General features: G+C 31.7%; 10 protein-coding genes, 1 non-coding gene and 3 pseudogenes across 12 annotated transcripts; 8 read left to right on the forward strand and 6 right to left on the reverse strand.

Moving 5' to 3' along the window:
* Positions 1–209: 209 nt before the first annotated feature.
* Positions 210–5,633, forward strand: LOC123199348 (heptahelical transmembrane protein 4-like). Its single transcript, XM_044614310.1, has 4 exons — positions 210–534; positions 927–1,184; positions 2,364–2,688; positions 4,738–5,633. Exons 2-4 carry the CDS (start codon positions 928–930, stop codon positions 5,389–5,391), a joined length of 1,236 nt encoding a protein of 411 aa, XP_044470245.1. The 5' UTR covers positions 210–534; position 927; the 3' UTR covers positions 5,392–5,633.
* Positions 5,634–24,246: 18,613 nt separating this feature from the next.
* On the forward strand, positions 24,247–28,191 carry LOC123199453 (glycosyltransferase 6-like). The gene is made up of 2 exons (XM_044614465.1): positions 24,247–25,731; positions 27,857–28,191. Exon 1 carries the CDS (start codon positions 24,375–24,377, stop codon positions 25,728–25,730), a length of 1,356 nt encoding a protein of 451 aa, XP_044470400.1. The 5' UTR covers positions 24,247–24,374; the 3' UTR covers position 25,731; positions 27,857–28,191.
* Positions 28,192–28,245: 54 nt separating this feature from the next.
* On the reverse strand, positions 28,246–32,164 carry LOC123199454 (ruvB-like 2). Its single transcript, XM_044614466.1, has 3 exons — positions 31,280–32,164; positions 30,572–30,585; positions 28,246–28,928 (listed from the first exon to the last, which is right to left on the reverse strand). The coding sequence occupies exons 1-3, from the start codon at positions 32,012–32,014 to the stop codon at positions 28,358–28,360; spliced, it is 1,320 nt and encodes a 439-aa protein (XP_044470401.1). The 5' UTR covers positions 32,015–32,164; the 3' UTR covers positions 28,246–28,357.
* A 1,655-nt stretch (positions 32,165–33,819) lies between these two features.
* On the reverse strand, positions 33,820–38,881 carry LOC123199599 (serine carboxypeptidase-like 18). The gene is made up of 9 exons (XM_044614630.1): positions 38,476–38,881; positions 35,548–35,635; positions 35,266–35,411; positions 35,109–35,185; positions 34,888–35,010; positions 34,388–34,489; positions 34,196–34,282; positions 33,973–34,122; positions 33,820–33,888 (listed from the first exon to the last, which is right to left on the reverse strand). Exons 1-9 carry the CDS (start codon positions 38,879–38,881, stop codon positions 33,820–33,822), a joined length of 1,248 nt encoding a protein of 415 aa, XP_044470565.1.
* Positions 38,882–42,962: 4,081 nt separating this feature from the next.
* On the reverse strand, positions 42,963–49,282 carry LOC123199600 (annotated as a pseudogene).
* Positions 47,493–48,090, reverse strand: LOC123198724. The gene has a single exon (XM_044613484.1). The coding sequence runs from the start codon at positions 48,047–48,049 to the stop codon at positions 47,621–47,623; it is 429 nt and encodes a 142-aa protein (XP_044469419.1). The 5' UTR covers positions 48,050–48,090; the 3' UTR covers positions 47,493–47,620.
* A 3,068-nt stretch (positions 49,283–52,350) lies between the features above and the next one.
* LOC123198725 (U-box domain-containing protein 30-like) lies at positions 52,351–54,688 on the forward strand. Its single transcript, XM_044613485.1, has one exon. It carries the CDS (start codon positions 52,893–52,895, stop codon positions 54,234–54,236), a length of 1,344 nt encoding a protein of 447 aa, XP_044469420.1. The 5' UTR covers positions 52,351–52,892; the 3' UTR covers positions 54,237–54,688.
* A 7,151-nt stretch (positions 54,689–61,839) lies between these two features.
* Positions 61,840–62,523, forward strand: LOC123199764 (annotated as a pseudogene).
* A 787-nt stretch (positions 62,524–63,310) lies between these two features.
* Positions 63,311–67,314, reverse strand: LOC123199722 (GTP-binding protein At2g22870). The gene is made up of 4 exons (XM_044614773.1): positions 66,575–67,314; positions 66,421–66,490; positions 63,865–64,027; positions 63,311–63,748 (listed from the first exon to the last, which is right to left on the reverse strand). The coding sequence occupies exons 1-4, from the start codon at positions 67,056–67,058 to the stop codon at positions 63,539–63,541; spliced, it is 927 nt and encodes a 308-aa protein (XP_044470708.1). The 5' UTR covers positions 67,059–67,314; the 3' UTR covers positions 63,311–63,538.
* Positions 67,315–68,655: 1,341 nt separating this feature from the next.
* On the forward strand, positions 68,656–78,238 carry LOC123198510. 2 transcript variants are annotated; one of them, XM_044613191.1, is made up of 4 exons: positions 68,656–69,386; positions 70,109–70,296; positions 72,976–73,624; positions 78,008–78,238. In XM_044613191.1, exons 1-4 carry the CDS (start codon positions 68,819–68,821, stop codon positions 78,061–78,063), a joined length of 1,461 nt encoding a protein of 486 aa, XP_044469126.1. In that variant the 5' UTR covers positions 68,656–68,818; the 3' UTR covers positions 78,064–78,238. The 2 variants fall into 2 exon arrangements, with proteins under 2 accessions (XP_044469126.1, XP_044469127.1); XM_044613192.1 differs by lacking the exon at positions 78,008–78,238 and having other exon boundaries at positions 68,657–69,386; positions 72,976–73,884.
* Positions 78,239–80,875: 2,637 nt separating this feature from the next.
* LOC123198511 (protein PHLOEM PROTEIN 2-LIKE A10-like) lies at positions 80,876–82,793 on the forward strand. The gene has a single exon (XM_044613193.1). The coding sequence runs from the start codon at positions 81,456–81,458 to the stop codon at positions 82,662–82,664; it is 1,209 nt and encodes a 402-aa protein (XP_044469128.1). The 5' UTR covers positions 80,876–81,455; the 3' UTR covers positions 82,665–82,793.
* Positions 82,794–87,330: 4,537 nt separating this feature from the next.
* On the reverse strand, positions 87,331–87,952 carry LOC123198512 (phytosulfokines 3-like). The gene is made up of 2 exons (XM_044613195.1): positions 87,721–87,952; positions 87,331–87,620 (listed from the first exon to the last, which is right to left on the reverse strand). The coding sequence occupies exons 1-2, from the start codon at positions 87,844–87,846 to the stop codon at positions 87,510–87,512; spliced, it is 237 nt and encodes a 78-aa protein (XP_044469130.1). The 5' UTR covers positions 87,847–87,952; the 3' UTR covers positions 87,331–87,509.
* Positions 87,953–104,440: 16,488 nt separating this feature from the next.
* On the forward strand, positions 104,441–105,259 carry LOC123199481 (annotated as a pseudogene).
* Positions 105,260–113,291: 8,032 nt separating this feature from the next.
* On the forward strand, positions 113,292–113,377 carry LOC123199841. The gene has a single exon (XR_006498447.1). It is a non-coding gene; the product is annotated as a small nucleolar RNA snoR8a (small nucleolar RNA).
* Positions 113,378–114,160: the final 783 nt, after the last annotated feature.

Below are 114,160 nucleotides of genomic sequence, written 5' to 3' on the forward strand. Positions count from 1 at the left end.
AAATGTTACCATATAATATAATTTCTCTGATTCTAACGGAAAAAAACCTCTAATTCTGTGTACCCTTCATTTAAAATGAAATTTTCTTCTAATCCTTGTATGTTTGATTTCTCTAATGCTTGCACCCCGCTGCTCATAAATTGCTTCCAAATTTGTTGGGTAAAATTAAAATTTATAAAATTGAAGGCGTCCACCGAATCTCACGCTGATCAATTAATATTTTTCCCTAGTAAAAGCAACGAAAATTGCAACAAGAACGAGAACATCATTGGCATCTCCGCATCTCTTCTTCGAATCTTTCTCTCTCTCTCTCTCTCTTTCTCGACTGCAAACGTCGACAAATCTTGCTTTTGTTTTTTCCTTTTATTAGATTCTGAGATACCAATTGCGTGTGTTGTTTGCCTTCTGGCCATAAGATATTTTCTGCTTTCCCTATAACATTCTTTTGTTTTTCTCTTTTCTTTGTTGTAATCTCTGAATAAATCCCATCTGGGTTTTCAGTTTCAGCTGCTGCTGCTGCTTCTTCAATTTCAGGTACTTTTTTAGATGATTTCTTTATTTGTTGATCATGTGTTTGGTTGTCAGAAAAGAAAAGGAAAATTAGAGAAATGAAGTATTGTAAGTTGGAAAACGAAACCTTTATACTAAGCCTGTTTCAGACTTCCGTTGATTATGCTTTGGAAAAGGGTAATTTTATGTTAAATTGAAGATGAGAATTCTTGGACTTTGTAGATTCTTGACAATCTTTAGTTGATTGCATATGATCATGAAACGAAGCTTTTGGAGCCAAATTTTATTATATATCAATTTCTGGAGTTCAAATTTTTAATTTTATTTTATATTTCTGATATTGACATTTTTTAAGCTTACAATCTGAGATTAATTTTGTTTAAGTTAATTCCTTTCATTGATATTTGTGAACTTAGGATGGATGGTGTACAACAAAGTTCCGAGTATAGGGAAGTGTCAGGTAAAACAATTCACAATGGAGAATCTTCTTTGAAGGAAGGGAAAGGGAGGAGATTGTGGAAGAAAGTGAAGTACCAGTTGGTAGAATACCATTCTTTGCCTGGGTATTTGAGGGATAATGAGTACATTGTGGGTCATTATAGATCAGAGTGGCCTTTGAAGCAGATTTTGTTTAGTATATTCACCATCCATAATGAGACATTGAACGTGTGGACGTAAGTTTCTCATCTATTTAACTGTTTTTGTCAGTTTGTACAAGAATTGAGGATGATGTATGTTCTGATTGATTTTAGCTTGTTATATCCATTTGATTAGAATCTTTTCTGCTAAATAATTTTTATAATGTGTGAGAGGCATGGTAGATCTGTCTAGTAGTTGTAATTTCTGCTCTTATTATGAGGAAATTTATTTATTTATTTTGTGTTGAATCTTTCCAGTTACAAGAGAAAAAGAATAAATTTTAGGAAAGAGAAGAAAAAATTTCCTTTTGTTTGTACTCTCCTTATGCTTCTTAATACTTCTTCAACATATTTTTGGAAGATGAATCGCATAGTATTAGATATCGGTAAGGGAAGTGAAGGAAATTGATTTCCCCTCCATTACTTTAAATGAATCTAGATATTATTCAGTGATGGAAATAGGGACTATCTCTAAACATTATCTGCCACGCTATTTTAATGTTGGCAGAAATCTACTCTAACTTCTGTATGGCAACAAATGTTCGACTGACTTGTATTTATTCAAAATAAAAATTTATAAGAGAAAGAAAAGGAAAACACTTGTATCCAAATCACTCATTTGCTCCAACTTTTTTTTATTTGTCTTCAGTTCCAGATATCATACCATTTCTGAATACTATGAGATCCCAAATGTCTTAGTTACCTTTATCTGTAAGGCTGAGTTATAGGAGAGAACTTGGACCTCCTGGTCTGCAGTTGGAAACTTAATTTGTAGATCTCACATCATGCTAATTTTGGTTTTTTTTTTTTCAAATTGATTATAAGGAAAATGTGTGCTTCAGAATGTTTATCTTGCAATCTCGATTTCAGTTACTCTTTAAACTAGAAGATCTCACTGAAACTATGGTTAGGAGACTAAAATATTTTTGGTTGAAGTATTTCAGCTATTTTCTAACAAAGCACTGCCATGATTTTTTCAGATAAACTTGGGATTTAATATACTTGTTTATAGGATGTTGTTGAAATGTTGCTATGAGATCAGTTGTTAAGCCATCCAAGGATTAGCAGCTGCAAGATGTGTCTCTTTTTTAATGACACATTATTTTAAACTTTAAAATACAAGTTGTTGGAGTCCTCATTACTTATTCTTGATTTAGGTTTAATTTTTTCCTCCTATTGCTTTTTTGACCCGTAATTTTGTTATGCATTTTGCAGGCATTTGATTGGATTTTTCATTTTCCTTGCTCTTACCATCTATACTGCAATGAAGGTTCCAAGGGTGGTTGATCTTCATTCTCTGCAACATATTCCTGAGGTGTTAAAAAATACTGATCTACACAAGTTGCGCTTAGAACTCTCAACGTGCTTGCCTTCTTTACCAAACATGCCCAATCTGCATAAACTTAGGGAAGAGTTGAAGACTACATTGCCTTCAATGGATTTACTTCCCTCACTTTCCGGTTGGCATGTCATGGAACATTTATATAATTGTTTGCCTGAGCGATTCTTCCATGGAAACAACACTGAAGTTTGCGTTCTGGTAATGCTTCAAGGCTGATGGCTAATTTTTAAATTACTTCAGTTGCATGATTTTGGTATTTTATTATTCTTTTGTTAACTTTACGTATTATCTTTTCAGTTGTAGAAATTTTGGCAATGTGGCAGAATATAGCAATGGATAATTGTAGTACTTACAAAATTGGGATTCCAACTTTCTGTCTAAATGATGTAGTAGCTAATTTGGCTAGCTATATCTCTTATGGTGTCATCTTTTGTAAATGACCACACATAAGCCAGAATAAAAAAGTTGGATCCTAACTTTGCCACTGTAACATTAATGTATATTGAAAAGGTTTCATTTAGATTTAATGAAAAATATGACTTTTAACTGGAAATAGCCTAGAAAGGCTGAGTTACTGTGCCCTGCTTGATGTGTAAAGGCATTACCCAGTGGTTAGAAGAAATGTGGAGTTCAACTTGTATTTTCTCAGTTGTGCATGCCTACTTTTGAGAGGTTTTCTCCTCTGGTGTGTGCATACAACACTTGTATTGCTTATTGTTAAATTTCTTTCGATTGCTATCCATGCACTGTACATCATCGGAGTTGCAGATTTGTGAAGACTCTTATTCTTTATCTTCTTGCTGTTGCATGAGAGTGTTAGCATTGTCTTGGTAACTTTTCTCTTGAAGTATTGCTGATTTGACATTAGTTATGTTCTAAAACTCTTTGTAAGACTGTGTCTTTCCTATTATCTGAACCTTTTGACTTGATCTCATGACTAAGGGCTTGAAAGGCATTTTTAATTGGTCCTGAAAAATTTTGATGCATTTTAATTCTGCTATTGAAAACTTTTGCATTTTAAAATAAGGCTGTGTTTGTTGACACATTGCTTGAAGCTTTATGATTTATGGTAAGGTTTGAGCTCGGAGTTGTATTCAATTAGTAGATGCTTTTAGTTAATAGATATTATTTTAATATCTTGATGGATACCTGAGTAATCTGCCAGCAGCAGAGCCCTCCCTGGTTACTTCTTCAGCTCTCACAGCCTCCCCTGTATACCAATCTCAGCCACAACACAACGTGCAATGGAACAGGGATGGCAACACAAACACAAACACATAAGACAATGAAAATATGTATTGTATTGAATACTTTTCCAGGAATGAATACAAATTAGTTTTCCAATACAATGACTATTTTCATCTACTGCACTGCTTAATCAGTTACAATTCTAGTCACTAATTTCCTTTTTCCAGAAAGTTACACAAACTCTAGCTAAATTCCCACAGTACTTGCTCAACACTCGAGAGAACCACTCTCTCCCCACTTTCCCTTAGTTTTTTCACCTACTCCCTTTTCCAGCACCTGCTCTCCTTTTTCAGCTCTTTCCGCAGCCACTTCTTCCTCTCCTGTTCTGCCACGTTTCATATTCTTAGTGGCTGGATTTGCATCAAGGTAGCAGCCTCCTGATTTTGCATTTGGGTCACAGCCTTTTTTATTTTCTCTTTTCTTGCGGGAGATATATATATGAGTTCTAACATATCTAATCAAGTTTTACCAATGGTAATGTTTGGATGCAAGATCTCTTTGTCATTCGGCATACTATCTACTGCACAACATTTTCATTACTCCTTCAGATTGCCAAATTTGACCTTTCTGCTTATGTATTTAAAGGGTCATGCTATAAGTATCAAATTTCTTCAAAAGATGTGCTTGTCAATTCGTGCTTTCTAGCAGTTTTGCTTCTGTAGTTGGAGCGCTTGTTGGAGTCAAAATACTAGTGTTGGACACTTATCTACTTACAAGTTTTTTTAATGTAGTTTTTACTTACATGGTATTCCAGTTAGTTTGACGTAGAAATCTTATGCTCAAATCTGCTCTCATAGTGTGTCAGTATCCATACTTTTGATCATAACTGGATCCATGCTACATACAAATGGACATGTTACTGTCTTAGTATTGTTTTTGGGTTCTGAGTTTGTTGAACCATCATCAGTCATAAAAATCAAACTTTTTGCTATTGATTTAGCTATTTCATCCAGGGAGTTTCATGCAGCTAATTCCTCTTTTACTTTTGACTAAATGCAGCGCACTGTGAAGGAGGATGTGGCAAACATAATAGCACCTTTGATGGTAAGACCGATAACAAGGTGGCCATTTTTTGCTTTCATGGGTGGGGCGATGTTTTGTTTGCTGTCAAGCAGCATATGCCACCTATTCTCATGCCACTCCGAGCGATTATCATACATTATGCTCAGGCTCGATTATGCAGGAATAGCAGCTCTTATATCAACCTCATTCTACCCACCTGTCTACTATTCTTTTATGTGCAGTCCCTTATTTTGCAACCTCTACATGGGATTTATAACAATTCTGGGAATTGCCACAGTTCTGTTTTCTCTCCTACCAGTATTTCAGAATCCTGAATTCCGTTCCATTCGTGCATCACTCTTCTTCGGCATGGGCTTATCTGGTGTGGCACCAATACTGCACAAGCTTATCTTGTTCTGGCACCAGCCAGAGGCTCTCCACACAACTGGGTATGAGATTCTAATGGGGGTATTATATGGGGTTGGAGCACTGGTTTATGCCACAAGGATTCCAGAACGATGGATGCCTGGGAAATTTGACATTGCTGGGCATAGCCATCAGCTCTTTCACATATTGGTTGTGGCCGGGGCATACACTCATTATCGTGCAGGCTTGGTTTACCTGAAGTGGCGGGACATGGAAGGATGTTAAAGAAATGCAGTTAGAATAATTGATCAGCAGCTGAAGTGGGAACCAGGGAGTAAAAATCTATGTTGCAATAAGTTGTTTGTAGATGGACAGTAGTAACTTGATGAATGTTTAAAAACGTGGAGGAGAAAGTCTCCCCCTCATTGTTAGCGTAAATAAAATCTATTCATCAACTAGCACTGAACTCTGTAGTATTGTACCATTTCTTTGAATCCAAATTACAAAAGCTTATAATTATTTCTTTATATAACTATATATCATATGGTTTATTTTTATTTGTGAATTCAAATATTTATACATAGTTTTATTCTCGAGTGATTTGGGTCAAATTATTAGAGGATCACTTAAGGGGCCCAATTGTAGTCTCAGGATCTAAGCCATCGCTTTATTTGGCGATTGTTGGATCCTTTCTGCTATGGGTGAATGTGCGTATGATTGAGTTCGAATACTCTTTGGTTTAAGTTTAATTTGAATAAAAAATATCTGATTTTAGTTAAATTTAAGTTTGTCAAGTCAAAATTTAATTCAATTCAAATTTGGTTTGAATAAAAAAGGGTTTATCTTGGTTTGGTTTGAGTTTGATTTGATTTTGTAATTCAAATCAATGATTTGAATTTGTAACTTGAATCAAAGATTTGAATTTTAGCTCGGTTCGGTTTGAACTTACTGGGTCAAATTTCTAGTTCGAGTTTATGGTTTATTGACAAAATAATATCGTTTTACTTAAATAATATTCGAATTTACTAATTTAAACTATAAATTCAAACTGATTTGAATCAAATTGAGTTATAAATTTGAACTACTAATTTAAATTAAACTAAACTGAATATTTTTTAACTCAAATTTAATTTAATTCTAAAAATAAATCAATTTTTTTATTTAAATTCGAATCGAATAAATTTAAATAGAGTTAAATTCACCCAAACTAACGCGGAGCATATCCTTTCCTTCCTGCAACAAATCTGACTTATGGAGGCGTGCCCGCCTGCCTCTGATTAGAATTTTTTTTAATAAATCCCACCAATTTTCTATCTCTGTTTTCTGTTTCTTTCTCGCAAAACTAATCAAGAAATGTGGGAAACTAAACCGGGCTGTTGTGTTTTATTGTAAATAACCTTTTTTTTTCTTTTTAATTTTAATGGAGTAAAATAAATTGACACCTGCTAAATCAAGACATAAATTTAAAAAAAAAAATTAATTATTTTAATTATTTTAAATAGATTTATTCCGAACTAACCCATCAGTAGTTATATGAATGTAATTAAATATTTAAATAATATTAAGATTGTTCTCTATGTTGAAATATAATTTTTTTAATTTACCAAAAATAAGGGTAAATGACATTTCGTGATGCAAGAATTAAAATAATATCTGATTTTGAAAAATTAAATAAAATACGCAAACCTTTAAACCTCTATACTTTTTTAAGCTAAATAAGTTTAGTTTTACTTTTCAAAACGAATGAGATAGTTTTTACTGATTTTGCCTTTTAATGTCAAAAACCAAAATGAAAGTCACTCAAACTCAAACGTGAGTTACTGTTCACGCAAAATACTGTTTACCTTGGACAATTCACGCAAAAATTACTGTTTATATAAAACAACATTATAGGGATGACAACAGGGAGGGGATCTCAATCCCCATCCCTGTCCTCACTACGGGGATGAAAATGATTCCCCGTCCCCTCTCCGTAAAAAAAATTTCCTTCCCATCCCCGCGGAAAAAAATCTCCTCCCGTATCCACAAAAAAAAATCTCATTTTTTTACTTTCTAAACACAATATAAATATATTAAATAATATAATTAAGTAAAATTAAAATTAACTCACTATTTCAAATATCACAAATATAATATATTAATTACTTTAATATATGCAACAAAAACTTAAATAAATTTGAAAAACATAAATAATTTAAAACTACAAAAAATATATTAGTATTTTAAATAATATATTAATATAAAGGGACGGGGAGAGGGGCGGGGAAGGGAAGGCAAGGGGCGGGGCGGGGCGGGGAGGGGACACATGTATCCCCATCCCCTGCCCGTCCTCGATTACAGAGATTTTTTTTATCCCCTTTTCTATTGGGGAATTCTCTCTCCGTTAGGGTTTGGGCTCCTAAAGTCGGGCCCAAATTGTCATCCCTACGATATTATGTAAACAGTGACTTCCTAGAGTCTTTTGCATAAGCAGTAAATTTTGCATTTGCGTTTGCATAACTATATTTTTGTGCGTTTGCAAGTAGTTTTCACCTCTGTCGATGACAACTCTTTTGAGCATAATCTGATCAAATCACAAATATTAAATAACAAAATATATTAAATAAATCATCACAATACCGTTTTTAACATTTTACTGTTAAAATATGAGTTTGTTGAAAAGAGAATGGTAAAAGAGAAGATAAATATAAATATAATTAAAAAGATATTATTTGCATAAAATATAAGTTTGCTTAGAAAAATAAAATTCAACTGTATTGACCAAAAAAGGTATAAGTGGGATTTTTTTTTTGCTTATTTTGTTTTGACCTAAAAAGCTATAAGTGAGTTTTTTTTTTTTTTGCTTATTTTATTTAATTTTCCTTTGATATTTAAGGGGGTTAAAAATATTTTATTGGTAAAGTTTTCGGATATTTGCTAATAATGGGGTAAAAAAATATTCATTAAAGATTTTTCATATTTTTAGTGTACATTCATAATTAATTTTCATGTTTCATTCATCTATCATTATAAAATTAAATAAAACAAAATATACGATGGCGTTGCCCTAAACTATAAACTATGAGCCATAAACCCAAACTCTAAACACTTAATTGTAAATCGTAAATTGTGAATTATAAACCATAAATTGTATACTTTAAAACCCAAATATATACGAACTAAATCATAAACCTTAAAACTATAAACTCTAAACTCTTAATTTGTAAGGATCTCGATGCCCAAAATAAAAATTAACATAAACAGGAAGAGAAGACAAACAACAATTTTTGAAATCCTATAGACCTAGAATCAAGGATATAAATCAATACATATAAAGAACAATGCAACTTCCTCTAGATGACAGAATAATAGCATCTTTCTCTAAATGACATAACCTTTAGAGAGCAGTGTTATATTCATCCTAGGAGTTATGGGTTGAAATGACACTTATTTATTTATCATTATAGAAAGTTATATATGTAAATTAATTTAAAAAGAAAGTTTGACCACATAACAACCTTCTTTCTGAAAATTTTCAATTTAAAGTCACCATGCAATTATATAATAGGATGAAGATTAATGAAATGGAAAAATCATTAAAAATAATAAATCATACTTTACTATATATGGGTTTAATAATTATACATTATAATTATGACTAGGTTTACTATGATTTTTTTTTAATACAAAGCTGAAAACAATTGCAACACAAAAAAATAATTTTTTTTAATTTATACACCAATTGATTATGTCCCACCTAAGGTTTTATGAAATGACAAATTCTCACTCTTTAAGTTTGAAAGTCATTTTTTCACCCCTTTATTAAATTAATTAAAAAAAATTGTTAAATTTATTATAAAATTATTGAAAAGAAAAAAAATCTTTCAAACTAAATAATACTTTGTCCAAAAATTTTATTAAATTTATTTTTGCTCTAAATTTATATTAATTTCAATAAAAAATAATAAAAAAATAAATCAAATGAAATGTAGCCAACAACATTTATCACTGAAGACATTGAAAATCACATCAATCAACGCGACTCTAGACTAAAATTGCATAATTTTTATTATGATTTTAGACAAAAAATACACCAGTTTGATCATTGTGATTCTCAATCAAAATTGCATTGATTCGATGTGATTTATAGTTAATTTTTAAATTTATTCAGACTGAAATGAAATGGAGAGGAAAAAGAAAAAGTAAAGTTTTTAGGGTTAACATTAATTTATTTATACTATTAGGAGCGTAAGTGATTTTATTAATATTTTAATATTTAGACAAAATAACATAAATATTTTTTTATTATACAAGCTAACAGTTGTTTTTTACTTAGACAAGTGAGAAAATGACTTTTTCAAACCTCAATGGTTGAAATAATTATTTGTTAAACCTTTGGTGGGAAATAGTCATTTGGCCTAATTTGTATCATATAATAATTCAATGTGATAGTTAATATATTACCTATCAATTGTAACAATTCAATGTGATAATTTATATCTTTCCTATTACATTTTCAAATATTCCTATTAAAATGTAATAATTCAATGTACCGATTGATACCTTTCCTATTGTATTTTCAGATATCCATATTAAGACATGGTGAAATTTTTATTTGGATTGTATTGATTTAATTATTTTTCAGTCATTGAACATGTGGTAATGGATTCAAACATATGTTTATATTTTACCTTTTATGAATATTGGGTGTATGTCCCTCGGGGGTAACTTAAGTGGTTAAAAAAAAAAATTTATATATAAGAGAATATTAATTCAAGTCTCTTCGGTGACATGTCAAGATCAAATTTTTAACTTACCTAAGGTTTATCCTACCTAATGTAGTTGATTTTAGCTCGATATGATCATTCGGTTTGGATGAGATTCTTCGTTACAAAAAAAAAAATTATTGGATATTCGCAACTTTGTGCTATCTTTTAAAACACTATTAATTTTAGGCTAAAAAACTATTTCTCACCCAAGGTTTGTTGAAATGATAAATTTTAATTCTTCAAGTTTCAACAATGAGATTCCAAATTTCTCATTCATCTACTTTCGTTAGTAAATTTCATTAAACGAAAGGTAAGAATGTCATTTTTCATTGATTATTCTAATTTTTATTTTATCTTTTTCCCTTTTTTCATTTTTCTTTTCCTCCTTTTTTTTTTAATTTTTCCCTCATTTTTTTTATTTCCTCTTTTCCAAAGTTGGAGGAAAATGGTAAATATTAGGGTATTAATGAAAATTTTCAAGGATGTTTTTAAAATTTAATATAAAAAATTATGGTTATACCTCAAATAACTGATTAAAATGTAAAATTTTAAAATTGGTTAAAGTTTTTATTTTTTTAATTTTTAGACTTTAAGTGAGAAATTTTTAACTAATGAAGATATATTGGTAATTAGATATTTCAATTAAGTGTTAATAATAGTTATGTAATTTTAATAAAAGGACAAAACAATCATTTTAAATAAAACCAAATAGGTTTATTAACAGTATTTGATAATAGATAGATATTTGACTTTTTGAAACTTAACAAAGTGTGAATTTGTCAGTTCATCAATCCTTAGGTGGGGAATAGTTATTTGACCTCAAATTTGTCAGGAACTTTTTAACAACAATCAGAACGTCAATTTTTTTTCTAAATGACTGGAAGCTTCATACTAACAACAAATAAAGCATATTGGTTAATTCTGATAATATTTGTACATTATCTAACATTATTAATACAAATAGAAGAGAAATTTAAGCAAAACATGCTAAAAAATATTTATGTAAACAATATTAATTAGCAATATGGAAAATATCAAAGCCAAAGGACAATTTCCCACCCAAAGTTTGGTGAAAAGACATGCATACTTACGGAAGATCAAAAACCCAAATGCCCACCGAAAATTTACTTCACTGTCACATACCCAAGAATTTTTAGTTAGAATTAAGGGATAAAATCGCCATTTCATGAATAATAATAAAATAAATAAAATATATTTCATTTCCCCCCATATTTGGAAAACTAACAATTTTTCTCTAGGATTAAATTTCGAAAAGTTCATGTAATATCCCTCCTCAAAAGTACTACCCACCGAAAGAGAAATGTTACAAATTAATATTCAAAGCATCTATTTTATTTTTTTTAAATACTTTAAAATGAACGCATCACTAAAATTGTTTAGAAATTATTCTAAGAAAAATAAAAATCTGGAAGCAAACAAAAAATATATATATCTCATATGAAAACTCATTTGAAACATCTAAGATCATGGAGTAATCATATGCATGCCCCTAAATACAACTATATAACTATCTGAATAGGGCCAAAAATCAACAGTATCATATACATGTAACAGAAACCATAGGTGACCAGCCCCAACCTGAGTCTATCTTCGCTGACCTGACCCTGTCTCACAGCTACCTCGATCATCCGTACCTGCAATCATGAAAGAAAAGGAAGTGAGAGATAAGAACACTCAGTAAAGGAAAAGAATTAAGTAAACTATCTCATTTCCTGTTCTAACTCACTCTCGAGATTGAACCTCACATCATAACCTCTATAAGAAATAGAGGGGATAATCTAGTTCATTCTTTACTATTTGGGTCATACTTTGTCCTATCTAGTGTCTATTTGATACTTTCTGGAAGCTGCCTATAGAGATTTGACCCTTTTTTAAGCTCGAGCTCTCTTCATTTCTCTCACTAGACCATTTTTAAATCTGAATTAAACTCTACTACAAGCGTGCTTTACTGTGAGCGAACCCTACTAGGGGTCTATATCCTACTACGGATATGTCCTACTGTGAGCGGTGTAGTGTATAGTGCTCCCTTATAGTTCATAGCATGCATACATATATTATATCTTATTAATCTTGCTTCCATCTAAAACTATTCATAACTCACCATACCATACTCTTGGGATGACCCTTGAATATTGAACCCTAAATTCATTTTCTTGCTTTTCTTCTTCTTTTCTTTTTCTCTCATTTCTTTCCTTTCCTTTCTTTCTTTCTTCCTTTCCTTTTTCTCCTTTTCTTTCTTTCCAAAAACTGTGAAATACTGTTCATAAGATTGTTCATGTGGTAAGGCATTCTTCTTTTTCATACAATTTAATAGTCCCAACTCTCTTTAATTCATACAAGCTATATATCGTTGAAAAGAGAATTCAAAGAGCTTTCCAATAAGCTATAATAGCACTTCTAATTCATTAGATAACACAGTCAAAACGTGAGATGTAATCAGTGGCAAAAAACTATCTTCATTGTTTATTTAGTAAAACAGTTCTTTTGGTTCATACAATATTTAACAATCTAAATGATCTCTAATTCATACAAGATATATATCATTGGAAAAAGGATTCAAAGAGATTTCCAACAAGCTATAATATCACTCATGATTCATCAAATAAGGTAGCCAAATCGTGGGATGAATTTAGTGGCAAAAAACTGTCTTCACTGTTTATTTGGTAAGACAGTTTTTTTTGTGCATGCAGTTTAGTAGTCCAAATGGTCTCTAATTCATACAAGCTATATATCATTGAAAATAAAATTCAAAGAGCTTTCCAACAAGCTATAATAGAACTTATGATTCATCAGGTAAAACAGTCAAAACATGGGACGAAATCAGTGGTAAAACTGTGAATATTATCCAATTCTCTACTATGAACAAAATCACACACATAGATACCCCAAATGGAAAAACAACATATCTCAACTTCAAAATCATCATTTATAACATAGATCCAAGGAACCAAAAACATAAAACATGAAACATATCAAGAATAATACCCCTTACCTTGTTTCAAGCCAAATTTTTACAAGTTGACTCCCTCCTCTTTGTTTTGCTTCCTTTATCACCAAAACCACTTTAAATCAACACCAAAACCACTTTAAATCAACACCAAAACACACTAACATATTCACATAACATGCATATAAATATAGGTAAAGGGAAAAGAAAGAGATCTTTTGGTTACCAAAGTGCTTCCTTTTTTCTCTTTTTATTTTATCTTCCAAAATCCTTTTAATTCCTTCATTTTTCTTCACAAAACAAAAGAAAACAACATGAAAGAGGCTGGCTACTAGAGTGGACGGGAGAAGGTGATGGAAAAAGCTTGAAGTTTCCTTCATTTTTTTGTCTTTTTTCTCTTTATATACATCTTTATCTCTTTTCTTTTTCTTTTTTATTTTGTATTTCTTTATATATATATATTTAAAATTGAAAATATCTCAAAACAAGATCAAAAGATATAAATACCCTTAGAACATACCTGAGGGTATTACAGTTCACTTTTCTCTCTAGGGTTTTGATTTTCTGGTGAAACTTCTCTCTCTCCAGCAACCAACACTATCCAACCATTTCTCTCATTTTTTTTGACCTCGTCTTTGCCAGAGAAAACAAGGCATTGTCTGGACAAAGATGAACCATCTTCATCTAGACGAATCGATCAGGTCGTTGATTGAAATAACCATGTCTAGAACCATGGGTTAGGAGAAGACCAGAAGGCCACGGAAACACGACGACTGTAGCTGATTCAGGTATTAAGACATGGTGAAATTTTTATTTGGATTGTATTGATTTAATTATTTTTTTAGTCATTGAATATGCGGTAATGGATTTAAACATATCTTTATATTTTACCTTTCATGAATATTGGATGTATGTCTCTCAAGAGGTAACATAAGTGGTTAAAAAAAGATTTTATGTATAGAAAAATATGAGTTTAAGTCTCTTTGGTGAAATGTCAAAATTAAATTCTTAACTTACTAAGGGTTTATCCTACCCAATGTAATTGATTTCACTCAATATGATGATTCGGTTTAGGGTGAGATTCCTCGTTACCAAAAAAAAAAATTTGGATGTATGCAACTTTGCACTATCTTTTAAAACACTATTAATTTTAGGCTAAAAGACTATTTTCCATCCAAGGTTTGTTGAAATGACAAATTTCAATTCTTCAAGTTTCAAAAGTAAGATTCCAAATTTCTCATTCTTTTACTTTTGTTAGTGAATTTTATTAAGTGAAAGGTAAGAATGTTATTTTTCATTGACTACTCTAATTTTTATTTTATCTTTTTCCCTTATATTTTTTTGTTTTTCTTTTCCTCTTTTATAAATTTTTTCCCTTATTTTTTATTTGCTCTTTTCAAAAGTTGGAGGGAAATTATAATTTTTGAAAATATCACGGTATTAATAAAATTTTAAGTTTTTTTGAAAATATGAAAAATTGTAAGAATATTTTTAAATTTTAATATAAAAAATGACAGTTACACTTCAAATAACTTATCAAAATGCAAAATTTAAAAGTTGATTAAAGTTTTTATTTTTTATTTTTTAGAGTTTAAGTGAGAAATTTTTAAACTAATACAGATATATTAGTAATTTGATATTTCAATTAAGTTAATAACAATTATGTAATTTTAATAAAAGAACAAACCAATCATTTCAAATAAAACCAAATAGGTTTATTAATAGAATTGGATCATGGATAGAAATTTGTCTTTTTGAAACTTAGTCAGTGTGAATTTGTCATTTCATCAAACCTTAGGTGGGGAATAGTCATTTGACCTCAAATTTATTAGGATTAGAACTTGGGCAAAGCTAGGAACTTTTTAACAACAATCAAAATGTCAATTTTTTTTTTTTAACAAAAATAAAACATATTGGTTAATTTTCATAATATTTATACGTTATCTAACACTATTGATGCAAATAGAACAGCGACTTGAGCAAAACATGCTAAAAAATATTTATGTAAACAATATTAATTAGCAATATGGAAAATATCAAGGCCAAAAGACTATTTCCCACCCAAAGTTTGGTGAAAAGACGCATATGTACCTACAGGAGATCAAAAACCCAAATACCCACCCAAAATTTACTTCATTGCAACACACCCAAGAATTTTCAGTTAGGGTTAAGGGATAAAATCATCATTTAATGAATAATAATAAAATAAATAAAATATATTTCATTTCTTCCCTTATTTGAAAAATTAACAATTTTTTTTTTAGGATTAAGTTTTAAAAAATTCACTTTTCCTCCTAGGGTTTTGATTTTCTTGCAAAACTTCTCCCTCTCTAGCAATCAGCACTATCCAACCATTTCTGTCACTTTTTTTGACCTCGTCTTCGCTAGAGAAAATGAGGCGTCGACTAGATGAATCAATGAGGTCGTCGATTTGGCTTTGTCGGTTTAAATCAATGGTCATGTCTAGAACCATGGGTTAGGAGAAGACCATAAGGCCACGAAAACATGACAACTATAGTTGATTCAATGAAACGAGATGAAAATGAACAAAAACATGTTGGTCTTCAATTCATCCCCGATTTATCTTTGATTGTTCGTCGATCGGAGCTTTTTCACATGTCATCAAAGTCATCAGTCGTGGCAGAGGGAGAAGGGAGGACAGAGATAATGGTTGTCACTATCGCTAGAAAAGAGAAAACCTAAAGATTTGCAGGTGGAAAAGTCACTTTTCAAAGTTGAGATCTGGGGTGAAAGTCTATTTTCAAAATTTGGGGGAGAAATGAGATTAATTTACATATTTTTTAATAATATTATTAAAATAATGATTTTATCCTTATATTTAATGAAAATTTTAACGGAAGTTTAAAGATGGGTGGGTGTTTGGGTTTTTATACTCCTATGGGTGTGTTTTTGTCTTTTAACCAAACATTGGGTGGGAAATAGTCCTTTGGCCAAATATCAATTACCCCTAAATATGAAAAATGTCAATTGACCGACCATGCATATCACACATAACCGTATATCAGTTAGCCCCTACTATATCAATCACACATGTCTAACTAATGAAATGACAAATTTCAATAACTGTAACATATAAAAAATATCAGTTATACCCCATTGGGTAGATCACACATATCTATGTCAAATATCATTGTGTTTTACTAAAGAGTAGTGTTATATGCATAAATAACAACATATTATTATGTGATTAGATAGCTAAAAATTAAAAACAAAATAATATCTAATCACATGGTTACATATCTTGTTTGTACACAAAGTTGTGCACATAATTTTATTGTTTACTAAATATAAATCACGTTTATTAGAAAAATTGAGATGACATAACCATTTTCATGCCTGATTTTACTAATAATCAATTCTAATTTTGTTCAATCACAAATACATTCATACAAATCAAGAAAATTACAATATGATTCAATACATTTTACAAAAAAAAAAAAAAAAATCAGCCGAAAAGCTTATATCTCATACCAAGACATCTCACTATTCATTCCAAAAAAACAAGTAAATCTTAACATTCTAAGCAATGAAAGATAAAAATGAACAATTTACTAATCTTTTCCTTCTAACTACCAAATGTTTAAAAACTTCATTGTGGATCATTCATTCAGTAAATCAGAACTTTGAGGCTAACCATATGGTTTGACAAAGCAACATGTATAACTTCTTGTTTAAGTTGGAAAGAGCCCATTTGTGATTTGAAATAAAAAGGCCAAAAGACTTATTCCCACCAAAGGTTTGGTTCATTTTCAAACGCCCACCCAGGGGATTTCAAAAACTCAAATACCCACTCATTATCCAATTTCTATTAAATTTTTTTGTTAGTGATAAAGATAAAACTGTTACTTTACCACTAATATAAGATAAATAAAATTATATCTTATTTTACCTCTTAATTAAAAAAAACAATTTCCCCCATCTAAAAGTTTGGAAAGTTGCATTTTCCTCCTAGGGTTTGGTTTTTCTAATTCCGATGATCACTCCAAGAAAATCGTTGCCTAACGTTCCCACCACCTCCCTCCCTGGTGGTTTCTTGATATAAAAACTCTAAAAATCTGATCAAAATGGTCAGAGGATGTTACATAGATTTGTGCATTGTCTGACCATTGGTGCATCGACCAAACGACATATAGATAATGACACACATGTTTGTGCGTCCTCTAGTTGACACATAAATGGTTAGAGGATGCACAGATCCATGCGACATCGCATATACCTTTGCAACGTCATCCAACCATTTCGATTGGATTTTTGATGTGGAAAAGTTGGCTGACGACCTTCTTAGAGTAATTATTGGAACTGGAAAAATCAAACCCTAGGAGAAAATGCAATTTTTCAAACTTTTGGGTAAGGGAAATTGTTTTTTTTTTTAAACTAAGGGGTAAAATGAGATATAATTTTATTTATTTTATATTAATGATAAAATGACGATTTTAGCATTGCCACAAACAGAAAAATTTAACATAAATTGAATGATGAATAAGTATTTGGGTTTTTGAAACAGTGTAAGTAGATGTTTGGAAATACACTAAACCTTGGGTGGGAACCTAGTTAGTAAATATGAGAACCGAAAAAATGGTATGCGAATTATACAAGTATAATACGGTGAATAATGAAAAATATGTTTGAAAAAAAATGCCCTTAAAATTTTCATATGGGAAAAGTATGGAACGTGTATATACAGGTTTAATACGACATATTGTCAATAATACGTTTATAAAAATACGACAGTATCATAATAATTTTAGTACTTTTCACAAATCTTCTATTGAAAATCATGTGTAAAAAAACTTTGTGAGATATGTTTAGTTATGTCTCATTTCATATATCCTTCTCTAATTTGGATAATATATATTACATTATTTTCATATAATATGGAAAGAGTGTTTGTTGTAGAAGAAAGACGATATATACTCCAGATATGATAAATGATAAACCGTAACCATATGTATTTTTGGTTGGCTTCATAGAGTTAAAATCTTTGAATAATTTGAAGATATTGCAACCAAAGTCTGTTTGTGAAGTGCTTTGATATTGTTGTATCATTATAAGTGAAAATATATCTTATCTAGGAGCAGGTCTTATAAGGGTCAGAAAAATAACCATTATCTAAATAGCCAATCAAACTAAGATTTTTAGAAGATTTGACATAATAGAATAATTTAAAATCTCTAGTTTCACATAAGTACCGAAATATATGTTTGATTTCGTTCTAGTGGCACATAGCTAAATCAAGCCAATAAATTTACTACAAATGATATAGCCAATCTAATGCATTGGACCAAATGAAATAGAACTCCAATGACATTAAAATATGATATTTTAGGATCAAGTATCTTTTCATCTTCCTCTTTAAAACGAAATAGATCATTTTCGGATTGAGAGGTTGAACAACTATTGAGATGCTTAAAGGATAAGTCTTATCCATATTAAAACATTTTAACAATTTTCTATGTACACTAATTGATAGATAAGTATTCCATTTGAATTGTGTTTGATCTGTAGACCGAGACAATATTTTATTTTCCCTAAACATTCATCTCAAATTTTTTTTTTAGATATTTGATAATTTTTTAAAGCTCTTCCACATAAACTACTATAATGACAAATCTCGATTCTAATATTTTGATAAAAACACATGGGTATATAAAATTATTCAAATAACCCTCTTTTTTCAAATATTCACTAAAGTGATTGTACCATATTCTTTCAGAGTGTTTTAATCTATACAATAATATATGTAATTTAATTAAGCACATACCTCTTGAATTGACCCTTTTTGTTTCAAGCAATTTAAATCCTTCAAGGAATTTCATATAAATTTTAGTTTCCAAATTTTCATACAAATAAGTAGTAACTACATTAGACGCATATCTAGTCCTTAAGAGACTGTTAAGCTGATTAATTATCTAAATGTGATTATATTCATTATAGTGCATATGTTTTATCAAAGTTTATACTGGACCTTTGGAAAAAACCTTGGTTTACAAGTATTGCTTTATATCTAGTAATCTTATTTTTTCTCACAAATACCCATTAATATCCAACAAGTTATATGTCCTTACGTGTTGGAATTATAGACCCAAACACTTGACGTTTTGTAAGTGAAACTAATTCTGCTCTAATTGTTTCTTCCCATTTAGGCCAATTATATCTTTGTCTACACTTATCCACAGTATGTGGTTCAAAATCATCATCATTCATAATTTCAATAGCTACTGCAAATGAAAATATATCATCAATGTTAATCGTTTCATAGTTCCACATCCTCGTATATAAGTATAATTTAAAAATGTTTCAGTATTCTCATTTTCTTATTTTTCAGAGGTTTGTGCCACTTCAGGTGTTTAAGTGTATTCAAGGATCATAACCTCTTCTGGAGGAATATTAGAGAGTATGAATTTTTCATTTATTTTAAGATTATTATGATTGATATTTGTTTGATTATTTGTCGCTCTTTTTTTAGGAATAATGTCCTTCGATCCAATAGGTAATTACACTTCTAATGTGCAGTAGATTGATCAATCATAACTCGAATGGATTGTTCAACAATCATATTAATTCTTACTGGTGTATTAACAGTTGATATATATGATCTTGTAACATTTGTTGTATTTACAAATGCAACAAACATTTGGTTGGTAATAATTAATAAAATCACAATCCTTTGCACTTCAGTTTTATTTTAAGATGTACAAAAATCTAGATGAAACATGATAGATACATACCAAGTAAGTTTATGTCTAACTTCAAGAGGCATTTTCATTTTCCCTAAAGGTAGAAGTGTTGTCTTATCAAAGTAATAATTTATAAATTATGTAGTAAAAAAATCACCTATTAATGGTTCCAGATATCTAAGAATAGATAGTGAATTATATCCAATATAAATTCTTAAACGACATTGAGGTCTCATTTTTGTGTATTGAAAAGATGCAATAGAGACATATATAACATAATCAAATATCTTCAAATGAGATCTATTAGGTTGGTGACCAAAAACCAATTGTAGAGGGGAATATTAATGATAAGAGAAAGGTCGCAAGCAAATTAATGCTACAACAAGTAATATAACATGTTTTCACATAAAAGTTGGTAATTAAGTTCTTAGTAATAAAGTACATGCAATTACCTGAAGCCGTTTGATAAGATACTCAACTAATTCATTTTGAGTATAGACATGCAAGACTAGATACTCACTGTCAATCTCCATAGACATGCAATAATAATCAAATGTCTTAGATATAAATTCACCAATATTATCTAGTTGTATTAACTTGATCAAATAATCTGAGAAATGTATATTTAATTTGATAATTTGTGTTAACAGTTTAGCAAAGATAACATTTTGAGTTGACAATAAACAAACATGAGACTATCGTAGAAATGCATTAATCAAGATCATAAAATAACGAAATGACCTATTTGGTGGATGAATGAGTCCATATATGTCCCCTTGAATCTTTTATAAGAATGATGAGATTCAACTCCAATTTTAAAAGAAGATGGTCTAATTACTAATTTGCATTGTGAATAGACTATCCAAAAGTTTTTATTGGATAATAAAATTTTGTGATTTTTTAATGCATATCCATGTGAATTTTCAATAATCTTATGCATCATTGCAAATCTTGGGTGACCCAAATGGCTATGTCAAAACATAAATATTTTTGGATTAGAGAACTTTTGGTTCGATACAACATATATTTTAATTGTCTTTATGATTGTATAATACAATTCAGATGATAAAACAAATAATTTTTTTTAGTATAAGTCTTCTTTCGACAACATTACCAATTATATAAATAAATTTAGCACCATTTTCACTCATGGTTTCAATGTGATAACTATTATTTTTATATCATTAAAATTAAGTAAATTTCTTTTGGATCTACTTAAATATAATGCATAATTAATGCTTAATTTGATACCATTTTTTCAAAAACATTGTGGCTCTTCTAAAGTCTTCAATGAAATTTATTGATCCTGATGCTTAATCGATGCTAAAGTTAAGAAAAATTTATTTTTTCTTAAAAATTATGTGCATTATTGTATTATCCACTAAATACATATCTCCATCATCAGCTTTTAAAGTTAATACTTCAATTTTGAAGTCTATATCCTTTTATTTAAAAAATATGTTAGTCATAATGTACATAAATAGCGAAGGGAAAGAGAACATGATAATAAAATACAAAATAATATTCATGACTCCAAGTTAATTATATATGATAGATTCTAATTATGAAAATTTTAGGCATTTACGTTACTAGTCAAGTAACCTATATTTTTATTCTTGAAAGAACTCTTAAAAAATCAAGATTTATTAGATCGACAAGATCTAAATCATCAACAAATTTGATTCTATTTTTATGGATGTTTAATATAGATTCACTCAATGTTTGTGTGTATTACATGTATACAACTAATAACATTTATAACCACACCTATTATTTTATAGTTTACTCTGTATTATTCTTTATTTCGTTTCAGTCTTAGTCCACTTTTGATGATCTAACTGAGATTTTCTATTTTAACTATTTTCGGGTCGAAAATTATTTCATCCATGACTTACTCACACCCATGATAATTACTACTGACAATTACGTTCACTTCAAGGAATGATACAGTGTTTATGGGGTGAGTTTGATGATTTTTCATTAATGAGAAAATATAATATTAATTCAGAATTTCTTTATCCGATATTGCTAGTACATGAACATATTAATAAAAAAAAAATGAAAGGTGAAAAATATTTTTCTTCCAAATTCTCTCAATCAGGAAAAAATTTTGAACATCACAGACTTGTACTAAATTACAAAGTCATTAAGAGTATTACTGAATCTGATGTTAAAATTTATCTTTCAAATTTCTCTACAAATTTATTAAATCTATCATTATATACACATATTCGGCTTGCAATTCTTTGAGGATGTGATGTCAATAAAATAGTGGCTTTGGATTTGTCTTTCTAAGATATTTAATTTAATCACTTTTTCAATGCTCATGAATTCTAGATGGAGAATCGTATATAAACCCATTTAATATTATTCATCCAATTTTAGAAACTCCAAATTAAAATATTATCTCATATTCATAAAACTTTTAGTTTTATAGACAATATACTAAAATTAATCTTTGAAACTTCAGATTTAAATAATATTTCATATTTATAAAACTTCTAATTTTGTTATTAATATTCAAAATATGATAGTATTTAAACTTTAATTATAAGTATATTTTAGACTTCAAGTTCATATTTTTTCACAATTTATGCAAGTTTCAAGTTGCAGATGAAATATAGTTATTATAAAATAAATAAATATTTTGATGGAATTCGAGACATCGAGCTTATATGTATAGAAATATATATTCTCACGATTTTATAAATTTCAGGTTGTAAATCGGATACAATTATTATAATATAAATATATATTCAAATGATATTCAAGACTTCGAGTCTAAACTCATGATTTTGTAAATTTCAGGTTACAAATGATATTCAAGACTTCAGGTCCAGATTCACGATTTTGTAAGCTTTCAATTACAAATGATATTCAAGATTTCGGATCTAGATTCATGATTTTACAAACTTTAGATTATAAATGAGATACAATTATAATTCATATTAACATAATCAGGGAGAAGGACTATTTCCCACCTAACTTTTGATGCGTTTCCAAAATGCCATCCACGACAGATGAAAATCCACTTTTCCCACCCATGAGCCGTTAATATGGATGATATCTGTTTGCATAAGGGTAAAATGTCCATTTTTCCCTTGTTAGATGAAATGACAAAACTACCCCTCAATTTAGAAACTAACATTTCACCTTACCTAAAGTTTTTAAACTTTGAAAACTAATATTTTCACCCTCAAACCTAGGGTTTCCATATTTTTCAAAATACAGTCACCCCCATAACTTTCAAAACTAGCAGTTTCACCCCCATTCTTCAACTTCATCTCCCGACGTCGTTTTCGGCATCGTCACCGTCCTCTTCCTTCTCCTGGTGGGACGACGGTGGTGCGATGAAGAGATCTTCATCTCCTCGTCGCACGGTGCAACGAAGAGATAGAGATCTCTTTGTCACACCACCGTGCGACGAAGAGGTCTCTCTTCGTCGCTCCACCCAGATGACGAAGGACAACTCTTCACCATCCTTCATCGCTCATCGCGTCGTCCTGACACTACGACGAAGGGTCGTCCTTCGTCGTCCTTTGTAATCGGAGATGAGAGATTGATCGATTGCGTTGGCCGTCGGTAGTAGCCGGAGAAGGAAGCAAACTCTAGGGGTGAAATCTAAACTTTTCAAACTTTGAGGATGAGTTAGTTATTAGTTTTTAAAACCTGGAGGGGGGAAACGGTAAAATTTTAAAGTTTTAAGGTTTTAAATAGTAAATAATGATTTTGCCCCTGTCCCTAACTGAAAAATTGGACGATAATTTGGTCATTGGTGGGAAAAGTGGATTTTCATCTGCCGTGAGTGACATTTTGGAAATACATCAAAAATTATGTGGGAAATAGTCCTTCTCCCACATAATCATAAATGCAAAATTAAATAAAAGAATAACAATAATTAAAGCATACATAATTTGTATTTGACAAATAAGGTAATATAATAATTAGGATATTTGTATTATACAAATATGACAGTAACATATTTGAAAAAAACTAGTGTTAAACATATATTATTTGTATTTGACAAATAAGACAATATAATAATGGGGTCCTTATATAGGAAAATTTATATAGAAAAATTATTATGCCAGACAATTAATATTGCCTCCCAAAGTCCACACCCCTCCTGCCAACCTTCATATTCATTTAATGCATTCCCACCAAGTTTTTCAAATTGCCTCTAACATGGTGGAAAAATCTACTTTGTATATAACTGTTATCAATATATCGTGTGACATTGAGAATTCGGAGTGCCGTTTCTTTGGGGTCAGTGTGATTTCAACAAGGGAGAGTAGGGCTTGGAATTACTTGAGGACAGTGATGGAAGTTATATGGTTTCTTGAAGGCCTTATTTGGATTGATAAACATTTTCGAATATAGTAATCAGACTCATAATTATTATATAAAATAAATTAACTTATAATAAAAATTTGAATTTAAATCTTCACGTAAAAGTTTTATCACTCTATTACTCTACTAGCTCCCCTAATATTTGGGTCAAGATGTAATTTTTCTGTATCAAGATATAAAAATGAATTGATTTAAATGGTAAATGCATTAAAAATTCATTCAGAAAATCTTGAATTTTAATTAATTAACCAAATAATTATAAATATCAATCACCCATAAAGGACGGAGGAAAGTCTAGTCCAAACTGTCGGGTCGGGCCGTCAGTATTAGTTCCACGTTTCATTCCCCATGACCCACACCTAAGTCAAGCCATGCTTCAACTTTCCCACTTAAATAAGACGTTTGTCCACTTTCTCGCTCACACCAGTCTGGTGATTCTTCTCCCTGCAGTTTTGTTTCAGGCAAAGACAAAAAACACACCCCGACCAACTGTGTGCAGTCAAAATGTTCCGTCACGATTATTCTCCTTCAATGGCGAAACCAAGTACACGTCACAAATCCTCACTTTCAGCTGCCTGGCTCTTTCTAACCGGCGCATTTGTTGCTCTCTTACTCGTCTGGTCCTTCTCCGCTTTTTCTTCCTCTAGTCAGCGTTTTGATACTCTTTCCGAATCCAAGTCTGCCACTGATCGAAAACAGGGACGCTGCGATATGGGGGCTGTGAATTTACAATACGATCCTCCGAATGAAACCTTCTACGACGACCCGCGTTTGAGTTACACTGTTGGGAACAAAGTCGAAAACTGGAACCAGAAACGAAAAGAGTGGTTCAAGCATCATCCGTCGTTCGCCGCCGGAGCGGCAGAGAGGATTGTGATGGTGACAGGTTCACAGCCGTCGCCGTGTAAGAATCCCATCGGTGACCATTTACTTTTGAGAACCTTTAAAAACAAGGTCGATTACTGTAGAATCCACGGCTATGATATTTTTTACAACAGTGTGTTACTGCATCCGAAGATGAACTCGTATTGGGCCAAAATACCGATTGTCAAAGCAGGGATGCTGGCTCACCCGGAGGCCGAGTGGATCTGGTGGGTGGACTCGGACGCGCTGGTCACCGACATGGAGTTCAAGCTTCCCTTGCACAGGTACAAGAACCACAACGTCGTCGTTCACGGCTGGCCTGGGATGATTTACGAGAATAAAAGTTGGACTAGTTTAAACGCCGGTGTCTTTCTCATCAGGAACTGTCAATGGTCTATGGATTTCTTGGAGACGTGGGCCAACATGGGTCCCATCAGCCCAGATTTCTCGAAGTGGGGCCCTATTCAACGATCAATCTTCAAGGACAAGCTTTTCCCGGAATCAGACGATCAAACGGCTCTGATTTATTTACTCTACAAAGAGAAAGAAAAATACTACGATAACATCTATTTAGAAGGCGAATTTGATTTTGAAAGCTACTGGGTAGGGGTGCTGCCAACGTATGATAATATGACGGAACAATATATAGAGATAGATCGACGGTCGCCGACGCTAAGGAGGCGGCACGCTGAGAAGGTGAGTGAGTTTTACGGCGCGGAGAGGGAAAAGTATTTGAAGGCGGCCGGGAACGGGAGGGGGAGCTGGAGGAGGCCTTTTATCACGCACTTTACGGGTTGCCAACCGTGCAGTGGGAACCACAATCCGATGTATTCTGGAGAGGCGTGTTGGAAGGGGATGGTGAAGGCGTTGAATTTTGCGGATAATCAGGTGCTTAGAAAATATGGTTTCGTGCACCCGAATTTGCGTGATTCGAGCTTGGTGTCTCCTGTGCCGTTTGATTATCCTGTTCCAAATGAAGACGGTCCGTGGGGATAAGGTAATAATTAATTATTGCAATTTTGTTTAATTCAAGGCAAAAAGGATCATTTTGGCTGGCATTTGATAAAATAATGGCCAAAAGACTTACTCTCGGGTAAGGTAATCTGTGTTGACTTTTGAAAACTGAACTATTCATTTTTTTAGATTTGGTTTTTACAATAGAAGATTAAATTATTATTTAAAAAATTTTATTTAAATAAATAAAAATTAATTTCTTAATTTTAAAAATTAATTATTTTTTAAATTTATTTAAAAAAACAAAAATTAATTTTTTTCCTTAATTTTAAAAATTAATTATTTTTTTAATTTAATTTTAAAAAATTAATTTTTTCCTGTTATTATATATGATTTTTAGAGTTTTATGTTTTAAAATGATCAGTCGTTTTCATAAACTTTGAAACATTACACTTACACTCTAAAAACTTCATTTCATCTTTTCGATAACTGTTCTTTTCTACGTTTCTCTCCAACAATATCTCTCCTCCATCCGTGGTAGTTTCCTAGTAAGGAAACCACTGAAAATCTAGTTGAAATGGTCAGATTTTTGCGCACGAATATGTGCATCGTTGACACATAGATCTATCAAACGACATTGCATTGATGTGGGCATTGTCTGTGCGACACTGTTTGGTTGATCTATGCATTCGCCGATGCATAGATTGTTGCACAGATCTGTGCACGAAAATTTGACCATTTCGATCAGATTTTTGATGGTTTTCGCATAAGAAACCCATCATAAAGGGAGAGGAGACGCCACCAGCGAGAAACGCAAAATAGAATGATCATCGAAAAGATTGAATGATGTTTTTAAGATGTAAATGCAATGTTTCAAAGTTTGAAGGGGGTCATTGTTCATTCTAAAATATAAAACCCTTAAAGCCACATATAATTGGGGTGAAAGTTTAATTTTTTAAAATTAAATTAGAGAAAAAATAGTTAGTTTTTAAAACTAAAGGGGAAAAAAATAATTTTTCTTTGTTTAAATAAAAATCTTTAAATGATGATTTTACCTTTTACTTTAACAACCAAAACTAACGAATGAATGAATATTCGAGTTTTCAAAAGTCAATGAGGGTCACTTTAGATTTTCACTATACTTTTGATGGGAATAGGTCATTTGGTCCAAAATAATTGAAGTTGCTGAATGCACATGACATTAAAATTATGTAGGGAACATCAACTTGTGTACAAATAATAACACATAAAATAACGCACAATTACATTATGATATATCATTGTTTGTGTTTATTATTTATGCATTTGTTTCTTTCGAAACATGGGTTCACCAAATATACGTCATCCTCATCAACCCTATGAAGTCCAAATGACTATTTCCCATCCAAGGTTTGGTGCAAACCTATTTCGCACCCGTTAACTATCGAAAATTTAAATACCCATATATCTGCTAAATTGCATTGTTGTTGTTTACAGTAAAAGTGTCATTTTACAAAAATATATAAAAAAATTAAAAATTTATCATATTTTTACCTCCAGGTTTAAAAACTAACAAATTTTCCTCATTTAAAGTTTGAAAAATTTACATTTCCCCCGAAGGGTTTTTTCAACACTTTGCTAATGGCCGAAGACAACAGCGACATTCTCCCTTTCTCCCGGCTTCTCTCTCAGTCCCGATCCATTTTTAATCGTTGCTGATCGAGAAATATGACTAACGAAACCCATTCTTTGCTTCTTATGGAGATGAACGATTCGTCTTCATCGGTCGATAATGGTTGAAAATGGAGCGCAATTGAGAGAGAAGCTGAGGGGAACGGAGAACGCTGCCGGCAATTGTGCTTGAAAAAACCTTTGGGGGAAATGTTGATTTTTCAAACCTTGAGTGGGAGAAAATTTGTTAAATTTTTAAATTTAGAAAATGGGGGGTTATGTGATAAATTTTTAGTTTTTTAAATATTTTAATAAATGACAATTTTATCTTTAATAGTAATAATTAAATTTAATAAATAAGTGAATATATAGATTTTCAATAGTTAACGGGGGGAAAAGAATTTGCACCAAACCTTGGGTGGGACATAGTCATTTGGCCCCCTATAAATATCAAACATAACTTAAACCTCTGCAAATATTACATTATACAGAGTTAATGATGTTTTATATTTAAACAGCCTCACCAATCATTGAAGCCTCCATGTGCTGCAACTGGAGTTCCAAGAAGGCAAGTAGTAGATTTTCTGAAAACTGTTTCACATATCAGCATCTGCATAACCAGGTTCTTCCGAAACTTTTAGCTGTGGACTTGCGGTTATTATGGTTGTTTAAATACTGAAAGATGTATACAAATGTAGCCAGTTATCTGTCTGCCTGGATTCAGGATGTTCTATGACATATTTATCCGGGATGGTAACTTGGGCGACTTAGATTATAAAATATTTCAGCCTATAAAATAATTTTGACCGTGCAGATAGAGACTCTTGAGTAATAAAAGTTCATATTTAAAGAAGCAATAATTTTTGAAGTTATATTTTTATAATTACTAATACTTAAATTCCAGTAAAGCAATCACAAAATCTCTCTATTATAGAACTAGTCTGTAACCATTGTGCTGACATCATTGTCATCGCAACATCCCATCGACACTTCATTGATGTACTGACTCTGGTACTCCATCAAATATTGAGTTGATCTCTGCACATCCAAAATAGGCGGTACACACGATCAATATCCTGGATCTCCACAACCTTTCCCTTCCATTTCTGACATGCTAAAGCAGCAGCCGAGATAAGATGAATAGCATATCTCAAGGATGTTCCTTCCCCAACACGGGTCAGCAATTGCTTTGCATCTTCAGTCATTTCAACATCTTCCTCCTGGCACCTAATGTCTAGAATTTTTCGAATTTCATCCCTTGTATAAGGTTTGGTTGAGATGATGAGCAATCGATCAAGTAAATCCATTGGAATTCCATGAGCAGCTTTATAGATTGTGCCCCTGATTCTAGTAATCCCTCTGTTGGTAGCAACAACTAATATTGGAGCCATCTCATTCTCCAGAGCACGGTTCAGGAAAGAAAAGCACTCTACATCAAGCATGTGCACCTCATCAATGAACAGAACACCAGGCACAATCTCTGCCTTCCCTTCCTCCCTCCACTCTGCTACCTTCGTGTCAATTTGGTCTCGCACTTCCGCACGAATTTCACCAGTGTCACCAGTGAAGAGAGCCAAGAATCCCTGCGTTCTGAGAAAGAGACATGATGAGGTTAAATAAAAAGATAGTGGAAAATAACCTGCACTCAAAAAACAAGTTAAAGAATTTCTCACCAATATACTGCCCGGAAGTATAAATTATTATGAGTACACTAGGCTGACAAAAAAGCTCTCTTCAGATGTCATATAAACAACTATAGATTAATATCATCTTCTATACAACAATGTCACGCCAGAGAGATATTTGAACAATATAATTGTTTGCCTTTCCAGTTTATAGAGTTAAACAAAGATTTAAGAAAAAGTTAAAGTCACCACAAAAACAACTATCAAAAAATTAAGCAGCTGTCAATCCGTTGCTTTCATAGTTGTCTTCAGAAATTCAAGTTGATGAGAACCCTAGCAACTATCAACTCATGAACCTTGACCGCCAAAGCTCTATTAGAAAAAGAAAGCTACCTTGAAAGGTTGTAGGCAAAAGACAAACAAAAGAATTCTGTCATCACAGGTACAAAAATGCTTTTCTTTTTCTTGATGTTTGAATTTTGAGTTCTTTCAAGGCAGTTCATTTCTATAGCTAGAGAGGTAAGAACTTTGTCATTCTTGTTGATTAACCTCCACCTTATGATGTATGCCTTATTTGTCAGAAAGGAATGTTAAAGCTTTGCCAGAAATTATATTTTATTTCAGGTAACTGGCACTGTTTGAGCTTCATATTTTATTTAGCATACATTTATATGCAGATGGCCCATGACACTATCAGGTTTTTGATGCCTCAATATTGTATGGAATTTAACTTTTTCTTTAAACTGATCTACAGTGATGAAAACTTGAATATAAAGATATGCTTATGAATTTTACCAGCTAGACTTTTATCCTCTGGTTCTCCAAGTCTAGTTTGTCATTCTCAAGCAAGCTGTTTCCACTTTTAACAATAATAGATCTTTCGATATTTCAATAGTCCACTGATTTGAATCCAGTTCTTAACTACTAAAGATTTCATGGCTGATGGCACAGTGATAGATCCCGGTTCAAACTCAGTTCTAGGTTATTAGCAAGGGTTTGGTTATCCTATTCATCAACATTTGCAAAACATTTCCTTCTCAACATCCTCCAGCTATGTTTCTAATATTTCAACACTTACCAACCACCTTTAAATATATCAAATTAAAATCAACATCAAACTTTACCCTTCCATTTGTCCACTTTCTCTTACAATGGCAACCATTCAATCATCTTACCATCCTCTTCCAACCTACACCCAAATCTTTAGAGTCAATACACACCAAGAGAACTTGAGATCCCTGTTAATCTCAACCAGCTTTCCCATCATTAGGTTCAAGTCTATAACCACTAGCCAATCCCAGAAACACCAATTTCTTACACTAAAATTTCAGTGTGAACATCAGTCTCTGCAAAGCTGGTCTTTCGATTTTGTTTATTAAACTGTAAAACATATGTCCAGCTACACTTTATAAAGTTCACAATTTCTTGTGATTGTGAACTTGAACTACTAACACTTTTATAAGACATTTGCAAACTATCTACAGCTGAAGCACTAAAATAAACATTTGTAAATTACTTACAGCTTACATTTACTATCAGCTATGACAAAATCATTCAAATCAGATTTTAGCTTTAAAGCATAAAACAGCAACTAAATATTAGACGTACCTGCTGTTGATTACTGTTGGAGACTCAAATAAAGAGAAAGAAAAAGAGTCTCACATCTAATTAATAGAATATAAGAGAGTGGTATATAAGTGTTTGGCTGAGTGCATTGTCATTTGTATCTAAGAACACTTACGCTGTTAAGGTCCACTCCACAATACTTATATACCACTCTCTTATGTTCTATTCATTAGATGTGAGACTCTTTTTTTTTTTTTTATTTGAGTCTCCGGCTATTTGGCTCAGCTGGGTTTTTGCTGGGGATATTGTTACTTGTATCCAAGAACACTTAGGTTGTATCCAGGAACACTTAGACTGTTAAGATCCAATCCACAACACTTATATACCACTCTCTTATGTTCTATTTATTAGATGTGAAACTATTTTTCTTTCTTTTTATTTGAGTCTCCAACACCCCCGTTTAAATGCAAGCATCTAGGCCGTTTGGCCCAGCCGGTTTTCGGTTGGGTGCATTATCACTTATATCCAGGGACACTTAGGCTATTAAACCCATCATTTGGCTCGTGCTCTGATACCATATCGAAAATATATATTGGGCCTACAAGTATGAAGATTGAAATCTATATTACACAAAACTAATTGACTTGTATTAAGGTCCAATCCACAACACTTATATGTCACTCTCTTATGTTCTATTCATTAGATGTGCGACTCTTTTTCTTTCTTTTTATTTAAGGCTCTAACAATTACATCAATTTCATGAAGGGTAACACAATGTACAATCTCTTTCCTCTTCTGAAGCTCCCCATCAGGACATTGAACAAACTTAGTTTGAGGTCCCATAGCATCATAATCTCTGGACCTTGAAAAAGATCTTCCAAGCTTCGTGATTTTCCCAGAAACTTTATCAATTGCAATCACGTCCCCACTCTGTACCTTCTCCTTCCCCAAAGCCTCAATCATCTTCGCCCCTAAATCATACACGGTCTCCATCTCCGTCGTTTTGAGTGTTAACTTCCCCGTCTTTGCTGCAACTCCTGCAGTGGCAGGCCGAACAATTTGGACCTCAACAACTTCACCTTCAATGACTTCAGTTTCTTCTTTGATTCTGTCTCCAATGGCCTTTCTAAAGGCTTGCGTTAAAGCTTCTGTTTTCGACATTTCGAGGGAGAAAATTTCAGAGCCCGTGATCATGGCGAAGGGGGTTTCGAATCCGAGAGATTTTGCCATGCCCATTGCTATGGCAGTTTTCCCGGTTCCGGGTTGGCCCGCTATGAGGATGGCTCGACCAGCAATTTTTCCGTCTCTGATCATCTGAAGGATAACACCAGCAGCTTTGCGGGCCGAAACTTGGCCCACCATGCCCTCCGATACATCCCGCGGTTCTAGGGTGGTGTCAAGACCCAGACCCCGGATGTGGGAGTGTGCGCCTATGCGCTCGATTCGGGTTAAGTCCCGTGATTCTGAGAGCTTCAGTTCAGCCATTGTTGGAGTCTGGTTAGGTTTTAGGGTTTTCTAATTTTGTGCAGCTAAGAGCAAGCGAAGAGAATGATCCGGAGAACAAGGTACGTGCAGATGCAGCAGAGAAAATGGGCAGAAACTTAAATGGGTAAACGGGGCATTGGCACCTGTTTTTTAACCATATTATAAATAATAAAATTATGCTATAATTTTTATAGAAATTATAACATGTGTTTTTATTGATGGTTATTGATTTATTTTTAATTTTTAATTATTTAATTATATAATAATATATTATTATTTAAATATAAAAATTATGTTTATAATATTAATCATTATAAATTATTGATCATGGTATTAAGAAATTAATAATTTTTAAATTAAAAATAAATCAATTTTTGATTATATAATTTTAATCTATATAGGGTTTCAAAAATTATTAATATAAAATCAATCAAGAAAAATTGAAGAATTCTCGAAGAATTACAGTTGAATGTACAAAAAAAGCTTAATTGTGTGAATAGAAAACTCCACATTGCTATATCTAAAATTTTTTTATTATTATTGATATTTTAATAATATTTTATTATAAATAATAATGTAATATATAATATAAGTGTATTAAATTAATTTTAATTTTATTTTCACTTATTAATTTTTAAGAATAAAAATTAATTTATTTTTAATTAATATATCAAATAAAGAATATTTTATAATAATTATATCTAATAATATATTTAAATAAAAAAATCCCTTCATATTCTTTTATTAAACTAGTATTTTTTAGGTAATATATTTTTGTAATAATACTTCATTTTTAATAATAAAATATTATCCAAGCTGAATATAGTATATATTGTTGGATTATTTGGCTCATAGGAATTTTTTATTACTTATTTTAGGAAATAAAATATTATCAAATTAATTTTTATTTTGTTAAATTTTAATGAAAAGCATACCATTATTTTTAAATAATGTGCTCCTAATGAGTAACTATATATATAAGAAAATATGAATTTAAATTTTTTCTGATAATATTTTATGGTCAAATTTTTTAATAAAATGAAAGAGGTGGCAAACATCTCATGCTAGAATATGATTCCGATGATAAGCTGGCTTGATGTTGTCACCTTGTTGCTTAGTTGCAAAACAACCAATAGGAAAATGAGTGAATGAAAAAACACTCAGTAAATTGTAAATAGGTCATCTGTCCATCACTCAAAGGTATGAATATAAATGTGTGAAATGTGCATATCCTCATCTTTTGCAAGAAACTAAAACCCCTATAATCAATACCATTTCCTTGATAATTGCTTTGGAATATTTTGTTACTCCTTTCAAGTTCACAATATCTGGCAATGGTTGTGATGATTTCGATTAAATCTTATTGGATTTGGGTTCACTTATTGCAGATTGATCTAATCTAAATACATAAATTGTTAAAAGACAGTTAAGGAATAGTTGGAAAGGTATTTAAATACTTATGAATATGTCCAAAAATTGCATCTTTACGTGAAGAACGTAACTTATAAATCTTATTGAGTTTCAGTCTATTCATGATGGATCTTATTGAGTTTGACTCTTCTTTTGTAAAGGGTGGAAACTGGAAAGTTATTTGCTGGAAATATAAAACCTGTATACTAGAGCTCGGTAGCCTCTCGAATTAAGATGTTGATGATAGCTCAAAAGACTCTTGGCATCATGTTTGTAATCTAAGGTTCTGTTACACCTTATCCATACCTTGATTGTTCCCTGAATGTCGTCATAAAAATTACACTTCCTGTTTCCCAGAAAGATGATGATTATTTCAGAGTGCTGCTCCTTACCATTCAAATGCGAAGCGCCTTCTGGACATTCATATCATTTGCCCACTTGTTGCAAAGATAGTTATTGTAGTACTGAAATATTGACGCATGAAAGAAAGTCATCTGCATTCATTTGTTCAAAAGTTATGTTGGTTATGATAGCAGAGAAGGGTTTACCCTGCACTGAGGATCAAGAGGCATAAACAAGGATCCATCGTGTTCTTCCAGGAGATCTCTGTGATAATGGGCATCCATTTTATTTAGTTTCCTTGAGATTGGAGTGCACTTTCTCTCCAAGATGTGTGCTTGATTCACTCTTTTAGTGCACTACAACAGGGAAAATTGTTAATGGAACCAACAAAAGAGAGCAGATATTAAGAAAACATATTAGCGTGTGCACCTCATGGATAGCTTCAAGATCCTTTGCACATTGTACACTGCTCTTGTCTAATTTTACATATTCTCCTCTGCAATTCCTTTTTGCCGACTAAGAGAAATGCACAATTTAGTACTTTCTTCTAAATGCATGGAACTAAGCTAACATCTGACTGTAAAAATTTTCATGTAATCTGAAAGGAAGTTAAAACTTAACCTGGTAGAGTTCATCAGAAATAAGTGCCATACGATGGGCAAATGGAACTTTTGAATTGTCATCAAATTTTGAATCTGTTGCTGGGTTACCCAGCACATAACCCTGAACCAGTTTGTGGGCATGTTATTGGAGGAAGAAATCAAAAACACCAAGCAATACGGTAAACATTGAAGATAAAAGAACACATACTTTGAGATTGATTGGTAGTTGATGCCCAACTTCAGTGCCTGCGGAGTCATAATGATCTTTGAAATTGGCCATAATCAAGAAGAAATGGGGAATTGAGAAGAGAACTATTCAAATTACCTGCTGATATTTTACTAGCAATGATCGGAACAATCCTTCCCTAATGCGAGTCACCGGCAACATAGAGGGGATTTCTAATAAATTCTGGGTGTCTCAGGAACCACTGTGTAGCCAACCAAGACTAATTTGAGAAAATGATTTATCAACATTACAAGTGCAAGGAATAATCATCCATTATCTTAAGACTTTCACACCTTTCTCAGAAATTCGTAACCTTGTTTTGCAAACTTTGTGTCTCCAGTCTTGGAACTTTGCAGGCTCCTCGAATAGGAGAATCCGGTGCCTACCGGTGCATTGAGGAAGATTATACTGGAAACCTGGAAATGCATCAAATAGTCCGCTAGAAATCACAAAATACAACGAAAAATAATCAAAATAAGTTTCATTGCTCAATCGGTCACCAAATCTTCTGCACCTTTGTCCATGAATAAGGATGCAGGGCCATGGTTGGTAAGCTGCCATTATTCTTGACAATGTTAAACCGCATAGGGCCTGTGTGCATATAAAATGCATCAAAAAGTTTGTCATATGCAGAGAAACCAAAAGTGGCAAAAAATGAGACTAAGAAACACCTATCTCAAAGGCAGGTCCGGAGAAGGCGGAGCAACCAGGGTCTCCAGTAAGCCAAAGCACCAGGGGATCCTCACTTGGGTTTCCTTCAGATTCTATAAAATAGTAGAAAAGCTGAACATCTTGGTTCTCATCCACGCCAATGTATCTATATAAAAACACTGTACTAGTTAAAGATAAAAGTACTTATAATTTCTTATATATTCTCCTTCTTTGATAATTCCAAAGAGATTAATGAATCCATGAAGTGAAACAATATATGTGAAATTGAACGGCAAACTCACCCAGTTTCAAGCTTGAAGGGAAGGAAACCTAAAAATCCGGGCAAATACTTGATGGCCGACAGTGAAACCATAGGCCTTAGTAAAAGCACTAGAAAAATCAAATAGACATATCCCAAATTGCAGTAGTTGGTCCAAGCAAAGTTCTTCTTATGGATTTGCTCTTTCATTTTGTCCAATTATTCATAAGTTTCAACTGCTGAAAGGATTTGAATTCCAATTATGGCTAAGAAAGACAGAAGAGGAAGAGCTGGGTTTGGACTGCTTCCATGGCTGCTACACATGTTCATGGTGCTGGTGATTTATGTATTTTAAGTTGCCAAGTTGGTTCTAAGTTACGTAGGCAATCACATGGGCCATCTTTGTCTCATTTTGCACAAGATGGTAAGGACAGAAGATACATTTTCTCATCATACTGCAGAATCACACAAATGTTTACTATTACTTGTTTTCTTCTCTGTAAAAATTTGGGCTTCTCAGGCAATCAGATTGATGAAACAAATTTTGTGACTATGAAAATGGAGTTCTACGTGTTATTTTTGTGTCACACAACGATGGTTTTCATAATTAGTTTCTGAAGGTCATTACGAAACAGATAACCCATCACGGAAGACAAAATCAAGGCAGTGAGTCGGTCCCAAATTGCTAAACTGAAAACTCATAAATGGCATGCATCCATTGTTCCTATATCCAATCAATTGGCATAATGGAAATGAAATCTGCCTTTTCCTGGTAAATTTTCAATATATCTAGTGAAAAATTGAACATACTATAGACCCTGCAGAACCAATAAAGTAAACAATTACATTCAATTTAATATAAACAGTTAAAAAAAAAACATGATTTATTTCAGTTCATCCCAAAAAAGGGATTATGTCCGCGTAATTAATATTAATTCAATATTTCTTCATTTTTCTCTTTACAATGAATGTATTTGCATTACTGATACAAGAAAATAATGTATTTATTAATGAATTATTATATCATCCTAAAAAATAATAAGTAAGACTCATGTGTGTCGAATCTTATTAATAAAGTAGTTCCCAATTCCAACAATCTCCCACTTGACGAGTATTTCGCACGATGAAGACCAACCTTAACAACACACCTTGTAAACTTATCCGAACTTACCACTTTTGTTAGGAAGTTTGCGTTATTCATTGTTATGTCAATCTTCTCTAACAACACTACTTTTTATTCCACCATATGTAATGACGGATTTTCAGCTAAATAAATAGCCTCTTGTCGCACCTTATCTTTACTGCATCGAGCTTGAAACCAAGCTCTATACACAACCTACGTTACCACATAGCTTCTTAGCTAACATGTGTCAATTTCATGTATTCTGCTTTAGAAGATGATGAAGCCACAGAACGTTATCTCCTATTCATCCAACAAACTGCTAGACCAAACAAGTTAAAAACATGGCCAAAAGACTTATTCTCACCCAAGGTTTAATACATTCTCAAACTCTCACAACTATTTTTAAAAATTCAAATATCTATTCATCTGTTAAATTTTGTTGTACTATTAAAGTTAAAAATATTATTTAAAGATTTTATTTAAAAAAATAACAATTTATCTATTTTCTACCATAATTTTGAAAACGGATAGTTTTCTCCCTAACTTAATTAAAAAAATTACGTTTTTACCCTTACAATCTAAAGCTTCTATATTTTAGAGTTAAATAGTCATCCCCCGCCCTCCTAACTCTAATAATAGATAATTTTATTTAGATAATATTCTAAGTTACTATGCTTAGAGATGCAATGGTTAAATTGACAACAATTTAGTTTAAATACTCTCATATACACTATTCAAATTCCCGAATTAGTATTTAGATAATAGGAGTATTTAATAAATAAATAACTTTTATTCTTTTTGTTACAGGTTGAAGTTGTCACCGAAGGAGTTTTACATGATAAAACACGAGAAAGAAGAATTTAATTGGGAATATTTGTTGACAAAATTTACAACAATAAAACAGTTTACTTTAGAGACATCATCTTCATCGTGATGGAGGAGGTTTGCTCCAGTCACTCTAAAGAGAAAGCGTCGGCAAAATAAAAACTTAATAGAAGAAAAATATAGCTTTTTAAAGTTTAATCCTAGAAAAAACAATAAAATTTTATTATTTTCAATATATTATTGATTAAATGATTATTTTATCCTTAAAAGTAAATAATTTTATTAATTTTAATAACTCACGAATGAGAATTTAGAGTTTCGATACTTAACAAAAACCAGTTTGAAACTTCATCAAATCTTAGGTGGGGTTAAGTCTTTTGGCCTTAGAAGAAAGAAAATGTTAAACTTAAGGGCTCTAACATTAATAGATGTGTATGTATACTAAATACGCTAAAATAGTATTTTCATTACTACTTGATTATATCGTTATAAAATCATTTTCCCCTAAATAGTGAGTCTAGTCTTTATTATTGATTTCGTCAATAATAAAGACTAGACTATTCTGGCTAAGCCTCGATGTTACAGACGACGGAAGTCTCCAAGAACAAACTTTGATTGCTCATATGAAAGCAATGGAATAGAAGGGAATAAAAGCTAATTTATCTCCCCAAGAGAAAACATGACTTTGTTAAAATGTAGAATTCCCATTTAGAGTTTAAGCAGAGCTTGAGTTTCAGATTGGGTGGCATCATATCAAGATAAAACTCTTTATTTACCCAGTTCAGTGTGTAATCAGTTACTAGATTAGGGATTTTACCGATTTTTCATTAAAAGGATTCTATGGCTGCCAAAGTAAAATTCAATTCAACTATTTATGAAGAACTGCAGAAACAGGAAACAAAAGAAAGTTGACAATGATCACTGTTGCCATATATCTCAATATGAAAGAGCTTAGGCCCTGCTTCTTTGAAATAAATCACTATTCTTCTTCACTTTGACATCATCGATCGTCTTCAAACTCACAGATATGTTCTTCATCAATTCTCCCAACAGCAACAATATAGCTCCTCGGCATTGGCATTATCTTTTTACTTGATCCACTTTTACGCACCTGTACTTGTCCCTGAAGACTATCCGATTCAATTCTATTGCCTAGACTCCTTGAAGGAGCAGCTCTAACGAGCTCTCTCAAATCCTCGTTATTGCTCGATGATTTTGACGGGTTAACGCTGTAACTCCGGGGCAAAAAACCCATGTTGACTTGACCCCATGGACACCCCATCGCCGTCCCGAAAGCAATCATCTCCGAACAGTCAGTCATCCCCTCCACATACAGTTCCCTCGCCTTCATTAACATCCTTTTTGATGCCCTCAAGCATCTGCTGAATATGCCCGGTTGGTTGCTCTTCTTGGGTTTTACGTTGCTCATTTCTTCGCCTCTCAGGCACCAAAAAAAAATCTGATATTTTATGTAGACAAGGACTGATGTGGAGGATTATTAAATAAGAAATTAGATATTAATTAATTACCATATAGAGAGAGATTATATTACATTTAAAGAAAATCTCGTGGATAATCAGCCATTACATGAATTGGCTAAAAAGTTATTTTGCATAAACTTTTTTTTTTTTAATTTTTTTCCCTAATCTTTTTATTTCCTCTTTTTCCCTTTCTTCTTCTTCTTCTTTGTCCCTTTTTATCACGGTCATCCCTTTTCAATCAAGCCTCAATAAGTTTTCCAAAAATCAAATATAACATTGATGTTTCTCCTATCATCATCATCAATGACTGTCTCATCACAGCAATGTTACAATTGCTTTGTGGCTAGAATGATTTGATGCTGTTAACAGCTAAAACTGCCTCTTATTTAACTAGAAATTCATTTTTCATAGAAAAAGAATGTGCAGAATCGAGAAAAGTTTTTTATATAAGAAATATTTACTAATAAAAATAAATAGCGAAGCGATACTTTTGAAACTTAAATAACAAAGAAAACATAGGTTACTTTAGCATCATAACGCCTAATAGTCGAACATTGGCTTATGACATTTTCTCTATCCCTTCTTATCTTGAATGATTTATTTGTGTGGAATCAGGAAAAGTCTCTTATTAGCTTGATCTCATCGTGGCATTGTCTTATTTTTCTCTTCTCATCATGAGCAAATTCTCCTATTTTATTGTGACTCTTGTATCTCTATCCTAGTTGGTGATTGATCGAAATATTATTTTAAGAGTTTAAGTGTTAAGTTTATAATTTGATAAGAATTTTAAAATTTTTCAACAGTCTAAGTCATACCTTCTTAAATTGGTAAGAACCTATTAATAGTTGAGATTTGTATGAAATGTTAAAGATGGATTTATAATTTTAATAAAAATACAAAACATTCATTCATAGGACAATAAAAAAGAATTTACCATGTGCCATTAGAATAGACAAATAAGGATTTTACATGTGTTTTGGGAAGTAAATAAAGTTAATGATTGGATGTTCAAATTTGTTTTAAATTCGTCTTAAGAACTAACAATCTCTCATAATCTATTAACGAAATTATAAAAGATTTTTTTAATAGAATATAGTGAATTTTCAAATTTAAATTAATATCTTTATTATGTCTTAATTTTTAAGGTCTTTAACTCCGATAATATATAAAAAAATATTTACTAATAAAAATAAATATTTGAGAGATACTTTTTGAAACTTAAATAATAAATAAAACATGGGTTACTTTAGCATCATAACGCCTAAGAGTTGAACATTGGCTTAGGACATTTTCTTTATACCTTCTTATCTTAAAAGGATAAGAGCATCTTGTGTCCTGAAACGATAACCATTTTTCAATTAACCTAATCTTATCCGTCCCTTGGGACCAATAAGGGATAATACAGAAATGTTTACTTCTTGTCTGTCAATTATACCTTTTAGCTTGATCTGAGGCCCTGACTCACCCTCCCTGGAGGAACCTTGCTAGGAGCCCTTGGGTAATTTATTCTTCAATCATTATCCAAGGAAGAAAGAAAAATTTCTCTCGTATGCTCTTACCAGAAATTACACATTCTTTTTGGGAAAAAAATAATAAATTAATTTATTAATTTTGTTCCAAAGATAAAATAGCCAATCACCATTCAAATATTTAATTTAATATAATTTGAATATATTACCTGCAATTAATTGCACTAAACCCAGAAAATAATGAAGGAAGATGATGGAGTGGGCTTGGGCTAAACGAAAGATCATAAGCATAACAATATATCCATTAAAATTTTATGCTTTTATTTTTGGGCTGGTTTAATTTAAATAATATTTTATTACAAAAATTAAAAAATTATTTAAAAATAGTTTAGTTAGAAAATTAATGGATACAAATTATTATTATTTTTAATAAAATTTTGTAAAAATTGATAAATATAAATAATTATTATATTTAATTAAAATTAATAAAAGATTCTGACATATTATTTTATTTAAATACTATTAGGTATAATTATTTTAAAATATTTTTTATATTAATTATTATATTAATTAAAAATAAGATTATTTTTATTCTAAAAAATTAATAAATAAATATATAATTATAATAAAATCAATATTATTTTAATAATCATTTAATGTCTAAGATAAATGTGATAATCAAATTATTTTTTATATTATCTGTCACATTATTATTGTAATAAAATATTATTAAAATATGTTATTATTTATCAATCAAACAAATAAATACAAGTAATAAAAAATAAATTATTATAATAAATTTTATCTATTCTAACCAAAGGCCTTTCTTGCATGTTTGAATCTAATAAAAGAAAAGGTGGGAAGCTTTCTCCTAAAAAAAATTTTCACTTCACTGTAAAATTATTTTTAATATTTCTAAAAAAATTAATTTAATAATTTCCCTATTTGCTATAACAGTTGTCTTATTTTCTTGCTACCCTAACAAGTGAAGAACATGTGATCTAAAATCATTTTTGTTGAGGAGGCTAGGCAAGGTAGATCAAGATTTGTTTGATTTTATTAATAGAATAGAAGCAGTCCAAAACTCCTTGCAATGCCTATTCATTGAACCACATTTAGTGAATCATTGACAAACTATATATATATATATATATATATATATATATATATATATATATATATATATATATATATATATATATATATATATATATATATATATATATATATATATATATAATACTATGTGTATAATTTTATACGATGTGTTATCATATGATTGGGTATTATTTTATCTTAATTTTCAATTATCCAATCACATAATTTTATGCCATTGTTTGCGTAAAAATTTATATATATAATATTACTCGTATTTTTTACTTATTAATTTTTAAGAATAAAAATTAATTTATTTTTAATTAATATATCAAATAAAAAATATTTTATAATAATTATATCAAATAATATATTTAAATAAAATAATCTCGTTATATTCTTTTACTACACTAGTATTTTTTAGGTAATATATTTTTGTAATAATACTTTATTTTTAGTAATAAAAGAATATTCAAACTGAACATAGTATATATTGTTGGATTATTTGGCTCACATGAATTTTTTATTACTCATTTTAGGAAATAAAAGATTATCAAATTAATTTTTATTCGGTTAAATTTTAATGAAAAGCATACCATTATTTTTAATTAACATGCTCCCAATGAGTAACTGTATATATAAAAAATATGAATTTAAATTTTTTTTGATAATATTTCATGGTCAAATTTTTTAATAAAATGAAAGAGGTGGCAAGCATCTCATGCTAGAATACGATTCCGATGATAAGCTGGCTTGATGCTGTCACCTTGTTGCTTACTTGCAAAACAACCAATAGGAAAATGAGTGAATGAAAAAACACTCAGTAAATTGTAAATAGGTCATCTGTCCATCACTCAACGGTATGAATATAAATGTGTGAAATGTGCATATCCTCATCTTTTGCAAGAAACTAAAACCCCTATAATCAATACCATTTCCTTGATAATTGCTTTGGAATATTTTGTTATTCCTTTCAAGTTCACAACATGTGGTAATGGTTGTGATGATTTCGAATAAATCTGATTGGATTTGGGTTCACTTATTGCAGATTGATCCAATCTAAATACATAAATTGTTAAAAGACAATTAAGGAATAGTTGGAAGGATATTTAGATACTTATGAAGATGTTCAAAAATTGCATCTTTATGTGAAGAATGTAACTTATAAATCTCATTGAGTTTGAGTCCACTCATGATAGATCTTATTGAGTTTGACTCTTCTTTTGTAAAGGGTGGAAACTGGAAAGTAATTTGCTGGAAATATAAAACCTGTACACTAGAGCTCGGTAGCCTCTCGAATTAAGATGTTGATGATAGCTCAAAAGACTCTTGGCATCATGTTTGTAATCTAAGGTTCTGTTACACCTTATCCATACCTTGATTGTTCCCTGAATGTCGTCATAAAAATTACACTTCTTGTTTCCCAGAAAGATGATGATTATTTCAGAGTGCTGCTCCTTACCATTCAAATGCGAAGCGCCTTCTGGACATTGATATCATTTGCCCACTTGTTGCAAAGATAGTTATTGTAGTACTGAAATATTGACGCATGAAAGAAAGTCATCTGCATTCATTTGTTCAAAAGTTATGTTGGTTATGATAGCAGAGAAGGGTTTACCCTGCACTGAGGATCAACAGGCATAATAAACAAGGATTCATCGTGTTCTTCCAGGAGATCTCTGTGATAATGGGCATCCATTTTATTTAGTTTCCTTGAGATTGGAGTGCACTTTCTCTCCAAGATGTGTGCTTGATTCACTCTTTTAGTGCACTACAACAGGGAAAATTGTTAATGGAACCAACAAAAGAGAACAGATATTAAGAAAACATATTAGCGTGTGCACCTCATGGATAGCTTCAAGATCCTTTGCACATTGTACACTGCTCGTCTAATTTTACATATTCTCCTCTGCAATTCCTTTTCGCCGACTAAGAGAAATGCACAATTTTGTACTTTCTTCTAACTGCATGGAACTAAGCTAACATCTGACTGTAAAGTTTCATGTAATCTGAAAGGAAGTTAAAACTTAACCTGGTAGAGTTCATCAGAAATAAGTACCATACGATGATGGGCAAATGGAACTTTTGAATTGTCATCAAATTTTGAATCTTTTGCTGGGTTACCCAGCACATAACCCTGAACCAGTTTGTGGGCATGTTATTGGAGGAAGAAATGAAAAACACCAAGCAATACGGTAAATATTGAAGATAAAAGAACACATACTTTGAGATTGATTGGTAGTTGATGCCCAACTTCAGTGCCTGCGGAGTCATAATGATCTTTGAAATTGGCCATAATCAAGAAGAAATGGGGAATTGAGAAGAGAACTATTCAAATTACCTGCTGATATTTTACTAGCAATGATCGGAACAATCCTTCCCTAATGCGAGTCACTGGCAACATAGAGGGGATTTCTAATAAATTCTGGGTGTCTCAGGAACCACTGTGTAGCCAACCAAGACTAATTTGAGAAAATGATTTATCAACATTACAAGTGCAAGGAATAATCATCCATTATCTTAAGACTTTCACACCTTTCTCAGAAATTCGTAACCTCGTTTTGCAAACTTTGTGTCTCCAGTCTTGGAACTTTGCAGGCTCCTCGAATAGGAGAATCCGGTGCCTACCGGTGCATTGAGGAAGATTATACTGGAAACCTGGAAATGCATCAAATAGTCCGCTAGAAATCACAAAATACAACGAAAAATAATCAAAATAAGTTTCATTGCTCAATCGGTCACCAAATCTTCTGCACCTTTGTCCATGAATAAGGATGCAGGGCCATGGTTGGTAAGCTGCCATTATTCTTGACAATGTTAAACCGCATAGGGCCTGTGTGCATATAAAATGCATCAAAAAGTTTGTCATATTCAGAGAAACCAAAAGTGGCAAAAAATGAGACTAAGAAACACCTATCTCAAAGGCAGGTCCGGAGAAGGCGGAGCAACCAGGGCCTCCAGTAAGCCAAAGCACCAGGGATCCTCACTTGGGTTTCCTTCAGATTCTATAAAATAGTAGAAAAGCTGAACATCTTGGTTCTCATCCACGCCAATGTATCTATATAAAAACACTGTACTAGTTGTTAAAGATAAAAGTACTTATAATTTCTTATATATTCTCCTTTGATAATTCCAAAGAGATTAATGAATCCATGAAGTGAAACAATATATGTGAAATTGAACGGCAAACTCACCCAGTTTCAAGCTTGAAGGGAAGGAAACCTAAAAGTCCGGGCAAATACTTGATGGCCGACAGTGAAACCATAGGCCTCAGTAAAAGCACTAGAAAAATCAAATAGACATACCCCAAATTGCAGTAGTTGGTCCAAGCAAAGTTCTGCTTATGGATTTGCTCTTTCATTTTGTCCAATTATTCATAAGTTTCAACTGCTGAAAGGATTTGAATTCCAATTATGGCTAAGAAAGACAGAAGAGGAAGAGCTTGGTTTGGACTACTTCCATGGCTGGTACAGATGTTCATGGTGCTGGTGATTTATGTATTTTAAGTTGCCAAGTTAGTCCTAAGTTACATAGGCAATCACATGGGCCATCTTTGTCTCATTTTGCACAAGATGGTAAGGACAGAAGATACATTTTCTCATTATACTGCAGAATTACACAAATGTTTACTATTGCATGTTTTCTTCTTTGTAAAAATTTGTGCTTCTCAGGCAATCAGATTGATGAAACAAATTTTGTGACTATGAAAATGGAGTTCTACGTGTTATTTTTGTGTCACACAACGATGGTTTTCATATTTAGTTTCTGGAGGTCATTACGAAACAGATAACCCATCATGGAAGACAAAATCAAGGCAGTGAGTCGGTCCCAAATTGCTAAACTGAAAACTCATAAATGGGCTGCATCTATTGTTCCTATATCCAATCAATTGGCATAATGGAAATGAAATCTGCCTTTTCCTGGTAAATTTTCAATATATCTAGTGAAAAATTGAACATACTATAGACCCTGCAGAATCAATAAAGTAAACAATTACATTCAGTTTAATATAAACAATAAAAAAAGGGAAAACATGATTTATTTTAATTCAGTTTAAAAAAAGGGATTATGTCCTGGGAAGTTAATGTTATTTCAATATTTCTTCGTTTTTCTCTTTACAATGAATGTATTTATATCACTGATACAAAAAAATATTGTATTTATTAATGAATTATTATATAATCCTAAAAAGTAATAAGCAGGACTCATGTGTGTCGAATCTTATTGATAAAATGGTTTCCAATTCCAACAATCTCCCACTTGACAAGTATTTCGCACGAAGAAAACCAACCTTAACAACACACTTTGTAAACTTCTCCAAACTTACCACTTTTGTTAGGAAGTTTGCATTGTTCATTTGTTATGTCAATCTTCTCTAACAACACTACTTTTTATTCCACCATCTGTAATGACGGATTTTCAGCTAAATAAATAGCCTCTTGTCGCACCTTATCTTTACTGCATCAAGCTTGAAACCAAGCTCTATACACAACCTACGTTACCACATAGCTTCTTAGCTAACATGTGTCAATGTCATGTATTCTGCTTTAGAAGATGATGAAGCCACAGAACGTTATCTCCTATTCATCCAACAAACTGCTAGACCAAACAAGTTAAAAACATGGCCAAAAGACTTATTCTCACCCAAAGTTTAATACATTCTCAAACTCTTACAACTATTTTTAAAAATTCAAATATCTATTCATCTGTTAAATTTTGTTGTATTATTAAAGTTAAAAATATTATTTAAAGATTTTATTTAAAAAAATAAAAATTTATCTATTTTCTACCATAATTTTGAAAACGGATAGTTTTCTCCCTAACTTAATTAAAAGAATTACTTTTTTGCCCCTACAATCTAGAGCTTTTATATTTTAGAGTTAAATAGTTGTCCCCCGCCCTCCTAACTCTAATAATAGATAATTTTATTTAGATAATATTCTAAGTTACTATGCTTAGAGATGCAATGGTTAAATTGACAACAATTTAGTTTAAATACTCTCATATACACTATTCAAATTCCCGAATTAGTATTTAGATAATAGAAGTATTTAATAAATAAATAACTTTTATTCTTTTTGTTACAAATTGAAGTTGTCACTGAGAGAGTTTTACATGATAAAACACGAGAAAGAAGAATTAAATTGGGAATATTTGTTGACAAAATTTACAACAATAAAACAGTTTACTTTAGAGACATCATTTTCATCGTGATGGAGGAGGTCTAATCCAGTCACTCTAAAGAGAGAGCGTCGGCAAAATAAAAACTTAATAGAAGAAAAATGTAGTTTTTTAAAGTTTAATCATAGAAAAAAATATTAGTTTTTTAAATTAAAATGAAAAAACAATAAAATTTTATTATTTTCAATATATTACTGATTAAATGATTATTTTACCCTTAAAAGTAAATGATTTTATTAATTTTAATAATTTACGAATGAGAATTTAGAGTTTCGATACTTAACAAAAAACCAGTTTGAAAATTCATCAAACCTTAGGTGGGAATAAGTCTTTTGGCCTTTAAAGAAAGAAAATGTTAATCTCAATGGCCTTAACATTAATAGATGTGTGTGTATACACTAAAATAATATTTTCATTTCTACTTGATTATATCGTTATAAATTCATTTTCCCCTAAACAGTGAGTCTAGTCTTTATTATTGATTTTCGCCATCCGGGTTAGATTATCTGGCTAAGCCTCGACGTTACAGACAACGGAAGTCTCCAAGAACAAACTTTGATTGCTCATATGAAAGCAATGGAATACAAGGGAATAAAAGCTAATTTATCTCCCCAAGAGATAACTTGACTTTGTTAAAATGTAGAATTCCGGAGCGCTTGAGTTGGAGATCAGCTGACATCAAATCAAGATAAAAGTTTTTATTTACCCAATTTAGTGTGTAATCAGTTATTGAATTTGGGTTTTACCGATTTTTGATTAAAAGGATTCCATGACTTTAGATATAATCACAAACAACCTCAAATCACAAGGCCAAACTAAAATTCAATTCAACTATTTATGAAGAACTGCAGAAACTGGAAACAAAAGAAAGTAGACAATGATCACTGTTGACATATATCTCAATATGTTTGAAATAAATCACTATTCATCTTCACTTTGACATCATCGATCGTCTTCAAACTCACAGATATGTTCTTCATCAATTCTCCCAAGAGCAACAATATAGCTCCTCGGCATTGGCATTATCTTTTTACTTGATCCACTTTTACTCACCTGTACTTGTCCCTGAAGACTATCCGATTCAATTCTATTGCCTAGACTCCTTGAAGAAGCAGCTCTAACGAGCTCTCTCAAATCCTCGTTATTGCTCGATGATTTTGACGGGTTAACGCTGTAACTCCGGGGCAAAAAACCCATGTTGACTTGACCCCATGGACACCCCATCGCCGTCCCGAAAGCAATCATCTCCGAACAGTCAGTCATCCCCTCCACATACAGTTCCCTCGCCTTCATTAACATCCTTTTTGATGCCCTCAAGCATCTGCTGAATATGCCCGGTTGGTTGCTCTTCTTGGGTTTTACGTTGCTCATTTCTTCGCCTCTCAGGCACCAAAAAAAAATCTGATATTTTATATAGACAAGGACTGATGTGGAGGATTATTAAATAAGAAATTAGATATTAATTAATTACCATATAGAGAGAGATTATATTACATTTAAAGAAAATCTTGTGGATAATCAGTCATTACATGAATTGGCTAAAAAGTTATTTTGCATAAACTTTTTTTTTTTTTAATTTTTTTCCCTAATCTTTTTATTTCCTCTTTTTCCCTTTCTTCTTCTTCTTCTTTGTCCCTTTTTATCACGGTCATCCCTTTTCAATCAAGCCTTAATAAGTTTTCCAAAAATCAAATATAACATTGATGTTTCTCCTATCATCATCATCAATGACTGTCTCATCGTAACAATGTTACAATTGCTTTGAGGCTAGAATGATTTGATGTTGTTAACAGCTAAAACTGTCCCTTATTTAACTAGAAATTCATTTTTCATAAAAAAAGGGATGTGCGAAATCAAGAAAAATCTCTTCTATAAAAAATATTTACTAATAAAAATAAATAGTTGAACAATACTTTTGAAACTTAAATAACAAAGAAAACCTGAGTTACTTTAACATCATAACGCTTGATAGTCAAACATTAGTTTAAGACATTTTCTCTGCCTCTTCTTATCCTGAAAGGATAAAAACACCTTTTGTTTTTAAATTGATAATCATCTTTCAGCTAACCTAATCTTCTTTGTCCCTTGGAACTAATAAGGGATAATACAGAAATGTTTATCTATTGTCTATCGATTATACCTTTTAGTTTGATCTGAGGCCTTGACTCACCCTCCGTGGACGAACCTTGCTAGAAGCCTTGGGGTAATTTATTCATATATTTTGCCGTCTTCAATCATTATCCAAGGAAGAAAGAAAAATTTCTCCCATATGCTCTTACCAGAAATTACACATTCTTTTTGGGAAAAAAAAATTAATTAATTTATTAATTTTGTCCCAAAGATAAAATAGCCAATCACCATTCAAATATTTAATTTAATATAATTTGAATATAATACCTGCAATTAATTGCACTAAACCCAGAAACTAATGAAGGAAGATGATGGAGTGGGCTTGGGCTAAACGAAAGATCATAAGCATAACAATATATCCATTAAACTTTTATGCTTTTATTTTTGAGCGAGTTTAATTTAAGTAATATTTTATTATAAAAATTAAAAAATTATTTAAAGATAATTTAGTTAGAAAATTAATGAATACAAATTATTATTATTTTTGATAAAATTTTGTAAAAATTGATAAATATAAATCATTATTATATTTGATTAAAGTTAATAAAAGATTACTAATATATTATTTTATTTAAATATCATTAAGTATAATTATTTTAAAATATTTTTTATATTAATTAAAAATAAGATTATTTTTATTCTAAAAAATTAACAAATAACTGTATAATTATAATAAAATCAATATTACATTGATAATCATTTAATATTTAAAATAAATGTGATAATCAAATTATCTCTTATATTACCTGTCACATCATCATTGATAATAAAATATTATCAAAATATGTTATTATTTATCAATCAAATAAATAATAAAAAATAAATTATTATAATAAATTTTATCTATCCTAACCAATCAAAGGCCTTTCTTGCATGTTTGAATCTAATAAAAGAAAAGGTGGGAAGCTTTCTCCTAAAAAAAAATTTCACTTCACTGTAAAATTATTTTTAATATTACTAAAAAATTTAATTTAATAATTTCCCTATTTGCTATAAAAGTTGTCTTATTTTCTTGCTACCCTAACAAGTGAAGAACATGTGATCTAAAATCATTTTTGTTGAGGAGGCTAGGCAAGGTAGATCAAGATTTGTTTGATTTTATTAATAGAAGCAGTCCAAAACTCCTTGTAATGCCTATTCATTGAACCACATTTAGTGAATCATTGACAAACTATATATATATATATATATATATATATATAAAATACTATGTGTATAATTTTATACATAAATAACGATGATTATCATGTGATTGAGTATTATTTTATTTTTAATTTTCAATTATCCGATTATATAATTGTACGACATTGTTTGCGTACGAAATTATATATATGATATTACTCGTATTTTTATAACATATGGTTATGTCAAAATATTGTTTAAGCCTTTAAATCCATATTTAAATTAACATTTTCACTTAATTTTTGGTTGAGAACTAGACATATACTTAGATCAAACCGTCTCTTTTAGGTTGAATCATTCACACCGAGTGAGTACACTCTCAAATCTAGTGATTAGCACCACAACAATTGTATTGATAATTTAAAAGTTTATTTTTGATATGACATTAATGAATCTAAATCTAAACTTTCTCATTTGAGAATTTCATATATTTTATCATTTGAACTAGTGATTATGAGACTTTTCGCTTAATATTTTTTTTATGACAAAAGTCTTATCTAAACTGGTTTCCTTATATTATGACATAATTGATTATATCAAATTAATAAAATCTTATATTTAATATTGATTTTATAATTATTAAATCAAATAAATCAAAAGGCTTGTTTTACTCTAACGCTACTAGGTATTGAACTTGAAACTCTTCTAAAATTTTATGAGAATTTTGCAATTTTTACTAGTCAAAGCCAGCCCTTCGATGTCTCCACTTAATATTTAATCAGGCCTGGATTTATTAAGATCACTGCAGATGCAGCATATAATATCAGCCCTCTCAAAAAATTATTAAATATAGATAGATGTTTGCTCCCCTGGTTCGCTTCACTGTCACTAAATCACTAAGCAAACTAATATCAACTCACCTCCCAACACCAACACAATTTTTAAACCATAAAAAACAGAGACACACGCCTTTCCTTGTCAACGTGTCCAAACATGATTGCTCCAAAACCAGAAAAAGAAAAAGGAAGGCTCGGTGAAAGAAGACGCCCGGGACGTACAGTCAAAGCAAAATTAAACTGTCACGGTCAAATCCCAACTTTTACCTAAATTTTTTAATTTAATACTCAAAAAGGCCTAAATACTACGTCCCACCCAAAGTTTGATTTAAATCCAACCTTTTATTCTTGAATTATCAAAAATCTAATCCCTAATTTATTTATTAAATTTTATTATTATTATTAAAAATAAAATTATTATTTAAAATTTTTTAAATTCATATTTTAAAATATTTATTTTTATCTTATAACTTCATAATTTTCAAATTTAAAGGATGACTCTTTTTTTCAAAGTTTAAGGTTTTAAATTCTTATTTTTTTATTACAATGAGCCCCAACTTTTTAAAATATTTTAGTTTCACTTTTTATTTATCTCTCAGTTTCTACCTCTAATATTATCGATTATCTATCATCTTTGGGCTCTGGCTCTCTCTCTCTTACCTTCCCTCTTTTCTTTGATCACTTTCTTTTTTCTCTCCGATCGTCTTTTTAGATCAAATCTTAACTTTTATCTAAATTTTTTAATTTAATATTCAAAATCTAAACTAAACAGGGGGCACATTTTTTTTTAAGAAATTTCAAGCATATCAAATCGTCTCAAATAAATAGAATTAATCATACTAAATATAACAAACTTTGGATAAAATAATTAATTTTATAATTACTATATCACATAAATTAAAAATTTAATATTAAAATATTATAAAAATAATTTAAAATTTTGTATTTATATTCTTTTATATATGAAACTTCAATTATTATCACCAAAACAATCCCCTGTACCATTATTTATCCTATTCCCGATCGGATTGAATATGCTACTAATGTTTTAATCTCTCTCTTTACTCTCTCCTTTCTAATAATCGAATTGTATATAAAAAACTTAAAATTTTATATTATGTATATGTCTTTTAAAAAATAAAACAATATCAAAAAATAATTGATATGTTATTGTTTCAAAAATCTCATAAATATTTTTAAATATTTATAATTTATTATATAATTATTTTTTTAAAATAGTGTATTTTTTTATAAATAATTTATATCTTATTATATAATATATTTAATATATTATATTAATTTGATATATTTTATAATATATATTAATTTTTTTATATATTATATAATATATATAGTGTATTATACGATATTGTTGACTATTGTTAATCCGAGAAAGAGATCTGACGGTAAATACACTTTTTTAAGTGAATCGTGTGGTTGTGTGTCCGTGGGGGTTTGGTTTTGATGTGAATTTACGTGCAGGCAATCTTTCTTTAATTTGAAAAGACCAAAGGGTCCTTTTTCAATTTACTTGTTTTTAAAGTAATATCCATTTTTTTAATTATTATTTTTTGTGAAGGTTTTTCGTGCAAACAACTGCCCCAAAAGAACAGAGCAGTAAGAGAAAGAAAGACTTTGGCTTTGCTGCAGGTCATGGATGGCTTTTCGTAATAATTTCGTATTAATAAATATTTTTTTCTCAAATTCTGAGCCCTGTTGTTAGATTAGATTAGAATTCAAAGATTGCATCATTCATTCATTCAGTCACTCTGCAGTACTACTATTTTCTCTGTTCATCCTTTGAGTGGTCAAGTTTCATTTCCACTATTTCTTCTGTTTGCTCTGAGAATCTTTATTGTGTTTTCTTGGTGAAGTTTCATCAAGTGAAAGAAGCCTGTTTCTGTGTTTCTGATGCGGGTTATTATTATGGTAATGAGTCTTTTGAGTTTTGACTGCTGAGTAAAAGCAGATGAAGTTAGATTTTTGTTCAATAAAGAGACTGGTTAGTAGTAGCATTCTTGTTCTTGTAGTGTCCCTTTGAGATTTCCCATCTCCAGCTTCGTTTTGAGTGCTAAATTTCTTTTCTTTCTGCTCCTTCTTTGAAAGTTTGGGTTTACTTGTGAAAGATGCGTACGTTCCAGCAGCCTACAATGAGGGATGGAGTTGTGGGTGGTGATGGGCAAGTCCTAGATTTGGACACTGCTGTAAAAGATGGGGTTTTGGGTGGTGTTGATGGCGGGGTAATTGGCGGTGGTGGTGTTGCTGAGAAATTGGATCTGAAGAAGATGATTGAAGAGCTTGATTTGGCGGAAGTGCCTTCGGTGTTTATATGCCCAATCTCTCTTGAGCCAATGCAAGACCCTGTCACTCTTTCCACCGGCCAAACTTACGAGAGGTGCAACATTCTCAAATGGTTCAGTTTGGGGCGCTATACTTGCCCCACTACAATGCAAGAGCTTTGGGATGATTCCGTTACACCTAATAACACACTTTACCAATTGATTCACACTTGGTTTTCTCAAAAATATTTGCTTGTGAAGAAGAGATCCGAGGATGTACAAGGAAGAGCAAGTGAGCTCGTCGAGACAGTAAAGAAAGTCAAGGGTCAAGCAAGAGTTCAAGCCCTGAAAGAGCTGCGACAGTTGGTGGCAGCTCATGCAACCGCTAGAAAGACACTGGTCGATCAAGGTGGGGTTGCTGTAATCTCTTCCTTGCTTGGTCCATTTACCTCGCATGTTGTTGGCTCTGAGGTAATTGCCATTCTGGTGAATTTGACACTTAATTCTGAATCCAAAACAACCTTGATGCAGCCTGCCAAAGTTTCATTAATGGTAGATATGTTGAATGAGGGGTCTATTGAGACCAAGATTAACTGCACACGCTTGATTAGGAAATTGATGGAGGTTGAGGATTTTCGTCCAGAGGTTGTCTCAAGGCATAGTCTTTTAGTAGGGTTGATGAGGCTGGTGAAAAATAAGAAACACAGCAGTGGGATTTTGCCTGGACTTAAGCTACTCAGGTCAATATGTTTGCATAAAGAAGTTAGGAGTTTGATAGTCAGCATTTCAGCCGTTCCTCAGCTTGTTGATTTGTTGCCTTCTCTGGATCCTGAATGTTTAGAGTTAGCACTCTGTATCTTGGATGAACTTTCATGCGTACCAGAAGGAAGATTAGCTTTGAAAGACTGTGAAAACACAATACCAAATATGGTGAGGCTGTTGATGAGAGTTTCTGAAAGTTGTACTCAGTATGCATTGTCAATCTTATGGTCTGTATGCAAACTTGCTCATGAGGAATGCTCAACCATTGCCGTGGATGCGGGCCTAGCTGCAAAACTTCTTCTTGTCATTCAAAGTGGTTGCAATCCCGACTTGAAGCAAAGGTCTGCTGAACTACTAAAGCTGTGTAGTCTAAACTACACTGATACCATTTTCATTTCCAAGTGCAAGCTCACAAGGACCATCCAATGAGTGGAATATTATGCTTGTTGTCTTATACACTATCCCTTTGATGCTAGGGCAGTGGAGTTGAGGGTCTGATGGATCAGCTACGAAGTGTAAATAGTGGTTGCTTCCTTGTATATTCTTAATCACTTTAGTTTCAGTTATTGATTCTAAAATCATTCAGAAGCATATTATCCTGTGGTGGATTGACATCAATTGGTCATCTGCAGTTTCCAATTGTCAATGCCGTAGATAAACCTCATCAAGAAGTTTTGTAAAATGTTAGATTTTGGTGGATTCTTTAGGAATTGCTTTGTTCTCTTTAGATCTTAGTTTCCAGGGTGCCCTCCAATTTTCCCTCCTATTGTTGTGGGAGTGTTCGCTTTTGAACCCCACAAATGCAGAGGCTGGAGTGCCTTTTGGCCTTCAATTGTCAATTCAACGTTCAAGGAATGAAATTAGCTACTCTATTGTTATAATTATCCGGTCTTACCTTTCACTCTATTCTGAATTGATAAAGACAAAGTAATGGTTTCCATTTTACTTGTTCATCAAGATATTCTTGCTTCAAAGATGGCAACCCTGGCGCACGGGAAGAGAAAGCGATGAAATTTTGGTCTCTGCTTGACTGATTTGCTAACAAATTACTAAAATGGTAAGACTGTCGACACCTGTACTTTTATTCAACCCTTTGCGGGCATGAGTTAAGGACAAGACCTCCGGTTACCTCACCCTCAATCACTCTTTCACATGAAAAGATAGAAAAGAAGATGAAGGGATCCACTCAACCCTCTTCTTCAATTATTGTTACTAATATCAAAAAGTAAATCCAGTTTGTGAGGGTTGGCACCATCAGCAACCGGGGAGCAACTTAAGCTTGTCAGTGGTAGTTTGAGTGACAAATGAAAAAAATTTGAAGCATGAAAGTAAGAGTTTAAATCCTTTTTTATGATATTTTAATATTAAATTCTGAACTGATTTAATGTTGTAGATGTAAGATATATTACTAACTCAAAATTTGACTCGATGAAATCGGTTCAACCCTTTACAAGATTGCCCGACCAATGCCCCTCCAAGAGGACCAGGACCATGCGATAAACGTTGTCTTCTCTGTAATCAACACAACTCTTCATCAACCAAACAACTAAATATACACTAGGATAAATACAAGAAATTAAAGGGTATCTCTGGAATCCTATTTATCCAGATCAAATGCTGATAAAACTAGGATAAGGTTATGATATATTGGAGACTGAATGGTGGGCAGCGTTTCCCTTTGACATAAACATAACATTAAATGCAATAGGTAGATTGTTTTTAACCAAGGAAGAATTATCGTCTTGTAATCATCTATTCATAAGGGGAAACAAGAACTTTGAATAATGGTGGGGCTTCAAAGCGCGCTACAGTGAAGACCAAACACTGGTTACACATTCATTGCTTTGGCTACTACCGCACCTTTTGTCACCTAGACAAATTTCTTCATTTTCAATAATATTAAATTTAACATGGAGAAAGCAAAACAGGAGATTCCTCCTTTGAAACCTTGCTTGTCCTTTTAGGGGGCCCCTACTGATGTTCTCAGTATTGGGCATCTTTGAATAACAGTTTCCAACCAAGAAAAATTTTATCTCAAGATCTTTGTTCTGAAATTGGACCTACTTCAACTCTCAGTTATATCAAAGACTTTCATGTGTCTGTCCCTAGTTTTGGTTTAATACTTTTAGAACCTCAATTATAGTGACAGAACATATGCAAGTGAAACTTCGGGTATAATGAGCAATCTCACAGCACTATACTAGGAGATAGAACATATGCAGGTGAAACTTCGGGTATAGTAACCTATCTTACAACACTATACCATTGTTGCTAAAGGAGATTTGAAGCTTTGCTCTCCAATGTTTGAAAACTCATTTTTTAATATTCAAATTACCTATCAAGGGTTATGTGCCTATGTTTCTCCTTTTACCCTTTTAATGTCCATTGAATATGGACTATCCTTTTTCTCTCTTAAGAAACAGCTTGGATTTTCAATAATAATTATAAAAATTGTATTGAAAGTTGGTGCTGGTTGCACAGAATGTTTAGCTAAATGCGGGAGCTCAGGAGGAGAGAATTTGCATGTGGGCTATGACTGTAGCCCAATTTAAGTAATATTCCCAAGTGAAAAGAACTTATAGTATTGGTGAAACGTGCTTGTTAGATTGGGCAAGAGCAGTAAAAGGAAAGCAAAAATGAAAATGATTCCTTCTCAGAGCGGCCTGTTCTTCTGACTGACTTACGAAAATTGATAGTGGCATTATTTGATTATGAACCTTCAAGAGAAAGCCAAAGTTCCTTTTGTTTCTGCTTCCCAATTTGGGTGCTTTTTTTGTAAGAAATATAGCTAATCAGACAATTAAAATTTTTAAAAAAGGAATCAGCCTTGAGGAAACCCATTTTCTAAATTTAAAGAGGAAAAGAAGGGTGTTTAATTTATGAGTGTGAGGGCATTTCATGCGCTGGAAGGCAGGGCCACAATGGAGCCAATTGAAAATTAACCTATATATATTTTCGTATTTATGATATCTTGGGATGTTTCTACATTTTTTTTGGTGTTTTGATTAATTGAATCGGTCAAGTGGAGGTCTCACTTCCCTTTAGGGGATAACTTTTGGAGAGGGGTGTTACAAGTTTCCTCCTCAAGGTTTAAAATTTGAGTCCTATCAATTTTTAACCTGAGACTTGATGCAACAAATAATTTTTCAATTATCAACTTTGCTTCTTCTAGATAGACTACCTCAATATAAAGGTAATTTTATATTATATACTTCTCCTAGGAGTTCTTTCCTATGAAAGAAATGCTTAAGTCAAAGAATCTAAACTAAGCAAGGAAAACATTGAAAATCTTGACTTAAATCTTCTCCATGACTATATTATGACCATGGACATTTGGTCCTTGAGTTCTTTATCCTCTTTTAGGAACCCTTTGAGGCGTGATTCTTAGAATTCCCTCATACTCTACTATGACTTGGGATATCATTTCTCTCTATAAGCCCATCATGTTTTCTCAATATGAACAACAACTAACTTCAATCCTGTTTATATCTCAATGGGCTTCTTCATGTGATGATAGTTTCTAGTTGTAGAGTGGAAACCCCCACCTTGTAGTTCTCCTTCATGAAGGACAAGTCCATCATTACAACCATTCTCACATCTTAATTGACATGGCACTCTCTTGCTCTCATTAGAAGGATTGGATACCTCTTTGGAAGGAAGATGAGACATGCCTAGAAGTTGCAAATGCAAACAAGCAAATCTGTCAAAACTTTAGAAATATAATCAAATAGGAAGAGACTTAGGTATAATCCTTTACCTCCACGTCACTATCACTAGGGACCTTGGGTCTCACCAATATATGAAGACCTCAAGAAGTTATCTCATTTGAGTAGCTCCATCTCACTGATGTTACCTTTAAGAGAAGGAGCATGATTATTTCTAACGAATGGTTTTTAATGAGAACTCACGATAAGAAAAAAGGAAGAACACAAATGTATGAACTCTCCATAACCTAGTAAGTCCATGCAAGGTTGCCCATTGCAATTTCATTAGGAAAACAATTATGATGTAAGGCATGTGTATTCGCCCATGCAAAACTCATAATCTTATCCATTGTAGTGATCAGGGAGCATACATCCCCTATTGATTGTTTTCTAAGATAGATAAGATGGTTATCCATTGTATCATTTTCTTCCAAAGATGAGTCAAACTCTGAACTTCCCTCTTCCAGTATGAACAAACGAATGTTGTGCTATGTCAATTCTTACTTGCACAAATAAACAAATAAACTAAGTTTGCAATAATAAAGGAACCTTAAAGTTGAGTAACTTATTGTTTTATGAACTAGTGTAGCCCATCCTTCGATTTATGAAAGTAGACTCCAAGAGTATTAGAAGACTAAAAAATACTCAGGTTCTGAGAAATTAAAATGAGTCATTCTCTTTTTATAACCAAATCAACGTAAAAGTGATAACCTATCATAATTGTTCAAGTCAATGCTACGACTTGTGTCTACTATCCTATGATGCAAACATGAAACTTCAATCAGATTTCGTTTCTAAAAAACTAAATGACAATTGTAATACGATAGCTCCTTACATGTGGAGTATCCACCTGAGAAGATACTATCTACAACAATCCATCCTTTAACAAACAATTAAACATCTCTCACCCAAAGAATGTAATTTACCAGTTGGAATTTCTTAGAGTATCATCTAGATGATGGAAAGTTAAAAAAAAAAAAGACTTCATGTTTTATCTGTTTTTTAATCGTTATCTTATTTTTTAATAACTTAGTAGGAAATTGTTATTTGAATTTAAATTTCAAATAAAACCAATAGGATTGTAACTATCTTCTCTCATCTTTTAAATAAAGAAGATTGTTCAAAGATAAGGGATGAAATATAAATAAGTATAACAAAACACAGACTCAATGCTTAGAATGAGATAAGCTTCAACCTAAAAGAAGTCTCTTACAAAATCCAATAATTCTCTCTAAGACTCAACTTACAATGAGTTATTCTCAAGACATTTTATTGTAATATATATACACTTGTTAGAACATTCTCTGAGAGTTATTAATGTTATAATTATGGATATAGACTTTCAAGCTATAAACCAAACCACATTAAAAATCACTCCGTATCTAACTCTTTATTTATATTTATTTTATATCACTGTAGTGGATATCAAAAATTAGCAAAGGATCCTCAAAGTTTATTTTACATAAAACTTTGAATTGCATATATAAATTGATAACGAAAATTCTCATCTACAATACCTATAAATAATTCGATGATTATTTTGCATAATCCATGTAGTTTTAATACAACTATGGAATGAATATAAGCCAATATATGGTTGGATCAATTTTGGAGGACAAATGATAATAAAATAAAAGTTGTAAAGTTTTTGTGACAACTATGTACCTTATTTTATTTTATTATTGATATGGTAACATGTAATTAAGTTACGTGATTATTTATTTATTTTTCTTATTTTAGAGTAACTTAATTACATATTGTTATATCAATTTATATAAACAAATTAGTAAAATTTATTTATTTATATATATAATATTAATTTAGAAGGAAAAAGAAAAACTTAGTCAAACAATTCATGGTGGAATCCAAGAATAAAAAAATAAAGTGAAAGGCCAGTGACTGGCTCACCCATCTTTGGAGATGTTGCATGGACAACCACTAGTTCAAGTTATTTGTCTAATTAATTTACAAATTATTAATTATTATGCAAAATCATGGAAACTTATGAAAATTAATTATTATATAAAATTATGTGTAAAAATAAATTTTGTAAGTTTATGTGTATAAATTAAGATAGAAACATGAAAGGATAACACGATTATTTATTTTTTCTCTCACTTTAAAATCAATTAGATGATACCATTTTAGTTTTATAAATAATTTTATACATTTTATTTATTATTATTGACGTCACAATATCATAACTTTGAAACTTTTTTGTATTCTTCTTCTCCAATGTTTTCCAAGTGCTACAATTTCAAGAAAGCTCTAGCAGTAGCTGTAATGCTGAAGGAAAAAGGACAAAAGGTCAGTAGTCCAAGCCACCGGAGGATTTTACAGGTGTGGGCTAGCTCTCTATTCTCTAACGTTCTAGTGAACATAATGAAGAAGCTCATAAAAGAGTTTAATTGTAAAGAAGATGAACCCCGTTGTCAAAGGCTCAATAGCTAGGTCCAACAATGGAGGTGCATTAGCTCTGCTAAAATTCCAGAGAATTTTTAGTACAAAAGACGGTTCACCTCTCCAATATTTTCCTTAACTTGATTGACAAACTTTTTCTTTGCATATAAAGTTGGCGAGGCCTCTCCAACTCTCACAAAGAAGGAAACTCAGTTTCAGTTCCACCAAATATCCTTATAAATCATGAGCTACGCAGATGATGATGAGGCAAAACCCTAATTTACACCTGCTGGGCTGGAAGTCATACATGTAAACAATATCTCGTGCTCCAAGCGATATGTGAATGAGAGCCCATTGAGAAATGGAATGAGCATCAGGGCGACCATGTGGCACTGATAATTGCTATGGAGGCTTCCTTTGCTACAGCTTAAATTCTAGTCTTGCTATGGCAGTAAGTGCAAGTGGATAACCGCCACACTTGGAGGTGTCTGCTTGTCACATTAGACAGACGACTATAAAGGATACTCACAACATGTACTTCTTTGATATTGCTAATACGAAGATTAACAAAAAATAATAAAATTATACGTATTTATTTTAAATATATAAATAGATATATATTTAATATGTGTCATTATATGATTGAGTGATTTTGAATTAAAGATAAAATAACAATCAATTATATGATAACACATCATGTATGTACTTATTTATATATCTAAAATTAGGTACTTATAACATTGCTTAGCAAAGAATACTATGATGAGACATTTGGTTGAGCCTATTTAAATATTAGTTTGGTTATCTATATTTAATTATTAATATTATTTTTTAGGATATAGAAAAAAAATATATTTTAATAATATTTTATTATTTATAATGATGTGATAAAAAATATAATAGGTAATTTGATTACCGCTTTTATTTTAGATATTTAAAAAAATGCTAAGGTATTTTTTATTTTGTTATCATTTTATTCTTATTTATTAATTTTTTAAGACATTTTCAATTAATAATAGAGCAGAAGATTTATTCCCACCCAAGTTTTAGTTAATTCCCAAATACTAATTCACTGGATTTCAAAAACTTAAATACTCACATATAATCTAACTTCAGTTAAATTTTTCTGTTAATTATAAAGGTAAAATTATTATTTTATCATTAATATTAAAATAAATAAAATTAAATCTCATTTCCCTCCTCTTAAGTTTAAAAAGCTATCCATTTTCCCACTCCAAAGTTTGAAAACTTACATTTTCCCCCTTGTTAGGGTTTTATTTTTTTATTTGGGTTTTCTTCTAACTGATCGATTTAGGCTGTTGACTAGTCTTTTGTGTATCTCCCTCCCTTGTGGCTTCTTGGTGTGTTTTGTCCAAACATTGCATAGACATGTGCATCATTGTCTTTGCACTATAACATGCCTTTACAGTAAATTTTGCTAATTGATGCAAAATTAGGTTGATTTACAATCTATGGGTGGAAATTGAATGCAGGGGTTTCAACATTCGACGCGGTACACTTTAATCAATTAATTTATGGCCGCAACTCTATGAGACAAATATAAATTATTTTGGAATCAAAATCAGGGGATATTGGTGGTTAACAATTGGTTAGTTTGGTCAAACAAATGCCCACTGCATTTGTGACATTTAGAGGGCGCATGAGTTGGATCTGTTGCTATCGAGAGGCGGCTGGACTTCTCTATTCAGTCAAATTTTCTTTTCATGGTGTTCACCGTTACACTAATGCATTTGTAACAACTTCAATCGATCGATAATGAAAGAAATTCATGGAGGGAAGAAAGATGGTCAAAATTGCAGCATTTGACTTCGCTTTTTCAGATGTCAGCTCTCGTTTATCAATGGCGGCTGTTTATGAAAAAAGAAAACCAAAATTTGAACTTCTGTTGCTTCCTCGAAGGGCTTCATCGTGTGGTCGTTGGCTTTTCTCTTTTATATGTGTTGTATATAAAGCAGTCTTCTCAGGAATAAACACCATTTATTTACAGGCGAAAACTCTATTTCCATGGACGCTTATAATTATTATTCTTCTTCATCTGCATACTTGCAGCAGGACTCAAGAGCTGAAGTAGAGGACATGAAAGCACCAAACTCTTATCATACAATGCTCCATGCAGCGCGTAAGGCTCCATTAAAGCCATGCAAGAAACCAATAGCACCTCTGCCACCGCCAGCAAGACCAAAAGTGTACAAAGTGGATCCTGTAAACTTCCGGGACCTGGTTCAAAAGCTGACTGGTGCACCCGAATGCCAGTCTCAACATCTCAAAAAATGTAGCTCCACCTCCACTGAATGTGACGCCAATCTCATGTTTTAGTAGAGTCAGTCGGGCAGTCGCTTCCCTCGCCAGCAAATTCGAAACCCCAGAAGTTTTCGGATTGTGGGATGGAATCGAATTCCTCTTGGATTGAGTTTGTCACCATCTTTTCATATCTGGTGTGCTTTCCCTCTTTTTAGTCCAGGAACTCTTTCCGGTTTGGAGCCACGCACGATTCTTTCGTTCTTTCAGAAATGTTGCTTCTACTATTTTCATGTATTATTTGGTTTTTAGTTTTGCTGGAAATGGTTAAACCTGATGTAAAATTAACTAAAGGTGATCCCAATTATTTATATTATCTTATTTAATTTATCAATAATAAAAAAAATATTATAATAATTTTTTATTATACTGTGTCAAATAATATAGGTAATAACCTTTTATTATCAATATAGTCTTGATTTTATTATAATTATATTTTTATTTATTACTTTTTTAAGAGAATAATAATTTCAATTTTTATTAATATAACAAATAATATTAACAATATTTTAAAATAATTATATGCAAAAATATTTAAGTAAAATAATTTATTAATATTCTTTTATTATCTCTAACCAAATATAATAATTATTTATACCTACTAAATTTTATCAAACATAATAATAATTTATATCCAATAATTTTTTAAATAATTTTTTTTAAGATAATCTTTTAATTTTAATAATAAAATATTATTTAAACTGAACATCTCATGTTAACTAATTATTATCAGGACCAAGCCAAGACGACTAACTTACTGTCAACTTTAAACCAGAAGAGTTGTGAAGTCACAATATATAAAATACTAATAGCATCACATAATTGATGAGTAATTTCAACAGAAAAGAACTCTGATTAACGAAATATATACACACACAAAATACACATATATTGTTCAGAGGGAATAAATCAACCCTTGAAGTCTAAATCCTGCTCAACTGGACGCAGCCCTTTGATACCCGACCAGATAAACAAAGATTTAGGACATGGCATGGGTTAGAAACAAATATTAGTAATATAGAAGAAAGGAAAAAATTAGTCCTATAGAAAATAGATTTAAATTTTTTTGGGATCATAGGATGCTCTTCCAACTAGGGGTGAATTTGAAGCGAACTTGTTCAAGTTCGAAATGTTAAAGAATACAGAATATGATTCCTCTATATATACATTGTAAAAGTCATATTACACATCTCAGTAAGATTCCAAAAGGCTCAACATAAAGTTTTGACAACAGCGAATGGCAATTCAGATCAAAATTGTAGCATTTGTGTACCGGTAATTGAAGATATATCAGGTTTGACTCTCTCCCTATTGATCCCAGTAGTTCCTTAGCTGTGACATATGCAACAAAAGCTCATCTCTGCCCAAACCAGTGACACTACTGGTCATGATCCAAGGAGGGTGTTTTGGGTAGTTTTCTCTTATCAGCTCCTGGAAACTCCTGATGTTCTCATCAGGCTTTCTTCCTTTGGCCACCTTCATCTTGTCACATTTTGTGAAAACAAAAGTCATTGGTATCTGAACACAGCAGAAATTCAACAAAGGCAACGAGAGAGTTTGAATTTTAGCTTGTGTCAACAAACTAGATATAAAACCGACAGAATTGTTGAGCTTAAGATTCCAGAGCAGCTCACATTGTTACGTCCAAGCCAATTAGCACAGTCCAGGTCAATCTTCTGAGGTGGAACACTTGCATCAATGAGAAGAAGGACACCGACCAGAGTTTCTCTATTTAGAAAATAGCTTTTTGTGAATGAGAACCAATCCATTCGAGCAGCATCTGGAGCTTTAGCAAAACTACAGATGAAAGGAATCCACTAAATATTAAGTAAAGAATAAAAATTTTATGGCCACACAAGGTTTTGCATACATGAGAGAAGCATTCGGTATATTAGATTGCTCCATGGTTACACAAGGTACTAATATCATAGATGTGGAAGGAGAGAGATCAGAAATGCCTCTAGGTTTTTAATCATTTAATGTCCATTCGCAGAATCATCTATTATCTTTTATTCAAGCCAAATTACAGACTAGAAATGAATCCTCAACAAACCTCAAAGGAAGTGAAATACAGTAGCACAGACCCTGAAACTACAATTGCTAGAAGAATTTTTTTATGACAAGAAACCCAGAGTGTAGATTCCATCAGAAGCACGCAATTTTAGAAATTCACAAGCAGATTAAGATAAATCTACAAATGAAATACAATATATCTAATGCAAAAATAAGCAATAAACTGACACCAAAAAGTAATCTTTAAATTTGAACATACTTATTTGGAAGCTAACACTTAGGTATTTTTTGTAAAGATTTTCAATTTAAGATTCAGAGCATTTCAATATTAGCGTTTAATTTTAATGCAAATTTAGATTACATGTTCTCTAATTAAAGAGAAAAAAAAACCAATGAACTTCCAGATTAATTTATCATTTTAGACCTTAGAAATTGTTGCAGCTTGGGATCTGAATTTGTTCTCATTTAACTTCATTTTTAAGTGCACATATGCACAATTAAATAAACCATATAAAAGGGCATTTTTCCTACAATAATTTCAAAGTTTGGAAAAGCTCATCATAGTCCAATTATATATCTATTCAATTACAAAAATCTAGGAAAATGGTGAAATCAGGAGAGGTCTTCATGACCTTTTATTTGGCACTTATGCATTCAAAGAAGTTAGATTAGACCAAAAATCTCTCTTTAGATGTGTTAGAAGATTCAAGAACTTCTGTGCTGGGACTTATTGAGAAAAGTAGGCTGAAAAGGTTTTCACTGAAAACTGATTGGCATGGTACTCTTCTTGGCTGGGTTATAGATTACTAAAGAATCATAAATAGAAGCAAGGAACTAGTTCTTCAAGCTTTTCAGAGCAACTTTGAATCTTCGCTGGAGAAGTTCAACAATGATAACCTCAATTTCATTGAATTTTCTGAATATGCTGCTGAGTTTGTTAGAACCATCATTGTTCCTCAGGGCACAGGGCATAAAGATTGATGATTGGAGACTTCTAGCTGAAAATATAATCAACATTATTCAGGGTGGGAGAAGGTCTGAAATCTATTTGTCTAAGAGAGGCAAGGAATTATCAGACCATTGCTGTTCTTAACATCAGAGCAAGAGCTAGGAAAGTAACACCGGTTTAGCTGATTGCTTGGCTTATGTGAGATAGAGAGCACTGATTTGTACTAGAGTCAAAGGATCAAATCCATGGTGGAAAATTCAAAAAGCTCTTCGAGAGTTACATAATCTAAAATTTTTTCCAAGCTTTCCCAAGCTGACAAGGCACTATTTTTCCATAAGTCAACAAATGACAATGCAAGTGAGCACGGTTGGGCTTAGAGAAGCTTCCTTTTCACTCATGTAAGAGAGAAGTCTTTGACAAGATAATTTTTCAATAATCTCTACAAATCTCTAACTTCCTCTCTTTTTGAGCATCAAAGGTGATTTAGAAATCTGAAATCCCAAAAAAGGTAAGGGAATTAACTTGTTCTATAGCTCTTAATAAAGTTGATACAAATGATATAATTCGGAAGCTAAGACCTATCTTTTAATTCTCTCCAAATAGGTACATTTTGTGCAGCACAACTATGTAAGTGCATAGCATCTCTCATTGAATTGCCCTATTGCCCATTGTTCTATTTGAAAGAATTCAGTCTCTCCAAGGAAATATCTTCTTCATGTTTTGTGGCCATTGTTGAAAAAGGCATGTAGCTTTAAGAGGTGGTAAGAAGACTGCTGTTTTGCAGATTGTGCTTCTATGACAATTCTCCAGGTTTTTTTTATGGAAATAAATAAAATCATTTTTGAAGATATTAGTGAAAAAGAAGTTCCTTCAGCAGGCTAAATAAAACATTGGTCTTCTTCATGGGCTGATGTGAGTTTTTTTTATTGTCATCATTGGGGAGCTTCAATTTTATAGTTGGATGGTTTATGCTCTTTTGATTGGGTCTCTTGATGAACTCTCCACTACCTACACCTTCTTTTTGTGGATAGCTTATTTTTTTAATTTTATTTTTAAAATCTTTTAATTTCGTAATAAAATTCTTCAAAAAATAAGGCACTGGGTATACATCAACAAGACACCAAATAAAAATATAATTCACAGTAAGCATAAACAGTTTGTAAAGTAAAATGTTAAAAATCAACTAAAAAAATACCAAAGTACAAACAAATAAGTGTAAAGAGCTTACCCATAACCAGGCAAATCCACAATATACCAACTTTTGTTCACCAAAAAATGATTTATTAGTTGAGTCTTCCCTGTATAAACATATTTTGATTACAACCAAAAATTAAATTTAACAACAAAATTAAAAAAGAACAAGCAAAAAAAAAAACAGAGACCTGGTTTTTTCGATGTGAGGGCAACTTCTTTTTTGCGAACCAGAGCATTAATAAGCGAAGACTTTCCCACATTGGAGCGACCCACGATTGCAAACTCGGGTCGGTCATCCTTGGGGCAATCTTTGGCCCGACCACTGCTCTTTACAAACTCCACTTCCTTAATCTGGGAATGACCCGAGTAGGGGCCCACCACGATATTCGACCCAGGCAAAATCATGTCTTCAGTCACCTCGTCCGGGTCGACACCAGGCGGCACAAAGAGGACGGTCCGGACAAACCTAGCCGTGTCTGACAGGGGTTGCGACTGTTTTGTGGTTTTTGAAGCCGTGGCCACATGAGGCCTCGAGTTTGAACCCGGAGTCGGATTTCGGATGGAGCGAGAGAAGTTGGCTCTAAAGGAGAGAGTAAATTGGCATTGTTTAGGAGACGCAGGTAGTAACGATGAAGATGATAAGAAAGTGAACAGTCGATTTCGAACTAGCATTTTGTGTATGGGGGATTTAGGTTTTCCGGCCAAGAGGGTTAAGAAGATTAGGCAATCAAGACAACAACGGTGTCGTTTCAATCTTTTTTTCCATTAAAAAATAAACTAATTTCTATTAATCATCGATCCTGACTGCTCAATTCATCAGGATCGTCTTTTTCAACGAGGATGAGTCTAGAAAAAAAGGAGAGAGGCGGCAGGAGGCTACCAGTTGCCCAAAAGAGAGATTTGCTGGAAAAATTAAATCTTTACGGGAAAAAATGTAATTTTTTAAAATTTAATGATAAGAAATTACTAATTTTATAAATTAAAAAAAAAAAATATGAATGATAATTTTAATCTAAATTTAAAGATTTTAACCCTATTGGGAAGGAAATTTCTTGACAAAAATGGAGAAAAGAGGGATAGGGATAAAAAAAATCTTCGTAATTAGAGATGAGAATATATATATCTCCCCTATTCTCTCCCTTCCTTGCCCCACTCCATAAATTTAATATATTAATGTGATTTAATCTTATCCAGTGAAAATATTTTTTTAAAACTTTTATGCATATCTTTCTTTTTTTACAACATATACTATTGTTTATGTTCAGTTTACGTTGAAAAAACCTCATTTAGTATTGTCTTTGATCTTGAGTCTGCTTTGTAGGTGTATAAGTAACCAGGATTAGAAATATATAACTGTATAATTGATTTATATCTACTCTAATTAAAAAATTGTTGAAAGACAAAACTTTATTAAACTCTTTGCGTAAAATTTACATTTTTGTTTATTAGTTATAGCAAATTTTTGTCTTTAATAATTTTTTGCACAGTGAGTTGTTCATCTTGATGATAAATATAGGATCCTATGGTTGCATAGGAATGCTTGACATGTAAGTGGATTTCGATTTTTCAGTATATTTTAATTAGTTATATATTTTTAATTACAAATTTGTTAACATTTCTTATATAAACTGCTTTTAAATTAATTTTGTTTTTGAAATTGACTATGACAAGTTAGTTTTTAAAATATTGTTTTATATCAACATGAAAAATTAATAAAGATCGACGTGAAGAACTACTAATAAAAAGATTGATTATTGTATATTACTAGATTTTGTAAAAACTTTATATTTGAACTAAAGTAATAAGTGAATATTTTGTAATGCTTATAACAAATAATATTTTGGAAAAATATGATTTATTTTATTTATTAAAATACAGTAAAGAATTGAAATTTATATTTACAAGTATGGAGAAGAGATTTTTCTCCACGAGAATAGAGAGTTGATGATGAGAAGATTTTTTCCTACAAAGACGGAGAGGAGATGGAGAGGGGATTTTTCTTTGTAAGAAGGAGACGAGGATTCTTTGTTATTCCTATAATGGGAACGCGCTAGGAATGAGATTCTTTGTTATCCTTATAACGAGAACAAGCCAGAGATGGGGATTTATATCCTCTCTCCGTTGCCACCTCTAAGGGAAAATAATATAAATTTTTAAAATTTTAAGGTTTAGTTGTAAAATAATAATTTTATTTTTATCTCAAATGTTTGGAGGTCTAAAATGCATTAAATGTGTTTTTCAAAATAGGGTAAAACTTGGGTAGGAAAAAATCCTTTGGCCTTTCAAGACAGATGAAAGATAAGAAAGGAGCTATGATTCAGTTTATTTGTGCTCCGAAAATATGTTTTAGAAGTTAAAATATAAACTGGAAGTTGGAAGTTGAACAAAGGCAGTGGTGACATTTCTCAGTTTCACTTATTAGAAGTAAAAATATGTCATGGCTAGCTAGATCCATTACCAACTCTCTCAAACTTGAAAACGACGACGACGATCGTTTACCTAACACTACCACAAATGCCAGTGATCCGAATCTGGAAGATTCACAATCCGATCAAAAGCAAAATCAGTCAACGGCCGACACTCCACGCGGAGTCAAAGAGGACCTCACGGAACTCACTAAATCTTTCTCCCGCCAATTATGGGGCGTCGCCTCCTTCCTCGCTCCTCCTCCGCAACCGCAACCTCAAATGTCCGATCAAAACCAGCTGTCCGATCAACTCTTAGATCCAGATGTTGGGGACGAGGATGTTATTGAGGGGATCAAAACCGATTTCGCCGAGATTAGCGGCAAATTCAGGTCCGGAATCTCTATGCTGTCCAACAACATTAATGTTTCGGAGATCACGAAAATGGCGTCCAATTTTCTGCAGTTTACATCTGAGATGGAACTGAATGAAGACGTTGGTGTGACTGAAGAGGTATTGCTGTTTGCTAGAAACATCGCGGTGCATCCCGAGACTTGGCTTGATTTTCCAGTTCCTGATGATGAATATTTTGATGGTACTATTCCTATTTCAGTTATATAATGCTCTCAGACCCGCTTGAATTCATTATTCTGTGTGTATTATGGTTTATGATTTGTGCATTTAGCTTTGTGACTAAAAAGAATATAACCGAAGATATGAGACACAAGTTTAGTTGCTATGTACAGCATTTGAGCATTTTATTATAGACCGTCGGCTACTAATCTCTAACAGGATGTTCATAAGTTCCTTGATATTTAAATGATGAGCATTCCTGGATATATAAATGACAATAACTTTTTTTTTTAAATCATAACCACATAACCATGCTTATATAGCTTCTCTACTAATATTCAGTATGTGAAGTTGGAAACTCCTCAACTTCTGTTTTTATGTTGGTTTGGATTGAAATAAAAGCTGTTAATTCAGATTTTTTTTCTTCTGTCAATTTTAATGTTTGAACTTTCATGGAATTAAGCATAACATTTAATTGTTTTTTTAATGGATATGTTTGAATGTACTCATTGGATGTAATGAAGTAAGAATTTGGCAGCTTATTGCCCATAGTGAAACTGCATTGTATTTGTGGAGAACCCTATGAGATCTGTTATATCAGATTCATTTTTTTAAGGCAATTTTGCCTGTCGTTTGTTGGTTAGGTTAGCTATGAAGCTCTCTGCTTTTTGTTGTTTAATTTTTTTTCTCAAATGAGTGAATCAAAGTAATGTCAAGCCTTGCTATAATCAATTTGATTCTCAGATTTTGACATGTCTGATACCCAACAAGAGCATGCTTTGGCTGTTGAACGTCTTGTGCCAAGTTTAGCTGCCCTCAGGATTGAACTTTGCCCTGGGCACATGAGTGAGGGTTGCTTTTGGAAGATATATTTTGTACTTTTGCACCCTCGACTAACTAAAGATGATGCTGAACTTTTGTCAACTCCCCAAGTAAGTTGACTTTTGTTAAAAACAGTTTCATTTCCTGCAATTGTTTGATTCCTGTAGGACTCAATGATGCACAGCATGGGAAGTGTTTTCTATTGATGCATAATACAGTGTTGTCTTTTATGTCATGTACTGAGAAAAACACTTTTGGAAAAACTTTTTTAGTTCCATTTATGAGGTGTTTTGTGGTGATCAGTTGCCACTATTGATTGAACCATCCTAGAAATTATTTGAGAAGACATGAAATACATGAAAGAATTTATGAGAGCTAATATTTTGTAGACTGCTGACTAATCTACTGTTGCCGTAGTGCTCTTGCCGTGTTCAACATTTCTTCCCCACAATTCCCTGCAAAAAGTGCTAATATAATGATTTACTTGCATTTACCATTCTGTTACACTAAGAGATGTCTTTTTCCTTGACATTTTCTCTTTTCTTGTATCACTGTTTTGCTTAATAATCCTGTTTACTCGTCTGCTTGTCATTCTCCATATACGAAGACTTTTATTTTTCCTATTTTAAGAAATTTAGATCAATTTTCTTACGATTATATGTAGCAATGAGAACCCTTGTTAATTAATGCCCAAAGCAAACAAATTTTGACATATATAAGAAGATAGGAGGCCTGTGATTTTTTGTTTTCTACTTTTTTGAATGGTCTATGCTGTTATCTTCCTTTTTTTGACTTGTAGGTTGTTTGGTTAATAGGAAAACGAGGGAAGTAAAAAGTAGAGAGAGTTTATAGAAAATTTTGGGCATCTTTTTATGTAAAGAAAATAATTCCTCTGGTAATGATTGAATGCCTTACATGTGAGAACAAGTTCTTTTATATCATTTTGTTAGGTCTTTAGTAATTTAGGATATTAAGATTAATTAGGGATATAATTTGTAATATATTATTAATTAGAAATATTAGTTTAATACAAATCACCCCAACCAACTTGCACAGCTAGCACAACAACCAACACATACAAATAAAATTGATTTCTAAGAGGTAAAACAAAACAACACTCAAAATGGAGTAACTCTCCACTGTATTTTATGTATTCTCAAATGGGTAATTTTGGCTGTTTGAGAGGCCGATGCTCTGCTTTTTTGGCTATTTGAAAGATTAGAACTCTCCCTAATTTGCCTAGCTTTTGAGAGACTAGACTCTCTCTCTTAATCAGCCAAATGCTGTCACAAAACCAAGTTTCTTCTCCCTTCTCTCCTTCCCCAATCTCTTTTTTATGCTTGTACATTTCATAACTGCCCATACACACTTAAATATTGATCCTAACATAAATTCAAAGGAAATAGATGAACAATAGAATGGCTAAGATCTATTCTTTTCTCATTAGATTCTCTCAGTTTGGTAGAAAAGCATTGCAAAGGGAGAGGGCTTATATGGGATTTCCAACTGCCCACTTTGCCAATCAAATTTTCCCATAAACTAGTTTTGTGTCGTACATACAACACACTAAACAAAATGTTGACATGATAGATGTATATATTGATGGGAGATCTACCTTGTTTACAACACTCTTCCTTAAATCCCTACCAAATAAAATTTATGAATGTATTCTTACAGCCTATAATGCTATCTGTAGACATATGGCAGAAGGCGGCAACATTTTGTTTAGTTTACTACATGTGTGACACCAATCCAATTTGTGGCAAAATTTGCTTGGTTAAGGAGCAGCTAGGAACTTTGTGGTAAATTTTGATTGGTTAAGTGAGCAGCTGGAAACCAGTGCATCATAGAGAGCCTTGACATAGGACCCTTTAGCCAAAAGAATTTGTGTTCTTACTTAAATCACTTTTAAATGCTTTTGTTTCTTACCTTAAGATAAGATTAGGGCGATGATTATGATTTTGAGTTTGAAAGAAACTGCTTAATAATAACAAGAATAGGAAGCCCAAAACCCACAAGTACGAAGATAAAACAAAAAATAAGTTTCATGATAAACAAATAATGGTGCATATGGAGGATCCTATATCTCTAGAAGAATATCTGTTGTCAGCTATTATGTCAGCAAAAAGCATGATATGTGTAGTAAGGTAAGTGATTGAGAAGGACAAACCATGACGTTTCATTTTTTACTTTCAAAATTGCATGCATATAACAAAGGTGTAACATATTTGTTGTGAATTTTAATATAGAATTACTTTTTCTCTCCGTGAAAAGATCTCCTCCCATGGTTCTTTAAATTCGCTCACATTAGTATTAACTTGACAACCTGCAAATTATGAAATACCTAGATAACTTGATGAATATTGCTGATGATCTTTTTCATTAAGGGTTTTGTGCATATATGATTTTAAACTCTTAGTTCCTCCCATGGTTCTTTGAATATCCTGTTAAGTTGGCAACCTGAAAATTATGAAGGAACTAGATAAATTAATGAATAGTACTGATAATCTTTGCCATCAAGGATTTTGTGCGTTAATGATTTTAAACTGGTAGTTAGCTAAACAAAAATGTTGGGAACAAAATCATCTCAACGATTTGACAGATTGACTTATAAATCACATTGGTGTTGGATTGCTAAAGTTCCTTTTTCTCATTAAAATAATGGGGCAAATAGTATCTTATGAAAACCAAAAATGGCTGTCAGCTAATTCTTTGCTTGTTCTAATTTTGGTCACCTTGTTTAGATCTTTGTTTTTTTATCAGTTTCTGATTGATGGCTGTGCGTGCAGATTGTTGAAGCTAGAGCAATGTTAGCACATGAGTTAAAGAACAGAGCTGAGGCAAAGCAGGAATCAGTTCACTCTATAACTGGTTCTTCTGATTCAAACAAAATTGCTGGAAGTGGTGCTTATTTAAGTGAAAGTGCTGAAGCACCAGCTGGCACAAAATCTGAATCAGTATCAGTTAAGGCATCTGCCTTGAATGCACCACCTTCTGTGGCAACAACTGAATTTGAAACCGAGAAGCACTCAATTCAAACCACTGAGATGCAAGTAATTGGCAAGTCTGTTGTCAAGGAAGAGCCTGTGGACACCAAACATCAACTTGCAGTATCTAGTTCCTATGCTGGAGTAGTTTCGGATGAGAAGTTTGAGGATGATGGTGATGATTGGTTGAAAGAGGAAAGTTCAGAAGTTGCTGGTGTTTGTGGTTCCACAATGCATCTAGGAAATGATGAGGATGTTTCCTTCAGTGACCTTGAGGAAGAAGACAAAGATGTGCCTTATAAGAAAACAACATTTGGCTCTGATTCTTCCACAAAAGATTCACGAGATTGGGTTCATCTTGGCAGAAGCTCTGCTGATTCGGCTAAAGATGTTAATTATGTTGGTGACAAAGCTGCTGGATCTCAGAAGGTACGTGCTGACAATCCAAAGGGTAAGGAATCCAATGACTGGCATGATTTTGATGAAATTGATGACATGTGATATGCTATAAGAGCCTTTGGGATTTTATGTATATTGCATTCTTCTTGCTAACATGTGAATAGATTGCATCTTTGTTTATTCATTGGAAATTAGGATATGGGTGCTGTATGTTGTAAATAAAGCTCTATCGAAATTGGACAATATTGTGCACCTTAGCTGTAATCGTTAATTAAGCAAGTCAGTAGTAAAGTATGATCAGGTCATTCAACATGAGGCAGGAAACTGCATGCTGTCAGATGTTTAGGTGTCAGATTTTGTCATCATCTCAGTTGAAGATAGAACATTTCTGGGGAAAATTAAGCTACTCCTAGAAATAAAGGAACATGTACATAGTAAGGATTACACAGAAATCTTGAGACTAATGCACACAAGGTAGGCAAGGAAACTAGAAACCAATATGGATTTTAATTCTTCTTCTTTTGAACTATCTGATAGATAATCTAATGATTTGATTATGTGCAGAGAGAGCATATTGTATAGATCCTTCCATTACTGGGAATACTAACTAGCTATAAGATGATTAGATTAAGCTTACATAAAAACTAATCTAGAGTCACACATAAGCACAACATAAACCAGTCCCAACTGAGGAACTCTTCATGACCTGAAGGTGCCAAAGTTTCTCGAAATACGCTCTAGGTGAGAGACCACAACAAGCTTCCTATAGAGACCCTCAATCTATTCTCTAACTTACTGTTAAGATCTGTCAAAGAAGTCTTTGAACTCAAACTAGAGGATTTGTTCACCACCGACACAGATACCCCTAGCATTGTGTTAGATTTTTCCTCTCACTTTCTTAATCCAATGTGCAGCCATCCTTGTGCCTTATAAAGTATTCCTAACAGAGAATCAATATTAAAATATATGCTAAACTGATTATGCTCCAGAAAAATGATATTGAGAGTACCTGATGGGCGAAGGAACCCTTTGAGCTAACAGCAGCATGGAATACGACATACTGTAAATCGGTTAAAGCATATACAGTATCAAAAAATAACTCGGCCTATCTAAGCTTCTCACATTAACTACTGACTATCCTTTCTGTCTGCAACCTTCTATAAACACATGCGTCTGAATGCACCCTTTTCTGTGGCTCGTAATCCTTGTCGACATATATCAGCTGGTGGAGCCGGCAACGGGGTGGTTAGCCTAGCATTTCTCTTATTCCCTTCCCTGTGATGGGCGCCAACTACAATCTGTAGTTGCTCTGTTACATGGGTCAGCCTATTTGGGCCTGTGATTAGGCCACCGTCTAATCCATCATCAATGTACAATATGCATTCTGATCTGGTGTTGTGGGTCCATGCCACATCAGCAGGGACGGGGCATCCTAACTCATGAAGCGCCGCCGATATTTCGGACATTATACCCTGTCGATCCGTCACGGTCACCTCTAAGGCTGTGTTTTCAGCTGAAACATGCCGTGGCCTCATGTCTCTTTTGAGATGGGTTAGTACTTCTTTTGTAATCCCTCCTCTCTATTAGTACATAGCGCCTGAGAGTCGTTATTTTACAACCATCATTCATATCACATGAATTTACGTTCAAAAAAGATTGCATGGTGTCAACTTGCGGCTGCCCACTCCCCAAGTAAACAACACGTGTTTGTAGGGGCGGTTGGATAATTTTCTTATATTCTTTTGAGTTGTAATTTTTGCTTTGAAGGGAAGATTTTGGAGAGCCGAACGGATTTGTTGTTTAGTTATTATATATATTATCATATAATCAGATAATTTTAAATTAAAAATAAAATAATATTTAATTATATAATTATATATATAATTATATATTTAAAATAAATATATATAATATTATTCATTTATATTGATCAGACGACCTGTAATGCTTTGGATTTTTCAATGGATCATGACTTTGTCTACATTATCTAATTTATGGCATTCGAGTACGGCTGCTGATATGAGTATGGCAGAATTATTTCCTTATTTTAATGTTGATACAGGGATTATATCTTTATATTAACTCCTAAGTTATCTAGATTGAAATTAGGCCAAAAAGACTTATTCCCACCTAAGGATTGAACTCTTATCCATCAATTTTTAAAAACTTAAAGTCTCACCCATTATCTAAATTTTGTTAGAATTTTTTATTAAAACTGAGAGTAAAATCATTATTTTACTAATAATATTAAAAAAATTATAATTTTATATTATTTTTCTCCCAGTTTTGAAATTGACAATTTCATCCTAACCTTATCTTTTTTAATTTTGAAAAGTGACTTCCCCTCCCCCCACACAAAAAAAAAAAATCCTAGGGTTTCTTTATTTTCTCTTCGACCACTATCTTCGGCGATAGTGGCCATCTAACCAAAGATGAAAACGAGACAAAAAGACGGTGACTATCTCCGAGGAATAAAGCTTCGCTATCAAAGAAGACATCTCTTCGTCTTTGTCCAGAAAGTTAACAATGAGACAAAATCTCCGTCAACAAAGCCATGACTAGTTTTGTTTTCTCCAGGTCACACCTAGGGAATCCGATGACAACAAACACTGAGTTTAAGTAGTTGAGGTCAAAAATTGTGCGACATAGAATGAAGCCATAGGAGACTCTTTATCTCTTCCTACACATCGACGTAGAGACGAAGACATCTCTTCGTCGACTTCTTGGATGGAGACAAAGAGATGACTTCATCGACCGTGAGACTTCGTCTGTTGGAGATGGTTGCCATTAGACTGGTATGATTTTTCTATCTAAGATAGATTTGAGAAACCCTGGGGATTTGGGGGGGAGGGGCAAAAGTTACTTTCCAAAACTGAAAAAAGTTAAGGCTAAGGTGAAATTGTTAATTTTTAAAATTTGAGGGGAAAATAGAATAAAATTATAATTTTATTAATATAACTAGTAAAATAACAGTTTTACCTTTAACCTTAAAAAAAAATTATAATAGAAGTTGGGTAATGAATGAGACTTTAGATTTTTAAAAGTTGGTTGGTAAGAGTTTGGAATTTCACTAAACCTTGGGTTGGAATAAGTCATTTAGCCTTCAAATTATAAAATCAAATCGAATTATTTAAAAATTACGGTTTAGTTTGATTTGTAAAATTGCTTGGTTTAGATTGATAAACTTTTGAAAAACGGTTTTCAGTTTGGGTTGCGATTTTCAAATTGAACTAAACTATAAATAGTATTTTTTAAGTATATATATATGTATATATATATGGCCAAAGGACCATTTCCCCTTAGGCCAAGTTTTGAAAACTAGCATTCCCTCTTAGGGTTTAGTTTTCAATCCCCGACACCAAATCTGGCTCCATTGTCGACGACAAAGCCTTCCAGAGGCATCACCTTGCTTCGATCATCTCCCTTGCCTCATCTGGAGCGTTGATCGATCGAGATCTGGCCTAGAAAGACGAAAAGCTTCGTCAAGAGACGAAGCTGTTCTTCTTTCCAGGCTAGATCTAGATCGACTGTCGCCTCAGAGGAGAGAAGGGAGACGGCCGGAGTATGGTGATGCCTCTGAAAAGCTTCGTCATCGACGATGGAGCCGGATTCGGTGTCGAAGATTGAAAACTAAACCCTAGAGGGGGGGAATGCTATTTTTCAAAACTTGGCCTAGGAGAAAATGGTTAGTTTTTAGGGGTTAGAGAGTGAAAAAGAGATAAAAATTTTAGAGGTTAGGGTTCCGTTAATTTTAACCGTTCATGAGTGGATAAATGAGATTTTCAAAGTTAACGAGGGAAATTTTGAGATATTAGCATACTTTGGGTGGGAAATAGTCCTTTGGCCTATATATATATAAAAAAAAAATATTTAACAGAATTTTTAATAAGCAATTAGAATACAATTTGTTTTTTCATATTTATTTTGTCATTTTCTTTACATATTATATATATATATATATATATATATATATATATATATATATATATATATATATATATATATATATTTCATATATATTTTACATGTTTATATTATGTTTTAAAAAATTATAATTCAATTAATTTTATTAAATAATATATATTTAAAAGTGAATGATTTTAATAAGTTCAAACTATAATACAAACCAGACAAAACCTATTTTTTTCAATTTATTAAATAATATATAGTTATATTCATATGTCTCAGATAATGTAATTGCTTTGATATAATTTTTATTATCTTGTTGATGCTAAATAAAAATGCTACTCTAGAATGAAGAATTTATATTGATGCTGTTGTAAAATTTATTTTAATTCTCATTATCTTGTTAATTCTAAATGTAATTGTTTTAACATACCATTTTTTATATTAACTTATATTAGAGATTATAACTTTTATCGAGGATAATGAAAATGCTAATGTTATTGTTTTTATTCTTGAATTGACTTTGCATGTGTGAGGAGTGAAGGCAAAAAAGAGAAAATGAATTATGAATTACTTTTGGTTTAGGGTGGAATTTACAAACAGAAAGAGTATATTTTGCAGGTAGAATTCACTTTTTGCTTTGTGAAACCGCTTCTGGATGTAATGAGTTATGTGAAACTACTGGATTATAATGAGACTTTCAATTATTTGTTGGAAAATGATGAAATCAAAGAGTATATTTGATGTCATTGGAATCAAATATTAAGGAGAAATCTGAACTTCATGATGAATAATGATAGTGTGATATAGTATATATATATTTTTTATGAATAATGTTTTGTATATATGAATAATCCAAAATTTGAAACAAGCCTAAAATGCGAACCCGAGATCGAGCTGAGATGAACATCTTGTGCGAACCCTAACCAAGTTTAGCTAGTCTACACAAACTTTAAAATCATGAAGGAAGCCAAACACAAACTCGTGTTTCATCGAGCTTGGCAAACCTGAGTCGAGCCTAAGGCTTAGCCTGCCAAAAACAAGTTGAGCTATGTTCAAGCTCGGCTTGTCTAGTATCTAGCCCTAATGACTATAACTGACATTATTTGTCCAAAATAAAAAATGGTGAAATTATGGTTGAAGATTTATATGCTTTTGATACATTTTATAGAATGAGTAAGAGAGAAACTAGAGTGACCAGAGGATGTTGAAGAGGAGTTTGAATTGTCAAAAACTAGTAGTTGTTGAAATCCAAGAAACCAACAATGTCTCCGAGGATCGCTCGGTGACGATAGGGCCCCCTCATGGGGTCTGCTTGTTAAAAAATGTTATTTGATCTTTGTAGCCTCGTGGAGTATATAAAAGTAGCAAACAGGGGCTTAATGCCATGGGCTGCCAATGCGAACACCCATGACAAGCACGTGGCATATGCTGCTTATATAGTATTGATGCATGGCTAAGTTGCAATGTCCCAGGCATGGCTCAATGCCCTTGCCTTATGACAACAACATTATGGTTGAGCTCTACGCATGGTCTACCTATACAGTGTCAATGCATGGCAAAGTAGAGACATCTTGTCCATGGTTCCATGGTACAATGTTGTTGTCACATGTCTGACAAATGCTTGTGCCGACGAAACCCCCTACTTGGGTGATCATGAGTGCACTTCTTGCAAAAAATGTGTGAGAGATGCCAATGGTGATCTCGGATTGGGGATGTTTCCCGTGTGCTTCAGACAAGCCATTGCTAGTTGTTTAGTGTTATTTTTTGCATCCCACGATGTTTGGGTGTCTTTGCTCAATGCATTCATATGCTTAATGGCTACTGTTTGTGGGATGTGGTTCATTTGGCATGGCTGCTTCTAAGTGAATGCAACGAGCGTATGAGTGGTGTTTTAATGGTGTGTGTTGGCAGGCTCCGTGTTTGTGCATCAAACTATCAACTGCCCATTGTCTTTCGTGTTTATAGTATAATGTGTTAATGCCTTAGTAAATTAAAGTAAAGGAGCAATACTATGTATATCCATTTTTAAGTACATGAATAAGTACACATATGATGTGTCATTATGTAACTAGGTGTGCTCAAAGTAAAGTATGGATTACGTACTATGTATGTAGATTAGGATTAACAACATGTCGATTGGTTGTTTTGGTAAATAAAAGAATCTATGAGTTATAGAGACTTATTTTAATGCATTAGGACATAGAGTCTTGGTTGAAATCGTCGAAAAATGCTAGAAATATTATGACAAACAACGATGCATGATCGTGTAAAAAGAGGCAAATGGTCATGCATGTGCTAGCTAGGAAGATGACGATGCAGTTATGCATAAAGTGCATGACTGTGACTTTGTATAATAAGGATGAACAGAAGTGCATTATGGGATGCATGCCCGTACATAAAGTGCAAGGTCTATCAAATACCACATAATGACATATTATCTGTATACTCAAAAGTATATACACATAGTTTTATTGCTCTTATAATATAGTATACAAAGTGACAAAAATACTCTTTGAGTGTTAGAACAATTGACTTTGAGGGAAGGGTAGGAAAATTGATTTTTTTTTTTTAACTTAAAGCGTGTAAAAAGGGTTTCATTAAAGTTTGGTGGGAAATGGTATTTGGCTATCACGCCATTCTCGATTGGACAAAAAAATTCTTAATCTATTAGAAATATCATGCAACGAAAAAATTAAATTTATTATTGAAACTATCAATTTTATCTAGAATGAATTGTAATCAGGTCTCTTTTCTATAAAAAAGAAAAAAATCAATACATCTTCTTTTATTTCACATAAAATCTTACCTTAGAAACAACTTCATTTTGATTTTTTTTTAATTTCTAAATTGATAAAATTTGAAAGTGAACAAATTAACTAAAAGTTAGCGGTTGGTGTTGTTAGTTGCCTAGAAGCTTTAGAGGTGATCTTTGGGGAAATCTTAACAAGTTGAGGAATGAGCTTGTTATGAAGGTAAGTTGACAAGTGAAAGGTAGACTTCAACAACGAAGATTGAAGCATTAGTGACAGAGAATACAACATTCATGGTGGTTTGATGGTTGGTCAATGGCTAGCTTGCTTTGCTTGATTGGTGGTCACTAGTTTTGGGGTTAGAGACAATAAGAAGGTGCATCATGCATGTGCATTAGGGATGTAGGGTCGCTTGCTCGCTCACTCTAGATGTTTAGCAGATATATTAGTTAAAAAGGTAATTATATTGTTTTTTTAATTAAACTTTCTTTATTTTCGAGATATAAAAGATTAACCTAAACATAATCTAATTCATAAATGAGTTTACTCAAATATGCCCGAATTAGGATTTATGTCAAAAATATTTAACTCTAATTTGATTTTTTATGTGTCATATTAGGAATTTCAAGCCCTGTACATGGATTTCCAAATAGTTAACAAAACCACTTTAAAAATTGTTTTCATCATTTCTTAAATCAAATTGCACCCACAATTTAGTGTTCCTCTTATTGGGTAGTCCTTTGCATCAACAATTTTTTTTTTTCAAAAATGTAAATAATAAAAAATAATAATTTTAAAAAATCTACATAGATTTTGTTTATATTGACAGAAATAAAAATAAAATATTGTAGGATTGTTGGACTCTTTGCCATAATTGAGCTATGAAACATCAACCTCAGCCTGGAGAAGTTGTACAAATTTGCAGAGACAGGCTTAACCAACTTCATCATTATCTGACAGCGTTCCACTGCCCATCCACCAATCTTTCAATGCCCAGCAGCGTATTTACTATTTAACTTGACTAATTTCAGAGGCGGTGTTTGGATTATTCAGAGCCAACCCCATCATTTCCTCCATCTCTATGCGCAACTCCATACACTTCTCTTCCTGTAAGATACGCCACTCTCATCTTCAACTACTTTCACCTTATCCCTTTTTTTCTCTCTTCGTCGCACCTCTGGTGTCGTTTCTATATTTCTCTTGATATTGATTCTGTATTGATTTATGGACCTACAGTTGGTGAAAAAGGGTCTTGATTTTTCAAAGAAAAAGAAGAAATTGCTTCTTCTATTGGCAGCTTGTAGTTTTACTAGTTATAGTATATACAGGGCTTATCGTTTGCCTCTTGTAGCTCACAAGAGAAAGAGAGTTTTAAAGCTTTTAGGAGCTTTATTTTCTGTGACAGAAGCAGTTTCCGATTCTGCGGAGGCCATTGGAATTGTGTCCAGAGAGATGAAAGATTTCTTGCTGTCAGAGTCGGATCAGATCCCCAATAGTTTAAAGCAAATTTCCAAGATCGTGAGCTCAAAAGAGTTATCAGGGTCAGTAGTTAATGTTACACAAGCTGTAACCGTGGGAACTTTGCGTGGATATAAGTTGCATTCTAGAAGAGATGATGGTGCAAATAAAAATTCAAGTTTTATGAATCAAGTAATGGATAAGCTTTTTACTCCAGCTGGGTCTGGTTTTGCTTCAGCTATTGTTGGAAGCTTTGCTAGAAACTTGGTTATGGCCTTCTATACAGAGGCTCAATCTGTTCGAGCATCGCTATCAGATTCACCTAATTTAGTTCCGAAATGGGTGGATGAGGTTTGTAGCAATGACAAGTTCACAGAGATGATTGGGGATTGTGTTCATTTGTTTGTGAGCACGGCGGTTTCTGTTTATCTCGACAAGACTATGAATATCAACACCTTTGATGACTTCTTCACCGGATTGACAAACCCGAAACATGAAAAAGAAGTTAAAGGCATGCTGTTAGCAGTCAGTAATGGAGCAACTGAGACTCTTGTGAGAACATCCCATCAAGTTTTAACAAGTTCTGATCCAAGTTCACAGCTTCCATTGGCTATTCATAAGTCATCGGGCAGAAATGAGATTGGTTTGAGCTCAAGAAATTCTTTGGCTGAGGTTAAAAATCACAGATTGGTCGACAGAATGTCTTCTACATTAGCAGTGCCAGGCAATAGAAGATTTTTTCTTGATTTGACAGGAAGGGTTTCCTTCGAAATGGTGCGATCTTTCCTTGAGATTTTACTGGAGAAAATACATGAGGCTTTAAGAAGATCTTCTGATGTTGTTTGTGAAGCTGTTGTCAACAGCAGCGTTGAGGTTGCAAGATATGTTTCTGCAAAGTCTTCTGCAATTGCTACCATCTGTCTATCTTCGTGCTTGCACATATTGGATAGTGTTTGGATTATGGTGCCTGCTTAAGTTCAGTATTACTTGGTGGTGTAATTCCTTCTTGTTCTTATTCTTTATAGCAAGAAAGCAAATTCTTTGTTCTATGTAGTTCCTATATTGAAGTCAATAATGAGCAAGTAAACTTTTAGCAAACTGTAATCAACTGTAGAAGCTATATGACCATTTGAAGCTTGCCGCCTTGTTTCTAAATAAGCATTGCCTTTCAATTAGGCTATTGTTTCTAAATAAGCATCAAATAGTAGTGATGGAGATGATTATCACAGTATAATACAGATCAATAACTTTCTATCAGATTTGATTTCACATATATTTTATCAGACAATACAACAAAGTAATTATTTCATTGAAATAAATTTCAAGCTCTGACCTTTAATTTTAACAAGGATGAAGAAATTCTACAGACAAATTCTCCAAAATGATTACAGGATGTATATTTGTCCTAAATCACATGACACTAGCATTTCTTGCAAAAACAACAATTTTCGGGCGTTATGAAAGGACATAGCTAATATTTCCATGAAATTCAAAAATTGTATGTAATTAATTTCTCAAGCATAAGTTTGAATTCAGCTACACATTTCAAAGCAAAGATTTAGTGCACTCCAATTCAATATATCATAAGCACACTCTAATCTCCATCTCAAATCTACATTGGTGAATGTAATAAAAATGCATGCTAGGGATCTACCATGTAGGACCTTCTATGACTAGCAAGGTTCAGCAGTGGTGTTTATCAGAATGGTACAATTCAATGTCTTTGCCTATACATTCTGCTTTAACCAGTAAACTGAACAAATTAACTGATTTCACCTGTCCATCAAAGGGTGTATTTAGGAACTAATTGAATCCAATGAAGTTGCATTAGGTCCATTCCTATATGCTATAGTCAAAAATCATGAGCAGCAAACAACTGAAATCCTCTTCAGAAAGTAAATGGAGAAAGGACTTCTTGCTCACCTTTCACAAAATACCAGTGTGAGGAAATTCAAGATGATATGTGCGCACTTGAGTTTGAATCAGACCCTTGGCAGCTGACTCTTCCTGAAGCTTCTTTTCCCAATACTCATCAAGTGGTGGTCCAAAAATAGCCGTTCCAGAAACAACTCCAATCCTGCAAACGAAATTAATCATTCTCACAGTCAAGAGTAAATCTATCTGATTTACTTGTGTAAAAGATGAATGCAAAATTTAATATAGCCCACAACAACAAGAACTTCATTAAGAGGTTGAATGTAAAATACCATATTCAAAAGCATCAGTTCTCTAAGAAAGAAGAAACAAAAGAAACATAGTAGTCATGGTCGCTGTACTGGTTCTATAAAAAAACAAAGACCAGCAAATTGGAATTAGTTCTTCAAATTTTGAACAAAGCCCATGGAAGGCTACGTCTTTGCCACAACACTGTAACCAAGTGTATGAATTCGAAACTGCATACATCAGGCTCTATGAATTTAAATAAACAGAACAGCAAAAATTAAAAATACTGCTAAATGTTACAGATTTGCATACAGCAATACCCAACATTTCGCTTGTGCACAAAGGCATTCCTGTATTAATGTCATCATTCTCACACAATTTTCACGGATCAACAGGATGTAAATCATCCCTCAAAAACATTACTTGGTAATTTAAATTTTAGGAGTTGAAAATAAAATCAGGTTGACTAAGGCCTAGAAGTAAATGTAAAACATATGTAATTCCAAAGAAATCAAAGACTAGAAGAGTGCTTGACTATGAGATCTCTTTCTTATCTGCTTCTAATACTAAATTCACTTAAAAATATCACCTCTCTCAAAAAAATCTACAAATATAGCACCAAGATTACTTTGTCCCAATCATGAAAACAAATACAATACATGTGTGGCCACTACTTTAGTTAAAAAAGATCAATGGGACAAACCAAACTTCATAAACCAGCATTCACAAATATACTCGCTACTGGCTGGTCGATCTTTCGAATCATTATTACAGTGAAAACGTAAAAGAACCATTTGCCGATCCAAGCTACAATTTATAAATAATAAAGTTATTAAGAAAACAAAGGAAAACAAAAGTATAAACCCACACAACTGCTCCAATCACCATTGGGAACGACAGAAACCTGCTTCTACTGAACACTTTCGAGCGTTTTCAATTTCCGGATTTTCCATCGGGGGATTTTGATTTTACCCAGATTAAATTAAGCCCGGAAATTAATTTTTGGATTTGTGGATTTCCTGAGACGGGCTGTGCAAATGAAATGAAGAACGGCCCATCAAACGAAAAGCTGTCGACCCAATTCTAACACTTTTCTTTTTAGAGTAACCTACCATAGATATAATTTCAGTATTTTTAAAACTTTTCGGCCATCTCACCAGTTTATAGTTCGATTGATTTAATCAAATAATTAATTAGTTCAATTTATTTTCAGATTATTATATATTTCTTAAATAATATCAAATATTTATTATAATTTTAATATAAAACATATTAAATATAATTTCAAATATATTAATTAAGCAATTGACACTTCATATAGATAAAGAAAAAAACCAATTATAAATTATTGATTTTAAATAGTTTTTTTGATTTAACAGATTTACTAAGTTTAATCGAATTTCAAATAAGTTAATATTTATATATAGATTGAATTAAATTGTAAAATTTGATCAAATTATAGATTGATTTACAGTTTAATCAATTAAACCAAGCAATCTAGTCCAATTTTAAAAACACAGTATAGTTTTAGGGAAATGATTTTTACCCCCATCTACCTATTTGATTTTATCACTTCACCATTCGTATCGAAATTCTTTCCATACACGCTCAAATTTACCCAAACAGTAAAAACTCACTTTAAAAACACTTAATTTAACATGGAAACACATTATCTCCCCAATTAAACTTAATGATCGGACATTGAAGAGAGCGACTAGCCATCAAATGGTGACAAATTACACAATCAACGGTCAGATATATTGCCAATAGGTGAGTTGATCTATAGTATAAGCAAAAGACTACCCATTCAAAAACAAGAAGAAGAGTTAGACTTGACAACTAGCATGATTTCCACAATCTCCTCAATATTTATTAACAATTTTTTATTATCATAAAACTACCTTTCTATGATACCAACAATTATAATTATAGTATAATTACTCTTACAACATATTTTGAATATTTTATTACCTAAACAATGATGATAATTATTAGGGTTTATAATATTATGATTTTATGTTTAGTTATATCGATAATTTGAGTTTATTATTTTATATTATATAGATTATTTTAATCTTTGAATAATAATTTTATTAGTCAATAATATAACTATAAACGTAAACAACCAATTCATAAACTAAACCATATTAAAATCCTACTATATCCATGCATTCTTGCCCTGAATTCCATTGTCATTCTATATACTTATGGATAATGCAAATTCCCACACCTACACATCGAGACAATGATAAGTTGGGTGTGGATATAAAAAAAGGACAAATGGGGAATAAAAAATTCTCTGAAAAAATAATAATAATCTCTTGTGGGGAAATTTTGCTTTTTGCACGGCGACAAACGTTTGGTTTACGCACATAATGCTGATAAAGAAATTTCTGTATACAAAAATTCCATGTTGGGTGACTTTTTATGTTTTGTAGTGACTTGACTGGGTCCAACCCATGTGTATCGACCCAGATGGAAGACTCGTCTAACCTCTCAACAAACAGATGCGTCCATTCCAGCAGGTTCTGCAAATTAGCCGTCTTGGCTACTCAAATATAAAATTTTAAGTTCACACACCGTAATGAAAGGCTGCACAGAGGCATGCAAGCTGCAGGTTGGTTCCATTCTTACATCCAAGTAGACCGCATAGATAGCATATAAGGTAAAAGTTTAATCTTAAAATAATATTGTTATAATATTTGAAATCACACTTTTTTGTCGCTCATGATCCCCTTGAAGACGGTTAGGTATGAGTCTATTCACATTAACATTAGCCAACAGTCCAAAGTGCTCAACTTTTCCTATCATTACCAACACTTGTTCCTATTTCCATTACCGTTTCTTTTATTGTTATATTTTGTTCTTGTACATTCAATCGCCGGCCACCACGTGAATATCCAAAATGCTCAACCCATTTACATGAAATGATAAAATCATATATTACATCAAGAAGACGTAGCTTGGGGATGAGACATGAATCTTCATTGATGCATATGAATGAGTGGTCGCAGTACCATGGGAAGCCTGTGTTTCCGCAGCTTCTTTCTTGCTAAATGCACGGTGGAAAGCGTTATTGATAGTCAAAAGCTACTTAGATACAGGCCTAATTGTGGATTTATGGTTTTTAATTGATGCAAAGTTTGAATTGCCTTTCTGCCTTTAGTCAACGAATATGTGTGTACTGAGCTGAAAAAGGAAAGGGAGGAGCAAATACTTGGTAAACAAGGAATCTACCTATCGTGTTTAGGTGAGAGTTTGCATCACATGCAAAATTTGTTTACATTACTTTCAGTTGCCTTTTTTGAGTAATTAGCTTCACCAGAAATGAAAGATGCATCTGTATACAACATATTTTGTATAGTTTCAACATTTACACGATATTGTCTTCATCTTTAGAAATTCTTGAAAAAACTATCTGATTAATTTGGTTTACCCAAGATTGCACAGGCATTTTATATGGAGAACATCAGACTCATAATTTCAAACTTCATATATTACTTGATTAACAGAGAGGAATAGATATACAGATAGACACACATGTAAATATATTATTATGCGATTGCAACCCCAAATTTGATGAAGTTAACCAAGATGTATGGCTGAACCAAGAGGCATTTTTATTGTTATAAAACTATATAATAAAACAAGAAAATCTCAAGGATGCTGCTTCTGCGTATAGATGTAATCAGTATGAGCAACAAGAGTTCTTCTCATCAAACACTCTTCATCTGAACCTCCTTGGCAGTCTTCTTCCGCAACATTATCCTGTCAAAACTCCAAAAAAATGTAAATAAACATGATAACGATAAGTTCTTTTTTTTTTTTTTTCCCACGGGATATAAATAAACATTAAAAATCAACTAACCACTTGTGTTTTAGCAACAGAACTGTGGGGGAAAGCTGCTGGTTCTGGACGGACGGCGTTGGTTAGGGTTGAGAATAGTACAAGGAGGAGTATCATGAAGAGGGTGGCAACCTTGACCTTAGCCATGCTGTGATTTGTTGCAGAGATGGAATTTTGAAGAGGAATATATTATATATTGAGAGAGCTTTGGAACACGGAGAAGAAAGAACTTTTTGGGTGAGTTTATAGGGGGGTGATAAGAGAAGACTAAATAAATCAATGGGCGTGTGAAACCTGCCAGGGGAGGTTGGCAAAACGGGACAAAAGCTTCTCCTATTTAGCTTTTACTACAAAACAAGAATATAACTATCTACAAGAAAAAAAAATACAACAACCGAGCTTTTAGTTATTAGTTTATAAATAATTAATGATTTCTATAACATAAAATATAAAAAATACACAAATATTAACTATAAATATATGGATAAATAAATAACAAGTGTGTTGGTTAGATTTCTCGTCACCAATTAAATTATATAATTCAAAATTTTATGCAAATTAAACTAGGTTGTAGCAATGAGAATTTGAAAAACTTTGGTATCTATTACTTTGTGATATAAATGTAAGAGAAGTAAAAGAGATGTAAGATTTTTAAAATAGTTATATCCGATGTTCAAAATGTCTATGTTTCAATACTATAGCTTATTAATTATTTAGTATGTAGGATGAGCACACAAAGTGGTATAGGTGAGTATGTTCTTGTAGAAGTACAACTAAATCTCTATCTCTCTCATATAGTCTTGTATATTTTGTAGGTCTAATGAAGAGAGGTAACAACCAAATTAGGGCAATCAATATTTCTAATTCAAACATAATTTTAAGAATTTGTTTCCATTTTAATTGAATTAAAAGAAAATATTGTAATATAAAAAATATCTCGACTGAGAGGAGAAGATATTTTTCTCTTGTTGTCATGAAAAAGAATAGATAAATTATTGTAAAAGGTTTTAGGGAGATTTCCCATTATATGAAAGTCTTCTTGTGGTCTTGAGCTAAAATACCTATCTGTGTTCCTTAATTATTAGTCTTGTGGTTAATTTTTCCCTAATCGAGCGAAAACACCAATCAAAATGTTCATGACATTGCCCATATCTCAAATAGCGTCATTCAATCATTCCCACATCAGAGGCTACTATTTGTAATCCAATAATTGGTGCTAGTTGGTTTTCAGTAACATATATGTGTTGTTCTACAAGAGGAATACCTTGATTGACACTGGTAGTTTGACCACTTAAGACATTTTTTGAACTTTTTTATCATTTGTGCAAAACTATACAAAAAATGTTTCAACTTTGGTTAAAGAAAGAAAAGTTATTTGTTAGAAAACTAAGAAGAGCTCTTCAAAGACCCTCCTTGTAACGTCAAATTGTTGTTAACAAAAATCCACCAACAAGAAGTATGAAAAATTAGATATGTAATTTGGCATAAACAATGAGAAACAAAGTAGGATTTTCAAAGTAGTTCAGCTTATCAATTAAAAGTCTATGTCAAGTGTTATGTTATTAATGTTTCTAGAAGTATTTGGTAGAGTAATGATACAAAAATACAAATTGCCATCCCAAGACTTCTATTATTTAAAAAACCATTGTGTAATTAAAGAAGCAAAAATGAATAAAGAGGTCTATTGATTGTGCTAATCTCGTAAAAATAGGAGATAGAAATGTATTGAGCAAGTTGTGGAAATGGTTAGAGACTCTTAAGAACTCATTCTTCTTACTATCTCTAGATAGAATAGTTTACTCGTGTGTATTAATAGATGACATGCAAGTTTAGTTGCTACATACGGCTTCTAAGACTAGTCACTATACAATGATTGGATACTTTTTTGACATAGTCTTCATACAATTTTATTAGAGAAGTCTAACTGCACAACAAAGTAGTTTGTGGGTTGGGTTGTTCGGCGGAAAGAATCAAAAGTATATCCATTTGAATACCTTTAAGTAGGTAAAGCAAGCTCCATACATTTTTACCATCCAACTTGATGATTTTGCATTCCATCTAATCTTTCGAGATATAGTAGCTGAATAATCTCATTCTCCTTTTGATTCCAAGTCTAAACGATTTACATGATCTACTTGCTGCATGTCTTAAGTGGAGGGTATGGTCAAAACTTTTGTTGACTACCATTTATTACTTGTTTCAATAAAATTATGTGTACAATTTTTATGCACAAACAATGATATATTATCATCTGATTGGATATTATCTTATCTTTGATTTTTAATTATCTAATCACATGATAACACGTCATTATTTATAAAACTACCCTACTCAATTTGTCTTTACTATAAATTAATTCTCTCTCATTTCTTTATTTTCATGGCAGGGAATATATTCATGGAATGAGGATATACAATGTGATCAGTAATTTTTTTTAATTTGTTATCTCTTCCTATCAAAGAAAGGCCAAAAGTGTATTCTCAAACTCCAACCTACGAAATTTTAATAACTCAGATACTCATTATTATCCAACTTTTGTTAAAATTCTCTATTAGATATGAAAATAAAATCGTCATTTTAACAATAATATTAAAAATATATTATTTTATTTTATTTCTCCCACCCAAGTTTTAAAAATTGACAACTTCAACTTTATTTAAACTTTTTCACTTTTGAAAAGTGACATTAACCTATCCAAACCTAGGGTTTTTTTTTTTTACCTCCAACGACCTCTTCTTCTCATCCTAAAACTTCGCTGGCTCTCTCTCTCCATCGACAAATGAAGACAATTTGTTTGCTAACGAAGAGAGATAAATCATCCTAATCTCCCTCTGTTGACGAAGAGATGATGGTGGGAATTTGAGAATACACTAAATGTTTGGTGGGAATAAGTCTTGTGGCCATCAAAGGAATGACGAAATATACATTAACCAGAGCAATAGTTTCTGGAGGATGAGTCTTGATTAAAACAGTCAGCCACTGCTTCATGAAAGTGATGACACATCTACGCAACACAGAAATTTCAACAAGAAAACGCATTCCATGTGTTGGAAAGAGACCACTCGAACTATGTGTTTCACAAAACCATATTTAATAATGCATTCCTTTAGACCAAACTCATTGATTCAGCTTTTGTTAAATCCTAAATTCTTACCATCAATAATTGACCTTTTTTAATTATTTCTACCCTAAACACACTTCGGGGAAACCAGCTTTATATAAGTACCAACTCTTCATAATCGTTTACCTTTTTTACATTCATTAAAAAAATTTCTCAAAGCCAATACTGCCAGCTTCACAAAGGATCATATATAGAAGAAGGAATGGTAACATGCATCACAAAGGATCCATGGTCAATCCAAAAACATCCTTAAAGTACATTTAGTTTTAATAATATTTTATTACTAAAATTTAAAAAAAAAAGTATCAATACCTAAATGATTACTAAGTATCAATAATTACCATATTTAATAAAATGTAATAAATATAAATAATTATGTTTCATTAGAGATAATAAAATAATATTTTATTTTATTTTATTTAAATATTTTTTAGTTATAATTATTTTAAAATATTTTTATATTATTTATTATATTAATTAAAAATAAAAAAAATTTATCTTAAAAATTAATAAATAAAATATATCAAAAATCCTCCAATGATTCTCAAAGTTTTTCATATTTTTAATTGGTCTGTAGCAATTGCGGAAACATATAAAATATGGAAAATATTTTCCCCGTTTCATGTTTGTTTGCATGTGTCGTACGAGGGCTTCATGAAAGAAGATTAATATATGAAGGACTTACTGATAAAAGTTTTGGCCCTTTCCCACAGCGTCAGGATTATGTTGGTAGAATTGATTTGACTAAAGCATGCAAAACACAACCCGTATCATATCAACTGGTAACCCAGTGTCTGTATTATTTGACTAACAAGAGGTGGTTCAATTACCAGGGCCAGTATAATTTTATTTTTTCCCCATGCATTTGCCTTTAACGATTGACATTGCCGGTGAAAACAAGGCTATCCATCTTGTCTCTTTTGTGTATTAAACTCTAGGTCAATAAAAAAACAAGAACCTCTAATTCAAACCGACCATCATCTTTATTAAGGAAATCAAATTACAATAGTTTAGATGGTACATGTAATAGAGCTATTGATGGGATTGGAAAAGTAATAATTCAACTTGTAAAATTGAGTATTTAGCCCTCTCTTCTATGAACAAAAAAAGATTTTTCAATCAAAATAAAGACGAGAACAAGGGTAGAAAAATGACAGAATGATTAAAAAATATAGATAAAAATAAAGACGGGAATAGAAATAAATATTTCTTTGATTAATCTCATTATCTACATATTCTCTAAACTCTTATATATTTAATTACTTTTAAAACTTTTGAATTATTACAAATATACTTTAAAATCTAATAAATATTTCATTATTTTTCTTACCGTGATGGAAGGGAAAAGTGTAGAAAACTTTCTCCACAAGGATGCAGAAGGGAAGAGCGAAGCAATGACAACGAGGATTCCCCATTATTCTCGTATAAAAAATAAGACAGAAATATGAACGGAGATTAAAGTATTAAGCCTCTATTTCATCCATATAGGGGAGACATTGATGTGTGACCTTTCATTCAAATGGTCAAAAAGAGCTAATATTATTGTGCGTCATTTCTGCCTAGTGTGAACAACCACGGATCATGTTGCTTAGAAATATAAAATCACGAAGACAGTCACCGTGATAAGTATTTCTCATAATCAAACAAAATTCTGTGGGGCTTATCAGGCATGACATTCTGCGTACTTGCGTCCCACCACATTTATAAAACCCTTTTCCGAGGGAAAAACCATAGATAAAAGTTAATTCTGTGGTGGAGCCAGAATATGAAAAATTGGACGTCTAGATGCTGTAAGCACTGAGCTAGGCTTGCTATTATATATTCACTTGTATCTCTTTGTATAATCCATTACTTTTGCCTTCTTTTTAATATCCTCATTATTTTTTACAAATAAAATAATACATTTAAACAAAGTGTATAAATCATTTAATCAGATATTACCACATCAAATTATATCAATTTATTTATATACGTAATATTACTTATCATTTTTCATTGAGTAATTTTAAAAATCATAACCGTTTTTAAGCCATCAAGGTAGAAGGAGAAAAAAATGTGAATCATCATTAAGTTGCATTCCTTTCTTTTCATACATATAGAGTGAATCCTTTTGTGTATATACTATTAAATAAAGTTTACAGTATTGTATTTTACGTATATTAGTTCTTAAAATATTTCTTATGCACGCATATGTATTCACACCCTCAAAGGACAAACAAGTGAAAATGCTTTCTTCAATCTCATCTAAGTAAACTTCCCTTATTTGACGGAACAATCTAATCCTATTCTTCTAACTTAGGAATCATATTTACTGTTTAATCAGGAGTATGCTCTATGTTTGTTTTCATAAGGGATCTTGCACATCAAAAACTGGTTACAAGGTTTGTACTAGATCTTCATAAGAGATCAAAGTGAGAATAGTGAGTGACAAAGTAAAACCCAGAAAAATTTATCAGTTGTTTTGAGTGAAGTAAGACATCCTTGATTATGCCCAGTATTTTTCAGTGTCTAATGATTATCTTAATTAACGAAGATCCAAGGCTTAGAACAGAATTTTGTAGGTGAACTTTGGTTGCATTCATCCTTGGTCAAAAGATAAAAATAAAATAGGGTAATTCCATTTGACTTGTATATAATTAACCTTTTAATTATTTTGATGTATTTATTTCTCTAGTTCTTGGATTCTTGGAATGACTAGACTTTGAGATGCTTTAATGTACGATTTGGTCAACTTTAGATTCAACACGGCTTCAGCCCATAAGGGGCAAAAATGTTTCAACAAGATTAAAATCTAATAGGGTTGGTTAATTGATAAAATATAAACTACCTATTAGGAATTGTTGTTGACAGTGTTTTTAAAATCACATTGGTCATCAAATTAGTTAGGGCTGGACTCAAGCCGAGCCAGTTTGAGCTCGGCTCGGTCGAGTCTGAAACAAGCCGGTCTTAACTGAGTTCTAGTTACTCGTCAGATTTTCTAATTAAAATTTTTGATACAAAACGACGTCGTTTTGATCAATCTATATTAAAAACGATATCATTTTGATAACGAAAAATGAGCCAAGCTCGAGCTCTGCTCAGCTTGAATCCAGCCCTAAAATTGGTCATCTTATTAGTTCACGGTTTGATAGGATCAACCGAAAAACTAATAGGTTCAATCTATTATCAAATTATTATGTATTTCTTAAATAGTACAAACATTTATCGCATTTTTTAAATATAAAACATAGTTTCAAATATATTAACTAAATAATTGATACTTTATTGCACAGATAAAGAAAAAAAACCCAATTGCAAATTGTTGGTTTTAAATAGTTTTTTTGATTCAACAGATTTATTGAGTTTGACCGAATTTCAAATAAATTAATATTTATATATAGACAAGATAAGATTGTGAAACCAAATTGGATTGTAGATTAGTCCATAATTCAACCTTAACGATCTGGTTTGATTTTAAAAACACTGACTGTTGATAACAGTTTTATTTTCATTTCATTCAACAAATCAAATATTGCACGTATAGTGGTTTATGATATAAAAATGGAGATACAAAGTTGTGTTTTTTTTAAAATCAAAAACCGGAATTTGTATGCGATAATTTCATAATATATTAAATTATGAATGCTATATTATAATCATTCATTAATTAAAAAAAAATGGCGTGTAATTCGTTGAAGGATTTTGGGCTTGGGCCCAATAATCAAATGACTAAGGCCGATTAGAGAAAAGCAGAAGGAAAGACAAATAAAGCCCACAGTAGAAAAGAATCCAACAACAAGGGAAAATGGAGATGAGATTTGTTTGTGTTCGAGATAACAATTTGAACTGTAAAATCGAATCTTCGACTTGCCTTTTTCTGATCAGAGATGAGATTATACAAGAAAAATAGAAATGAAAATGGATAAAATCTCACAATAAAAAATAAGAAAGGGATAGAGATAAATATATCTCTAACATATGTTTGAATTATCCCTTCTGATTTATTTTTTCTACTATATATTTTCTAAATTCTTATATATTAAATTATTCTTAAAAATTTCTAATTATTACATGTATACACTAACATTTAATAAATATTTATTATTTTTTTTTAACAATGAAGGGAGACAAAAGCGTGGATAATTTTTGCTTGGGGGGCAAGAAGGGGTGAGGGGAGGAATTTTCCCAACAGAGAGAGAGAGAGTAAAAATTAAGGTATTCGACTCTTACTCATTCTATTATCATCTCTAGTTTATACGGTGAGTGAACATTTAAAGATTTTTGGACTTTAATGTGCAACATTTATTTATATAAAAAAGTAATTTAATTTCTAACAAGCAAAATCAAAATTCCTTAAGTAGTATCCAGGGAAAGAATATCTTCAAAATGAATGGCATTAGATTCTTACTTCCTTATCTCAAATACCAGGAAGAAATTGGCTTAAATTAGCCAAAACTAGGATTAGCCAACTAAAAGAAATTATTAGTTAATTAATTAGATTTGGTGGGTTATTATTTTATTTTTTATATTTAAAAACAACCCCCACCATTATATATTTTAAAAATTGCTAGCATCATCGGGGTTGTTGGATTTGTAAATCTTACTGTAATAATTGTAAATCCAAAAACTTGCATCACATTAAGTTTTTCAACTAATGCGACAATATCATAATTATTTATTAATGTTTAATTAACATATTGTAAAATTTACTCACTGTCTTCATATTTTGCCTTCTTACAAACAATTCTTCCTTGTTGGAAACTAAACAAACACATCATCCCAATTGATAATTAGAATAGTTAAAAAATATATATATATTTCATATTTAAAAAAATATATATTTCAGTATTTTCTGACGACATATCAAAATTAAATTTTTGACTTGACTAACTTAATGATTGTGGATTTAGTCACTAAATCCAATAGAATCTAATAACAAATCTTGAAAATAAAAATTACGTGGATATTATTTTATTTTTAATTCAAAATCACTTAATCGAATGATGACACATCATGATTCGTCTTCATCCGTCCAAGGAAATTTGTCTTTTTGTTGAACAAAGACAAATTAGTCTTCATCTGTTTCTTTGACTATTGACAAAATATCTTAAGCGATCGGAACAGGAAGATGGGTGAGAAGCATTGGCTGTCAATCAAAACGATGGAGGTGGCCAAAGAAAAGAAAAAAAAACCTAAGGAGAAAATGATAACTTTTCAAACTTTTTAGTGAAAGAAAATTATTAGTTTTTTAATTAAAGGGAGAAATAAGATAAAATTTTAATTTTTTTATTAAGTGATGATTTTATTCTTAACCATTATAAAAAATTTTAACAAAAAAATGGATATTTAAGCTTTTAAAATTTTACAAATAAGAATTCCATAATACACCAAACTTTGAGTGGGAATATGTCTTTTGACCTTTCATATATAATTTAAGTAACACCTTTCGAATATGTTGACCCTAGAACCAAGAAAACTCAGCGTAGGTGCTCCAAATATAAACCCACTTAACAAATAAATTATATAATAATAAAGATTGTTATACATTGACATTTAGTGTCATACAAATATATATATATATATATATGTTATTCTTAAAATTGTCCCTTTCCTCGGCATTTTCACCAAGTATCCTTCATCACCATCCAAAGAACCTTGCCTACTTCATCTAGAAGATTATGATGTGTTAATATAAAATTATATTTCAGATATGTTAAGCCCATTAATTTCATCGTCAATTAATTGAAACTGCTACTGTCCCCCGCAGCAGCCCAAACGGGTGCTATAGTAGAGCCACCACCCCGTCAGTAACGATGAACCCGACGATCCAGGCAGCAACAACCGCACCTGGCTGTGTTTTTGCGTGGAAAAAGCTAGATGGAGCGGCTGCATGGCTCATCAACGGTGTCGCGGCTGCCTTTTTCAACACTCTAGAGAGATGCTCGTGCATTTATATTGGCACCATTGATGATAATGATCTCGACGATGCTGATGTGCCCTTCATTTTCAACAATAAACCAAATTTTCAAAAGCATAACATGGAGGACGAGGAAGGGAATGTCCCGTTAAAGAACGTTGGAACGGCGACGTTTATTAATGTTGATGCCTAATATTACAAGGCAAAATCTTTGTGATTAATATTCAATGGATATGATATACCTGTAAGATAAATTATATAACATTTCTCTGTAAGATTTAAGCACAAATTCTCACAAATATATCCATTAAATTCAATATCAATATTCAATGGCATGCATATACATTATAGAATGCGGCAAACTTGATGTATCCTTAGTTGATGTCGAATCAATTTTAAATTCGATCGATTATTAATATGATAAAACTAGTCTTTCTTTTCATATTCTACTAAAATTATACTATTTTAATGAATATTTATTGTGTGTGTATTGAGAAAGAGACTTGATAACCTCTTTTATAATAGTTAAATTACGATATTTTAATACGTATTTATCGTGCATGCATCGAAAAAGGAACCTGATAGCCTCCTTTTATAATAGTTTATTGAAATCTCCTATCACAAACTTGTTAAACTTAATACCCTACATTTGCATTGTCATAGATTTTATATATAAAGTGTATAAGACATTCAACAAAATTGAGCAAAGTATGCCCACAAAACATAATTCACAAGATTATATATTTACCCGAGTTTTATTAAATTAAAACAATATCAATGTTTACCCAAGTTCAAGAAATTTCCTAAACGTCATTAGTGACTCGGTCATGTATGTTAATGTTACTAAAATATTATTTAATTGATGAATAAAATAATACTATAAACTAGGGTTTAATTCTAAATTTACATATTCATAAGTATACGCTATTCTATTAATTAAGTTGTTCAAGTTTTTAGCTCTGGCTTTTAACTTTTTTTCTTCATCATTTTCTGAATCACGAATCAGGGCTGATGTAGGAAGATACAATACTAACAAGAAATCGACATTATTGGAAAGAAATCAATATATTAACTTGAAAGGTAAATCAAATGGACAGAAATAAAATCAAAGCTCCTGTCAATTTAATGGGGCCAGTGATGGGAACATGTCCCATTTTGGTGAATATAACGTTACAATAATTCATGTTAAGATCACACAAAGCTTTCTTTCATATATGAAATACTTTTCATCAAGCCAGAAATTTATTTATTTTTAATTAGAGATCTCACCTATGCTAATTGAATAGATAAATTTGAGATATAATAATCAAACTTATAATTACTGAACTAAATAAGTCAAAATTTTACAAATATAACAAAGACTTAAACCTAAATTTTTTTCTAAAAATTTTAATATTTTATCAGTTTTATTATACTTTGTCTTAAATTTTCTTGTTTTATAAAGTCACCAAAATTATATTATAACTTTTGCAAAGTTTGTTTCCTGATGAAGGAATTATACCCATAAGAGAAGGGTTTTTTTCTTTTTTTAAAGATATTTTTGACAATTTTCAGACGTCTAAACAAGAGAATATTCATACTTATTAATTTATAAAAGTGGTTGTCTAGATAGAGAAAAACTACTGTACATTAAGAATATTTATATGTACAATGTTGGAAAAAATCATATCAATTTTGTAAATCAAAAATAATAAATTTCGTATTCTAAATATGACGAATCTATCTTATTAAAAATATTTCCAAGCATGGTTTGTTGGATGATTAGCAGTGAAATTATTAGTTTTCACAACACAATTTGCCTTAAACCATCTTTATCTAATTTTTGCATAATTTTGGGGGACAGTGTATTTGATAACCTTGGGAGGAGGAGAAGAACAGAAAAATACATAACTTTTCTTTGTATTGTGCATTGGAGAGAAGGGAATGTAATTTTAAACATTATATATTAGATCAATTGCCTTCCAACTATTCATTGACAGTTAATATAATAAGGGTCAATTCGTCAAGAATAAACCTGAATCCAATATACAAAAAGAAAATGACTTTGGCAATTTTCTTTTAGCGGGGCGAAAATTCTAAACAACAGTCATCCTCAATAAACAGCAAACCTACGAAAATTCATAGACAAATTCAACATTTTTGTGATGCCAAACAAATACAAACACGAAGAAAAATGTCATTAATTTCTGTGGCCTTCCTTTCTCCAATTGTCTTCACTACAAAAGCAAACTTAATTTGTTCAATATTTATCTTGTTTAAATAGTCAAAGAATCAAGATATTTCTAAATTTGATCATACTTATTAAAGATGCCTTTGAATTTCTGTTCAATTGGGTTTGATTTATTTCTATGGTGATGTCATTAGAAGCTAATGTAGTGGAGGTTTAATTTGAAGGAAGATGAAGAGCACTTGATTTCTTCAACATTCAAATAAAGAAAGCTTTGCATCACCACACGATCTCAAAGCAATAAGGTCTTTCTTATCGTGAAGAAAATCATTGTCTTTTCTTTTAAACAAATTAATATTAAATACCAAAGAAATAATTAGACCTTCAAATGCATTTCAATTCTTTTTCTTTCAAAATTTTGCATAAATTAAATAAAATCAATCAATCAATTATCAATTCTAATTTTAGGATCTACCCATAAGTTCTAAAACACTAAATTGAAAACTTTAAAGTTATAGAAATATCTGAAACATCATATAATCTAAATTATAACATTATCGAGATTATCTATATTAGAATGATTGATCTTTTTTATATAAAACCTATTCTAAATGACAGTTTTTAATTGATAAAGTTATGATATATGAGTTTTGTAGAGAGAATCTAATTAATATCTAGTAAGTTATCAGATTTTATTAAATATTCAATAAATTTTAAAGTTTATATTAATATTGTCTATCTAAATCATAACTTTTAAGTATATTTAACTTATTATTATTGATCACTTTAGTTTATATTTAAATTGTTATTAGACCGTTTGACTATCCAATTCATGCAAATTATAAACTCAAGAGGCCTACTTTATACAATGGCAAAATTTAGTCATATCGCACTTGGACAAGTCATGATCCATTCAGTTTTATTTCATTTATCTGAACCCTATTCAAGCATCAAGGTCATGATCCATTAAGAAGAAATCATGCAAAGCCATGAAGAGATTGGTAGTTAAAAGCATGTTTCAAAAAACAGCTTCACAATTTCTAGGCATTAACTATATTTTGGTCCTTATGAAGTGGGTTTAGCGTCATTAACTACAAGAAACCAATCCGATCCTATCTCTGTAAGTCCTAGGAATATATGCTTATCCAATATCTTGTGATGATAAATATTGGGAAGAATTATTTGGATTGTTCCTGCCCATTGTTTTTAAGGCTAAGCAAAAGCAAATGTAACCCTCTGAACTCTTTTTTCTGTCACTAATTTCAAAAAAAAGATTAAGTGGACCTCTTAACTTTTTAACTCTTTCCTCAAAATGGATCAATTGCCTCCCATGTTCATCTTTACTACATGCATTTATCGAAAGCAACCCACTCTCCGACAAAATGCCAGTTTAGAAATTTCAGAATTTTCTCAAATTTTCTTTAATGTCTCCACTTAGAGAATAGGCAAAAGACAACTTCATAAAGTGGGCATCTTTCACATGGAGCCTGCTCGAACTTTAAATTTTTGTAATGAGCAAGAGTGGCTTTTAGCCAGCTCTTGAAATCTCAGTCAGAATTATGGGAGTTAAATAGGCTGCAGCTTTGACAAACACAAGCATATTCTCTGAACTAATTGAAAATATATAATGGGTTTTTAATTAACGTGCTTGCATGGATCAAGTACGCAATAAATGACTTTAATTATTAATTTGATATATAAATATATATATATAATTATAATTATTCCAGAATGGTTAGGAAAAAGTTAGACTGAATGGTGTTTATAATTAGATTAATGTATAATAAATTATTTTAAATAGAGACACAAGTATCCTTTTGCCCATATTTTGAGATTAGGGCAACAGCTTTAGGTGTCGGCTGGCCTCGTGCTAACCATTTGCTATGCAACAATTATATGTTTAGCTTTTCCTTTTCTTTTCATTTTCTCTTTGCTTTTTCCAACTTCCATAATGATTCTAGTAAGCGATACATTCTCTTAATGATCAATGTCTTTAAACAAGTACTTAAATTTTTATATAGAACTCTATGAGAATCTTGATCTAGGGTTTGTGTTTAAGAAAAAATAGAGAGAGAAAAAGAATGTAGAGAGAAATGTGTGTTGAGAGAAATTTTCACTGACTGAGTAATTTCAAAGAATGTTCATCTTTTATATGATAAGAGATGATAGAAAACATTTGGTCACTAACAACAGCTGATGGAAACTGCTTACACTTGTTTTATATCTTAACAAATTCTCATCTTTCATGTTAGTTGTGTAATTAATTACTTATAATGTGAATTCTCCTCGATAACTAATATATGCAACTTAAGAGTTTTATACGATAATGACTCAAACAACAATAGTTAGAATCTGAATAAACTCTGATGTGTCAACTATTATATAATTAGAATACATAAAAATAAATCAAAAAGCAAAGTAAATATCAACACAAGATTTTTAATGTGGCTACTCAACATACCTACATCCATAGTATAACTATTAGTTTATATGTATTTTGTCAAGAATAAATACAATAAATCTGACTTTTAAAGTTGTATCTAGTTATTTTTCTTCTAGTCTTATTCTTTTTTTTTTTTGTAATATATTTATTGCCCTACTACCTCAGCACCTCTTGAACTGTATTTATGATATTTATGATATTAAGACCTCGTTATGAGATTAGGGTAGCTATCCCTAGATCTTGTGCCTCTAGGAAGTTAGTTGTTGGAGGATGTTGATTTAACCCCTTGGATCTCCTCGTATTAATCATGTAAAACTCACTTTCATTATTTTATAAACATAACTTGCAAGTAAAATTAAACTTTTTCTTATAGTTGTTACCCTCCAAGAGTAGTCAATGTTGAATGAGGGATTTAATTTAACTCAACTACACACACTTAGACATCTTTTGTGTTATAACTACTAAATTTGTAACACTTTTCTGCAGAAGCACTATCCTTTAGAAAGAAGTGTTATTTTCACTTAACTTTACATGCATAATATATTTATGAAACATTATGCAAAAATTAATTATCATCATAATAAATTACCAAATTACCTTTTAAGTAAAGCATTCATCAACAAAATTGTCATAAGATCTCTACAAATAAATCAATATATCTAGTGTGTACTAAACCAAAATCCATAAAAAACGTTAGTCAACTACAAATGTCATAACATAACAAAATGATCGATATGAATTCATGCATCTCTTAATTGTCCTACCTTCTCCCAATCGCCATCTTTATCTATTACATGTAAAACATATAAGGAAATGAGTCATAATCACTTGGTAAGTAAGAGATATTATAACCTATATTTTTTTTTTCTTATATCTTTCCATTCTATAAACATCTATACATTACACTTGAACTTGGTTATCTAGAATACACCTTTAGTCTTAGAACTCTGATGACATAACATTGCTTAACTCATACTTCATCATCTAAGGTACACCTTTGGATCCAGAACTTCAATGACTCCTTATCACAATGCATGTAAAACTATAGCGAAAGAATTTTCGTTTTTCATAAAACATCATTTTCTTTAAAACTTTTGTTAAGCCAATCAGACTAGGTTAAAACAAAGATTTGGTAACCTAGCCACTTAAGTAACATAGCTACACAGTTTCTTTTTCTTACGAGTGTGTGTCGAGAGAATCTCATTGGTGTCCTCACAACAACACTTTCATGGGTATCATAAAATTTGTAAAAACTATAGAACATGTGTAATACATGTACTATAAGTATCTTAAGTCCACATGTGTACTACGAGATTAGGTCCCACACATGTATAATAAAAACTCTAAGCCCACATATGTGATATGGGATTGGGATCAAACTATGGCTTTACAACCTAGGAACTTAGAAAACATGTATATCATAAAATATGTCTTATGCGTAAATCTCTTGTGATCTGTCTTCATAAAAATCATGTACTTGCACTTGAGTGCTATGCACATCACTTAGGCTCATATAGATTTAACCCTTTAAAAATATGTCAGAACCATGTCCAACTTATAGACTCAATTTAGGCATGTCTCAATACCACTAAATACAAATAACTTTCTTTAAAACCAATGGGACAATCTTACAAATGATTGTTCATCTTCCATGAATGTTCATTCAACTCTTAACTCTTGTATGATTGTTCGTCTTATATGAATAAACGTCCATTATTACTCAATATGAAAGTCTACTTCTCTTTCTTCATGATTATTCATATCCTAATAATGTACGAATGTTCATGACCCTAAACAAGAGTTCAATCTTGTGTTATGAGTGTCTACTCCTCTTCACATTCATAACCATTCATCTACTGAGGGCTAATTGTGGCATTTCCTATGTATGAATGGCCTCACTATTCTTTAGTATGTACATTCATTTGTGACCTAGTCTACATGGCATAACTACTGTACATGTTCTTTATACTATCATTCACTCACATATCAAAACCCTAATTTATGTCGATCTGCAACTAGTCTTGTCTTTGGAACAGTCATTTAGTTGCTTCTAGAACGATACATCAAATATACTAAAAATAACCACTCAAACAACATATCAATGACTTACATATAATCATCACAAGTTCCACCGTTTAATATAGATAAATCATGTTATCTTCAACATAGGGGCATAATTTTGGATCGCAAAACATTATAACATATTACATTTTCATCAACCTAATATCATAATAGGTGTTCTGTCCTTTTCATTGAATCTATCATAAAATTTAAAGGATTTCACTAATAAAATTGAAAGATGAGTGAAAAATAGATTTCAAACGATTTTATCGATCAATGGTCGAAGAAGAGAGGAAGAGAGGCTTAGAGAGAAAAATAAGGCGGGAGGGAGAATAGTTGACAATCAGAGATGGCGGGTTGTCATCGGAGAAAAGAGAAAAAAACTCTAACTGAGATTTTTAACAAAAATTGTTTCATAAATAGGTATTTGAATTTTTTTTAAGTTGAAGAGTATAACTTTAAAGTTTTATTATACCTTAAGTGGAAATAAGTACTTTAACTTTATTTTTTTTAAGTTATTGATGGATTGGGCATGTAGAATGCGCATTATGACATAAAACACGGTCCACCATTATGCCATAGCCATCACTCTCATTTTCTAAACCAAAAAAACAAAAAGATAATTAAACCTCACTTTATTACCCAAACGCTATCCCCTTCTCATCAAGTCTTAATCAATCGACTCACGCCGGCTAAACCCGAGCCGACCTTCGTAGCTTTTCTCCACGTCACCAACTCTCTAAACTATTGGCTCCTCACACCCGTATCCTATTAACCGACGACACCTGTCCGTTGTAGACCCGTTGAATTTGTTTCTTCATGACTAAGCTAGAAACCAATCTTTAAACGGGCCCCACTAGCTTATGTCACCCGCATGTCTCTTTAAAAAGTTATTTACCACTTCGACCCCACCATAGTGCCACCTGACTCAAAAGTTAAAACATATACGCATACGGCGTATATTAATACATACGGTTTTAATCGTCACGTAGGCCCCACATTTCATCCATAAATATGAACCCGCTACGCTGCATATCTTCCCTTTCTCCCTCCCTCCTTCCTCCGTTCAGTAAGAGAAATTTCTGACCCATGTTGTCTGCTATTCCGGCAATGTTCTCGTCGGATCCGGCCATCGGAAATCCTTTTCAAGCCTTTGAAAATGGCTTCACCCCATGGGACTGTGACCTGTTTTCTGCCGTAACCCCAAAACCCGTGGTTTCAAGTTCCAATTCCGAGGAACCGAACCGGAACCGGAACGTAACCAACTCGAACTCCGGTTCCGATGAACCGAACCCTCCGGCTGCTCTTGTCGACGAGCGGAAGCAAAGACGCATGATATCGAACCGGGAGTCAGCGAGGAGGTCCCGCATGCGTAAACAGAGGCATTTAGAAAACCTAAGAAACCAGGTGAACCAACTAAGGATCGAGAACCGGGAACTAACCAACCGGGTGCAGTTTGTTTTGCATCATTGTCAACATGTGAGAACGGATAACGATCGGCTCCGGTTTGAGCACAGCATGCTCCGCCGTAAACTGTCAGAAATGCATGAATTGTTAGTTTTCCGGCAGCTCCAACAGGTAACGTTGGGCGTGCAGTAATGTCACCAGTGAACCAACCCCATCGATAATCACATTAGACGTAACCGTAATGAAGGCTTTGCTAAACTCTAAAACAGAACGAATGAGTGCTTTTAATTTCTCCCGTTTATGTAATTAAAATCAAATGGTGGGGTTTTTGGTCATTTTTGGGCAAATTATTATTATAATTATTGTGTAAAAAATTAGCCAGTGTTTTGTTTTGTTTTGAAAGCATAAATTTTGTTGTTTTGTCTTTGTAATTTGCAATAAAAAATGTGGTCAGTTTTAGCTCTAGTAATTGTCCTCCTCAAAAATAAAACTTACAGGGAAATGCTGTCAAAATTTCAAATTAGTATCATATTTTAAAGGGATATATATAATAAAACTCCACTGGCTTTGGAGAGAATATTAATTAAAATAGTTTTACATATATATATATATATTTTTTATATATAATGTAAAATATAAAATATCTAAAATATTTTTAGACTTTGTATTCATCTAATTAAGGTTGAAATATAAAGTAAAATGATTTAAATAACCTATTTTTTTGATAACTTCGACGATTAAAAGATTAATCAACCAAACATCTAACCAATAAACTTCTTTTTAAAAAATTGATTAATCAAATAATTGGCCAAACAGACAAACATCAAACCAACTAATTTGTTTTAAAAAATTGGTTGGTCTATTAATCTATCCAATCAATTTTAAATCTCACTTTTTTATTAAGAATAAAATAAAATTAAAAAATAATTATATTTATATAATAAAAAATAATTAAATATATAAAAGATTAAAAAATGATTATTTTCAATTAATATCTCTTTTTAAAAGAGTTGCAAAGTCTAAAATACCCTTCATCATAAGTGAATGTCATATTCGGGCAAAATGGGAATAAATAGAAATATAAGGAGCCACAACGCAGATGGAGTCTGTCACAAGTAGCGAATTATATTTGGGTTTCTTTCGAATCAATCAATGAATCAAGTACAGCCCTCTCCCTAATTTGTGTGATTTAATTATTCTTTTTGTAATTAATTAATTAAGGAAGTATAAAGACAATCATGCTTAAAAAAGTGATTAGTGACATCATGCTTAAAAACAAGAGGATAGAGGGCCTTAAATTCTGATTAAGAACGAAATCCAATCAATATATATTATATACATGTACACACGCATACGCACACGTCATCTCTTCGCTCTTTTGTGAAAAAGAGGCCTTCGTCACTCATTTTTTACACGCCGACGAAAATTCAGATTGGCCAAAAAGGCTTGCTCCCAACCCAAAGTTTGTTCTCACCTCAAATATGAATTTGTTAATTTTTTAAAATTTATAATCTTATTTATAAATTAAATTTTATTAAAATTTTTAATTAAAATTAAGAATAAAATTATTATTTAATAAACAATTTTAAAAAATATATCATATTTCTTCTTAATTTAAAAAACATAATAATTTTTTAATCTGAAATTTAAAAAGTAATATTTTTCATAAAGTTTTTTCCTCTTCTTTTAAGTAACTCATTTCTTTTCGATCATTGATTAATATTCTTCTTTTCTTCTTTTTTGGTTAGTTTATCTTTCTTATTTTCCTATTGCCTTTATCGAAAATAAAAACCTTCATCTACATCTGAAAAATATAAGAATAAAGGTTTATGTAGAAAGAGATGACTAAGAACCTTATTATCAAATGGGTCCACATTGGATCCTTCTCTTCAAACCACGTGCAATTTGCATTTGGTTTTCCACATTGATTACATTGTATTTACATTCTCATAGGTCTAAAGTTTGAACAAAACCTTTATCCTTACCGATGGACAAAATTAATCGTTACATTATTCTTTCCATTAAGAATATAATATAATAACTTCAAGTTTTCCAATTTCATTCAAAGTAATTTTAACATCTAATTAATAAATCAAGTCTCAAAAATATTTAATTATCTCATTCCAATGTTTTTATTCAGACTCGTTTTAAGTTTATTTTAACCGAATTTAAGTTAAACAAATTCGATTCAAATTCAACCTTAAGATAAGAAATAAAAATATAAATACAGCGGCTGTATTTGACGATGAACATTTGGTGAGTGAAGCTGTTGCAAGTCTGGTGGGGTTGTTACTTGTATATGTATAGATTATGGTTAAATACGGCGGCGTATTGGGGGATAGAGCTGTTCAAAACAGGGTCAGAAAGAGTTAAAAGCGAAGTCTTCTCTGCAATAAAGCGCTTTGGAATTTGCTTAAGAGTTTAGCTTAACCTTGCTTTCATCGCAGTGAGAATAAAGATATTGCATTATCTTCCTAAAACTGTAAATCGACACGTTTGCTTTAGAACAATGGTTTTTAATGACTTGTTTTCAATTAATAGTTTTATCACCAAGTCAATTATTGACGGCTTGTCTCCATTATTCAAACTAATTTTGTTAGAAGACTCGTGGTCAATGATTCGTCTTCAACATTGATGAAAGAAGAGAGAAAGAAAAGAGAATGGCCGAGAGAGAAGAAGAGATATGAAAAGATTAGTCGATAATTTATCTTCAAATGTTTTTTTTAATTTAATTTAAAAAAACTTTTAAATCGTATCAAACTGAACTATAAATACCCCTATTTAAAAAAGAGTAATTCGTTGAATAAATTCACCCAACCCAGATCCTTTAATCTTTAAGTCAGCTTGGCAGATTTACTCAAAGGAAGGCTTTTTTTACAACATTCCTTGCACAAGTAATGGAGTAGAACAAACTTTAGGCCCATCTTCAAGAGAGGCTCAAAAGATCTGTTGACCTTCCTGGAGTCATATTCAGCTTGAATATTAGCGTGTCCGAGGTCTTGAGGGAGAGTATTGAAAACGAAAAGAATTTCACATTAAATAAAAATAATATAAGTGAGTAATATATAAATATAATTGATTTGATTTTAATATAAGTAGATTAATTTTATGTAATATGAATTTTGATTTTTACACTTATAAACTTAATATATTTCTACACTCTACGGTTTGTATTGAGTATTTATTATCAATATTAATGAATTATCTCTCTATAAAATTCCTTCTCTATCTCATAGCACACAAAGCAAGGTTGCTCTTTCATAAGGTAATGTGGTAGAGGTGTGAACCTAAATGATGTAAAAATTATGTCATACACAACACTTCATCTGATACAAATCAGCCCAAAAGAAAGATGAACTGTGCAGTGGTCTAATATGAATGAGCAAACAATAACAAATGTTAAATCCACTTGTCAATTAAATGATTCATGAATGATCAAAAACACTTGTGCAAAACCTGAGTCTATTTCCCCACCACCTACTCTTCCCCAAACTAGGTTAAAACCAAAATTAAGTTTACATGCCCTACAGGAAAGGCCAAACTTGCCAAACCTGAGTATTATATGGACTAAGGGATTATTACTTGACCTATTTAAAATTTATTATTTCTTATTAACTCTTATATATTTTACTTTTAATCAATTTTAACTATTTTATGAATTATCTTCGGATTCATCATTAGTAGGTAATGAGAAGATCGTGGTGATAGCAATGAGATTATATAGTGTCAATAGATAGTGGTGAGTGTGGTGGTGTCAGGTGGTTTTAATATTAATTGAATATAAAAATATTTTTATCCTAAAAATTATAGGAATGGAAAATAATTATCCTATAAATTTTTATCAAACATAGGTTATATCAGTAATTTTCTAAATAATCTATCTTAGTAATAATTTTTTATTTTTTTAATGAAAAATTAGCCGAACCAAATACACCTTTCATTTTGTGTTCAATTAAGGGATAACTAATCTTTCAAGTATGGTTCATGTCCTTGGAGATTACAAATTGAACTATCATTGTAAATGATCAAATGCTTAATTAAATAATTGAGCATTGAAGCAACGGAATGATACAAAAAACCCAAAACCTCAAATTTAGAAAATGAAACTACAATTATCAGGCGAAATCTCCTTGATTCTTTTTACATTAGGTTAGAGCATAATAGAGAAAAGAAGCTAACGATATATATATCACCAGGCAAATGCATGCTTAATAGAAGAAGCCAATTCGAAAAAGACTAAATATTTTGCTCCACAGCCTCACTCATCTATAAATTCGAATTCTTTCTTTAGGATGGGGAGGAAGATTAGACAGTCGCACAAAATTATCCTCTCGAACCTCACACGAATTCTTGCATGAAAGAATAAACTTGTTGCTCTTCTTCCATGGTAATTTATTAGCACCAACACCACTTCTCTTACACATTTCACTTGTACTCATTTTAATGGTGCTCCTTGCACTTTTTGTGCACTCCTTATAAGCCGCAAGAAAGGGGTCCTCTTCCCACCACCCAATCAACCCCTTCGAAGAAACGCTTTTATGCAGAGGCTGCTGTGTTGGACAAGGAGGAAGAGGAATCTTTATCTCACCTACACAAGCCTTGTCGTTGAAGGCGCTTGAATCAGCAGAAGCCGGCGATGCTGAAGCGCAGTCTTGGCGGCTGATCCTGGAGACTCCAGGCTTGTCCTCCCAAGAAAAGGGTACACTTCCCTGTGAATGAATCTTTCTGTGACTCATCCTAATTTATGTTATGAATGAACAATGGATGTATGTTCTATATAGGCAAGCTGGTCACATATATATACATATAGAGGGAAGATATCTTTTTTTTCATGCTGTTCACATTCCCTAACGGCGGATATGCCTGAAGAGCAAGCAAATTAAACGTGAAGTTGAAGGTATTAAATGAGCTTGTTTTGCTTTTGAATGAATTTAAGGAAAGTGATGATTAAATGTAAGAAATTAAAGGTTAGGTTCGATGGTTTAATGCCCTTATAAGGGTAATTAAATAGTAGTTGAAACGACATGTACCCATTAAAATATAGTGGATGATGTCTATTTTAGTTCATTGAAATTGTTTTCAAAGACATTTTGAAGCACACATAATATAAAATTTCTGAGTATAACTATGTATACACATTTTTTATATATAATATAGACATATAAATGATATATTATCATATAAATAGATATATAATTTTATCTTTAATTTAAAAATATCAAATTATATAATAATATATTATTTATATACCTAAATTATATATTAAAAATGTGTATATATTATTTTATTGATAAAAATTAGTGTTGCAAGTTTCCTTATATTTTGAAGCAAAGCAAGGAAATGCATGCACTCTAACCAGAGGGTTGGAATAGAGACAGCTCAAATGAATTAATTTTCTAGTAGGCCAAAGGACTATTTCCCACCTAAGGTATGTTGCACTTTCAAGTTCCCTCCCTTTAACTTTGAAAATCTCAAATACCTACCTATAAACAGTTAAAATTAATGGAACTCTAACCCTTTAAAATTTTATCTCTTTTTACCCCTCTAAACTTTAAAAACTAAAAGTTTCTCCTAGCCTAAGTTTTAAAAAATAACAGTTTTCCCCTAGGATTTCGTTTCCAGATCTCTAACTCCATTGTCGGTGACCTCTCTCTCCTGAAGTTTCCTCTCCCTCCGACGGTCTCTCTCCACCCATTTGGATGTTTGATAGACGTCGAAGGAGTCATGGAAGACAAAGAGTTTGGTCTTCCCCGACGAAGCTCTTCGTCTTTCATGGCTCCTTCGACGTCGATCAAATATCTAAATGGGAGGAAAGAGACTATCGAAGGGAGAGGAGGCTTAGGGAGAGAGAGGCCGCTAGCAATGGCACCAGAGATAACATCGGAGATCTGGAAATTTTTAGTTTTTAAATTTTACGGGGTTAAAAAAAGATTATATTTTAGTTTATTTTTAATATTATAGATAAAATAACGATTTTACTCTTACTACTGATAATTTTAACTGCTCATAGATAGATATTTAAAATTTTTAAAGTTAAAGAGGAAAAATTTGGGAATACAACATACCTTAGGTGGGAAATAATCTTTTGGCCTTTCTACTGCATAATGATTAAGCTTTGAAAATGTCTTTTTTGATGGTAGGTAGAATGGGAACATTCAAAAGCTGGGAAGTTGCAATGGAAGAGCTCATGATTATTTCGAGATGAAAGGTATCATTCTTAATGTTCTTTTCATTGCATTCCCTTTCTATCGGAACCCTTTGATTGATATATCTCCACTTTCGCAGTTATAAAATAAATCGGATTTGAATATTTTTTATTTTAAATTTAATTTAAATAAAAAATAATTTAATTTAAATCCATCAAATTAATATTAAAAATAGTTTGTATTTTGTTTAAATAAAAATAATTTAGTTCAAATTTAACTTAAATTTATAATTTAAACCCATAGGTTAGATATGTAGTCTAGATTTATTGTTCAAATTCATTATTTATTGATAAAACAATATCGCTTAATAATTATTTAATACAATTCAAATTAAGCCACAAGTTAAGTTTAAATTGAATTAAATCATCTACCCAGTTTACGAATAAATCCAAACTGAACTTGTTTTAACTCAAATTCAACTTATTTTCAAAACGAACTAATTTTTTTAATTTAAACTCAATTTAAATTCGAATTAAACAAATTTTAATCAATTTTCAAGCTCAAGCTAACTCTATTAGGGCCAACACTACCCACTTCCCAAAAAAAAAGAAAAAACATCAAATATGTTCTTCATTCTAACTAAAGTTGGCAAGATTTTTTGGAGGCAGGTCCCAGAAAATATGTTGAGAGGGTGATGAGATAAAAAGTTAATTCATGGTGGATCTTCTAATTTCTTGATAATGATGACTTTGATTATTGCGTTTTTACGCATTTAAAAGCTAACCCAATATTATTGAGGATTTAAAACGTGCATGTCACACAATTCATTCAATCAAACTTTACTTTATCCTTTTTGGATTTAAAACAGCAAATTCTTCAAAACAAAGTTTCAACCTTCCAATGTTAATGAAGATTAACAAACAATGTTTAATTTGATTAAAACTTTTTTTTTTTTCCCAAAACTTGGATTAAACTTGTTTAAATCTGTTACCAATAAACTATGAATAAAATTAAAAACTAATATAATACACGTTTTGTAAAATATTAACTTATCTAATACAATGATCATAAGTCTGATTAATATGTTTCGAATTTATCTATTTAATAAATTTAAAAAAACACACAACGGTTTCAAACCAAGTTACTCATCATAAATTAGGAATTTCACAAATTATAATATGTTTCATTTAATTTAACTTTCCCGAAAATATAAGAATTATTAAATGAAATAAACTTGTTACAACCAAGGGAAGTATGTCAAATACTTTAGGGTATTTCACTGTTGCGTATCCAAAATTACCCATTTAATTATCTGAAATCCACAACATGCATTGCATAGTAAACTAGTACATTTGCCTTAGTGATCTATACCATTTGAATTAATTGCGAACTACATCAGTTAAATTGTTTAATTTGATTTAGTAGCAACTTCATTTAAATACTATTTTTGATAGATTCGTTTTACGATAGATAATTACATAACTCTCATATTTAAATCTATTAGTTTTTAAAGGATCGATATTTAGACTCTTGTCTAATGTATTACATGATACAGTCTAGTATGTATACTTGTTTGTAACATATTTACATATAAAAATAGATCAAATACATATCGCTAAAATATGTCACTCACTTAACTTTAATGGTTAGGATTGTTTCTTGTTCAATCCTTATTTGTCTATAAATGCCACTTTAGATCTTCCATTTGATTTTGCTCTAAAACTAACAATCATTCATTAATTCCCAGCTAGATTCTCAACACAATCGCAGTCATAATCTTGAAGCCACCAGGGAGGTTGAGCAAGACAAGTGGGTCTGACATGGGGAGTTGAGTAGTTTGTCATTCCCCCTCCAATGAATTTGCAATGCCCTGTAAGTTGGAGTAAGTCGTCCATGTCATGATGATTTTATTATAATTAACATTTGTATCATTATTTTTAATTTAAAATTATCTAATTATTAGATGATATATATTAAATATATATTTATTTATACACTTAAAATAAATTAATATAATTTTATTATATTAGTTTGCAGGTGCCCGAGCAACGTCAAACACCTAATATTCTCCACCCTTTTACAATTATAATTAAGAAGAAATCAAGGCCCAAGCAAAATATAAATAAATTTGCTAAGGAAGCTCAACCCAAGCCCTTGAAGAAATAGCCCATAAACGTAAGGATAGCCACGTCATTTCACTCATTCTTCTCTTTGTCTATATAAACCCTATCCAGCGATTAGGGTTCCAAGAACTATTATTCTCCGCCTCTTTTGTTTGTTCTCCCTTTTCTCTTCCATGGCAACTAGATTTAAATTTGTTTGTGGTTTTTGTCAGATTGAAAGATGAAGTGGGTGCTGCGATGATTAAAAGATAATTCCTCGTTCTGAATGCATCTATGCATGACAGACTCTTTTACACCCATAGAATATGAGTTCAGCACCCACTTCAATTTTCAATCTTTTTTCTATTTTAAACTTGGAACTTGATTCTCTGTTTTTGTTTCGCTTTTACAGATTGTGCTGCAGAAGATCAATAGATAACGTTTTGAGGGGTGTGCAGATTGAGATTTTTCTTTTTCAAATCTACCTCAAAAAATAGTTTGAAAATTTTTTATACGAAACCAAAATGATAAAATATGATTTGGTTTGGATTGGATCACATAATATAAATTAATCTAATATAAATATAAAAAAAAGTCATGTGTTATTTGTGTATCAAAAAATTGTGGAAATAGTTATATATATTTTTAAAATAATATGATTTATGGATTAAGTTAATTTTAGAAATCGATTAAATTGTAATCTAAATTTAAAAAAAGTGGTTTAAAAATTTTTTAAGGCCAAAAGATTTATTTCTCTACAAAGTATGTTGTTTTTTTTAGGTTTTTTCTTTTAATTTTGAAATTTTTAAATACTTATTTATGACTATTAAAATTAACGGTTATAAGAATAAAATTATTATTTTATCTATAATATTAAAAATAAATTAAAATGTGATCGTCATTCTCATTTAGGGTCTAATTTTCAAATTTTTGATGTTATTTTTAGCGTCATTGCCAATGATCTTTCTTTCTCAAAGTTTTCTCTCTTTGGTGATCTCTTTTTACTCAGTTGGATGCCCAATGGTTCCAATAAAGCTTGGGAGACAATGGAGACGAAGAGCATCGTCGGGAAGGTGAAGCTCTTTGTCCTTCCCCCCCCCCCCCCCCCCCCCCCGGGT

The sequence above is a fragment of the Mangifera indica genome, chromosome 16, assembly GCF_011075055.1.
Source record: "Mangifera indica cultivar Alphonso chromosome 16, CATAS_Mindica_2.1, whole genome shotgun sequence".
Classification (NCBI taxonomy): Eukaryota; Viridiplantae; Streptophyta; class Magnoliopsida; order Sapindales; family Anacardiaceae; genus Mangifera; species Mangifera indica.

Coding starts and splice junctions, on each gene's coding strand:
- LOC123199348 (XM_044614310.1), top strand. CDS start 928: ATGGATGGTGTACAACAAAGTTCCGAGTATAGGGAAGTGTCAGGTAAA. Junction 1,185..2,363: donor GAGACATTGAACGTGTGGAC/GTAAGTTTCTCA, acceptor TGCATTTTGCAG/GCATTTGATTGGATTTTTCA. Junction 2,689..4,737: donor ACACTGAAGTTTGCGTTCTG/GTAATGCTTCAA, acceptor GACTAAATGCAG/CGCACTGTGAAGGAGGATGT.
- LOC123199453 (XM_044614465.1), top strand. CDS start 24,375: ATGTTCCGTCACGATTATTCTCCTTCAATGGCGAAACCAAGTACACGT.
- LOC123199454 (XM_044614466.1), bottom strand. CDS start 32,014: ATGGCTGAACTGAAGCTCTCAGAATCACGGGACTTAACCCGAATCGAG.
- LOC123199599 (XM_044614630.1), bottom strand. CDS start 38,881: ATGAGCAACGTAAAACCCAAGAAGAGCAACCAACCGGGCATATTCAGC. Junction 34,283..34,387: donor TTTCTGATGAACTCTACCAG/GTTAAGTTTTAA, acceptor CATTTCTCTTAG/TCGGCAAAAAGGAATTGCAG. Junction 34,123..34,195: donor ATCTTGAAGCTATCCATGAG/GTGCACACGCTA, acceptor TCCCTGTTGTAG/TGCACTAAAAGAGTGAATCA.
- LOC123198724 (XM_044613484.1), bottom strand. CDS start 48,049: ATGAGCAACGTAAAACCCAAGAAGAGCAACCAACCGGGCATATTCAGC.
- LOC123198725 (XM_044613485.1), top strand. CDS start 52,893: ATGCGTACGTTCCAGCAGCCTACAATGAGGGATGGAGTTGTGGGTGGT.
- LOC123199722 (XM_044614773.1), bottom strand. CDS start 67,058: ATGCTAGTTCGAAATCGACTGTTCACTTTCTTATCATCTTCATCGTTA. Junction 64,028..66,420: donor GTGGATTTGCCTGGTTATGG/GTAAGCTCTTTA, acceptor TTTCATCTGTAG/TTTTGCTAAAGCTCCAGATG. Junction 63,749..63,864: donor ATTGGCTTGGACGTAACAAT/GTGAGCTGCTCT, acceptor TGCTGTGTTCAG/ATACCAATGACTTTTGTTTT.
- LOC123198510 (XM_044613191.1), top strand. CDS start 68,819: ATGTCATGGCTAGCTAGATCCATTACCAACTCTCTCAAACTTGAAAAC. Junction 69,387..70,108: donor TGATGATGAATATTTTGATG/GTACTATTCCTA, acceptor TTTGATTCTCAG/ATTTTGACATGTCTGATACC. Junction 73,625..78,007: donor ACGTGCTGACAATCCAAAGG/GTAAGGAATCCA, acceptor TTGACTTTGCAT/GTGTGAGGAGTGAAGGCAAA.
- LOC123198511 (XM_044613193.1), top strand. CDS start 81,456: ATGGACCTACAGTTGGTGAAAAAGGGTCTTGATTTTTCAAAGAAAAAG.
- LOC123198512 (XM_044613195.1), bottom strand. CDS start 87,846: ATGGCTAAGGTCAAGGTTGCCACCCTCTTCATGATACTCCTCCTTGTA. Junction 87,621..87,720: donor CTGTTGCTAAAACACAAGTG/GTTAGTTGATTT, acceptor GAGTTTTGACAG/GATAATGTTGCGGAAGAAGA.